At 37.8% G+C, this 115000-nt stretch overlaps 4 protein-coding genes across 6 annotated transcripts in view; 1 reads left to right on the top strand and 3 right to left on the bottom strand.

Annotated features, from left to right (window-relative positions):
* Positions 1 to 3171: 3171 nt before the first annotated feature.
* atox1 (antioxidant 1 copper chaperone) lies at positions 3172 to 12851 on the bottom strand. 2 transcript variants are annotated; one of them, XM_062040028.1, is made up of 4 exons: positions 12699 to 12851; positions 12253 to 12328; positions 7833 to 7968; positions 3172 to 3606 (listed from the first exon to the last, which is right to left on the bottom strand). In XM_062040028.1, exons 1-3 carry the CDS (start codon positions 12702 to 12704, stop codon positions 7844 to 7846), a joined length of 207 nt encoding a protein of 68 aa, XP_061896012.1. In that variant the 5' UTR covers positions 12705 to 12851; the 3' UTR covers positions 3172 to 3606; positions 7833 to 7843. The 2 variants fall into 2 exon arrangements, with proteins under 2 accessions (XP_061896012.1, XP_061896013.1); XM_062040029.1 differs by having other exon boundaries at positions 12253 to 12359; positions 12699 to 12848.
* Positions 12852 to 19958: 7107 nt separating this feature from the next.
* On the top strand, positions 19959 to 95176 carry slc36a1 (solute carrier family 36 member 1). 2 transcript variants are annotated; one of them, XM_062039628.1, is made up of 12 exons: positions 19959 to 20152; positions 27408 to 27491; positions 30307 to 30361; positions 32839 to 32929; positions 36595 to 36683; positions 39977 to 40066; positions 40202 to 40286; positions 40465 to 40692; positions 45704 to 45802; positions 48961 to 49127; positions 49641 to 49810; positions 92641 to 95176. In XM_062039628.1, exons 2-12 carry the CDS (start codon positions 27458 to 27460, stop codon positions 92913 to 92915), a joined length of 1383 nt encoding a protein of 460 aa, XP_061895612.1. In that variant the 5' UTR covers positions 19959 to 20152; positions 27408 to 27457; the 3' UTR covers positions 92916 to 95176. The 2 variants fall into 2 exon arrangements, with proteins under 2 accessions (XP_061895612.1, XP_061895611.1); XM_062039627.1 differs by having other exon boundaries at positions 19960 to 20152; positions 30247 to 30361.
* Positions 84392 to 87537, bottom strand: LOC133645126 (uncharacterized). The gene is made up of 5 exons (XM_062039951.1): positions 87193 to 87537; positions 87007 to 87138; positions 85734 to 85905; positions 85423 to 85575; positions 84392 to 85121 (listed from the first exon to the last, which is right to left on the bottom strand). The coding sequence occupies exons 1-5, from the start codon at positions 87467 to 87469 to the stop codon at positions 84392 to 84394; spliced, it is 1464 nt and encodes a 487-aa protein (XP_061895935.1). The 5' UTR covers positions 87470 to 87537.
* A 16647-nt stretch (positions 95177 to 111823) lies between the features above and the next one.
* The window catches only part of LOC133644887 (melatonin receptor type 1A-like), a 4363-nt gene continuing 1186 nt past the window's right edge, over positions 111824 to 115000 (bottom strand). Inside the window, exon 3 of the mRNA XM_062039639.1 lies at positions 111824 to 112593. Within this exon, the coding sequence (XP_061895623.1) occupies positions 111824 to 112593 (770 nt within the window). The remainder of the gene's footprint in view (positions 112594 to 115000) is intronic.

The raw sequence follows: 115000 nt of genomic DNA, 5'->3' as shown, positions 1-115000 counted from the left end.
TATCTACACAGAGTGTTTATTTACATACCTTCATTGTTTCCAAACGGTGTTTGTAACAGGGCAGTAAAACGGCTGATCATACAAAACAGAAGTCGTCGTCATGGACCCACTCGCTGCGCAAGCTAGCTCTCCAATCAGCTAAACAGACTCGATAACTCCACGCTGACGTTTTGGTGAATTTACTGAGGAATTTGTGAAAGTGAAACAATACAAAAAGACTAAGTTAATAATACTAACAGCCACTTGTAAGCATGTTAGCATATTAGCTTTAAAGCTAACGACGCTAGCTTGATTACATTACAACAGTAATGTAAACAAGCTGCAGCGCTGTTTGTATCGCACATGATATCACACACAAGTAAAAACACTGCAGCACTACCTGTATCGCACATGATATCACACACAAGTAAACACGCTGTGGCACATCTTGTATCGCACATGATATCACACAAGTAAACACACTACATAACTGCCAGTATCGCAAATGATATCACACACAAGTTAAAACTATTTCGGACTGCTTGTATCGCACATGATATCACACAACTTCAAACCCTGCAGAGCTGCTAGTATTGCACATGATATCACACAAGTAAACACGCTGCACGACTGCTTGTATTGCACATGATATCACGCACAAGTAAACACGCTGCAGGTCTGCTTGTATCGCACATGATATCACACACAAGTAAAACCGCAGCAGGACTGCTTGTATCGCACATGATATCACACACACACACAATTAAACACGTTACATGACCGCTTGAATTGCACATGATATCACACACAAGTAAACACGCTGCAGGACTGCCTGTATTGCACATGATATCACACACACACACAATTAAGATATCACACACACACACAATTAAGATATCACACACACAAGTAAACACGCTGCAGGACTGCCTGTATTGCACATGATATCACACACAAGTAAACACGCTGCAGGACTGCCTGTATTGCACATGATATCACACACACACACAAGATATCACACACAAGTAAACACGCTGCAGGACTGCCTGTATTGCACATGATATCACACACAAGTAAACACGCTGCAGGACTGCCTGTATTGCACATGATATCACACACAAGTAAACACGCTGCAGGCCTGCCTGTATTGCACATGATATCACACACAAGTAAACACGCTGCAGGACTGCCTGTATTGCACATGATATAACACACACAAGTAAACACGCTGCAGGACTGCCTGTATTGCACATGATATCACACACAAGTAAACACGCTGCAGGACTGCCTGTATTGCACATGATATCACACACACACAAGTAAACACGCTGCAGGACTGCTTGTATTGCACATGATATCACACAAGTAAACACGCTGCAGGACTGCTTGTATTGCACATGATATCACACAAGTAAACACGCTGCAGGACTGCTTGTATCTCACATGTGGGATCTGAACCGAGGATGTCGCTGTGGCTTGTGCAGCCCTTTGAGACACTTGTGATTTAGGGCTATATAAATAAACATTGATTGATTGACATATCACACACACAAGCAGACACGCTGCAGGACTGCTTGTATCTTACATGATATCACACACACAAGCAAACATGCTGCAGGACTGCTTGTATCGTACGTGATATCACACACACAAGTAAACACGCTGCAGGATTGCTTATATTGCAGATGGTATCACAAACAAGTAAATACGCTGTAGCACATCTTGTATTGCACATGATATCACACACACAAGCAAACACGATGCAGGACTGCTTGTATCGCACATGATATATCACACACACAAGCAAACATGCTGCAAGACTGCTTGTATCGCACATGATATATCACACACACAAGCAAACATGCTGCAGGACTGCTTGTATCGCACATGATATATCACACACACAAGCAAACATGCTGCAGGACTGCTTGTATCGCACATGATATATCACACACACACAAGCAAACATGCTGCAGGACTGCTTGTATCGTACATGATATCACACACACAAGCAAACATGCTGCAGGACTGCTTGTATCGTACGTGATATCACACACACAAGCAAACACGCTGCAGGACTGCTTGTAACGCACACGATATCACACACACAAGCAAACATGCTGCAGGACTGCTTGTATCGTATGTGATATCACACACACACAAGTAAACACGCTGCAGGACTGCTTGAAACGCACATGATATCACACACACAAGCAAACATGCTGCAGGACTGCTTGTATCGCACATGATGTATCACACACACAAGTAAACACGCTGCAGGACTGCTTGTATTGCACATGATATCACACACACTAGTAAACACGCTGCAGGACTGCTTGTGTCGCACATGATATATCACACACACAAGCAAACATGCTGCAGGACTGCTTGTATCGCACATGATGTATCACACACACAAGCAAACATGCTGCAGGACTGCTTGTATTGTATTTGATATCACACACACAAGTAAACACGCTGCAGGACTGCTTGAAACGCACATGATATCACACACACAAGCAAACATGCTGCAGGACTGCTTGTATCGTACGTGATATCACACACACAAGCAAACACGCTGCAGGACTGCTTGAAACGCACATGATATCACACATACAATCAAACATGCTGCAGGACTGCTTGTATCGTACGTGATATCACACACACAAGTAAACACGCTGCAGGACTGCTTGAAACGCACATGATATCACACATACAATCAAACATGCTGCAGGACTGCTTGTATCGTACGTGATATCACACACACAAGCAAACACGCTGCAGGACTGCTTGAAACGCACATGATATCACACATACAATCAAACATGCTGCAGGACTGCTTGTATCGTACGTGATATCACACACACAAGTAAACACGCTGCAGGACTGCTTGTAACGCACATGATATTACACACACAAGTAAAAACGCTGCAGGACTGCTTGTATCGCACATGATGTATCACACACACAAGCAAACATGCTGCAGGACTGCTTGTATCGCACATGATATCACACATGCAAACTGATATAGGCCGATACTTATTGTGGTGGCTGGGCACACTCCTCACATATGTACATGTGACTGCAGGGTAGTAACACTAGTAAGTGTACAGGCAGTTAAGAAGAGAAACCACATCAATGTAGTTTGAAAGTGCACTGCTCACATCAAAGTGAAAGTAAAAGGCAAGATGCTCCAAGTTGAGGCAGACTTTATTTGAGTGCGACTACAAACAGCCTCTAAGAGCAGAGCAGAAGAATGTTAGTGTGAGGAGATTCAAGAGGAGGAATGGCTTCTCCAAGACGTCATTAAACATCACCACTCCTCGCCATGGAGGAGAGGAGGCACCACATAGTGTTTGAGAAGAAAGAGGCACCACATAGTGTTTGAGAAGAAAGAGGGACCACATAGTGTTTAAGAAGAAAGAGGGACCACATAGTGTTTAAGAAGAAAGAGGGACCACATAGTGTTTAAGGAAGGACAAATGCTTCTACAGGTGACGTGAAATGTCTTCCTGGCGTTGCTCTGCAGAAGATGCCATAATCATGAAGGATTGCTAAAGTGCCGCTTCAGCCAACCTCATGACGTCTATGACTTCTTCTTCCTTTTGCACCGCAAGTGTCCGAGTCCTTCGGAGATAAAACACACAAAATGAACCAAACACTCTTTGACGACGTGCTCGCCGCCTTGCACAACTCCTCCGTGCGACACGGCTGCAGACTGTATCGCGATATAACTCTGTGATATTGATAAATATTGATATTTTTAAGACCAATGGAAAATAAAGACCGGGAAAAAAATATATTAAATGTAAAAAATGTTCATCTCAGCTATCAAGGCAGAAAGGAAATGTCAACACAAGCATGGAAAACACTCAAACAATGTCAACAACATAGTCAAATCACATTGAACACTTAACTACAATCTCTGAAAAATAAGGAACATTTGAGAAATGCTTCATAAAGTGTAATAAAATAGTGCAAAGTGCAAAAATGTAAACAGAGAAAACTGAGAAGAAGTATTTTCTGCATGTTTAGTGCTAGGAAATAACGGCTGTGTAACATTATTTTGCCCTGCTATTCCTAATTTAACTATGGAAAGGATTTGTTGTTATGCAGTATTTATTTAAATATCATTATTATAATCGATTGATGTCAATAATTATTGAAATGTTTTGACCTATGGAAAATAAGGAGCAGAAAAAAATATTTGGTTTGAAATGTAACCTTCCTCTGATTGTAATCCCTCAGCTATCAAGGCAGAAAGGAAATGTCAACACAAACATGGAAAACACTCAAACAATGTCCACAAAATAGTCAAATCACATTAAACACTTGACTATAAGCTCTTAAAAATAAGGAATATGTAAGAAAATGGAAAGAAAACTGAGAAGAACCTGAGAAGAACTATTTTCTGCAGGTTTAGTGCTAGGAAATAACGGCTGTGTAACATTAATTTGCCCTGCTATTCTTATTTAACTATGGAAAGGAGTTTTTGTTATGCAGTACTTATTTAAATATTATTATATCATTTTATATCGATAATTATTGATATTTTTAATGACCCATTGCAAATAAGGAGCAATAGAAGAATATATATTTTATTTGAAATGTAACTTCCTCTGATTGTAATCCCTCAGCTATCAAGGCAGGAAGGAAACGTCAACACAAACATGGAAAACACTTAAAAGAATGTCAAAAAAATAGTCAAATCACATTGAACGCTTAACAATAAGCTCTTAAAAATAAGGAATATGTAAGAAATGCTTCATAAAGTGTAAGAAAACAGTGCAAAGAGTGAAAATGTAAACATAGAGAAACTGAGAAGAACTATTTTCTGCAGGTTTAGTGCTAGGAAATAACGGCTGTGTAACATTAATTTGCCCTGCTATTCTTATTTAACTATGGAAAGGATTTTTTTTAATGCAGTAATTGTTTAAATATCATTATTATATCGATAATTATTGAAATGTTTTGACCTGTGGAAAATAAGGAGCAGAAAAATATATATATATTTTATTTGAAATGTAACCTTTATCTGATTGTAATCCCTCAGCTATCAAGGCAGAAAGGAAACGTCAACACAAGCATGGAAAACACTCAAACAAGGTCAACAAAATAGTCAAATCACATTAAAGACTTAACTATAAGCTCTTAAAAATAAGGAATATGTAAGAAAATAGAAATAAAACTGAGAAGAACCTGAGAAGAACTATTTTCTGCAGGTTTAGTGCTAGGAAATAACGGCTGTGTAACATTAATTTGCCCTGCTATTCTTATTTAACTATGGAAAGGAGTTTTTGTTATGCAGTAATTATTTAAATATTATTATATCGTTTGATAGCGATAATTATTGATATTTTTAATGACCCATTGCAAATAAGGAGCAATAGAAGAATATATATTTTATTTGAAATGTAACTTCCTCTGACTGTAATCCCTCAGCTATCAAGGCAGAAAGGAAACGTCAACACAAACATGGAAAACACTTAAAAGAATGTCAAAAAAATAGTCAAATCACATTGAACACTTAACAATAAGCTCTTAAAAATAAGGAATATGTAAGAAATGCTTCATAAAGTGTAAGAAAACAGTGCAAAGAGTGAAAATGTAAACATAGAGAAACTGAGAAGAACTATTTTCTGCAGGTTTAGTGCTAGGAAATAACGGCTGTGTAACATTAATTTGCCCTGCTATTCCTATTTAACTATGGAAAGGAGTTTTTTTTATGCAGTAATTATTTATATATCATTATTATATCGATAATTATTGAAATGTTTTGACCTGTGGAAAATAAGGAGCAGAAATATATATATATATTTTATTTGAAATGTAACCTTTATCTGATTGTAATCCCTCAGCTATCAAGGCAGAAAGGAAACGTCAACACAAACATGGAAAACACTCAAACAAGGTCAACAAAATAGTCAAATCACATTAAAGACTTAACTATAAGCTCTTAAACATAAGGAATATGTAAGAAAAAAGTGCAAAGTGTGAAAATGTAAACATAGAGACACCTGAGAAGAACTATTTTCTGCAGGTTTAGTGCTAGGAAATAACGGCTGTGTAACATTAATTTGCCCTGCTATTCTTATTTAACTATGGAAAGGATTTTTTTTTATGCAGTAATTATTTATATATCATTATTATATCGATAATTATTGAAATGTTTTGACCTGTGGAAAATAAGGAGCAGAAAATATATATATATATTTTATTTGAAATGTAACCTTTATCTGATTGTAATCCCTCAGCTATCAAGGCAGAAAGGAAACGTCAACACAAGCATGGAAAACACTCAAACAAGGTCAACAAAATAGTCAAATCACATTAAAGACTTAACTATAAGCTCTTAAAAATAAGGAATATGTAAGAAAATAGAAAGAAAACTGAGAAGAACCTGAGAAGAACTATTTTCTGCAGGTTTAGTGCTAGGAAATAACGGCTGTGTAACATTAATTTGCCCTGCTATTCTTATTTAACTATGGAAAGGAGTTTTTGTTATGCAGTAATTATTTAAATATTATTATATCGTTTGATATCGATAATTATTGATATTTTTAATGACCCATTGCAAATAAGGAGCAATAGAAGAATATATATTTTATTTGAAATGTAACTTCCTCTGATTGTAATCCCTCAGCTATCAAGGCAGAAAGGAAACGTCAACACAAACATGGAAAACACTTAAAAGAATGTCAAAAAAATAGTCAAATCACATTGAACGCTTAACAATAAGCTCTTAAAAATAAGGAATATGTAAGAAAATAGTGCAAAGTGTGAAAATGTAAACATAGAGAAACCTGAGAAGAACTATTTTCTGCAGGTTTAGTGCTAGGAAATAACGGCTGTGTAACATTAATTTGCCCTGCTATTCTTATTTAACTATGGAAAGGAGTTTTTGTTATGTAGTAATTATTTAAATATCATTATCATATTGGTCGATATCAATAATTATTAATATTTTTAATGACCCGTGAAAAATAAGGAGCAAAAGAAAAATATATTTTATTTGAAATGTAACCTTCCTCTGATTGTAATCCCTCAGCTATCAAGGCAGAAAGGAAATGTATGGAAGTATGGAAAACACTCAATGTAAACAAAATAGTCAAATCACACTGAACACTTAACAATAAGCTCTTAAAAATAAGGAATATGTAAGAAGTGCTTCATGAAGTGTAAGAAAATAGTGCAAAGTGTGAAAATGTAAACTTAGAGAAACCTGAGAAGAACTATTTTCTGCAGGTTTAGTGGCAGGAAGTTACAGCTGCCACGAAACCTGCAGAAAATAGATCTTCTACAGCTGAGCGAGGCTGGTATTAGCACTCTTGCCTCATTTACGGACCACATTGGTCTGACTACGCTCCTTTTGAAAGAAATCAAAACATCCACTTCCTGCGTTACCAGACAGCGAGTGCCTTTGATCATGCAACTTCCGCTTTCTTCCCACAAACAAAAAAAAAAAGTTTTATCTTACTCATTTTTTATTGATATGGATTACATGTCTATTGCGATATATATTGATATCGTTTTATCGCCAAGCCCTAGTTCTATATTTACACCGTGGTGTCATTTTTTAAGCATCCCTTCACATTTTTTGTATTTTAGTTAGCACAGTGGAGGCCCCTAAAGTGGTACAATTTGGAGTGCAACCTACATTTTCCGGTGTTTAAAACAGTTTAATAAAGGAAAAAGTAACACAAGGCTTGGACTTCAAATCAATGCCATCAAACATGGCGTCAGACTCGGCAATAAAGTTACACTTTCATTTGTAAACAATCTCTGGGCTGATTAAAAATGTATGAGGAATGGTGAGTCCTAACTATCTGTGTTGAGTGTGAACATGGCGTCACCTGGGGCCCGATCATTTGGTGCCGTTGTACTTGACCTCCTTGCCGCACTTCTTCAAGGTGTCCATGAGAACGTCCACGTCTTTGTCCGACTCGATCCAAACCAGCTGTTTGGGAAGGTCGATCTCAAACTTCACGTCTGGGATGAGAAAGGGAAGGGAAGAAAATGTCATTCCCAGTTAAAGGGGAACTGCACGTTTTTTGCCTTTCATTCACAATCTCTATGTAAGACAAAAACACACTTTTTTAAATTCTAAATCATAAATAAACGCTATCAAAAGTCAGCTAACAAAGGAGCTAATTGGGTTTTACTGTATTTCGCCTATAAAAAAACACCCATCATTGTTTTATATAAACGCTGTAATGTATGAACATTCATAATAACGTAACATTTACGTATTTTCATCATTTTAAGCGTTAGGCGGCGTATTTACCACGTTCACTTTCCCTTCAACAACACTACTAAACATGGCAGACTTCATGAGAGACAACAAAGACAACCGTATTTTTCGGACTAAAAGGCGCAATTGAAATCTGTTCATTTTCTCAAAAATCCACAGTGCGCTTTACAACCCGGTGTATGTATTAATTCTGGTTGTGCTTACCCACCTCCAAGCAATTGTATTTGGTACAAGGTGTGTACGTGTGTGTTAAATATAGTTAATAGTGTGAGATTCCAGTCCATAGTGGATCTAGTTGATAGTGTGAGATTCCAGTCCATAGTGGATCTAGTTGATAGTGTGAGAGTACAGTCCATAGTGGATCTAGTTGATAGTGTGAGAGTCCAGTCCATAGTGGATCTAGTTAATAGTGTGAGATTCCAGTCCATAGTGGATCTAGTTGATAGTGTGAGAGTCCAGTCCATAGTGGATCTAGTTGATAGTGTGAGAGTCCAGTCCATAGTGGATCTAGTTAATAGTGTGAGTCCAGTCCATAGTGGATCTAGTTAATAGTGTGAGAGTCCAGTCCATAGTGGATCTAGTTGATAGTGTGAGAGTCCATTCCACAGTGGATCTAGTTAATAGTGTGAGAGTCCAGTCCATAGTGGATCTAGTTAATAGTGTGAGAGTCCAGTCCATAGTGGATCTAGTTAATAGTGTGAGTCCAGTCCATAGTGGATCTAGTTAATAGTGTGAGAGTCCAGTTCATAGTGGATCTAGTTGATAGTGTGAGAGTCCAGTCCATAGTGGATCTAGTTAATAGTGTGAGTCCAGTCCATAGTGGATCTAGTTAATAGTGTGAGAGTCCAGTCCATAGTGGATCTAGTTGATAGTGTGAGAGTCCAGTCCACAGTGGATCTAGTTAATAGTGTGAGAGTCCAGTCCATAGTGGATCTAACATAATAGTGCAAGAGTCCAGTCCATAGTGGATCTAGTTAATAGTGTGAGAGTCCAGTCCATAGTGGATCTAACATAATAGTGTGAGAGTCCAGTCCATAGTGGATCTAGTTAATAGTGTGAGAGTCCAGTCCATAGTGGATCTAGTTAATAGTGTGAGAGTCCAGTCCATAGTGGATCTAACATAATAGTGTGAGAGACCAGTCCATAGTGGATCTAGTCAATAGTGTGAGAGTCCAGTCCATAGTGGATCTAACATAATAGTGTGAGAGTCCAGTCCATAGTGGGACCAGGAGTGGATCTAGTTAATAGTGTGAGAGTCCAGTCCATAGTGGATCTAGTTAATAGTGTGAGTCCAGTCCATAGTGGATCTAGTTAATAGTGTGAGAGTCTAGTCCATAGTGGGACCAGCAGGAGTGGATCTAGTTAATAGTGTGAGAGTCCAGTCCATAGTGGATCTAGTTAATAGTGTGAGAGTCCAGTCCTTAAAGGATCTAGTTAATAGTGTGAGAGTCCAGTCCATAGTGGGACCAAAAGGAGTGGATCTAGTTAATAGTGTGAGAGTCCAGTCCATAGTGGATCGAGTTAATAGTGTGAGAGTCTAGTCCATAGTGGGACCAGCAGGAGTGGATCTAGTTAATAGTGTGAGAGTCCAGTCCATAAAGGATCTAGTTAATAGTGTGAGAGTCCAGTCCATAAAGGATCTAGTTAATAGTGTGAGAGTCCAGTCCATAAAGGATCTAGTTAATAGTGTGAGAGTCCAGTCCATAGTGGGACCAAAAGGAGTGGATCTAGTTAATAGTGTGAGAGTCCAGTCCATAGTGGATCTAGTTAATAGTGTGAGAGTCTAGTCCATAGTGGGACCAGCAGGAGTGGATCTAGTTAATAGTGTGAGAGTCCAGTCCATAGTGGATCTAGTTAATAGTGTGAGAGTCCAGTCCATAGTGGATCTAGTTAATAGTGTGAGAGTCCAGTCCATAGTGGATCTAGTTAATAGTGTGAGAGTCTAGTCCATAGTGGGACCAGCAGGAGTGGATCTAGTTAATAGTGTGAGAGTCCAGTCCATAGTGGATCTAGTTAATAGTGTGAGAGTCCAGTCCATAAAGGATCTAGTTAATAGTGTGAGAGTCCAGTCCATAGTGGATCTAGTTAATAGTGTGAGAGTCCAGTCCATAGAGGATCTAGTTAATAGTGTGAGAGTCCAGTCCATAGTGGATCTAACATAATAGTGTGAGAGTCCAGTCCATAGTGGATCTAACATAATAGTGTGAGAGTCCAGTCCATAGTGGATCTAACATAATAGTGTGAGAGTCCAGTCCATAGTGGGACCAGGAGTGGATCTAGTTAATAGTGTGAGAGTCCAGTCCATAGTGGATGTAGTTAATAGTGTGAGAGTCCAGTCCATAGTGGATCTAGTTAATAGTGTGAGAGTCTAGTCCATAGTGGGACCAGCAGGAGTGGATCTAGTTAATAGCATGAGAGTCCAGTCCATAGTGGATCTAGTTAATAGTGTGAGAGTCCAGTCCATAAAGGATCTAGTTAATAGTGTGAGAGTCCAGTCCATAGTGGGACCAAAAGGAGTGGATCTAGTTAATAGTGTGAGAGTCCAGTCCATAGTGGATCTAGTTAATAGTGTGAGAGTCCAGTCCATAGAGGATCTAGTTAATAGTGTGAGAGTCCAGTCCATAGTGGGACCAAAAGGAGTGGATCTAGTTAATAGTGTGAGAGTCCAGTCCATAGTGGATCTAGTTAATAGTGTGAGAGTCTAGTCCATAGTGGGACCAGCAGGAGTGGATGTAGTTAATAGTGTGAGAGTCCAGTCCATAGTGGATCTAACATAATAGTGTGAGAGTCCAGTCCATAGTGGATCTAACATAATAGTGTGAGAGTCCAGTCCATAGTGGGACCAGGAGTGGATCTAGTTAATAGTGTGAGAGTCCAGTCCATAGTGGATGTAGTTAATAGTGTGAGAGTCCAGTCCATAGTGGATCTAGTTAATAGTGTGAGAGTCTAGTCCATAGTGGGACCAGCAGGAGTGGATCTAGTTAATAGTATGAGAGTCCAGTCCATAGTGGATCTAGTTAATAGTGTGAGAGTCCAGTCCATAAAGGATCTAGTTAATAGTGTGAGAGTCCAGTCCATAGTGGGACCAAAAGGAGTGGATCTAGTTAATAGTGTGAGAGTCCAGTCCATAGTGGATCTAGTTAATAGTGTGAGAGTCCAATCCATAGTGGATCTAGTTAATAGTGTGAGAGTCCAGTCCATAGAGGATCTAGTTAATAGTGTGAGAGTCCAGTCCATAGTGGATGTAGTTAATAGTGTGAGAGTCCAGTCCATAGTGGATCTAGTTAATAGTGTGAGAGTCTAGTCCATAGTGGGACCAGCAGGAGTGGATCTAGTTAATAGTATGAGAGTCCAGTCCATAGTGGATCTAGTTAATAGTGTGAGAGTCCAGTCCATAAAGGATCTAGTTAATAGTGTGAGAGTCCAGTCCATAGTGGGACCAAAAGGAGTGGATCTAGTTAATAGTGTGAGAGTCCAGTCCATAGTGGATCTAGTTAATAGTGTGAGAGTCTAGTCCATAGTGGGACCAGCAGGAGTGGATGTAGTTAATAGTGTGAGAGTCCAGTCCATAGTGGATCTAGTTAATAGTGTGAGAGTCCAGTCCATAGAGGATCTAGTTAATAGTGTGAGAGTCCAGTCCATAGTGGGACCAAAAGGAGTGGATCTAGTTAATAGTGTGAGTCCAGTCCATAGTGGATCTAGTTAATAGTGTGAGTCCAGTCCATAGTGGGACCAAAAGGAGTGGATCTAGTTAATAGTGTGAGAGTTGTTGATTGACACCGTCTATGGACCTGTCAATCTCACGATCCACTCTTCCCCCACTTGGGGCAAGATCTCCTCCCCAACCAGGAGATGGCACTCCACCCTTCCCCGGGCGAGAACCATGGACTCTGGACTTATTTGTATCCCAAATAGGCGGAATTACATAATATCTCACGGCACACTAGCGTGCCGCGGCACAGTGGTTGAAAAAAACCACAGCTGACTGTGGCGCAACTCCAGGATGAAGATGATGACGTCACCTGCCAGCTTGCTGAGGACTCTGCTGACAGCTCCCGAGCATCCTTCACACGTCATGGCCACCGCGAACTCGTGCTTCTGGCAACAACACGTCTTCATCGTTAAATCACTGCAGCAAAAACATTCACTTTCACTTCTATTGTCTCCTATTAGTCACATTCTAATAAACCTGTTGGACTGCCGACACTAACAAATACAACTCGGGTGGGGAAATAAGACTTAATGCGTCACTTTAAAAACACGTTCGCTCTCTTCTGTGAGCGAGTAATGTGTGTGCTAACACAAAAAAATGTGTTTAATCAAACAGCTTTAACGCGACCTTTTAAAACAGCAAACAGTGTTTCCGCAGCTAGCATGTAGCATTAGCACGCTATGCTAATGCCACATGCTAGCTGCATGTCATCGTGACACTGACGCAGTTTGTGACCCACAAGAGGCGCTCACTCACGGTCATGTTTTAGATGATGTGGCGTAGTAGCAGACTGGCTCCGGAAAGATGGACTTTTCCCCCACTGACTCACTCGCAAGATAGGCAAACTTAATCATTTACTACCTGTGTCAAGGTACTTTTCTGGTACAAAAACACGAGTACTTCCGGTACACCGTAGTTGCGTTAAATATGATATATTAAATAATAAATGAAAAACACCGATGTACTAATATTAGTATGCATGTATTACAGGCTACGTGTTATAATAAAAAAACTACAAACTACAATTTAGCCTAATGTTTATTTTTGTGGTTTCCTGGTTTCTACTTGATGGCATTTACGCTAACTTGATGCGTTCATTTTCAGTCATTTACTCTCTACAGCAGGCCTGGGCAATTATTTTGACTCGGGGGCCACATTTAGAGAAACAAATTTGTCTGGGGGCCGTTATATATATCTATCTATCCATGTGTATATATATATATATATATATATATATATATATATATATATATATATATATATATATATATATATATATATATATATATATATATATATATATATATATATATATATATATATATAATAATAATGGATTAGATTTATATAGCGCTTTTCTAGACACTCAAAGCGCTTCACAGAGAAGTGAGAACCCATCATTCATTTTTACAACTCATTCATTCATCATTCATTCTCCGGTGTGAGCGGCACCGGGGGCAAGGGTGAAGTGTCCTGCCCAAGGACACAACGGCAGCGATTTTTGGATGGTAAGAGGCGGGGAGCGAACCTGCAACCCTCAGGTTTCTGGCAAGGCCGCTCAACCCACTACGCCATGCCCCCCATATATATATATATATATATATATATATATATATATATATATATATATATATATATATATATATATATATATATATATATATATATATATATATATATATATATATATATATATATATATATATATATATATATATATGTCTTAATTAGATTTTCCAAAAAATAGTGCTCGATACCGTGGTAGAGCGTAATATGTATGTGTGGAAAAAAAATCACAAGACTATTTCATCTCTACAGGCCTGTTTCATGAGGGGTTTTCCCCATCCTCAGGAGGATTGAGGAAAACCCCTCACAGGAGGATTGAGGAAAACCCCTCATGAAACAGGCCTGTAGAGATGAAATAGTCTTGTGATTTTTTTTCCACACATACATATATATATATATATATATATATATATATATATATATATATATATATATATATATATATATATATATATAAATATATGCACACACACACACATATAAGCTGTGAATATCTGCTGTACAATATGTGTGTGTTTAGGTCAGACCTGAGCAAATTAAGGCCCGGGGGCTTTTCAATCTGGCCCGCCTGACATTCCCAAATATTTTTTTTAGATGTTTAAGATGTAAAGTGTAGCTGCCATTATGATGTGCAGTCATGTTTTCTAATGACCGTGAGTCTTCAACTATACAACATATTTCAATGGTTGGAATCTGCGCTTTTGCATGATATTTTAGTGACTAGTGTCCTGACACCAATATTATTTCGATTACTTTTCGGTACTTTTCGATACTTTTCTAAATAAAGGGGACCAGAAAAAATTGCATTATTGGCTTTATTTTAACAAAAAATCTTAGGGTGTGGCGGACCGGTACTTTTCAGAGGCGGTATGGTACCGAATATGATTCATTAGTATCGCGGTACTATACTAATACCCGTATACCGTACAATCCTACTAGTTACTATGGTAATCTACAAACCCCGTTTCCATATGAGTTGGGAAATGGTGTTAGATGTAAATATAAACGGAATACAATGATTTGCAAATCATTTTCAAGCCATATTCAGTTGAATGCACTACAAAGACAACATATTTCATGTTCAGACTGATAAACTTTTTTTTTTTTTGCAAATAATCATTAACTTAGAATTTGATGGCAGCAACACGTGACAAAGAAGTTGGGAAAGGTGGCAATAAATACTGATAAAGTTGAGGAATGCTCATCAAACACTTATTTGGAACATCCCACAGGTGAACAGGCTAATTGGGAACAGGTGGGTGCCATGATTGGGTATAAAAGTAGATTCCATGAAATGCTCAGTCATTCACAAACAAGGATGGGGGAGAGGGTCATCATTTTATGAACAAATGCGTGAGCAAATTGTCAAACAATTTAAGAACAACATTTCTCAAGCAGCTATTGCAAGGAATTTAGGGATTTCACCATCTACACTCCGTAATATCATCAAAAGGTTCAGAGAATCTGGAGAAATCACTGCACGCAAGTGGCAATACCCGTGACCTTCCATCTCTCAGGCTGTACTGCATCAACAAGCGACATCAGTGTGTAAAGGATATCACCACATGGGCTCAGGAACACTTCAGAAACCCACTGTCAGTAACGACAGTTGGTCGCTACATCTGTAAGTGCAAGTTAAAACTCTCCTACGCAAGGCGAAAACCATTTATCAACAACACCCAGAAACGCAGTCGGCTTCGCTGGGCCTGAGCTCATCTAAGATGGACTGATACAAAGTGGAAAAGTGTTCTGTGGTCTGACGAGTCCACATTTCAAATTGTTTTGGGAAACTGTGGACGTCGTGTCCTCCGGACCAAAGAGGAAAAGAACCATCCGGATGGTTCTAGGCGCAAAGTGTAAAAGGCAGCATGTGTGATGGTATGGGGGTGTATTAGTGGCCAAGACATGGGTAACTTACACATCTGTGAAGGCGCCATTAATGCTGAAAGGTACATACAGCTTTTGGAGCAACATATGTTGCCATCCAAGCAACGTTACCATGGACGCCCCTGCTTATTTCAGCAAGACAATGCCAACGTGGCTTCATAGTAAAAGAGTGCGGGTACTAGACTGGCCTGCCTGTAGTCCAGACATTGAAAATGTGTGGCACCTAAAATAGCACAAGGGAGACCCCCGGACTGTTGAACAACTTAAGCTGTACATCAAGCAAGAATGGGAAGGAATTCCACCTGAGAAGCTTCAAAAATGTGTCTCCTCAGTTCCCAAACCTTTACTGAGTGTTGTTAAAAGGAAAGGCCATGTAACACAGGGGTGAACATGCCCTTTCCCAACTACTTTGGCACGTGTTGCAGCCATGAAATTCTAAGTTGATTATTATTTGCAAAAAAAAAACAACATTTATGAGTTTGAACATCAAATATGTTGTCTTTTCAGTGCGATCAATTGAATATGGCTTGAAAAGGATTTGCAAATCATTGTATTCCGTTTATATTTTCATCTAACACAATTTCCCAACTCATATGGAAACGGGGTTTGTACATCGCAGCAGGTCAGATGAGGCACCAAGCAGTGTGGGTGGGGAGCGTTTCCACAGAGTGTTTCCAGAGCCTGAAATGTGGGTGTCAGGGACAGACGCGGAAGGAGATTTTTACACGAAAGTTCTAAAGTTTAGTGATATATCAGATAGTAGATGTTTTTTTACCCTTCACGTGTGATATTTCGCTGTGTTTGTTGCATTTTTGTTGCATTTTGCTTGATTGTAAAATATGTGGATTGAGAGGGGGTGTGACGTTCATACGTTGTCAATATTCAGGGTTTTATTGTTCATAGAAAAAATATACGGTAATATCACTTTTCTTGTAGAACTTTGTTGTAAAAATCTCCTTCCGCGTCTGTCCCTGACACCCGCATTTCAGGCCACTCTAGAAACACTCTGTGGAAACGCTCCCCACCCACACTGCTTGGTGCCTCGTCTGACCTGCTGTGACTTACATTACCATAGTAACTAATTAGATTACCATAGTAACTAATGAGATTACCATAGTAACTAGTATATCATGCAAAAGCGCAGATTCCAACCATTGAAATACTTTGTATAGTTGAAGACTTAGTCATTAGAAAACATGACTGCACATCATAATGGCAGCTACACTTTACATCTTAAACATCTAAAAAAATGATTTGGTAATGTCCGGCGGGCCACATTGAAAAGCTTAACATGTGGCCCCCGGGCCTTAAATTGCCCAGGTCTGATCTACAGTTTGTGTTCAACAATTGAATAATTGGACACGGTCAGCGTATGTTTTGCTCATTTAATTTATTTTTACATGACAAAACGATTGGTTTATTTCAATTTTATTTTTTGAATGCAAAAAAACATAAATAAAATTGTTCTTGTTTTTTGTGCCGTAGTACAATAGTTACAAGTACAAAACGGCATGGATTCGATTTTCAATTGCTTATAATTAAAATTAAAATCCCCAGTAAATAGAAAAAAGAAAAAGAGACCAAAACAGATTTTTTTTTTTTTTTTCAAAGTAAAAGCGGAGATAACTACCTGTGTGCCTGCATGTGTGACTCTGGCTAAAATCTATTTGGAGCCCCATACATAAATACTGACATCTGAAGTATACATAAATATTCACGCACATATCATCAAAAACAGAAAAACTGACCAAAACGGGTGTTTGTCATATTCAAAAGAAGCCAAAACCGGAAGTAGTGATTTCAATACACGGCCTAAATAATTTAAAAACGGGTTGATTTTTGTTTTGAATTTCATATAAAAAACATTTTAATCCACAGTAAACAGCCCCTGCTGCAGAAATGAAAAAAATAACTGACCAAACAGATTTTTTTTTCATTATCTGACACGAAAAGTTTTTATTTTCAAAATAAAAGCGGGGTTACAACGGTACTCACGTGCCAAATGTAATGAGTGAAATTATTTTAAACATGACACAACAAGTAATAACATCTAAAGAAATCTATACACATATCACACGAAAGTGGAGGCAAACATTATTTAATCACGCATAATACAACACAATAGTACAGTATTTTGTTTTACATGCTGTCCTGTCTCTATAATTGCTACTTCCAGCAATATCAAAATCAGAATAATTTTTTTTTTTATTGCCATTGTTTGAGAACGGGTTCACAAACTAGGAATTGTTCTTGGTACAATCGTGCAACATAAAAACACATATAACACAGAATAGGTAATAAAAATGGGCTATTTTTTAAAAATAAACAAACTTTAAGGCTATGTTAAGGGCATGCATTAAAAATTTTTTTTTAAATAAATAGCAATAGCAATATGAAAAAAACATCCGTTTTGGTCTGTTTTTCGGTTTTTGTTTAGATGTTTTTGTCCTCGTTGTGCTAAGTCTAAATCATTCTCTGTATGGCTCCAAATATATTTTAGCCAGCTCAACGTGACAACAGGCACATAGGTAACTTAGTATTTATCCCGGTTTTTACTTTGAAAAGTACAATTTCTGGTGTCTGTTGCCGAAAAAAAAATAAAATATTTTTTTTTGTCTTTTTTTCCAACGTTTCTGTTTACTGGTGATTTTAATTTGTTGTTAAATGAAATATAAAATGAAAATCAACACGTTTTTAGATGTAGTAAAAAAAGAAGGCTTTGTTTTTTGTTTTTTTTTAGTTAAAAAAAGATTACAAATAAACAGGAAAATACGCTTAACATACAAAAACTTTTTTTTTTCGGTTTGTACTTCATGAAGTTTTACACTTGTTGTTTTTTGTGTGGTTTTTTTTGTTTGTTTTCATTATATTTGGATGTATTTGTTTGGTTTGTATGCTTGTGAATCTGGGCTATCCTTGAACTACTTATTATGTTGAAGGGGGCAGGAAATACAAGATTTTCTTCATCCTGTTTCTTCTCGAGCATAGGTGTGTAAATATGTGTTTTGTTGCTAAAGTTTAATTTTCTATTGATCAAAAATGCACATCAATGAAGGAGATAAATAAAAAATGAATGAATTAATGAAAAAATATATATATTTTTTTAAAAACAGACCAAAACGGGTGTTTGTCATAGTCCGAAGGCAAAACCGGAAGTTGTGATTTAAATCATTTAAAAACGGGGTGATTTTCGTTTTAAATTTCATATAACAAACATTTTAATCCACTGTAAAAAAAAAAAAAAAAAAAAAGCCCCTGCTGCAGAAATGAAAAAAAAGACCAAACATATATTTTTTTCATTATCTGACAGGGAAAGTTTTTTTTTTTCAAAATAAAAGCGGGGTTACAACGGTGTGCCAAATGTAAAATTATTATTGTTTTTGGTCTTTTTTCCCACCGTTTCTGTTTATTGGGGATTTTAATTTGTTGTTAAATGAAATATAAAATGGAAATCAACACGTTTTTAGATGTAGTAAAAAAAAAAGAAGGCTTTGTTTTTTTTTGTTAAAAAAAGATTACAAATAAACAGGAAAATACGCTTAACATACAAAAACATTTTTTTTTTCGGTTTGTACTTCATGAAGTTTTACACTTGTTGTTTTTTGTGTGTTTTTTTTGTGTTTGTTTTCATTATATTTGGATGTATTTGTTTGGTTTGTATGCTTGTGAATCTGGGCTATCCATGAACTACTTATTATGTTGAAGGGGGCAGGAAATACAAGATTTTCTTCATCCTGTTTCTTCTCGAGCATAGGTGTGTAAATATGTGTTTTGTTGCTAAAGTTTGATTTTCTATTGATCAAAAATGCACATCAATGAAGGAGATAAATAAAAAATAAATGAATGAATGAAAAAAAAATATATTTTTTAAAAAACAGACCAAAACGGGTGTTTGTCATAGTCCGAAGGCAAAACCGGAAGTTGTCATTTAAATCATTTAAAAACGGGTTGATTTTCGTTTTAAATTTCATATAACAAACATTTTAATCCACTGTATAAAAAAAAGCCCCTGCTGCAGAAATGAAAAAAAAAGACCAAACATATATTTTTTTCATTATCTGACAGGGAAAGGTTTTTATTTTCAAAATAAAAGCGGGGTTACAACGGTGTGCCAAATGTAAAATTATTATTGTTTTTGGTCTTTTTTTCCCACCGTTTCTGTTTATTGGGGATTTTAATTTGTTGTTAAATGAAATATAAAATGGAAATCAACACGTTTTTAGATGTAGTAAAAAAAAAAAAGAAGGCTTTGTTTTTTTTGTTTTTTTGTTAAAAAAAGATTACAAATAAACAGGAAAATACGCTTAGACTGTTTACGTGCAAACAGACCATACAAATAAAAAACGATATGTTGTAACATATTACATATATCTATAAAAAAAAAAAAACTATCTTATCAATGTGCGTTGTAAATGCCACGTGTTTGTTCCGTTGTTTTCCCTTTATGAACAGTGAAAATTGAACATTTTAAAAATGTGAAAAAATAAAAACAAAATTTAAAAACAAAAAAAAAAGCTCAAAGTTGTAATCCGTTTCCCCGGCAACAGCACGGTCCGGGTACTTCCGGGTTCGTCTCACGTGACTTGGTGGCTGGCCCCGCCTCCAATGGAAGCTGATAGCGTCCTCCTCTCCGCTGCTGCGATTTCACCCTCCGGGAAAGACGACAACATGACACTAGCGGACCTTCTTCGACCTTACTCCGCCTAAAAAGAGGAAGCAGCACCGGGCCAAGAGACGAGACAGACGGCTTGTCCGAGGTAAATCCAGCGCTGTTGTAGCTCCGTGTTGACGCACACCAAGATGGCTAATGTCTGCTAGTCTGCTCCTTTTTCCTTATCTTGTCCGCGCTCTGCTCGCCTGTCACAGCAAGCAACATATTATTCATGTGCATGCAAATCTATAAATGACTAATTTTACACCTAAATCCTATTTAGTTCAAACACTATTTGGCATATGGGACTGCAATGTAAACACTGCACAATGTTGATATTTCTTCACAACACACTGGATTATTCTTCTAATTAATGAGCATTCATGGAGTAATCAGGCCTAATAATCATAATAAAGTACATTCTCTACCGTTTATTTGTTTAAATACACTTCAGAAGGCGGAAATAATCCCCAAATCACAAAAAAATATCAATCAAAGTTTACTTATATCACCAGTGTCTCAAAGGGCTGCACAAGCCACAACCACATCCTGGGCTCAGATCCCACATCTGGGCAAGGAAAAACCCAATGGGATGACAATGAGAAACCTTGGAGGGGACCGCACATGTGGATCTAGTTAATAGTGTGAGAGTCCAGTCCGTAGTGGATCTAGTTAATAGTGTGAGAGTCCAGTCCGTAGTGGATCTAACATAATAGTGAGAGTCCAGTCCATAGTGGATCTAACATAATAGTGTGAGAGTCCAGTCCATAGTGGATCTAACATAATAGTGTGAGAGTCCAGTCCATAGTGGATCTAACATAATAGTGTGAGAGTCCAGTCCATAGTGGATCTAACATAATAGTGTGAGAGTCCAGTCCTTAGTGGATCTAACATAATAGTGTGAGAGTCCAGTCCATAGTGGATCTAACATAATAGTGAGAGTCCAGTCCATAGTGGATCTAACATAATAGTGTGAGAGTCCAGTCCATAGTGGATCTAACATAATAGTGTGAGAGTCCAGTCCATAGTGGATATAACATAATATTGTGAGAGTCCAGTCCATAGTGGATCTAACATAATAGTGAGAGTCCAGTCCATAGTGGATCTAGCATGATAGTGTGAGAGTCCAGTCCATAGTGGATCTAGCATGATAGTGTGAGAGTCCAGTCCATAGTGGATCTAACATAATATTGTGAGAGTCCAGTCCATAGTGGATCTAACATAATATTGTGAGAGTCCAGTCCATAGTGGATCTAACATGATAGTGTGAGAGTCCAGTCCATAGTGGATCTAGCATAATAGTGTGAGAGTCCAGTCCATAGTGGATCTAACATAATATTGTGAGAGTCCAGTCCATAGTGGATCTAACATAATAGTGTGAGAGTCCAGTCCATAGTGGATCTAACATAATAGTGCGAGAGTCCAGTCCATAGTGGATCTAGCATGATAGTGTGAGAGTCCAGTCCATAGTGGATCTAACATAATAGTGTGAGAGTCCAGTCCATAGTGGATCTAACATAATATTGTGAGAGTCCAGTCCATAGTGGATCTAACATAATAGTGAGAGAGTTCAGTCCATAGTGGGACCAGCAGGAGTGGATCTAGTTAATAGTGTGAGAGTCCAGTCCATAGATAACAATGTTTTTTTTACACACACACATACGGACACAAATTAAAACACACACATGCAGACCTGACTATACACACACATTTAAATACGGACACACCAATTAGTACACGTGACTCGGATTACAGACGCACAGTTCCATCTGTGTCATAGAAAAGTACACACTATACTGTTTGCTTGTGGAAGTGCCCAAGCGACAGTACAGTGGTTGCCAAAAAGTGGTTGCCGAAAAGTGATTCAAAGTAGGAATCATTTTTTTTGGCACGACACTCGCCCAAGAATGGGTTTAAATGAGAAGATTAGTGGTTTGAGCTGCTCGGTTTGTGTGTGTGTGTGTGTGTGTGTGTGTGTGTGTGTGTGTGTGTGTGTGTGTGTGTGTGTGTGTGTGTGTGTGTGTGTGTGTGTGTGTGTGTGTGTGTGTGTGTGTGTGTGTGTGTGTGTGTGTGTGTGTGTGTGTGTGTGTGTGTGTGTGTGTGTGTGTGTGTGTGTGTGTGTGTGTGTGTGTGTTAGAGGCTCACGTCATGCAATCAGGAAACATTTCCAACAAACAAAATGAAGCAGTGTTTGTCTTCAGCAAACACTGCAGGCTGCACCTGATTACTGTCGTCAAGTTGACATGGTGTATCCGTATTTGCTCTGCCACTACGGATGAGCTTGGTCATGTGTGAACGCGCTCCAGGACCACAAACGGTGGGCCAAGGCCGCCTTAGAGACGGGTCTCAGTCCTCCTGCCATTCAACTCGAGTCCTGAGCGAGTCAACTGCGCCATTCCATTAAAAACACTGGGGAAAAAAATCAGCTTTATTGGCATAACATGTTTAACATACAAATAATTTGACTTGATAGACTGAGCTATCTTTGTTCAATGTAAACAATAAATATTAACAATTAACTATAAATAGGCACATTTAATCTTTTCATTTTCTCAAAAATCGACAGTGCCCCTTATAACCCGGTGCGCCTAATGTACATATTCATGCTGGTTGTGCTTACCGACCTCGAAGCAATTTTATTTGGCACATGGTGTCATGATAAGTGTGACCAGCAGATGGCAGTCACACACAAGAGATGCAAGTGGACTGCAGGTTGACGCCTGTGCAATAAATGGCGGAGCATTGCGGCTACCATAGTCAGACGTACTGTGCTTCAACATGCAGTATTACTATGGAGTGTGTATAAGGACCCCAAAATGGCACCTATTAGGAGACATATTATCTGGCGTTTTGTTCCACCTATTATGCGAACGCAACTTTTCTTACCTATTGGTACCCACTGATGTGTATTTTGGATCTGCATACGTCCCGAAACCGACCTCGAAGCAATTTTATTTGGTACGTGGTGTCATGATAAGTGTGACCAGCAGATGGCAGTCACACATAAGAGATGCATGTGGACTGCAGGTTGACGCCTGTGCAATAAATGACGGAGCATTACGACTACCATAGTCAGACGTACTGTGCTTCAACATGCAGTATTACTATGGAGTGTGTATAAGGACCCCAAAATGGCACCTATTAGGAGACATATTATCTAGCGTTTTGTTTCCACCTATTATGCGAACGCAACTTTTCTTACCTATTGGTACCTGCTGATGTGTATTTGGGATCTGCATACGTCCCGAAACCGACCTCGAAGCAATTTTATTTGGTACATGGTGTCATGATAAGTGTGACCAGCAGATGGCAGTCACACACAAGAGATGCAAGTGGACTGCAGGTTGACGCCTGTGCAATAAATGACGGAGCATTGCGGCTACCATAGTCAGACGTACTGTGCTTCAACATGCAGTATTACTATGGAGTGTATATAAGGACCCCAAAATGGCACCTATTAGGAGACATATTATCTGGCGTTTTGTTTCCACCTATTATGCGAACGCAACTTTTCTTACCTATTGGTACCCGCTGATGTGTATTTGGGATCTGCATACGTCCCGAAACCGACCTCGAAGCAATTTTATTTGGTACATGGTGTCATGATAAGTGTGACCAGCAGATGGCAGTCACACACAAGAGATGCAAGTGGACTGCAGGTTGACGCCTGTGCAATAAATGACGGAGCATTACGACTACCATAGTCAGACGTACTGTGCTTCAACATGCAGTATTACTATGGAGTGTGTATAAGGACCCCAAAATGGCACCTATTAGGAGACATATTATCTAGCGTTTTGTTTCCACCTATTATGCGAACGCAACTTTTCTTACCTATTGGTACCTGCTGATGTGTATTTGGGATCTGCATACGTCCCGAAACCGACCTCGAAGCAATTTTATTTGGTACATGGTGTCATGATAAGTGTGACCAGCAGATGGCAGTCACACACAAGAGATGCAAGTGGACTGCAGGTTGACGCCTGTGCAATAAATGACGGAGCATTGCGGCTACCATAGTCAGACGTACTGTGCTTCAACATGCAGTATTACTATGGAGTGTGTATAAGGACCCCAAAATGGCACCTATTAGGAGACATATTACCTGGCGTTTTGTTTCCACCCATTATGCGAACGCAACTTTTCTTACCTATTGGTACCTGCTGATGTGTATTTGGGATCTGCATACGTCCCGAAACCGACCTCGAAGCAATTTTATTTGGTACGTGGTGTCATGATAAGTGTGACCAGCAGATGGCAGTCACACATAAGAGATGCATGTGGACTGCAGGTTGACGCCTGTGCAATAAATGACGGAGCATTACGACTGCGATAGTCAGACGAAAATAACAAGTAACTTTTGGACTGTTGGTAAGCATATTCTTGTCACATTAGAACAACATGCAATAATCTACTTTCCATATTATTTATCTTTACTCAGAGCTTTTGTGTACATCACGCTCATAAGCTGAAGAAGTAACCGATAAAAACTATATAGTGTTTAAAATGTAATCGTACTATATAATAATAGTAAACATTTAAACTTTTACTTCTCATTACTGTAGGCTTGTGTACCATTGTACTGTCATTGGAAGGTGAATAACCATCTCGTTCATCCGTGTTGATAGAATAGAATAGAAAGTACTTTATTGATCCCTAGGGTAAATTCAGCACCACATTTCGCTCACAATAGACAATAAACACTTAGGTATTTTTTGACATTATTATACAGCATTATTCACATGTGAATAACATAAATACAGTTTATTATACAGCATTATTCACATGTGAATAACATAAATACAGTCTATTATACAGCATTATTCACACGTGAACAATACAAATACAGTCTATTGTACAGCATTATTCACATGTCAATGACATAAATACAGTCTATTATACAGCATTATTCACATGTGAATAATATAAATACAGTCAATTATACAGCATTATTCACATGTGAATAGTATAAATACAGTCTATTATACAGCATTATTCACATGTGAATAACATAAATACAGTCTATTATACAGCATTATTCACATGTGAATATCATAAATACAGTCTATTATACGGAATTATTCACATGTGAATAACATAAATACAGTCTATTATACGGAATTATTCACATGTGAATAACATAAATACAGTCTATTATACAGCATTATTCACATGTGAACAATACAAATACAGTCTATTGTACAGCATTATTCACATGTGAATGACATAAATACAGTCTATTATACAGAATTGTTCACATGTGAATAATATAAATACAGTCTATTATACAGAATTATTCACATATGAATAACATAAATACAGTCTATTATACAGCATTGTTCACATGTGAATAACAAAAATACAGTCTATTATACAGCATTATTCACATGTGAATAACATAAATACAGTCTATTATACAGCATTATTCACATGTGAATAATATAAATACAGTCTATTATACAGCATTGTTCACATGTGAATAACAAAAATACAGTCTATTATACAGCATTATTCACATGTGAATATCATAAATACAGTCTATTATACGGAATTATTCACATGTGAATAACATAAATACAGTCTATTGTACAGCATTATTCACATGTGAATAATATAAATACAGTCTATTATACAGCATTATTCACATGTGAATAACATAAATACAGTCTATTATACAGCATTATTCACATGTGAATAACATAAATACAGTCTATTGTACAGCATTATTCACATGTGAATAACATAAATACAGTCTATTGTACAGCATTATTCACATGTGAATAACATAAATACAGTCTATTGTACAGCATTATTCACATGTGAATAATTTAAATACATTATACTGTACATTTAAGTCCAGTCAAAAAGGAACATATGCATTATACAGTCTGATGGCTGTCGGTATGAAGGACAAATATTCATATTGCCCATCTTTTTTACATTACTGGTGCAGAGCATAAGTGTAACAGGTGCACGGGTTCAAACGTCAGTGTCGGTGTCTTGTCACTGCGACAAGTTGCCGAGTTGCACAACACAATGACACTTTGCCCTGTTGACGCTGCCAGTAAGTAGTCACTTTAGAAAGTAGCGTTTTCAAGTACTACAGTACCGAGCTCTCGTCGGCGACTTTGTAAATAAACACGACTGTTCTTCGTTCATCGGCGACTTTGTAAATAAACACGACTGTTCTTCGTTAGACACGCTTTGTTTACATGTCGGATCCTCCCTATTAAGGGCAAGGTCCTCTCAGATTATTTCATTTTAAAGGCTGTCTAAAGTCCAAAGCGTCTTCTGAAAATGGTTGATCTCGACATAGCCTTTGTCCATCTTGCTAGAGATCGAAACCGAAAGTTAACTTGGTTTGTGTGTGTTAGGCACACACACATTCTTGTCCACTCTCACTCTCCGCACCTGGCACACCCTAAGACCATTGCAACTAGAGAGAGTAATATGTATGTAATATGTGTGCAGTAATATATCTGTCCAAACACATGTAAACAGTATCACTTCTGGATGCTGATTGGCCAAACTGTGCATGATAGTTTGGTAACACTTTAGTGCGGGGAACATATTATGTTAATAAACAACTAATTAATGGTGAATATGTTCCCCATACTAAAGTGTTACCGATTTATTTTAGAGTTATTTGGACACTAGGGGAACATATCAGGGTTAGGGTTAGGGTTAGTAATAAGCAATAATTCTGAGGTTATTGAGAGAAGACTCTTAGTTAATGGCTTACTGGCCATGCAGAATAAGGCATGAGTAAGTACTTAATAATGTCTAATTAAGAGCCAATATGTTACTAATTTGCATGTTAGAAAGCAACTCATGAATGGTGAATATGTGTTACTGATAGTTTTTACCTGGGCATACCGTAAACTCCAAACTATAAGCTGATACTTTTTTCCTTCGCTTTGAGCCTGCCGCTCATTAAATGGATTTTTCTTGGCTGACGGCCATTATGCAAATAGTTAAAAAAACAAAACAAAAAAAACAAGCAGAGACACTGAAAAGGTGTGTAATTTACCCCAGAAGGAGTACCATATATCTCCCTTGCCCTATATTCACAATGACCACTATCAAATACCTCAAACAGTTGGATTTTGGTCATTTTGCTCAAGGGCACCATGTCACAACCGGTTCCAATTGCAACAACTTCTGTTTGTTTTGTTGGGGAGGGCGACACGGGTCTTTTTAAACAGCCACCATATATCCCCAAGCCAAGTTGTTGGCTGTGACAAATGTTTATAGAGGCACTTTTTAAGGTGAGTATTGACCAAGCTGAGAAAAGAGATGGCTGACCGTTGTGTCTTCTTGACAACAAAATGTCTTCATCCTCCAAGTCTTGTCTGTTACAGCCCGCCACCTGGACGCTGTCACACCTGTGACTTTGGGACACAACACAGACATGATGTCCTCCAGTGATGACGTTCGAGGGGAAGGTATGGAAACTTCTATGTCGAATAAGTCGGGGTGTGAATCTTTGGCCACCTCCTGATTCGATCCTACTCCGACTCCGGGGTTGACCATTCAATGTAGAAACGATTCTTCATTCAACACGATTCTCGCAATGTATTATCAGGTCTTGTAATTACAATGACACTTTTTCAAAATAGATTAGAAAAAAATCCTTCTTAAAAACGACAACCATGACCCTGATTGCATTCATTCAGTGGTGTCCAATCTCCAGTGTATATATATTTTTAATTTTAGTAAAGCAAATGCCAAAAACAGACCTATTACTTAAAGATATGTTACAAAAGTAAAAATGTAAGAAAAAAGAGCGCAAAGACATATTGCAATGAGAAAAAGCTCATATTTTGGTACTAATACCATCATTTCCGGGCTATATCATCATTCCCCCCCCCCACACCCACCCCACCCTCTAGGGGAGACCAGATGCAATGGACATCGAGTGGGTCTAGTATAATATTGTGAAAGTCCAGTCCATAGTGGATCCAACAAAATAGTGTGAGAGTCCAGTCTATAGTGGATCTAACATAATAGTGTGAGAGTCCAGTCCATAGTGGATCTAACATAATATTGTGAAAGTCCAGTCCATAGTGGATCCAACAAAATAGTGTGAGAGTCCAGTCAATAGTGGATCTAACATAATAGTGTGAGAGTCCAGTCCATAGTGGATCTAACATAATATTGTGAAAGTCCAGTCCATAGTGGATCCAACATAATAGTGTGAGAGTCCAGTCTATAGTGGATCTAACATAATAGTGTGAGAGTCCAGTCCATAGTGGATCTAACATAATAGTGTGAGAGTCCAGTCCATAGTGGATCTAACATAATAGTGTGAGAGTCCAGTCCATAGTGGATCTAACATAATAGTGAGAGTCCAGTCCATAGTGGATCTAACATAATAGTGAGAGTCCAGTCCATAGTGGATCTAACATAATAGTGTGAGAGTCCAGTCCATAGTGGATCTAACATAATAGTGTGAGAGTCCAGTCCGTAGTGGATCTAACATAATAGTGTGAGAGTCCAGTCCATAGTGGATCTAACATAATAGTGTGAGAGTCCAGTCCATAGTGGATCTAACATAATAGTGTGAGAGTCCAGTCCATAGTGGATCTAACATAATAGTGTGAGAGTCCAGTCCATAGTGGATCTAACATAATAGTGTGAGAGTCCAGTCCATAGTGGATCTAACATAATAGTGAGAGTCCAGTCCATAGTGGATCTAACATAATAGTGTGAGAGTCCAGTCCATAGTGGATCTAACATAATAGTGTGAGAGTCCAGTCCATAGTGGATCTAACATAATAGTGTGAGAGTCCAGTCCATAGTGGATCTAACATAATAGTGAGAGTCCAGTCCATAGTGGATCTAACATAATAGTGTGAGAGTCCAGTCCATAGTGGATCTAACATAATAGTGTGAGAGTCCAGTCCATAGTGGATCTAACATAATAGTGAGAGTCCAGTCCATAGTGGATCTAACATAATAGTGAGAGTCCAGTCCATAGTGGATCTAACATAATAGTGAGAGTCCAGTCCATAGTGGATCTAACATAATAGTGAGAGTCCAGTCCATAGTGGATCTAACATAATAGTGAGAGTCCAGTCCATAGTGGATCTAACATAATAGTGTGAGAGTCCAGTCCATAGTGGATCTAACATAATAGTGAGAGTCCAGTCCATAGTGGATCTAACATAATAGTATGAGAGTCCAGTCCATAGTGGATCTAACATAATAGTGAGAGTCCAGTCCATAGTGGATCTAACATAATAGTGAGAGTCCAGTCCATAGTGGATCTAACATAATAGTATGAGAGTCCAGTCCATAGTGGATCTAACATAACAGTGAGAGTCCAGTCCATAGTGGATCTAACATAATAGTGAGAGTCCAGTCCATAGTGGATCTAACATAATAGTGAGAGTCCAGTCCATAGTGGATCTAACATAATAGTGAGAGTCCAGTCCATAGTGGATCTAACATAATAGTGTGAGAGTCCAGTCCATAGTGGATCTAACATAATAGTGAGAGTCCAGTCCATAGTGGATCTAACATAATAGTGAGAGTCCAGTCCATAGTGGATCTAACATAATAGTGTGAGAGTCCAGTCCATAGTGGATCTAACATAATAGTGAGAGTCCAGTCCATAGTGGATCTAACATAATAGTGAGAGTCCAGTCCATAGTGGATCTAACATAATAGTGTGAGAGTCCAGTCCATAGCGGGGCCAGCCGGAGACCAAAAGAGTCAAAATAACTGTGTGTCAAGCAAGTCGTCAGCAGTCAAATAGTTCATGCTGGTTTAGTTTCCTTGCTCCAAGTCGCTAGTGTCAGTGTCTTGCTAGGTCCAAGAGTAAGAGGAACACTGGTCATGCTTCTGTCAGGACCTGGCTGGGCCACAGTTTCACTTCAGCTGTTACGTCTTCACACCACGAGCGCACATTTCAACCGCCGGTGTCCAAAAAAAATGTGCAGTCAACTCATCTCATTCTCACCACTTCCTGTGACGCCTGCAGTCACGTCTTTGTGGTCAGGCGGTGACTGGTCCAGAAACACATCCATCAGCAAAACAGTTTTTCATTTGTGCTACCATGATCGAAGCTTTTGATTGTAGTAACTTGAGCAGGAGATGTTTTGAACCAATCCAAGTCAATCGAACTAAAACAAGGAAGTCGTTCTTTAGTGGAGGCAGCATGTCCTGATGAGGTTTGTCCTCTCACCTCCTCCGCAGGATCTTTGTTTTCTGATCAGAACCCGTCCGAACTGGATGCTCTGTGTCCCTCCCCTCCAGGACCATCCAGACCACAGCGAGACTACGAGAGGATTGGAACACGGACCGGAACCTCGTACGTATCGGAACATAAAGTCATGTGTTGAAAGAAGGACTCGGCGATATGGCCGACACAAGTGTTTGATATCGGTCGAGAGCGATAAGTATTCATATTTTTATGACTTATAGAAAATTAAGAAGCAGGAGAAAACTATATATATATATATATATAAACATTTTTATTTCAAATACTGTTTATAATCCCTCAGCTATCAAGGCAGAAAGGAAACGTCAACACAAACATGGAAAACACGCAAACAATGTCAACAAATGTGGAAAATCACAATTAGCTCTTAAAAACTAGGGATATGTAACAAAATGCTTCATAAAGTGTAAGAAAATAGTGCAAAGTGTGAGAATGTAAACATAGAGAAACTGAGAAGAACTATTTTCTGCAGGTTTAGTGCTAGGAAATAACGGCTGTGTAACATTAATTTGCCCTGCTATTCCTATTTAACTATGGAAATGATTTTTTGTTATGCAGTAATTATTTAAATATTATTATATCGGTTGATATCGATAATTATTTAAATGTTTTGACCTACGGAAAATGAGGATCAGGAAAAAAATATTTGATTTAAAATGTAACTTCCTCTGATTGTAATCCCTAACGTCAACACAAGCATGGAAAGCACACAATAATAATAATCCGAATAAGCTCTTAAAAACTAGGGATATGTAATAAAATGCTTCATAAAGTGTAAATAAATAGTGCAAAGTGTGAGAATGTAAACATAGAGAAACTTGAGAAGAGTGGAAGCAATGTCAACAAGAGTGGAAAATCACAATAAGCTCTTAAAAACTAGGGATATGTAATAAAATGCTTCATAAAGTGTAAGAAAACAGTGCAAAGTATGAAAATGTAAACATAGAGAAATTTGAGAAGAACTATTTTCTGCATGTTTAGTGCTAGGAAATAACAGCTGAGTAACATTAATTTGCCCTGATATTCTTATTTAACTATGGAAAGGAATGTTTTTTATGCAGTATTTATTTAAATCTTATGATTATATCGGTCAATATCGATAATTATTGAAATGTTTTGACCCATGGAAAATAAGGAGCAGGAATTTTTTTATTTTTTTTTCAAATGTAACCTTCCTCTGATTGTAATCCCTCAGCTATCAAAGCAGAAAGGAAACGTCAACACAAACATGGAAAACACTCAAACAATGTCAACAAGAGTGGAAAATCACAATAAGCTCTTAAAAACAAGAGATATGTAATAAAATGCTTCATAAAGTGTAATACATAGTGCAAAGTGTGAGAATGTAAACATAGAGAAACTTGAGAAGATTATTTGAGAAGATTATTTATTTATTTATTATTTATAAGAACTATTTTCTGCAGGTTTAGTGCTAGGAAATAACGGCTGTGTAACATTAATTTGCCCTGATATTCTTATTTAACTATGGAAAGGAGTTTTTGTTATGCAGTGGTTATTTAAATATTATTATATCGGTTGATATCGATACTTATTGAAATGTTTTGACCTATGGAAAATAAATAGCAGGGAAAAAAATATATTTTATTTGAAATGTAACTTCCTCTGATTGTAATCCCTCAACTATCAAGGCAGAATGGAAATGTCTACAAAATAGTTGAATAGTTAAAAATAAGACCTTAAAAATAAGGAACATGTAAGAAATGCTTCATAAAGTGTAAGAAAATAGTGCAAAGTGTGAAAATGTAAGCAAAGAAAAACCTGAGAAGAACTATTTTCTGCAGGTTTAGTGCTAGGAAATAATGGCTGTGTAACATTAATTTGCCCTGCTATTCTTATTTAACTATGGAAAGGAATTTTTGCAATGCAGTATTTATTTTATTGTTATAATTACATTGGTCGATATCTATAATTATTGAAATGTTTTGACCAATGGAAAATAAGGAGCAGGAAAAAAAGGTTTTATTTGAAATGTAACTTCCTCTGATTGTAATCCCTTAGCTATCAAGGCAGAAAGGAAATATCAACACAAGCATGGAAAACACTTAAACAATGTCCAAAAAATTGGAAATATGTAAGAAATGCTTCATAAAGTGTAAGAAAATAGTGCAAAGTGTGAGAATGTAAACAGAGAAAACTGAGAAGAACTATTTTCTGCAGGTTTAGTGCTAGGAAATAACGGCTGTGTAACATTAATTTGCCCTGTTACTCCTATTTAACTATGGAAAGGATTTTTTGTTATGCAGTAATTATTTAAATATTATTATATCGGTTGATATCGATAATTATTGAAATGTTTTGACCTATGGAAAATAAGCAGCAGGAAAAAAGATTTTATTTGAAATGTAACTTCCTCTGATTGTAATCCCTCAGCAATCAATGCAGAATGGAAATGTCAACAAAATAGTCAAATCACAATCACATTGAACACTTAAAAATAAGCCCTTAAAAATAAGGAACATGTAAGAAATGCTCCATAAAGTGTAAGAAAATAGTGCAAAGTGTGAAAATGTAAACTTAGAGAAATCTAAGACTGACTTTGTCCGCAGTTTTGGCCAGACTCTGATCCACCTGCTGAAGGGGAACATCGGCACAGGCCTGCTGGGGCTGCCCTTGGCTGTCAAGAATGCAGGACTTGTGGTGAGCATGCAGACTTCATCCTTTCATTGGCTCACATGAACACATGAACTCACCAGGTGAAGGGCAGACAAAGCAGGAATTAGCGTGTCACCTCATTTGTGATCTACGGATGGCATACATCTACATCTACATCTGCATCTACATCTGCATCTACATCTACATCTACATCTACATCTGCATCTACATCTACATCTACATTAACATTAACATCTACATTTACATCTACATTTACATCTACATCAACATCTACATCTGCATCTACATTAACATCTACATTTACATCTACATTTACATCTACATTTACATCTACATCAACATCTACATCTGCATCTACATTAACATCTACATTTACATCTACATTTACATCTACATTTACATCTACATCAACATCTACATCTGCATCTACATTTACATCTACATCAACATCTACATCTACTGTACATCTACATTAACATCTACATTTACATATACAGTACATCTACATCTACATCTGCATCTACATTAACACCTACATCTACATCTACATTTGCATCTATATCTACATTAACATCTACATATACATATACATCTGCATCTACATCTATATCTACATCCACATCCAATATCACTACTACTACAATACTTGTACAACATCACTACTACTATATTATTTACAATACTTCTACACCATCACTACTACTACATTACTTACAATACTTGTACAACATCACTACTACTACATTACTTACAATACTTGTACAACATCACTACTACTACATTACTTACAATACTTCTACACCATCACTACTACTACATTACTTACAATACTTGTACAACATCACTACTACTACATTACTTACAATACTTGTACAACATCACTACTACTACATTACTTACAATACTTGTACAACATCACTACTACTACATTACTTACAATACTTGTACAACATCACTACTACTACATTACTTACAATACTTGTACAACATCACTATTATATTACTTACAATACGTGTACAACATTACTACTACTACATTACTTGCAATACTTGTACAACATCACTACTACTACATTACTTACAATACTTGTACAACATCACTATTATATTACTTACAATATGTGTACAACATTACTACTACTACATTACTTACAATACTTGTACAACATCACTACTACTACATTACTTGCAATACTTGTACAACATCACTACTACTACATTACTTACAATACTTGTACAACATCACTACTACTACATTACTTACAATACTTGTACAACATCACTATTATATTACTTACAATACGTGTACAACATTACTACTACTACATTACTTGCAATACTTGTACAACATCACTACTACTACATTACTTACAATATGTGTACAATATCACTACTACTACATTACTTGCAATACTTGTACAACATCACTACTATTATATTACTTACAATACTTGTACAACATCACTACTACTACATTACTTACAATATGTGTACAATATCACTACTACTACATTACTTGCAATACTTGTACAACATCACTACTACTACATTACTTACAATACTTGTACAACATCACTACTACTACATTACTTACAATACTTGTACAACATCACTATTATATTACTTACAATACGTGTACAACATTACTACTACTACATTACTTGCAATACTTGTACAACATCACTACTACTACATTACTTACAATACTTGTACAACATCACTATTATATTACTTACAATATGTGTACAACATTACTACTACTACATTACTTACAATACTTGTACAACATCACTACTACTACATTACTTGCAATACTTGTACAACATCACTACTACTACATTACTTACAATACTTGTACAACATCACTACTACTACATTACTTACAATACTTGTACAACATCACTATTATATTACTTACAATACGTGTACAACATTACTACTACTACATTACTTGCAATACTTGTACAACATCACTACTACTACATTACTTACAATATGTGTACAATATCACTACTACTACATTACTTGCAATACTTGTACAACATCACTACTATTATATTACTTACAATACTTGTACAACATCACTACTACTACATTACTTACAATATGTGTACAATATCACTACTACTACATTACTTGCAATACTTGTACAACATCACTACTACTACATTACTTACAATACTTGTACAACATCACTACTACTACATTACTTACAATACTTGTACAACATCACTATTATATTACTTACAATACGTGTACAACATTACTACTACTACATTACTTGCAATACTTGTACAACATCACTACTACTACATTACTTACAATACTTGTACAACATCACTATTATATTACTTACAATATGTGTACAACATTACTACTACTACATTACTTACAATACTTGTACAACATCACTACTACTACATTACTTGCAATACTTGTACAACATCACTACTACTACATTACTTACAATACTTGTACAACATCACTACTACTACATTACTTACAATACTTGTACAACATCACTATTATATTACTTACAATACGTGTACAACATTACTACTACTACATTACTTGCAATACTTGTACAACATCACTACTACTACATTACTTACAATATGTGTACAATATCACTACTACTACATTACTTGCAATACTTGTACAACATCACTACTATTATATTACTTACAATACTTGTACAACATCACTACTACTACATTACTTACAATATGTGTACAATATCACTACTACTACATTACTTGCAATACTTGTACAACATCACTACTACTACATTACTTACAATACTTGTACAACATCACTACTACTACATTACTTACAATACTTGTACAACATCACTATTATATTACTTAAAATATGTGTACAACATCACTACTACTACATTACTTACAATACTTGTACAACATCACTACTATTATATTACTTACAATACTTGTACAACATCACTATTATATTACTTAAAATATGTGTACAACATCACTACTACTACATTACTTACAATACTTGTACAACATCACTATTATATTACTTAAAATATGTGTACAACATCACTACTACTACATTACTTACAATACTTGTACAACATCACTACTACTACATTACTTACAATACTTGTACAACATCACTATTATATTACTTAAAATATGTGTACAACATCACTACTACTACATTACTTACAATACTTGTACAACATCACTACTATTATATTACTTACAATACTTGTACAACATCACTACTATTATATTACTTACAATACTTGTACAATATCACTACTATTATATTACTTACAATACTTGTGCAACCTCACTACTATTATATTACTTACAATACGTGTACAATACCACTAGTACTACATTATTGACAATACTTGTACTGGTGGTACTTACAGAATTTGGTTAGTAAATTTTGTTGTGGTGGGCCGCCACAAATAAATGAATGTATAGGAAATAATAAGTGTTATATAAGAAATTAAATTGAAAAAATACATTAAATTTACAGCCTTTAAAAAAAAAAAAAAAAAAAAAAAATTAAAAATATATTTAAAAAAAAATATATTTATATTTTTTTACGGTCTTCAGCAGAAAAGTGTAATGGTATGTGAATGATCTGTGATGACATGATTATAACATGGTAATAAAGCGTGAGAGTGTGTGTGTGTGTGTGTGTGTGTGCAGCTGGGACCTGTCAGCCTGCTGTGCATGGGTGTCATCGCCGTGCACTGCATGAGGGTGCTGGTAGACTGCTCACACCATCTCAGTGCCAAGTAAGACCTCACACTAATTTGCTTCTTATCTTGTCTTCCTGTCAGCTGACCGACTCTTCTCACCTCTTTTTTTTTTTTTTTTTTGCACACTGAAATTATGTCGGTGAATTCTTTCGGTTTTAATTTTGTGAACTGAATTTTCATGGGAAAAAAATGTTGGGAGCAAAATGCTTGTGTTGAAAAAGGCAGTTTGTTAAAATGCAATGTTTGAAAATTCAGAGCGTAAAAATTCAGTGTAAAAAAAAAAGTGTATAAACATTCAGTGTAGAAAAATTCAGGGTAAAAACAATCAGAGTAGAAAAATTCAGTGTACAAAAATTTCAGTGCAATAAGATTTAGTGTAAAAATGTTTTACAGAAAAATGCAGTGTAAAAAAAATCAGTGTATAAAAAATTAAGTGTAAAAAAAATCAGTGTAAAGATTGAGTGTAAAAAATCACAGTATAAAAAATTTGTGTACAAAAATTCAGTGCAGAAAAATTCAGTAAAACAATTCTGTGTATAAAATTCAGTGTAAAACAATTTCATTGGAGAAACATTTTGTTTAAGAATAATTCGGTGTCAGACATCAGTATAAAAACTGAGTCTATAAAAATTCAGTGTAAAGAAAGAGTGTATAAAAATTCAGCGCTTATGAAATAAGTGTAAAAAAACCCAGCATAAATTCAGTGTAAAAAAAAAAGGATATAAACATTCAGTGTAGAAAAAATCAGGGTAAAAACAATATGTGTATACAAATTCAGTGTTCAAAAATTTCAGTGCAGAAAGATTTAGTGTAAAAAATGTTTTACTGAAAAATTCAGTGTAATAAAAAAATCAGTGTATAAAAATCAAGTGTAAAAAAAATCAGTGGAAAGATTGAGTGTAAAAAAATCAGTGTATAAAGAATTTGTGTACAAAAATTCAGTGCAGAAAAATTCAGTGTAAAACAATTTCATTGGAGAAACATTTTGTGTAAGAATAATTTGGTGTAAGACATCACGGGGACGGTTGGGAGAGTGGCCGTGCCAGCAATCTGAGGGTTACTGGTTCAATCCCCACCTTCTACCATCCTAGTCACGTCCGTTGTGTCCTTGAGCAAGACACTTCACCCTTGCTCCTGATGGGTCGTGGTTAGCGCCGTGCATGGCAGCTCCCGCCATCAGTGTGTGAATGGGTGAATGTGGAAATAGCGTCAAAGCGCTTTGAGTTCCTTAAAAAAAAAAAGGTGGAAATAAGGATGGCTATACAAGTACAACCCATTTACCATCAGTATAAAAACTGCGTAAAAAATCAGTATATAAAAATACAGTGTATAAACAAATCGGTGTAAAACAATTTCATTGGAGAAAAATTTAGTGTAAGAATAATTAAGTGTAAAAACATCAGTATATAAAAAATCAGTGTAGAAAAATTCAGTTTAAAAACATTTCATTGGAGAAAATTTTTGTGTAAGAATAAGTGTAAAAAAAAATCAGTGTAGAAAAAATTAGTCTATAAAAATTCAGTGTAAAAAAACAGTGTATACAAATGTATTGTACAAAAGTTCAGTGCAGAAAAAATCAGTGTAAAAAAATCAGTGTAAAACAATTTCAGTGCTAAAGTAAAAAAAAGTTTATTTAAATTCAGTGTAAAAAAGTCAGTGTAAAAAAAAATGAGTCTAAGAAAGTTCAGTGCAGAAATATTTGTTGCTTCAAGACTAATTTCCAGTAAATCAAGACTGAATTTTTATACACGGAATATTTATATATTAGAGTTTTTTCCACTGAATTGTTCCACTCTAAATTTCAACAAACATCATTTTTAAACACACACAATCTGTTCACACATTTTTTTTATGCAATTCAATTGTCTGCATAATTTGACGTAAAGAAAAACTCAGTTCACAAACACAAAAAATGTAGTTCCATAAATTCAGTGTAAAAAAAAAAGATATAAACATTCAGTGTAGAAAAATTCAGGGTAAAAGCAATTTGTGTATAAAAATTCAGTGTACAAAAATTTCAGTGCAGAAAGATTTAATGTAAAAAATGTTTTACAGAAAAATTCAGTATAAAAAAAATCAGTGTATAAAAATTAAGTGTAAAAAAAAAAATTAGGGAATAAAAAATTTGTGTAAAACAATTCAGTGTATAAAAATTCAGTGAAGCAATTTACTTGGAGAAACATTTTGTGTAAGAATAATTCGGTGTAAGACATCAGTATAAAAACTGAGACTATAAAAATTCAGTCTAAAAAAAGAGTGTATAAAAATTCAGCGTGTAAAAAGTAAGTGTAAAAAAAATCAGTATATAAAAATACAGTGTATAAACAAATCAGTGTAAAATAATTTCATTGGAGAAAAATTTAGTGTAAGAATAATTAAGGATAAAAACATCAGTATGTAAAAATTCAGTGTAAAACAATTTCATTAGAGGAAAAATTAGTGTAAGAATAAGTTAAAAAAAATCAGTGTATAAAAAATGAGTCTATACAAATTCAGTGTAAAAAAAAACAGTGTATAAAAATGTATTGGACAAAAATTCAGTGTGTTAAAAAAAATTCAGTGTAAAACAATTTCAGTGCTAAAGTAAAAACAAGTTTCTTGAAATTCGGTGTAAAAAAAAATCAGTGCAGAAAGATTTAGTGTAAAAAATGTTTTACAGAAAAATTCAGTGTAAAAAAATCAGTATACAAAAATGAAGTGTAAAAAAATCAGTGTAAAGATTGAGTGTAAAAAAATCAGTGTATAAAAAATGTGTACAAAAATTCAGTGTATAAAAATTCAGTGTAAAACAATTTCATTGGAGAAACATTCAGTGTAAGAATAAGTGTAAAAAAAATCAGTGTATAAAAACACAGGGTAAAAAACTGTGTATAAAAATGTATTGTACAAAAATTGAGCACAGAAAAAAATCAAGTGTATAAAAAATCAATGTAAAACAATTCAGTGTAAAATAACAAAGTTTATTGAAATTCAGTGTAAAAATTTTAGTGTAAAAAAACAAAGTTTATTGAAATTCAGTGTAAAAAAAATTAGTCTAAGAAAGTTCAGTGCAGAAATATTTGTTGCTTCAAAACTCAATTCCAGTAAATCAAGACTGAATTTTTATACACTGAACTTTTACACATTGACTTTTTTCCACTGAATATCATTTTTAAACACACACCTTCTGTTCACACATTTTTTTATTCAATTCAATTTTCTGCATAATTTGACGTAAAGAAAAACTCAGTTCACATACTCAAAACATTTAGTTCAATAAATTCAGTGTCAAAAAAAAAAAAAGAAGCTTTTAGTCACAAATGAACCCCCGACTAAATGACCTGTTGCAGGATGAACAGACAATCTCTGAGCTACGGGGAGGCGGTCCAGTACGGCATGGAGAATGTGTCCTGGCTCAGGAGGCACTCGCACTGGGGAAAGTAGGAGCCCAGTCTTTCATGCACCTTCTTTGGTTTGCAGCAGCTAAGTGTTAAATGTGTGTGTGTGTGTGTGTGTGTGTGTGTGTGCGTGTGTGTGTGTGTGTGTGTGTGCGTGTGCGCCTCTCTCGCTCTTAGACGGACCGTCAACTTGTTCCTCATCATCACCCAGCTGGGCTTCTGCTGCGTCTACTTTGTCTTCCTTAGTGACAACGTCAAGCAGGTGAGGATGGTTTATAAATAAAATAGTAGCAAACATTGCAGTACACAATATGACCACTAGAGGGAGACGTCTCTCTACTTTCCAGCTGAGTTGCAACCTTCATCTCCTCACATTGTGCATGTTTGTTTGGTACTGAGAAGAAAAGTCGTAAATCATCACAATAACATTCTGTGGCCAGGTGGTGGAAGCAGCCAACGCCACCACCTTCAGCTGCCAGATCAACAACACCAACCAGACCCAGGTGCTGGTCCCCAGCTTCGACTCCCGCCTCTACATGCTGTGTTTCCTGCCCGCCTTCATCCTGCTGGTCTTCACCCCCAACCTGAAGTACCTGGCGCCCCTCTCTCTCATCGCCAACCTGGTCATGGCGGCCAGTCTGGTCCTCATCTACTTCTACTCCATCATGGTAAGTACCTCCTGTATGCTTCTTGTCTTCTACGCCCTCACACCATCATGGTAAGTACCTCCTGCATGCTTCTTGTCTTCTACGCCCTCACACCATCATGGGCCCTTTGAGACACTTGTGATTTAGGGCTATATAAATAAACATTGATTGATGGTAAGTACCTCCTGCATGCTTCTTGTCTTCTACGCCCTCACACCGGGGACAGGTTGCAGGTCACAGATCATACTTTGAATGCCGGGGTGTCCAAAGCTGAATTGTTTTACAATTAATTATTTAACACTGAATTGCTTTACACAGATTTTCTTTTTACACTGAATTTTTATACACTGAATTGCTGTACACATAATTTTTTTTATATATATTTTTTTTTACACTGAATATTTTTGCACTGATTTTTTTTTTAACTGCATTTTTTACACTGATTCTCTTTTTATACTGATTTTCTTTTTATACTGATTTAATTTTTACATTTAATTTTTTTACACTGAATTGTTTTACACTTAATTTTTTTTAAACAAATTTTTTTTACACTGATTTTTATACACTGAATTTATTTACACTGATTTTCTTTTTACACTGAATTTTTATACACTGAATTGCTGTACACATACATTTTTTTACACATCATTTTTTTTACAGATTTTTTTTACACTCAATTTTTATACACTGATATATACTACACTGATTTTTTTTTTACACTTAATTTTTATGCACTGATTTTCTTTTGCACTGCATTTTTTACACTGATTTTCTTTTTATACTGATTTGTTTTTTACACAGATTTTATTTTATTTTTTACATTTAATTTTTTTTACGCTGATTTTGTTTTTACACTGAATTTTTTTTACACTAAATCTTTGTACATTGAATATTTGTACACTAATTTTTTTTTTACACTTAATTTTTATACACTGATTTTCTTTTGCACTGCATTTTTTACACTGATTTTCTTTTTATACTGATTTGTTTTTTACACAGATTTTATTTAATTTTTTACATTTGATTTTTTTACGCTGATTTTGTTTTTACACTGAATTTTTTTTACACTAAATCTTTGTACATTGAATATTTGTACACTAATTTTTTTTTTACACTTAATTTTTATACACTGATTTTCTTTTGCACTGCATTTTTTACACTGATTTTCTTTTTACACTGATTTATTTTTTAAACTGTTTTTTTTACACTGAATTGTTTTACACTGGTTATTATTTTTTATTTTTTTTACATAGAATTTTTTTTACATAGAATTTTTTTTACGCTGATTTTGTTTTTACACAACAATTTTTTATATTTGTACACTGATATTTTTTATACACTGATTTTCTTTTGCACTGCATTTTTTACACTGGTTTTCTTTTTATACTGATTTATTTTTTAAACTGAATTTTTTTACACCGATTTTTTTACACTGAATTGTTTTACACTTATTTATTTATTTTTTTACATTGAATTTTTTTACGCTGATTTTGTTTTTACACTGAATATTTTTACACTAAATATTTGTTGACAGAATATTTGTACACTGATTTTTTGTTTTTTTTACACAACTCCTGATATATCTACCGATATGAAGTTTTTTTTTTTTTTTTTTTTTTAATGTTTTATCTTCTTTTTGTCAAAGAAAACCCTGTTATTTTATTGTAAAAGCACAAAATATGCAACACTTTCCCCAAAAAAATACGTCAAAGTGCAATATTGGATGTGATGTAATTGTAGTCTTAAATATGTCAATAATTCATAACATTTATTTTGCTTCATTATTATTTTTTCATCAATGAAAGTTTTAAAGAAAAAACATCTGACTAAAATGATCAGGGATCTAAAAGAGCTCCACTTATAAAAGTGTTTATTTTTACTTTTCACGCTTAAATATCTACATCAACTTCTGATATATCTATCGATATGAAGTTGTTTTGTTTTTTTAAATGTTTATGTTTTATCTTCTTTTTGTCAAAGAAAACCCTGTTATTTTATATATGTATGTATGTATATAAGTATACATACAGCAATGTTAATATTTGCTTACATGTCCCTTGGCAAGTTGACCTGCAATAAGGCGCTTTTGGTAGCCATCCACAACATACCAATACTAATACGTGTTTTGATTCGCTCTAATAAAATATTATGGAAAGCAGCGCTAAGATCAAGAAGCAGCAACATGGATGACGCATCAGAATCCATCGTTAGCAATAGATCATTAGTCATTTTTGCGAGGGCTGTCTCCGTAGAGCAGAGGTGTCAAAGTCGTTTTCACTGAGGGCCACATCACAGTCATGTTTGGCCCCAGAGGGCCGCTTCTAACACTGAATACTAATTTTTGTATGCATTTTTAGTAGATTTTAAAAAATAACTAAAATGTAAAAAAAATATGGTAAGTTGCAATAATTTCACCTAAAAATGTAGTGTATATTACTGTAAATGTAGTGTATATTACTATAAATGTAGTGTATATTACTGTAATTGTAGTGTATATTACTGTAAATGTAGTGTATATTACTGTAAATGTAGTGGTTTTTACTGTAATTGTAGTGTATATTACTGTAAATGTAGTGTATGTTACTGTAAATGTAGTGTATATTACTGTAAATGTAGTGTATATTACTGTAAATGTTGTGTATATTACTGTAATTGTAGTGTATATTACTGTAATTGTAGTGTATATTACTGTAAATGTAGTGTATATTACTGTAATTGTAGTGTATATTACTGTAAATGTAGTGTATATTACTGTAAATGTTGTGTATATGACTGTAAATGTTGTGTATATTACTGTAAATGTAGTGTATATTACTGTAAATGGAGAAACAGTACTGCTGTTTTTATGGTAAAAAAAAAAAAAAAGGCAGCTCAGTTGCCAGAATTTTACTGCAAAATTGACATTACTTTTTTTATTTCTAATAAAAAAAACTGCAATTTTACAGTAAAATTTTGGCAACTGAGCTGCCAGTTTTTTTTTTTAGTTTTTTTCTTACCACAATTAAACTGTAGATTTTTCGGTGTATTACTGTAAATGCCAAAACGGCACCACAGTTTGTTACAGTAAAGAAAGTACTGTTTTTTTCATTTCGAGAAAAATGCTGTAAAAACTACAGTAAATTTCAAATTTTTACCATGAAATCTATTGCTACTTTTACATTGCACACTTTGATGGATAACTTGCTTTGAAATCATTATTATTAGTATTTATTTCTATTTAAAAGTGATTTTTGATCATATATTTTTGCACAATTAAACAATATTTAAGTTAACATCATTTGCGATTACATGGAGTACTTTTTTTTTTTTTTCTCCCAATATAGAAAGAAAGAATACATTTAGAGAAAAGCGCTATATAAATATAATTCACTTCACTTCAATTATCACATACGCACGCACAAATACACGTCACAAACACAAACACACACAACATACACACATGTAAAGCGACTTTGGGTACTTAGAAAAGCGCTATATAAATCCCAGGTATTATTATTATTATTATTATATGCAACTATATGGACCAATGATTGCATGGCTGAGTACAGAGGAGCTAGGTGACTAAACACTATCACATCTGCACCAGGATCAGGATTTTTGATCATATAATTTTGCACAATTAAACAATATTTAAGTTAACATAATTTGTGATTACATGGAGTACATATATTTTTTTTCTCCCAATATAGAAAGAAAGAATACATTTAGTAAGAAAAGTTAGAGTACTTTATTGAAACATATTATTTCCAGGCATTCCAGGGCCAAATAAAATGAAGTGGCGGGCCGAATCTGGCCCCCCCCCGGGCCTTGAGTTTGACACCTGTGCCGTGGAGTGATTTGCCCTGAAACCGGATTGAAAGGGTTCACAGAGATTGTTAGACGCTAAGTGTCCATTTAGCTGCTGTGCAACAATCTTTTCGAGGATTTTCGAAATAAAGGGAAGGTGTTTACCATTAAGTCAGGATGGAGGGTAGGTCATTTGAGCAGAGGATGAATACCCGCTTTTTTGAATGCTAGGGGAACAGTGCCAGAGGAAAGTGATAAGTTTATAATATTTAACACTGATGGTCCTAATAATACAAACAGTTCCTTGATAAGTTTCCCAGGAAGTGGGTCAAGTAAACATGTTGTTTGTTTTGTCCCATTTACACATTTTAACAATTCCTCTAATGGTATTTCATCAAAAAGAGAGAGACTATTTTGGAGGGCAATATCCGTCGTATATACAGTCGTATCTGTCTTAATACAACCCAGTTGTAGCTTTGATCTCCTTTCTAATGACTTCAATTTTCTCATTAAAGAAATTCATAAAGTCATCTGCCGAGTGGGCGGAGCTACTGGGAGGAGTCCCTTGTTGGGTTAGCGATGCTACTGAACTGAACAAATATTTAGGAGCGTTTTTGTTGAGGCGGATGAGATTTGAGTAGTATTTAGCTTTTTAGCTAAGGTAATCATGCGTTTAGATCTTTTAAATCCATTCTTTAAATTCAAGTTGTATTTTGCCTCATTCCTGTGAGAATCCTGCGTGTGACCAAAGCATTAAGGAGTGGGACAATGCAGGACCAGCTGCATGTGTGCTCCAACAACCACCAGGTAGCATCTGTTAGGGGATAATGCCGTATAATCTCTTTCTCTTCTGGACTTGACAGGGTGGTGGTGCGTTCTATACCCATACTGTAAGTGGGGGGGTCGTCTCAGGGGGCCGCTAAAAAACATCTGTTTCTCAGCAACCGTATTACACTTTCCCACCACTTGTGGCAGTAGTGAAAATATAATATGCTTGTTGACCTTTGTGTTAGTTGCATTTGTATTTTTGCACCATGACTAGGGAAGGTTGTTTGGATGGTGGCAGCTCTTTGATCGGATTTACTCACATTGTCCAATAGATGTCAGAACATTTGTAGCATTTAAGATTAGTTTGACTGTTCAAGCTTTGGGGGAAAAAAAACGCCCTGACTTTGTCACGTATGCTAACAACGGTTTTTTGGGTTGCACAGGTTCAAGTTTTTGATGGTGTTTTCTCCTTCTCCAGCACATCAAAGACCCCATCAACCTGCCAAGTGTGGGCCGGGCCAAAGACTACCCGCTCTTCTTCGGGACGGCCATCTTCGCCTTTGAAGGGATTGGAGTGGTAAGTCCAGAAGGCGCATGTGAAATTAATGTTTCATATAAGTGGGTAACATGCTTTAAAGCAGGGGTCCAAACTGTTCCCACTGAGGGCCGCTCTATGATCAATTATAGCATGCGGGGGGCCGTTTTCATATTTTTCATTTGCAAAACCAATACAAGATTTCTTGGAAGCATTGGGGCTCCCCTCAATTTGAATCAGTGTTTAAGGTCCCCAGGGACCCAAAAGGGTCTTAGCCATCAAAGTGTTAAAATAAGTTCTATGTTAATGTATTTCTTTCAATGCTTAAATATCTACGCTCCCAGTCTGTGGAACGCTCTCCCTGACCACCTGAGGGCACCACAGACTGTGGATGCGTTTAAAAAGGCTTAAAAACCCTTCTTTTTAAAAAAGACACGCCTCACTCTTTTGTCTTCACCTTCATTGTCCATTCCTTTTTGGTGACTTTATATACTCTGGACCTAGACGTTGAGTCCGCGACATACATGGCGAACAATAACTGATAGTCTGCTTTGCCAGTCCGAAAGCATTCAATGTTTTCCGTAGTCTTCCCTCGACGGCCAGGTAATACAAAGCACACCCTGCCTTTTTTATCACATCCACGGGGGCCCGCATTCTCGTTGTCTCTCCTTCGACAAATGGCCAAAGTTTTTCGCTAAGTGGAATCACAGCTGACCAGGACATTGGAAAGTTCTCTTGCCGTCTGAGAAGTGTTGTATCCCAAATAGCTGCAATTAGGGTTGCAAAGGGGTGGAGATTTACCACGGGAAGTTAAGCTCGGGAAGTTTGGAAATTATGAAAATGTTTTGATCATTCAAAGTTGGTCACCGTCCATCTTATTGTGTAGAATAAGATGAGAAGCTTGTAAAAGACTAATGCAATGCCACACACAGATAGAAATAGTCAGCTAAACAATTGGAGTAGTCTTTAAAAATATTTTACTGATGAACAAATTAATAGAAATAGGCTAGGTGAATAAAATGAACACTCAATCAGCATGCTAAATCAAACTATAAGCTACATTCTTGTATGACAACAGAATGCACTGCACATGTGATGGAGGAATGCACAGTGCAGGGTTGAAATTCTACTGAATTTGCATTAAATCAGGTTGTTTCAGCTAATAATCATGCTGCAAGATCTAGCATGTTGCATTCAATGTTTATTCCCATTCATTTCCCATTCATTCCCATATATTCCCATTAATTCCCATGGAAAGTTTCCACCTTTGAATATTCCCGAAATTTTGCAACCCTAGCTGCAAAGGCTTTCTCTTAAGGTATTCATGTGTGATTTCCACAAGCGTCTGTACATGTAGAAGGAGGAGATGTACATGTAGAAGGAGGAGATGTACATGTAGAAGGAGGAGATGTACATGTAGAAGGAGGAGATGTACATGTAGAAGAAGGAAAAACACGGTAACTCGCCTCCATATTTCCAGTGGTTAGCGTCCAGTTATGAAACCGCTTTGTTATGAAGCACCGCAGTTCGCTCACAATAGACAATAAACACTTCGGTATTTTTTACATGTGAATAATATAAATACAGTCTATTATAGACCATTATTCACATGTGAATAATATAATTACAGTCTATTATACAGCATTATTCACATGTGAATAACATAAATACAGTCTATTATAGAGCATTATTCACATGTGAATAATATAAATACAGTCTATTATACAGCATTATTCACATGTGAATAACATAAATACAGTCTTATTGTACAGCATTATTCACATGTGAATAATATAAATACAGTCTATTATACAGCATTATTCACATGTGAATAATATAAATACAGTCTATTATACAGCATTATTCACATGTGAATAATATAAATACAGTATTATACAGCATTATTCACATGTGAATAACATAAATACAGTCTATTATACAGCATTATTCACATGTGAATAACATAAATACAGTCTTATTGTACAGCATTATTCACATGTGAATAATATAAATACAGTCTATTATACAGCATTATTCACATGTGAATAATATAAATACAGTCTATTATACAGCATTATTCACATGTGAATAATATAAATACAGTCTATTATACAGCATTATTCACATGTGAATAACATAAATACAGTCTATTATACAGCATTATTCACATGTGAATAATATAAATACAGTCTATTATACAGCATTATTCACATGTGAATAACATAAATACAGTCTATTATACAGCATTATTCACATGTGAATAATATAAATACAGTCTATTATACAGCATTATTCACATGTGAATAATATAAATACAGGCTATTATACAACATTATTCACATGTGAATAATATAAATACAGTCTATTATACAGCATTATTCACATGTGAATAATATAAATACAGTCTATTATACAGCATTATTCACATGTGAATAACATAATTACAGTCTATTATACAGCATTATTCACATGTGAATAATATAAATACAGGCTATTATACATCATTATTCACATGTGAATAACATAAATACAGTCTATTATACAGCATTATTCACATGTGAATAATATAAATACAGTATATTATACAGCATTATTCACATGTGAATAATATAAATACAGTCTTATTGTACAGCATTATTCACATGTGAATAATATAAATACAGTATATTATACAGCATTATTCACATGTGAATAATATAAATACAGGCTATTGTACAACATTATTCACATGTGAATAATATAAATACAGTCTATTATACAGCATTATTCACATGTGAATAATATAAATACAGTCTATTATACAGCATTATTCACATGTGAATAATATAAATACAGTCTATTATACAGCATTATTCACATGTGAATAATATAAATACAGTCTATTATACAGCATTATTCACATGTGAATAACATAAATACAGTCTATTATACAGCATTATTCACATGTGAATAACATAAATACAGTCTATAATAATATAACTACAGTCTATAATAATATAAATACAGTCTATGCTATATTGCAACATTACATTACACCTGTTTGCGCTTTTATTCCACTTCCTATGTTTTTTTTGTAACCGTATCTTTAAAATGTGCACACCTCTGGTTCAAAGCCATTCTAGCGTGCTTGGCATGCGTACTGAGGACTCAAACTGGTGAGGTGGTGGCTGCACTCTCATCCTGCTCATGTGCTTTCCCAGGTTCTTCCCTTGGAGAACAACATGCACAAGCCCCAGAGTTTCCCCCTGGTTCTTTACCTGGGAATGGGTATCGTCACCTTCCTCTACATCAGCCTGGGCACCGTCGGGTATTTGTGCTTTGGCGCGGACATCGGCGGCAGTATCACCCTCAACCTGCCCAACTGCTGGTAAGACAATAATAAGTGTCTATATTAGCCTACTATCAAAATGACTTTAAAAGTCTTATATAAGTGTTATAATGAAGACAACCCATTATGTAAGTGTCTATATTAGCCTACTATCAAAATGACTTTAAAATTTAGGGTTAGGGTTAGGGTTGGATCAAACTATAAATTGGTAGTATCAGTATAGGATGAGAACTCGAGTGATTAATTAGATTTTTTTATTTTCTCAGTCTTTTTATTTGTGTTGATGTTCACAAACGCAGGGAATTGGAAACTTTAAAAATGTTTTGCTTTTGTTTAGGTATTGTGTACTATTTGTTTTGATCAAACAATTGAATGTAATAAAAGAGAATCAGGAAGTAGTTTTAATAATGTAAAATGTAGTGTAAATACGTGTGATCAGTATTGGTATCAGTCTCACTCCCGGATGGTCACACATCAAAAGTATCAAGTGGACCATGTTCTTCTGAAGCCTGCTCACCTTCTGCGCCTCGGTCTTTGTCTCGCTTCATTCAGGACCTACCAGGGCGTCAAGCTTCTCTACTGCTTTGGCATCTTCATCACCTTCGCCCTGCAGTTCTACGTTCCTGCGGAGATCCTCATCCCGCCGCTCGTGGCTCGGGTGTCCGAGAGGTGGGGGACGGCCGTGGACCTGCTGCTCCGCACAGTCCTGGTCCTCTTCACATGTAAGTCCTGGTCCTGTTCACATGTGAGTCTTGGTCCTGTTCACATGTGAGTCTAATGCACCTTTTGGCCCATAGCGGTTTCCACACATTGGCACCAGACACTTACACTATTACCTGCTCAATGCATTCAGTTGTACTTTGTTACAATATGTAATATGTACAATATACACACTGCAAGTATATATATCATGTAGTAACAGACACCTTCATAACAATATGTAATATGTACAATGTACACACTGCAAGTATATATATCATGTAGTAACAGACACCTTCATAACAATATGTAATATGTACAATATACACACTGCAAGTATATATATCATGTAGTAACAGACACCTTCATAACAATATGTAATATGTACAATATACACACTGCAAGTATATATATCATGTAGTAACAGACACCTTCATAACAATATGTAATATGTACAATATACACACTGCAAGTATATATATCATGTAGTAACAGACACCTTCATAACAATATGTAATATGTACAATATACACACTGCAAGTATATATATCATGTAGTAACAGACACCTTCATAACAATATGTAATATGTACAATATACACACTGCAAGTATATATATCATGTAGTAACAGACACCTTCATAACAATATGTAATATGTACAATATACACACTGCAAGTATATATATCATGTAGTAACAGACACCTTCATAACAATATGTAATATGTACAATATACACACTGCAAGTATATATATCATGTAGTAACAGACACCTTCATAACAATATGTAATATGTACAATATACACACTGCAAGTATATATATCATGTAGTAACAGACACCTTCATAACAATATGTAATATGTACAATATACACACTGCAAGTATATATATCATGTAGTAACAGACACCTTCATAACAATATGTAATATGTACAATATACACACTGCAAGTATATATATCATGTAGTAACAGACACCTTCATAACAATATGTAATATGTACAATATACACACTGCAAGTATATATATCATGTAGTAACAGACACCTTCATAACAATATGTAATATGTACAATATACACACTGCAAGTATATATATCATGTAGTAACAGACACCTTCATAACAATATATAATATGTACAATATACACACTGCAAGTATATATATCATGTAGTAACAGACACCTTCATTACAATATGTAATATGTACAATATACACACTGCAAGTATATATATCATGTAGTAACAGACACCTTCATAACAATATGTAATATGTACAATATACACACTGCAAGTATATATATCATGTAGTAACAGACACCTTCATAACAATATGTAATATGTACAATATACACACTGCAAGTATATATATCATGTAGTAACAGACACCTTCATAACAATATGTAATATGTACAATATACACACTGCAAGTATATATATCATGTAGTAACAGACACCTTCATAACAATATGTAATATGTATATTACATATGCATTTTGTACATATTAAATATTATTATGAATGGGTCTGTTACTACATTATATATATAATTGCAGTGTGTTTACAAAACGTTGATGGAGGGTTTTGAAGTTGTTTTAGAGACTTTGAAGGCTACAATGGTGACTGCCATGAACCACATCTTTGAAGCGTTTTTTTGTAATCTTTAGGCGAACTCGTCCAAAAGATGGCGTGATAGCACAAACTAAAACGCACCTTTTTAATGTTTGCTTTTTTTTATTTTATTTTTTTATTTGCATTATGGCTTTCAGTGAAGAAAAAATGCATAAATTAGTCGCACCGCAGAGTACGAAGCGTAGTAAAAAAAAAAAGAGCAACTTTTTTACATTGTCATAATGTGTTATTGTGTGTAGAATTTTGAGGACATAAATGAATATATTTCATTTTAAAAAACGACTCTCACATGGAAAATGTGGAAAGAGTGAAGCGCTGTGTATCGCAAAATAGCTTTTAGTCTGCATCGCCCATTTTTACTTAGAACCTGTGAATATATTTGTTCCTTCTGGTGAGCCGACGCTCTGAGGAGACGCAATCACCGCCTGCCTTGATCCAGCAAACATTTTGCAGCATTATTCCGTCCGACGCCATTAGAGGAGGACGGATGAGACATTTGTGGAAGGATTGGAATGTTCCGGCATGTACGGCTGGCCCTTATAACGACCCGGCATAACCACCTAAGAGTGAGGGCCGTGAAATGACTTTGGAAATAGCTGAGAGCTCGCTCGCTGGCGTGGTGCTGCACGCCTCAGACTACACACACACACACACTCACACACACACACACACACAACTATATATAATGAGCTGGAGCAGGGGTGTCCAAACTTTTTCCACTGAAATGAACGTCAAAAGTGTACATACACGTGTAAAGAACATCATGTCATGGCTGTCTTGACTTTACAGTCATTTCTTATTTTGTTGTGATGTAGTGATTGGAGCACATACTTGTTGCTCACAAAAAACATTCATGAAGTTTGCTTCTTTTATGAATTTATTATGGGTCTACTGAAAATGTGAGGGTCAAAAGTATACATACAGCAATGTTAATATTCGAGATGTCCGATAATATCGGCCTGCCGATATTATCAGCCGATAAATGCTTTAAAATTTCATATCGGAAATTATCGGTATCGTTTTTTTAATTATCGGTATTGTTTTATTTATTTAAAAAAAACATTTTTTTTATTAAATCAACATAAAAAACACAAGATACACTTACAATTAGTGCACCCACCCAAAAAACCTCCCTCCCCCCATTTACACTCATTCACACAAAAGGGTTGTTTCTTTCTGTTATTAATATTCTGCTTCCTACATTATATATCAATATATATCATTTAGAGCTGCAACAACTAATCGATTAAATCGATTAAAATCGATTATTAAAATAGTTGCCGATTAATTTAGTCATCGATTCGTTGGATTTTTTTTTTTTTTTTTTTTTTAATTATTTTTTATTTTTATTTTATTTTTTAATAAACCTTTATTTATAAACTGCAACATTTACAAACAGCTGAGAAACAATAATCAAAATAAGTATGGTGCCACTATGCTGGTTTTTTTTTTCAATAAAATACTGGATAGGATAGAAATGTAGTTTGTCTCTTTTATCCAATTATTAATCGATTAATCGAAGTAATAATCGACAGATTAATCGATGATCAAATGAATCGTTAGTTGCAGCCCTAATATCAATACAGTCTGCAAGGGATACAGTCCGTAAGCACACATGATTGTGCGTGCTGCTGCTCCACTAATAGTACTAACCTTTAACACTTCATTTTACTCATTTTCATTCATTACTAGTTTCTATGTAACTGTTTTTATATTGTTTTACTTTCTTTTTTATTCAAGAAAATGTTTTTAATTTATTTATCTTATTTTTTTATTTTTTTTTAAAAGGACTTTATCTTCACCATACCTGGTTGTCCAAATTAGGCATAATAATGTGTTAATTCCACCACTGTATATATCGGTATCGGTAATTACGAGTTGGACAATATCGGATATCGGCAAAAAAGCCATTATCGGACATCCCTAGTTAATATTATTTACATGTCCCTTGGCAAGTTTCACTGCAATAAGGTGCAAAAAATGTTACCACAAAATTGCTGCAGTTCAGTTAAATGTGTTGCTTTTCTGACATGGACTTGTTTCTTCAGCATTGTCCACACCTTTAAGTCAGGGCTTTGGGAAGGCCATTCTAAAACCTTCATTCTAGCCTGATTTAGCCATTCCTTTACCACTTTTGGGGTCATTGTCCTGTTGGAACACCCAACTGCACCTAAGACCCAACCTCCGGCCTGATGATTTTAGCTTGTCCTGAAGAATTTGGAGCTAATCCTCCTTTTTCATTGTCCCATTTAAAGCAGCAGTTCCATTGTGGGAATTTTTTCCAGTTTAACAAACAACTTGTTTTTTTAGTCCTGATTAAGAGGAATTATTTGAGGGTTGAAGTGGGTTAAAAAGTAGTCGCCAGAAAAAAAGGGTGGAAATAGGGCTTTGCAAAACCTGGAATTCTGGAAAATCCTAAGATTTTTTTGAACTTGTAAAAATGATAGTTTGAATGTCCAGGATGGTGGAATGGTTGGAATGGGTTGAAAAATGTGGAAATTGTGCAACTTGGAAAAATGTCCCATTCATTCTGAATGGGGAAAAATGTGCCTGAAAACTGGGAATTCTTGGAAATCCGGGAATTTTTTTTAAATTGTCGAAGGAGAGCACACAATTTTGAAAATGTTGAATATTTTGGAGTTGCAACGGTTTGAATCGGATGAAAAATTGTGGAACTTTGAAAAATGTCTCATTGATTTCATTGGGAATATCATGAAAATGTGGGAATTTTGGGAAAAGCGGGAATTTTTTTTTTTAGAAAAGGTTAAGACTTGAATTTGGAGGTGATCTTCCTTTTTCATTGTCCCATTTAAAGCAGCAGTTCCATTGACAGCAAAACAGGCCCAGAGCATAATACTACCACCACCATGCTTGACGGTAGAAATGGTGTTCCCGGGATTAAAGGCCTCACCTTTTCTCCTCCAAACGTATTGCTGGGTATTGTGGCCAAACAGCTCACTTTTTGTTTCATCTGACATCACATGGACAAAGATAAGACCTTCTGGAGGAAAGTTCTGTGGTCTTAATAAAGTCAGATTAATCCCACTTTTCAACTTGGATTAATCATGATTATTCACAAAGTATTAACTTGCCTGCGTGATTTCAATGAGCGTAAAAATGTCAAGTCAATGAAAAAGGAACAAACGCAATCTTATTGTCAGGACAGCTCAGACGGTAAACTAGCAAAATAAATGTTTATATCTGATTATTGCAATGTTTTTGAGATTAATCGCATGAGTTAACTCCTCCCTTCTGACAGCCCTGCTTATTAGCTCACAATGTTCCGCCTAACAAATGTTCCACCTAACAAATGTTCCACCTAACAAATGTTCCACCTAACAAATGTTACACCAAACAAATGTTCCACCTAACAAATGTTCCACCTAACAAATGTTCCACCTAACAAATGTTTCACCTAACAAATGTTACACCAAACAAATGTTCCACCTAACAAATGTTCCACCTAACAAATGTTCCACCTAACAAATGTTCCACCTAACAAATGTTCCACCTAACAAATGTTCCACCTAACAAATGTTCCACCTAACAAATGTTTCACCTAACAAATGTTACACCAAACAAATGTTCCACCTAACAAATGTTCCACCTAACAAATGTTCCACCTAACAAATGTTCCACCTAACAAATGTTACACCAAACAAATATTCCACCTAACAAATGTTAAATGTTCCACCTAACAAATGTTACACCAAACAAAAGTTCCACTAAACAAATGTTCCACCAAACAAAAGTTCCACCAAACAAATGTTCTACCTAACAAATGTTCCACCTAACAAATGTTCCACCAAACAAATGTACTACCTAACAAATGTTCTACCTAACAAATGTTCTACCTAACAAATGTTCACCAAACAAAAGTTCCACCTAACAAATGTTCCACCAAACAAATGTTCCACCTAACAAATGTTCCACCTAACATTCCACCAAACAGACGTTCCACCAAACAGATGTTCCACCTAACAAATGTTCCACCTAACAAATGTTCCACCAAACAAATGGTCCACCTAGCAAATGTTCCATCTAACAAATGTTAAATGTTCCACCTAACAAATGTTCCACCAAACAAATGGTCCACCTAGCAAATGTTCCATCTAACAAACATTCCACTGAACAGATGTTTCACCTAACAAATGTTCCACCTAACAAATGTTCTACCTAACAAATGTTCCACCTAACAAATGTTCCACCAAACAAATGTACTACCTAACAAATGTTCTACCTAACAAATGTTCTACCTAACAAATGTTCCACCAAACAAAAGTTCCACCTAACAAATGTTCCACCAAACAAAAGTTCCACCAAACAAAAGTTCCACCTAACAAATGTTCCACCTAACAAATGTTCCACCTAACAAATGTTCCACCTAACATTCCACCAAACAGATGTTCCACCAAACAGATGTTCCACCTAACAAATGTTCCACCTAACAAATGTTCCACCTAACAAATGGTCCACCTAGCAAATGTTCCATCTAACAAACATTCCACTGAACAGATGTTTCACCTAACAAATGTTCCACCTAACAAATGTTCCACCAAACAAATGTACTACCTAACAAATGTTCTACCTAACAAATGTTCCACCTAACAAAAGTTCCACCTAACAAAAGTTCCACCTAACAAAAGGTCCACCAAACAAATGTACTACCTAACAAATGTTCTACCTAACAAACGTTCCACCAAACAAAAGTTCCACCTAACAAAAGTTCCACCTAACAAAAGTTCCACCTAACAAATGTTCCACCAAACAAATGTTGTCCTGAAGAATTTGGAGGTAATCCCCCTTTTTCATTGTCCCATTTAAAGCAGCAGTTCCAGGCCCAGAGCATAATACTACCACCACCATGCTTGATGGTAGGAATGGTGTTCCTGGGATTAAAGGCCTCACCTTTTCTCCTCCAAACATATTGCTGGGTATTGTGGCCAAACAGCTCCATTTTTGCACAAATCACATTTTTAAAAAAAAAAAATGTTTCCATATATTAGCAACACTGGACTACAAGACTGTTTTTTTGTGTGTGAAAACAATTTGCTTGCAGCGAAGTAAAATCCATAAATTAGCCTTACCGTTTTATAAGTCGCAGGGTTTAAAGCGTAGGTAAAAAGTCCAGAATAGTGTCAATATTGCTACATTGTCTGGTTAAATGGCACCTGTTTGCTCTTTTATTCCTTTTTTTATGTTGTTTTTGTTTTCGTGGTATAGTTTGGCCACAGGTCCTGGTAAGATTAGCTGCAGATTATTAAAGGCCTACTGAAATGAATTTTTTAAATTTAAACGGGGATAGCAGATCTATTCTATGTGTCATACTTGATCATTTCGCGATATTGCCATATTTTTGCTGAAAGGATTTAGTATAGAACAACGACGATAAAGATTGCAACTTTTGGTATCTGATAAAAAAAAGGCTTGCCCCTACCGGAAGTAGCGTGACGTAGTCAGTTGAACATATACGCAAAGTTCCCTATTGTTTACAATGATGGCCGCATGAAGTGAGAGAGATTCGGACCGAGAAAGCGACAATTACCCCATTAATTTGAGCGAGGATGAAAGATTTGTGGATGAGTAAAGTGCAAGTGAAGGACTAGTGGGGAGTTGAAGCTATTCAGATAGGGAAGATGCTGTGAGAGGCGGGGGTGACCTGATATTCAGCTGGGAATGACTACAACAGTAAATAAACACAAGACATATATATACTCTATTAGCCACAACACAACCAGGCTTATATTTAATATGCCACAAATTAATCCTGCATAAAAACACCTACGTGTTTGTTATGCTAGCTCCTAGCTCCTCTGCTAGCTCCTAGCTCCATAGAACACGCCAATACAATTCAAACACCTGATCAACACACACAATCACTCAGCCCAAAAGACCGTTCACCTAACCCAAGGTTCATAAAGCTTATATATTTTTAAAAAGTTACGTACATACGCAAAAAAAAGTTGCGCACATACGGTCAAGCGATCAAATGTTTAGAAGCCAAAGCTGCATACTCACAGTAGCACGTCTGCGTCTTTGTCATCCAAATCAAAGTAATCCTGGTAAGAGTCTGTGTTGTCCCAGTTCTCTACAGGCGTCTGTGTATCCAAGTCAAAAGTCCTCCTGGTTAGAGTCTCTGTTATCCGAGTTCTTCCATCTTGACTGCATCTTTCGGGAATGTAAACAAAGAAGCGCCGGCTGTGTACTGTTGTTGCTGACTACGTTCGAAAAATACGTCCATTTCGCACCGACTCCTTTCTTCTTTGTTTGCTCAGCTTCCTTCTCCATAATGCAATGAACATGATTGCAACAGATTCACAAACACAGATGTCCAGAATACTGTGGAATTATGAAATGAAAACAGAGCTTTTTCGTATTGGCTTCAATGTGGAAGGCATACCCGTGTTCGCCGGTCTACGTCACGCGCATACGTCATCCTCAGAGGCGTTTCGAACCGGAAGTTTAGCGGCAAATTTAAAATGTCACTTTATAAGTTAACCCGGCCGTATTGGCATGTGTTATAATGTTAAGATTTCATCATTGATATATAAACTATCAGACTGCGTGGTCGCTAGTAGTGGCTTTCAGTAGGCCTTTAAAATGTGAATACGCGTTAATTAAATGCACTGCGTTAAATACACCCCTGCACCCAGTCCTGGTATTTGATTACTAAGTGTAACCGAGAGTATTGTTGCAGGCGAGTCAAGGGCAGCCCGCCGCTTTGAACGCAAGTCCCAGCAGAGATCCCGAGCCGCGGTGCTGCTCGCCTCAGGATTTTCCATTTCCTTCATTAGCCCTGATTGGAGCCCACGGAGAATCGCCGCGGATGATATTTTGCGGCGCGCACGTGTTGATAAGCCAATGAAAGGGAATACATTCACGCGTGCGGCGCTTCATGTCGGCGGGTCATTCCGCATTCACGACCGCCATTTGATTAGCGAGCGTTGGAAGCGGCGAGAAGAAAGGGCCTCGGCTTCCTACTGGGGATCCTGGCTCGGGATGAAGGCAGCCGGGGACGGCCAGAGGAGGAGCACGGAGACTGTAGAACACGCTGAGATGGATCGTCTTGCATTCTTTGAGGGCGCCAGGTAGCGCTTCTTGGGAGAAGCTTTTGTCTTCGCTCGGCTGTTTCTTCTCGCAACTCCACCGACGTGCGCGGAACCATTGTGCTTTGCTCCTCGCCAGCACCAAGGGACAAAGCAGCCATTAATCCAAAACCAATTCCCAGTTGTCTTTCCGCCAGGAGTTAGTGTTAGTGTGGATGTGTGTAGTCTGACCGCAGAGACCTAGCATTGCAGTCATCAATCTCCAAACCTGCTCTTTTACCTCAACTACAACCTTTAAAGGAGCGGAACCATTAAAAAAAACAACCTTGCAAAGTTTCTTCGTAGCATGCATTAAATAATGCACTCAGACTTAAACGGCCACGTTAAATCACTAAGCTAAAACCACTGCCAAAGGAATTGATTGATTGATTGATTGAGACTTTTATTAGTAGGTTGCACAGTGAAGTACATATTCCGTACAATTGACCACTAAATGGTAACACCCGAATAAGTTTTTCAACTTGTTTAAGTTGGGGTCCACTTAAATTGATTCATGATACAGATATATACTATCATATATACTATCATCATAATACAGTCATCACACAAGATAATCACATTGAATTATTTACATTATTTACAATCAGGGGTGTGGAGGGGGGGGGGATGGGGGGGGTATGGACATCAAGTAGTGGACATAGAGAGAGAGAGAGAGAGAGAGAGAGAGAGAGATCAGAAGGCATAAGAAAAAGAAAAAGTATCTGCATTTGATTGTTTACATTTGATTATTAGATTATTAGCAATCCGGGGAGGGTGTTAGTTTAGGGTTGTAGCTGCCTGGAGGTGTTCTTTTAGTGCGGTTTTGAAGGAGGATATAGATGCCCTTTCTTTTATACCTGTTGGGAGCGCATTCCACATTGATGTGGCATAGAAAGAGAATGAGTTAAGACCTTTGTTAGATCGGAATCTGGGTTTAACGTGGTTAGTGGAGCTCCCCCTGGTGTTGTGGTTATGGCGGTCATTTACGTTATGGAAGTAGTTTGACATGTACTTCGGTTTCAGGGAGGTGTTGCGGATTTTATAGACTAGGCTCAGTGCAAGTTGTTTAACTCTGTCCTCCACCTTGAGCCAGCCCACTTTGGAGAAGTGGGTAGGAGTGAGGTGGGATCTGGGGTGGAGGTCTAGAAGTAATCTGACTAGCTTGTTCTGAGATGTTTGGAGTTTAGATTTGAGGGTTTTAGAGGTGCTAGGGTACCAGGAGGTGCATGCATAATCAAAAAAGGGTTGAATGAGAGTTCCCGCCAGAATCCTTAAGGTGCTTTTGTTGACCAGAGAGGAGATTCTGTAGAGAAATCTCGTTCGTTGGTTAACCTTTTTGATTACCTTGGTTGCCATTTTATCACAGGAAAGATTAGCCTCTAGAATGGAACCTAGGTAGGTGACCTCATCTTTCCTGGTGAGAACAACGTCACCCACTTTTATAGTGAAGTCATTGACTTTCTTAAGTTTGATGTGGGACCCAAACAGGATGGATTCCGTTTTACCCAAGTGTATGGATAGCTTGTTGTCAGCGAGCCAGGTGCAAGTTCTACAGAGTTCAGCACTGAGGATTTTCTCCACCTGTGACTTGTCCTTGCCGGATACCAGCAAGGCCGAGTCATCCGCAAACAAAAACAATTCACAGTCGCATGCCGATGACATGTCGTTTATGTATATTAGGAACAGTAAAGGCCCTAATATACTGCCTTGGGGGACTACACAGCTCACCGAGAGAGGGGGGGGGGACACGGTGCCGTTCACCTCTACCACCTGTTTCCTCCCCTCCAAGTAAGACTGCATCCAGCTCCATGAGGTTTTGTTAAATCCGATTGCTCTGAGCTTATCCAACAGTTTAGCGTGGTTAACGGTGTCAAAGGCCTTCTGAAGGTCCAGCATGACCATGCCGCAGTATTTGCCCGCGTCCACCTCATGTTTGATGTGGTCGGTCAGATAGAGAAGGCATGTGTCAGTGGAGTGGTTAGTTCTGAAGCCGGATTGGAATTTGTACATGAGTTTTAGTGGCAAGGTAACTATCGACCTGTTCATAAACTATTTTCTCCTTTACTTTCGAAATGGAACTGAGAATAGAAACAGGTCGGTAGTTGCCAGGTTCCAATTTGCTTCCTTTTTTAAAGAGGGGAGTTACTCTTGCTATCTTAAAATCTTTTGGTACTTGGCCTTGTGTAATTGATAGGTTTATTATGTGCGTGATGATCGGGGCAATGATGGAGGCAGAGTCCCTGAGGAATCTGGAGGGAATATTATCAAGGCCGGTGGCCTTGTTAGGGTGGAGCGCGCTCAATTTTTTAAACACCTCATCAGCTGTGACCATTTCTAATTTTAAATCATCGTTGGATACTCCTAGCTTTCTGTAGAAGGCTTTAATGTGTTCTACACCAAAGCAACCAGAGTGGTGGGACAGCTTGTTGACAAGAGTTGCGGCTATGCTGGTGAAAAAGATGTTAAGTCTGCTAGCTACCTCCATGAAAAAGACGGCGCTTAGATGGCAGCATATGTTGTTCCAAAAGCTGTATGTACCTTTCAGCATTAATGGCGCCTTCACAGATGTGTAAGTTACCCATGCCTTGGGCACTAATGCACCCCCATACCATCACACATGCTGGCTTTTACACTTTGCGTCAATAACAGTCTGGATGGTTCTTTTCCTCTTTGGTCCGGATGACACGATGTCGAATATTTCCAAAAACAATTTGAAATGTGGACTCGTCAGACCACAGAACACTTTTCCACTTTTGTATCAGTCCATCTTAGATGATCTCGGGCCCAGAGAAGCTAGCAGCGTTTCTGGGTGTTGTTGATAAATGGCTTTCGCTTTGCATAGTAGAGCTTTAACTTGCACTTACAGATGTAGCGACGAGCTGTATTTAGTGACAGTGGTTTTCTGAAGTGTTCCTGAGCCCATGTGGTGATATCCTTTAGAGATTGATGTCGGTTTTTGATACAGTGCCGTCTGAGGGATGGAAGGTCACGCTCATTCCATGTTGGTTTCCGGCCATGCCGCTTACGTGGAGTGATTACTCCAGATTCTCTGAACCTTTTGATGATATTACGGACCGTAGATGGTGAAATCCCTAAATTTCTTGCCATTGCACTTTGAGAAACGTTCTTAAACTGTTCAACAACTTTGTCACGCAGTTGTGGACAAAGTGGTGTACCTCGCCCCATCCTTTCTTGTGAAAGACTGAGCATTTTTGGGGAAGCTGTTTTTATACCCAATCATGGCACCCACCTGTTCCCAATTAGCCTGCACACCCGTGGGATGCTCCAAATAAGTGTTTGCCTCAACTTTATCAGTATTTATTGCCACCTTTCCCAACTTCTTTGTCACGTGTTGCTGCCATCAAATTCCAAAGTTAATGATTATTTGCAACAACAAAAAAATGTTTATCAGTTTGAACACCAAATATGTTGTCTTTGTAGCATATTCAACTGAATATGGCTTGGAAATGATTTGCAAATCATTGTATTCCGTTTATATTTACATCTAACACCATTTCCCAACTCATATGGAAACGGGGTTTGTACAATGTTTTTGTTTTTAGGCCAGCAGGGTGCAAAGCGTGGGGGGAAGTGCGTGGCTTAGAGCTGGGAATATGTAAGCAAAGTGTAAGAAAATAGTGAAGTATGAAAATGTGAACCTGAGAAGAACTATGTTCTGCAGCTGTGCTCTAAAGGGTGAGCTAAGGTGGTGTGGTGTTAGCGCTCTTGCCTTGCATCATGTACAGACCACATTGGTCTGACTAGGGTCCCTTTGGGAAAACGTTTTAAAAAACTGTCCATGTGACTTTTCCTCTTTCCCTTCTCACTCTATGCAAAGAATCAACCAAACTTGATAGTTGACACTGTCACCTGATTGGCTGTGTCACGTGATCACTTCCTGCGTTGCTAGGTTACCAGAGAGCCAGGGCCTTTTGTTCATGCAAACGACCTTCCTTATACTTCCTCTTTCCTCCCACAAAGGAGAAAACAATATTATAGAACGTTGAATTGAACATGTTGACCTCATTTGAATATGTACTCAGCGGCTGGATCAATGGATTGTTGATGAATGGCGTCTGGAGCGAGGGAGGGAACGTTGAGATGTTGACGAGAACAAGAGTTGACGTGAGGACGTCGCGTGAGTCCTCTACTCCCCTTCCTGTTTCCAAAGCGTCACCCGGCAGGTTCTAAGGCCGCGGCGTTCTCTGCCCTTCACTTCCCAACGTACGCACATGTTGACCTCAAGCCAGGCTCTCGCACGAGACGGTTCTTCACAATCCCGAGTAGTAAACGTGTCACAACCAAAACTCTTCCAGCCTGATCTACTGAGATCCAAATACCAGATGCAAAAGACTAAAACTATACAGTTGCATGTATTAAATGAGGATTTTTCTGTGCCCATGGAAACACTCATTTCCCTCCACATTCATGTAGTGCTACAACCAAAACTCTTCCAGCATTATCTACTAAGAACCAAATACCAGGCGCTAAAAAAGCTAAAACTATACAGTTGCATGTATTAAATGAGGATTTTTGTGTGCCCTTGGAAACACTCATTTCCCTCCACATTCATGTAATCGTGCTACAACCAAAACTCTTCCAGCCTGATCTACTAAGAACCAAATACCAGGCGCTAAAAAAGCTCAAACTATACAGTTGCATGTATTAAATGAGGATTTTTGTGTGCCCATGGAAACACTCATTTCCCTCCACATTCATGTAGTCATGCTACAACCAAAACTAGGGATAATGTTCGAAATCGGTTCTCCCGGTTGTTCGATAAGAAAAGAACCGATTCCATGGACTCGAATCCCTTTTTGACAAACGGTTCCCGTTATCGAGGCCACTATAGTAAAGAAAAAGAACGTATCCCTTCCCACATACAGGAAATGCCCTGTGGGACCTGCAATGTTATGCCCATTTGATTGTAGACTCTTACTGACACCTTGTGGCGATATGAAAATACTACGCGTCATTAGTTCGGGCTCTTCCGGGTTGAGACAATTGAGAAGTAGACAAGTTGTGTTAGCTCTTACAAGCCTTGGAAAAGATAAGTCTGTAAGTAAACTGTTTAACTTGTTTATGTAACTCAATATTAAGGTGGAAAGTGGTTAAGTTTGATTATTGAAAAACAATGTTTGTGCACTGTTTCAATGGATGTTTTGAGGACTTAAAATTTCTGAAAAATCCCACTTAATATACTTTGGGTAACAACCGTCAATAATTTTTAATTTTATTTTTTAGGGGGTAACAGTCAATATTTATTTATTTACTTTATTTTATTTTTTCTTATAAAATAAAAGTGAGCTTTTGTTAAACCAAATATAGTGTTTTTTTCCATAAACAACAACCTATCTGGATTCCATAAGAGAATCGATACGGAATCTGTTCGATAAGAGGATTCGATAATGGGCTCGAACTCGATAATTTCTTATCAAACATCATCCCTAACCAAAACTCTTCCAGCATTATCTACTAAGATCTAAATACCAGGCGCTAAAAAAGCTAAAACTATACAGTTGCATGTATTAAATGAGGATTTTTCTGTGCCCATGGAAACACTCATTTCCCTCCACATTCATGTAGTCGTGCTACAACCAAAACTAGGGATAATGTTCGAAATCGGTTCTCCCGGTTGTTCGATAAGAAAAGAACCGATTCCATGGACTCGAATCCCTTTTTGACAAACGGTTCCTGTTATCGAGGCCACAATAGTAAAGAAAAAGAACGAATCCCTTCCCACATACAGGAAATGCCCTGTGGGACCTGCAATGTTATGCCCATTTGATTGTAGACTCTTACTGACACCTTGTGGCGATATGAAAATACTACGCGTCATTAGTTCGGGCTCTTCCGGGTTGAGACAATTGAGAAGTAGACAAGTTGTGTTAGCTCTTACAAGCCTTGGAAAAGATAAGTCTGTAAGTAAACTGTTTAACTTGTTTATGTAACTCAATATTAAGGTGGAAAGTGGTTAAGTTTGATTATTGAAAAACAATGTTTGTGCACTGTTTCAGTGGATGTTTTGAGGACTTAAAATTTCTGAAAAATCCCACTTAATATACTTTGGGTAACAACCGTCAATATTTTTTTATTTTATTTTTTAGGGGGTAACAGTCAATACTTATTTATTTATTTTATTTTATTTTTTCTTATAAAATAAAAGTGAGCTTTTGTTAAACCAAATACAGTTTTTTTTTCCATATACAACAACCTATCTGGATTCCATAAGAGAATCGATAAGGAATCTGTTCGATAAGAGGATTCGATAATGGGCTGGAACTCGATAATTTCTTATCAAACATCATCCCTAACCAAAACTCTTCCAGCATTATCTACTAAGATCTAAATACCAGGCGCTAAAAAAGCTAAAACTATACAGTTGCATGTATTAAATGAGGATTTTTCTGTGCCCATGGAAACACTCATTTCCCTCCACATTCATGTAATCGTGCTACAACCAAAACTCTTCCAGCCTGATCTACTAAGAACCAAATACCAGGCGCTAAAAAAGCTAAAACTATAAAGTTGCATGTATTAAATGAGGATTTTTGTGTGCCCATGGAAACACTCATTTCCCTCCACATTTATGTAATCGTGCTACAACCAAAACTCTGCAATGATCCAAATGCAACAAAATGCATATAGCAAGACGCTTCTTCAGACAGGAGGTATATTGTAATAACATATTTCCTAAATGCTATTAGAGGGAAAAAAATACCAACATACACCAAAACACATATTTAGAGTTTATAAGCCGCACCCACGAAAAAATATGTGTCCGTATATTAGCTGCGCTGGAGTATAAGTCGCACATATAAACATCTTGTGAAATGAGTTATTTACGCAGAAATATTCTGTAAATCTTTATTTACGTACCTTCGTTGTTTCCAAACAGTGTCTGTAAGAGGGCAGTAAAACGGCGGATCAAACAAAACAGAAGTCGTGACGTTTTGGTGAATTTACTGAGGAATTTGTGAAAGTGAAACGATACAAAAAGAACGCCGTTGTGAGTAAGAGTTGTTTTAGTTGTATTGTAAAACTTACAAACCTCGCGCGGAGTGACGAATGAAGAATCCATACGAGTAGCAACGCTATGGACAGCTCGAAGACGGAACGGCACGTCTACTTCCGGTTGAAAGCTCAGTCTAAACAAAAAGGGAACTGCAGCACCTGCAGTGAGCGCACTCTCCCAAAAGATGGCGCCGTAGCACAAACAACCACTCTTTGCGTTGTGGCCGTCAGCGCAGAAAAGTCCAAGAGCCACATAGTTCAAAGCGTGGGAAAAAAAGCAGCGGCTTATAGTCCGCAATTTCAAGTAGTATTGTTGATCAAATGAAAGCTAAATGTTGTAAATGTAAATTGGTTTCTTTAAACAAGTAGGGGGAAAACAATTGGAGAATATCCTAAATCAAGAAGGTCACGTCTGTGGAATAAAAGTGAGTTGTCAGGGCACGCTATGATCACTAAGCATCCTCTGGCCCCAAAGATCCAGGTCACTATTGGTGTGACCTGGGTAGCTGCAGTCACCAGGTGCTTCTTGCAGACATCTTGCAGGCTGAGAAGGTCAACTTCCATCTCCTGTGTCCTAGTTGACCCCCCACTGTGCCGCACTAAACCCTTCCTTCAGCTACAACTCTAATCTGCAGTCCCACTTTTCTATTGTTTTTGTGCACAAATCATAATAATAATAATAGTTTTCACAGACTAAAAAAAAATGTTTCACAAATTTAAAAAAAAACGTTTCACAAAATCAAAAATAAATATTTCACAAACTGAAAAATGTTTCACAAACTCAAAAATGTTTCACAAAATCAAAAATGTTTCACAAACTTAAACATTTCCACAAACTTCAAAATGTTTTACAAAATCAAAAATAAATGTTTCACAAAAATGAAAATAAAATGTTTCACAAACTTAAAAAGGTTTCACAAAATCAAAAATAAATGTTTCACAAACTCAAAAATGTTTCACAAACTCAAAAGGTTTCACAAACTCAAAAATGTTTCACAAACTCAAAAATAAATGTTTGACAAACTCAAAGTAAATGTTTCACAAACTCAAAAATGTTTCACAAACTCAAAAATGTTTCACAAACTCAAAAAAAAAGTTTCACAAAATCAAGAATATTTCACAGACTTAAACAAAATTTCCACAAACTTCAAAATGTTTCACAAAATCAAAAAGTAATGTTTTACAAACTTAAAAAATAATGTTTCACAAACTCAAAAATGTTTCACAAAATCAAAAATACATTTTTCACAAACTCAAAAAAATGTTTCACAAAATCAAAAATAAATGTTTCACAAACTCAAGAATGTTTCACAAACTTAAACCACATTTCCACAAACTTGAAAATGTTTCACAAAATCCAAAAAAAAAAGTTTCACAAACTCAAGAATGTTTCACAAACTTAAACTGAATTTCCACAAACTTGAAAATGTTTCACAAAATCAAAAAGAAATGTTTCACACACTCAAAAATGTTTCACAAAATAAATAAAAAATGTTTCACAAACTTAACAAAATTTCCACAAACTTCAAAATGTTTCACAAACTCAAAAAGGTTTCACAAAATTAATAAGAAATGTTTCACAAAATCAAGAATGTTTCACAGACTTAAACATTTCCACAAACTTCAAAATGTTTCACAAAATCAAAAAGAAATGTTTCACAAACTTAAAAAAAAATGTTTCACAAAATCAAAAAAAATGTTTCACAAACTCAAAAATGTTTCACAAACTTCAAAATGTTTCACAAACTCAAAAAGGTTTCACAAAATTAATAAGAAATGTTTTACAAAATCAAATAAGAAATGTTTCACAAACTCAAGAATGTTTCACAAACTTAAACCAAATTTCCACAAACTTGAAAATGTTTCACAAAATCAAAAAGAAATGTTTCACACACTCAAAAATGTTTCACAAAATAAATAAAAAATGTTTCACAAACTTAACAAAATTTCCACAAACTTCAAAATGTTTCACAAACTCAAAAAGGTTTCACAAAATTAATAAGAAATGTTTCACAAAATCAAGAATGTTTCACAGACTTAAACATTTCCACAAACTTCAAAATGTTTCACAAAATCAAAAAGAAATGTTTCACAAACTTAAAAAAAAATGTTTCACAAACTCAAAAAAGATGTTTCACAAACTCAAAAATGTTTCACAAACTTCAAAATGTTTCACAAACTCAAAAAGGTTTCACAAAATTAATAAGAAATGTTTTACAAAATCAAGAATGTTTCACAGACTTAAACATTTCCACAAACTTCAAAATGTTTTACAAAATCAAAAAGAAATGTTTCACAAACTTAAAAAAAAATGTTTCACTAACTCAAAAATGTTTCACAAAATCAAAAAAAATGTTTCACAAACTCAAAAAAGATGTTTCACAAACTCAAAAAAAATGTTTCACAAACTCAAAAATGTTTCACAATCTTAAACTAAATGTCCACAAACTTCAAAATGTTTTACAAAATCAAAATTATATGTTTCACAAACTCAAAAAAAATGTTTCACACACTCAACAAAAATGTTTCACAAACTCAAAGATGTTTCACAAAATCAAAAATGTTTCACAAACTAAAGAATGTTTCACAAACTTAAACAAAATTTGCTGTTTGACACCCGCTATCATGCTAATTAGCTGCCTGAAAGTAGGTGACTCCACTGTAGAAATGGCCTGCATGTCTTGTAGCACATACGCTGCAATGTCTCTATCAATGTTGTCCTGGCTAGCAGTCCCTCCCTTAAAATCCAGCCACTGTTGCTTAGGTGGAGGTGAAGTGGCATCGGAGTCTGTCTCTGTCTTTACGAGCTTCGTCGAAGCATGTTGCTTTTGTAGCTGTTTCAGCAGATTTGTATTGCTGTTTTGGCCAGTAGATGGGATCTTTGATCCAAGACACAACTTACATTTAACTAAAATGTTCTTTTGTTTGTGCTCGACAAAAGAAAAGTAGTGAGAATATCTCCATGTTAAGAAACTCGACTGCGGCTCCACCATGATGTCTTGTTAGTAAACACAGACACAACAGGTTTAATTCCGACACATATTCTCTCTCGTGCGAGCAAACACTTGTCATTCTCCGTCAATACTCTTTCAGGCATGGTATACAGTCCTGGTCAAAAGTGTACATACACTTGTAAAGAACATCATGTCATGCTGTCTTGAGTTTCCAATCATTTCTACAACTCTTATTTTTTTGTGATAGAGTGATTGGAGCACATAGTTGTTGGTCACAAAAAACATTCATGAGGTAGAGGGGGGCATTTCCATGGAGGCACTGGTGGGTTAGTAGGGAGACTTTGTATTCAATCCTGAGTGGAACAGAAGGGATTTGAGAAGTGGTGTAATGTGGTGGTATTCCCGCACTCTCATCAGGATCCTAGCAGCACTATTCTGTAAGTACTGCAGCTTCTGGATGTTCTGGCTGGAGATCCCGACAAGAAGTGCGTTGCAGTAGTCTAGCCTGGAGGAGACAAAGGACTACACACAGGAAAACAGCAAAAAAAAGTCCAAATAAGTCAGGGGGTGATGTGACAGGTGGTGACAGTACACCTGCTTTGAGACAAGAGCTATAGTCACGCATGCTTGGTTATGCTTTGAATTCGGCTGCATTTCTTCAATGCGGATTTTTTCAATGAAAAAATGTGTGCCTTGGCTCAAAAAAGGTTGAAAACCACTGCCCCTACACATGTATACATATACACATAATGGGTGGCTTTTGAAATTTTACTCCCCGTTTCAGATCGAAAGAAATTTCCTCGCGCTGGATTGCGTGTACGGATCTTTCGTCCTTTCAAGGAATTTTGATTACTCGCTCCGTCGACCGCGCCGCATTTCTCCCCAGGCGGGATATCGGTTATTTCAATAATCACGGTTTCCCGCGAGATTGATATGGATTTATTCATGAAAGCAGACTTAACAAGTTGCAAACATATTTTGTTTATCATCCCTGCGCTCGCAGCCATATAATTTGGAGCAATCATGAAGCACAATTGTGGCGTTTGCGCGGCGAGGTAAAGCGGGTCACCGGCGCGTATGTGGAGTGAATATTGTCTGCCACCATCAATTCTTGCAAGCTGCCCTTGCCCTGATCTTCGCTTCTATATTCCAATTTAGTGCATTTGTAGTGTACTAATGCGTGTACATATCCACTCAGCTAGTCATTAGTATTAAAGGCCATCATTTCTGCTTTGTATGTTATGGTTGGAGAGGGAGTTGACGGCACAGACACAAGGGGGCGGTATAGCTCTATGATGTAGTATATCTGCATCTGCAAACATCTGACAACATCTTCAATGTTCAATCAATCAATCAATCAATCAATGTTTATTTATATAGCCCTAAATCACAAGTGTCTCAAAGGGCTGTACAAGCCACAACGACGTCGGTGAATGACTATGAGAAACCTTGGAGAGGACCGCATATGTGGGTAACCCCCCCCCCCCCCCTCTAGGGGAGACCGAAAGCAACGGATGTCGAGTGGGTCTGACAAAACATTGTGAAAGTCCAGTCCACAGTGGATCCAACACATCAGCGGGAGTCCAGTCCACAGCGGGGCCAACAGGAAACCATCCCGAGCGGAGACGGGTCAGCAGCGCAGAGATGTCCCCAACCGATGCACAGGCTAGTGGTCCACCCGGGGTCCCGACTCTGGACAGCCAGCACTTCATCCATGGCCACCGGACCTATGCAACTCCCCCTCGCAAGGGAAAGGGGAGAAGAGGAGAGAAGAAAAGAAACGGCAGATCAACTGGTCTAAAAAAGGGGGGTCTATTTAAAGGCTAGATTATACAAATGAGTTTTAAGATGGGACTTAAATGCTTCTATGCATGTTCCACCTCAACAACATGGAAGCAGCCCGTGAGATGAACATCATGGTGGATAATGGCCGGTTACAGCCCAGCCCGTTCCCACGTACCTCGGTGTGAAGCTTGACAGAACACTGACATTCAAACAACACCTGGACAGTGCCAAGGCAAGGACAAGTGCCCGTGCCGCCCTAATACGCCGCCTAGCCGGCACCACATGGGGAGCCATGACGAAGACACTGCACATGTCCACGCTGGCCCTTGTGTTCTCAGCCTTGTGCCGTAGCCCCCATATAAAGAAGTTGGATGTCGCCCTCTACAGCGCCCTGCGGACCGTCTCCAGGTGCCTGCGATGGACCCCAGTAAACCAACTGCCCGTCCTCGCTGGCATCGCCCTGGCAAACGTCAGACGAGAAGCAGCCACACTGGCCTTCTCCCGAAAGGCACAGACCGGCGAATCCCACCTCTTCCATAAGATCGTCACAGAAACACCACGACGCGTGTGCCTTAAGTCAAGGCGCCCCTTTGCCACGCAAGCCTACGAGCTGCTCAGCACAACATCAGCTGATACTTCCAAGGCCACCTGGGTCAAGACGACATGGAGAGAACAGTGGAAGTTAGCAGAACCATCTAGGCTGATGACCCCACAGACGTCTCCAGCCGGGAACTTCCCCGGAAGCAGTGGACAACCCTCAACCGCTTGAGGACCGGCGTCGGACGCTACGGAGCAGGGATGAAGAGGTGGGGACTTGCGGATAGTGCCTCCTGCGAGTGTGGGGACCCAGTCCAGACAGTAGAGCACATAGTCACTAGTTGCCCCAAACACCGGCCACCGAATGGCGAACAAGGTCTGATTGACCTGGACGATGACACGTTGACCTGGCTCGCCTCAACAGAGCTGCAAGTCTAAAGACACACTGATCCAGGGGCAAGAGAGAGAGGCGTCAGAGTCCGTGTCCATGCGAGGGGTCGAGGATCGAGGGTGGCAGTCCAAAGTCCAAAAGGGAAGTCGAGGCGCACAGCTCGATCACGCGGGGACGAAGGCAGATTGCTGGGGAGGACGACAAGGAAGAACAATGAAACACGGAGGGGAAAACGCAGAGAGAGAAGAGAGAGAGCATAAAGCTGGGTTATCGGTTTACGGTACAAAAGACTAAGTTCCGGCAAGGATCCTTGGGTCCACTGGTCTAAATACTGCTGGCCCTCATCAGTTCCAAGTGTGTTGATTGTGGTCAGCGCGAGCTGGGTCTGCCAGCACCTCTGCTGGCAGACCCACCTTTCTTAACCGAGTAATTCAAACCAGAATGTTTCCTGGTTTTGAAAATGACATGATTACTCTGAATTACCAGGAATTTCCCCCCAATGAAAATGAATGGGCAATAAACAAAAGTCTCCATATCGCACATTTATCAACCGATTCGAACCGTTCCATCATCCACACAATCACCCTCGACATTCAAGCCTGGTTTTGGAAATTCCCTGATTACCTGTAATTACCAGGAATTTCCCCCCAATGAAAAGGTATGGGCAATAAACAAAACTCTCCACATCCCACCTTTCTCAACCGATTCTCAACCGAGTAATTCAAGCCAGAATGATGCCTGGTTTTGAAAATTCCCTCATTACCCGGAATTACCAGGAATTTTCCCCCAATGAAAATGAATGGGCAATAAACAAAACTCTCCATATCCCACATTTCTCAACCGATTCGAACCGTTCCGACGTCCAAATACACCCCATGGACATTCAAGCCAGCATGTGTCCGGGTTTTGAAAATTCCTTGATTACCCGGAATTACCAGGAAGTTCCCCCCAATGAAAAGGAATGGGCAATAAACAAAACTCTCCATATCCCACCTTTCTCAACCGATTCTCAACCGAGTAATTCAAGCCAGAATGATGCCTGGTTTTGAAAATTCCCTCATTACCCGGAATTACCAGGAATTTTCCCCCAATGAAAATGAATGGGCAATAAACAAAACTCTCCACATCCCGCATTTCTCAACCGATTCGAACCGTTCCGACGTCCAAATACACCCCATGGACAATCAAGCCAGCATGTGTCCGGGTTTTGGAAATTCCTTGATTACCCGGAATTACCAGGAAGTTCCCCCCAATAAAAAGGAATGGGCAATAAACAAAACTCTCCATATTCCACATTTCTCAACGGATTGGAACCGTTCAACATCCACACACTCCACTCACCCTGGACATTGAAGTATTGCAGTTCCGCTCAGTGGATCAGTTCAGCGCCTTGTGCACATAGGCCATTCAAACGCACGTCCTACCAAAATTGCAAATTCCATTTCTTTTTCTGATTTCCTACTTATATTAATATGACAAAGGACAAAAAATGGGTTTCCCCTCACAATAGAATCCAGGCGGAGATTATAGTCTACGTGCCCTTGTTTGATTATTGTTCTCTCCTACTGAGACCTGGTTTGTGGAACAAGTCACAGTCCAATAAAACCAGTGAAATTAAACTCCAAACTCCAGGGATTTACCGCTACTGTAAGCCTCACAAGTACTCGTGTCGAGCCAATCATTTTGGGACAAAACTTCCCTCAAACAAGCCGAGCGTATGTTGCCCGAAAGAAATGAAATCAGCAGACATCTCTGCAAATTGACAAACTGGTTGAATGAATCCTCGCATCACACCCACATAGAAAGTTCTAATGACTTCCGCTGTTATCTTACAGTTTTGTCATTTCAACAACAATTAAACATAATGACTTGGGCAGCAGCGTATCTTTTGCTGGAACTCGCTGAGTCCTTCCTGATTGCATTTAGAATGCATCCGTGGGTCTGGAATAAACATGAATTGTTAAAAGTCAAGCATTTGTGTGCCAATGTTTTGCTTGTCGGGCTGCACTCGTCTGCAAAATACAACTCACAATCTTGTTTAGAACTGAGGTTGGGGTTGCGCAATGTAGCAAACATGCTAGGCTATAGGCAACAAGCAGCTACACAACAGCTAAGCACACAAACTAGACATAGGTAAAAAAATGATTGAACAATGTAAAACAGCACATTTGTCAATATAAACAAGTATCGAATAAATATAGTTGGATATTACTTACACATATAAGGTATCCAAAGAAGTATTAGAGAGTATCCAGTAACAAAAGTGTCCACATTTTCAACTTATTACGTCATGAACTTACCGTGACCACTGGGTGTCGCCAAAAAAAACTGCTATACTTCAGTTAAAAGACCGCCTAAGTCCACTCATACCGACCATTGTTTCTGTTTGAGTCGTTTCACTTGGTCAAGCCTTTTCTGACCTCGCAAACTACCAAATAATAAATCTATATATGAACCGTGCTGGTATCGTATCATGTCGATATCGGTATCAGCCGAAACTCAAGGCTCCGTGTTAGTATTGTATCGAAAGTTGAAAAGGACACCCGAGTTACCGTATTTTCCTTGCTATGTAGCAAATCGGTATATAAGCCGCACCCACCATATTTTAAAATAAAAAATATATTGTCCACCGGACTATAAGTCGCAGATATATATGTTGTGAAATGAGTTATTTACACAGAAATATTCTGTAAATGTTTAGTTACATATCCTAATTGTTTCCAGAAGGAGCCTGTAACACGGCAGTAAAATGGCTGATTAAACAAAACAGAAGTCATAGTCATGGACCCACGAGCTGTGCAAGCTAGCTCTCCAAACAGACTCAATAACTCCACGGTGACGTTTTGGTGAATTTATGGAGGAATTTGTGAATTTTAACCGAAAAAAATAAATAATGCCATTGTAAGTTAATAATACTAACACAGACACTGGTACGCGAGCTTCATTACATCACGATAGCGCGTACAAATATGGATGGAAACATCACACATCAGGCGGTTTAGTAAGTATAAACCGTTTTAGTTATATTGTAAATGTTGCTTGGAGGAATCCATAGGAGTCAAAACGTTACGGACGGCACCTATACTTCCTTTTGAAAGCACCAGTTGGAAGGACACTGTAGTAAAATAAAATAAATAAATACAAAATAAATAAAACATCAAGTCCGAGTCCATGGTTCTCGCCCGGAAAAGGGTGGAGTGCCATCTCCGGGTTGGGGAGGAGACCCTGCCCCAAGTGGAGGAGTTCAAGTACCTCGGAGTCTTGTTCACGAGTGAGGGAAGAGTGGATGGTGAGATCGGTGCGGCGTCTTCAGTAATGCGGACGCTGTATCGATCCGTTGTGGTGAAGAAGGAGCTGAGCCGGAAAGCAAAGCTCTCAATTTACCGGTCGATCTACGTTCCCATCCTCACCTATGGTCATGAGCTTTGGGTTATGACCGAAAGGACAAGATCTCGGGTACAAGCGGCCCAAATGAGTTTCCTCCGCCGGGTGGCGGGTCTCTCCCTTAGAGATAGGGTGAGAAGCTCTGTCATCCGGGAGGAGCTCAAAGTAAAGCCGCTGCTCCTCCACATGGAGAGGAGCCAGATGAGGTGGTTCGGGCATCTGCTCAGGATGCCACCCAAGGGAGGTGTTTGGGGCACGTCCGACCGGTAGGAGGCCACGGGGAAGACCCAGGACACGTTGGGAAGACTATGTCTCCCGGCTGGCCTGGGAACTCCTCGGGATTTACAGTACTGTCTTTATTCTTAAAGGCCTACTGAAAGCCACTACTACCGACCACGCAGTCTGATAGTTTATACATCAATGATGAAATCTTAACATTATAACACATGCCAATACGGCCGGGTTAACTTATAAAGTGACATTTTAAATTTGCCGCTAAACTTCCGGTTCGAAACGCCTCTGAGGATGACGTATGCGCGTGACGTAGACCGGCGAACACGGGTATGCCTTCCACATTGAAGCCAATACGAAAAAGCTCTGTTTTCATTTCATAATTCCACAGTATTCTGGACATCTGTGTTCGTGAATCTGTTGCAATCATGTTCATTGCATTATGGAGAAGGAAGCTGAGCAAGCAAAGAAGAAAGTTGTCGGTGCGAAATGGACGTATTTTTCGAACGTAGTCAGCCACAACAGTACACAGCCGGCGCTTCTTTGTTTACATTCCCGAAAGATGCAGTCAAGATGGAAGAACTCGGATAACAGAGACTCTAACCAGGAGGACTTTTGACTTCGATACACAGACGCCTGTAGAGAACTGGGACAACACAGACTCTTACCAGGATTACTTTGATTTGGATGACAAAGACGCAGACGTGCTACTGTGAGTATGCAGCTTTGGTTTCTAAACATTTGATCGCTTGACCGTATGTGCGCAACTTTTTTTTGCGTATGTACGTAACTTTTTAAAAATATATAAGCTTTATGAACCTTGGGTTAGGTGAACGGTCTTTTGGGCTGAGTGATTGTGTGTGTTGATCAGGTGTTTGAATTGTATTGGCGTGTTCTATGGAGCTAGGAGCTAGCATAGGAGCTAGGAGCTAGCATAACAAACACGCAGGTGTTTTTATGCAGGATTAATTTGTGGCATATTAAATATAAGCCTGGTTGTGTTGTGGCTAATAGAGTATATATATGTCTTGTGTTTATTTACTGTTGTAGTCATTCCCAGCTGAATATCAGGTCACCCCCGGCTCTCACAGCATCTTCCCTATCTGAATAGCTTCAACTCCCCACTAGTCCTTCACTTGCACTTTACTCATCCACAAATCGTTCATCCTCGCTCAAATTAATGGGGAAATTGTCGCTTTCTCGGTCCGAATCTCTCTCACTTCATGCGGCCATCATTGTAAACAATAGGGAACTTTGCGTATATGTTCAACTGACTACGTCACGCTACTTCCGGTAGGTGCAAGCCTTTTTTTTATCAGATACCAAAAGTTGCAATCTTTATCGTCGTTGTTCTATACTAAATCCTTTCAGCAAAAATATGGCAATATCGCGAAATGATCAAGTATGACACATAGAATAGATCTGCTATCCCCGTTTAAATAAAAAAATTCATTTCAGTAGGCCTTTAAACTCCTTATTATCTTGTTCTGTCGTAATTGTGTTCTTCATGGGAGGTCACAGAAGGAGAGTTGGAGGACTTTCTTAAGAATAATCCATCGAGTCAGAACCCTGGCACGCTCACGCACTCGACAATACATCGCGCCAGTAATGAAGACGAGTTAAAGGACGAGTTAGTGAATTCATGTTTGCTTGAATCCGCCGGCGCGGCTCGCTAACAGGAAGTACCAAGGCAGCGAAGAGAAAGTGTTGGCCGCCATGCTAACGACAAGATAACACTTTGCCGAGTTGGGTCTGTCAATGTTTATACGAAGAACACCTCCCTGACTTGTCTTAAACGCCTTTGTTGAATATGAACGATTGTCTTTTGGCTTCCACGCGAGACCAGTTGAAAGAATGTAACATTCCTCTCCACAAAGCACTTTCCTCCACCCCAGGCTAGCTGGCATTAGCATAATTAGACATTGAGCGGGCATCCGTAGGGGAAGGAGGAGTTCCGCTCCTTCCTTAACGAGCTGGCGTCCGCTGTGAGGCCGGTCAGCTGGCCGCCGGGTGTGTCCGATGAAAGCCCACTCCTGAGTGACGAAGCCACCTGGGCGGTGAAGAAGAAGAAGAGAGGCCGACTTTGAGGGGACCGCGCTTGACTTAGAAACTCCCCAACAGTCTTTAATCACACTTTTTAGAAGACCCCCTGCTGATTGCTGCAGCTTTTTGTCCAAGGAGGAAATTGACTCCAGTTGGCAGACTTTCCTCAGTCTTAGGTCTCAGTGACTAGGTTTCCATGCACCCTATTAGGCCCCTTCTACACTAATCAAATCTTTAATGGACACGTGAAATATAAAGAACATTTGACAACAATCAATCTAGGGATGTAGATATCTGGTCAGGACACTCCTCACTCTTCATTGTCCATTCCTTTTTGGTGACTTTATAAACTCTGGACCTAGACGTAGAGTCCGCGACATACACGGCGGACAATAACTGATCCAGTCTGCTTTGCCGGTCCAAAAGCATTCGCCGTTTTCCGTAGTCTTCCCTCGACGGCCAGGTAATACAAAGCACACGCTACCTTTTTTATCACATCCACGGGAGCCCGCGTTCTCATTGACTCTCCTTCGACAAATGGACTAAGTTTTTCCGGAAGTAGAATCACAGCTGACCTGGACGTTGGAAAGTTCTCTTGCCGTCTGAGAAGTGTTGTATCCCAAATAGCTGCAATGGCTTTCTCTTAAGGTATTCATGTGTGATTTCCACAAGCGTCTGTACAGACGGAAGGAGAAACACGGCCATGACTGGATGACTCGCCTCCATATTTCTAGTGTTTACCTCCGAGTTATGAAGCTGGCTGTGGCGCGTTCTTTCTGACGTCACTTACTGTGTGAGGCGCGGTCTTTCTGGCCTCACTTCCTCTCCGAACTCAGTTTGTAAACGATCAATGAGTCCATACAAAGCTAAGAGCCGGAGATTCAAGAAATACACGGCGCACATACTTGTGTAAAAAATTATCCAAGGAGGGGGACCTTAAACGCTGGTTTAGTGTGGCTGAAACGATGCTTAGGCTGAATAATGATTCCTTTAAGGGGTTATCCGGCTTAGTGTAGACATAGCCTGAGAGGAGAAGTATTGCGGAAATAGATTATTCTAGATTGTACCTAATTTCACGACTGGTTCATTTATCCTCTCTTGATTTATTTTTTGCTTAAATTCATTCTTGTTTCTGGTTATCGTTTTTATATTGATATTATTTTGATTTTGGATGTACTTTGTCATATTTTTTGTCACTTAGAATATAGTTTGTATTTGGTAGACTAATGAGTATAATGTAGGCCATTGGTTCTTTGTTTTATTTTTGCAAAAATATATATTTTTATATTGCTCTTTTTTATTTTTGGTATGAACCATTTATGTAAACTCCAAGTTATAGTTTTTTGTTGTTGCTATTTTTGTATTACAAAATGTTATTATTGATCATTGGGGGACGGCGTGGCGCAGTTGGGAGAGTGGCCGAGCCAGCAACCTGAGGGTTCCTGGTTCAATCCCCACCTTCTACCAACCTTGTCACGTCTGTTGTGTCCTTGAGCAAGACACTTCACCCTTGCTCCTGATGGGTGGTGGTTAGGGCCTTGCATGGCAGCTCCCGCCATCAGTGTGTGAATGTGTGTGTGAATGTGGAAATAGTGTCAAAGCGCTTTGAGTACTGTTGCGTTGGACCAGTTCTTCCTCCAAGGGAATCTAAATTACTGGTCAATCCCAAGTTCTTTCGATGACATATATGCTGAGTAAGAAGGACCATCAAGACAGAATTGGAATATTTTCAAGTTTATACCAAAGCTTTAGGAGATCACTTCATCAATACATTCATATCGGCTGCTCTAGTTGATCTGGCATTCCGAGGGAAAAACACACTCTTTTCACACACAGAAACCCCCATTTCCCCCCCCCCCCTCTCAACACTGATAAGAAACCAAAGGGGGAGGTTTTCACATTCCAAGGTTGAGACATAAAACAGACAATCTGAAGACAAAGAGAGACTGGTAGAATACACAAAGAAAAAGTACTAGATACTCTAAACATGGCTATGTAAAAAGAAAGAACTCTTAAACACATATGCCTCCTCCACAGTACCTTGAAGGTAGAAAAGCGCTATACAAGTATAACCCATTTACCATTTTATATTGTATCATGTTGTACTGCATTGTAATCTTTTGTTGTGTGATCATGTGATGTCTGGAGCCCAGGAAGATTAGTCTCCACTGCGGTGTAGACTCATGGGGATCCTTAATAAACTAAACTAAACTACTTCCAACTATGGACTGTTAAGCCACTTAATGATTGCCTGGTCGGCAGGTTGTTCAAATCAATCAATGTTTATTTATATAGCCCTAAATCACAAGTGTCTCAAAGGGCTGTACAAGCCACAACGACATCCTCGGTACAGAGCCCACATACGGGCAAGGAAAAAGTCACCCCAGTGGGACGTCGGTGAATGACTATGAGAAACCTTGGAGAGGACCGCATATGTGGGTAACCCCCCTCCCCTCTAGGGGAGACCGAAAGCAATGGATGTCGAGTGGGTCTGACATAACATTGTGAAAGTCCAGTCCACAGTGGATCCAACACATCAGCGGGAGTCCAGTCCACAGCGGGGCCAACAGGAAACCATCCCGAGCGGAGACGGGTCAGCAGCGCAGAGATGTCCCCAACCGATGCACAGGCTAGTGGTCCACCCGGGGTCCCGACTCTGGACAGCCAGCACTTCATCCATGACCACCGGACCTATGCAACTCCCCCTCGCAAGGGACAGGGGAGAAGAGGAGAGAAGAAAAGAAACGGCAGATCAACTGGTCTAAAAAAGGGGGGGTCTATTTAAAGGCTAGATTATACAAATGAGTTTTAAGATGGGATTTAAATGCTTCTACTGAGGTAGCATCTCTAACTGTTACCGGGAGGGCATTCCAGAGTACTGGAGCCCCAATAGAAAACGCCCTATAGCCCGCAGACTTTTTTTTGGCTCTGGGAATCACTAATAAGCCGGAGTTCTTTGAACGCAGATTTCTTGCCGGGACATATGGTACAATACAATCAGCAAGATAGGCTGGAGCTAAACCGTGTAGTATTTTATACGTAAGTAGTAAAACCTTAAAGTCGCATCTTAAGTGCACAGGAAGCCAGTGCAGGTGAGCCAGTATAGGTATGTATATATAGGTATATATGTATATATAGGTATATACAGTATAGGCGTAATATGATCAAACTTTCTTGTTTTTGTCAAAAGTCTAGCAGCCGCATTTTGTACCAACTGTAATCTTTTAATGTTAGACATATTGAGACCTGAAAATAAAACGTTCCAGTAATCGAGACGAGACGTAACGAACGCATGAATAATGATCTCAGCGTCGCTAGTGGACAAGATGGAACGAATTTTAGCGATATTACGGAGATGAAAGAAGGCCGTTTTAGTAACACTCTTAATGTGTGACTCAAACGAGAGAGTTGGGTGGAAGATAATACCCAGATTCTTTACCGAGTCTCCTTGTTTAATTGTTTGGTTGTCAAATGTTAAGGTGGTATTATTAAATAGATGTCGGTGTCTAGCAGGACCGATAATCAGCATTTCCGTTTTCTTAGCGTTGAGTTGCAAAAAGTTAGCGGACATCCATTGTTTAATTTCATTAAGACACGCCTCCAGCTGACTACAGTCCAATCATGTGAAACAGGAACGGTGGTGATGTAGACTCGATCCCTTCCCAAAGGTCTGAAGAGATCCAGTTGCTTGTCATTGTTCGAGGCTTCTTGCATGTCAGTCGTTTATCAGCTGGCTGATATATTTTGAGGAAAGAACATTATATCTGTTGACACTTTTTTTTTTATCCCGTCCAGTAATCTTTGGTTCAGTCTGGATCATCCATCTGGTTTTTAGCCAAGAACACGATTGACTGATATTGATTTGTTCCCCCTACACGTCCATCATTGTGTAAGCTCGTTGCTTCGAGAAGAACAAGCCGGTGCTTACTGGTCCGTAGGTCGCCTTTTTGTCACGGTCCTACATGGTTGCCTGTGAATGAAAGCCGCACCTTGTGTACCAGCTGCATGAGTTCAGGTGCGCGGATGTTTTTTGTCAGTGAATTAGTTGTCTTTTGTCGCGACGCCCGAGTGAGTCACCCTGAATGCTGAGATCACTGTCCTCAATTGGAGAGGTTTTACAACAGCAGATCGAGTGTTTTGACAAATCTTTGACAAGACCTTTAATTAAGGCCGCCGTGAAGAAATGCTGCTGTTTCGACACTTGACACTTTGAACCTCAGAATAGTCTAAAGAGTTTTACTCGGACATGACTCATCTTCATTTGCATAAGTCTCCGTACGTGCGTGCGACCAACAAAACAACTGAACACATTAGCATGTCTTCTCTTTGTTCCGTTCCCTTGACGTCTTTATCTCACTCTAAGTTATTCATGAGTTACTGTGTCAATTGTCCATCCATCCATTTTCTACCGCTTGTCCCTTTCGGGGTGGCGCTGTAGCCTATCTCAGGCTACAATCGGGCGGAAGGCGGGGTACACCCTGGACAAGTCGCCACCTCATCACAGGGCCAACACAGATAGACAACATTATCACACACTAGGGACCATTTAGTGTTGCCAATCAATCTATCCCCAGGTGCATGTTTTTGGAGGTGGGAGGGGCCTATCCCCAGGTGCATGTCTTTGGAGGTGGGAGGGGCCTATCCCCAGGTGCATGTCTTTGGAGGGGTGAGGGGCCTATCCCCAGGTGCATGTCTTTGGAGGTGGGAGGAAGCCGTAGTACCCCGAGGGAACCCACGCAGTCACGGGGAGAACAAACGGGGCAAACTCCACACAGAAAGATCCCGAGCGCAGGATCGAACCCAGGACCTTTGTATTGTGAGGCGGACGCACTAACCCCTCCTCCACCGCGCTGACCCTTGTGTCAATTGTATTTTTTGTTAAGTTATTTGTGTTATTTCAGTACGCAAACCATCCGAATACGAACAAATATGGCTGCTGGGCTCGGCTCTTTCTTCACCACAACGGATCGATACAGCGTCCGCATTACTGAGGACGCCGCACCGATCTCACCATCCACTCTTCCCTCAGTCGTGAACAAGACTCCCAGGTATTTGAACTCCTCCATTGGGGGAAGATCTCCTCCCCAACCCGGAAATGGCACTCCACCCTTTTCCGGGCGAGAACCATGGACTCGGACTTGGAGGTGCTGATTCCTTTCCCACAATAAAGAACTACGTACCTAAATCTAAAGCTTGAATACGGACGGCGTGGCGAAGTTGGTAGAGTGGCCGTGCCAGCAATCGGAGGGTTGCCGGTTACTGGGGTTCAATCCCCAACTTCTACCATCCTAGTCACGTCCGTTGTGTCTTTGGGCGAGACACTTCACCCTTGCTCCTGATGGGTGCTGGTTAGCGCCTTGCATGGCAGCTCCCTCCATCAGTGTGTGAATGTGTGTGTGAATGGGTGAATGTGGAAATAGTGTCGAAGCGCTTTGAGTACCTTGAAGGTAGAAAAGCGCTATACAAGTATAACCCATTTATTTATTTATTTATAAATAGATTGTAGAAATGCACCCAATTTTCTAAATATTCTCTCGGGTTGGCTTGGCAGCACTTCATGCTGATATCATTTTTTTTTCTCAAAGGGTGCTGGCGTCCCTACTTCAATAGAACAGTTTATTTCAGTCTTTCTTAACCGTTGTTGGGCCGCAAGCGCCCCCTAGAGGGCCTCTAAAACAAATCCGTTTCCCAGCTGTGGTCCGTATGGGTCGTAGTGATAATCAGTTGTAATACACTTTCCCACCACTTGTGGCAGTAATGACAACGACAAACGGAAGAAGTCTGGAGCTAAACTCATAGAGAAGTTTCTTAAAGGCCTACTGAAAGCCACTACTACCGACCACGCAGTCTGATAGTTTATATATCAATGATGAAATCTTAACATTATAACACATGCCAATACGGCCGGGTTAACTTATAAAGTGACATTTTAAATTTGCCGCTAAACTTCCAGTTCGAAACGCCTCTGAGGATGACGTATGCGCGTGACGTAGCCCGGCGAACACGGGTATGCCTTCCACATTGAAGCCAATATGAAAAAGCTCTGTTTTCATTTCATAATTCCACAGTATTTAGACGGTGAGCTGACATGAGAAAAAGTGCCTAGAAAATGAATTTCGCTCCCACGTCTAAGCACAACTTGTTCAATGCATTTTTGCATAGATAATACCCTTCTGGACTTTGGGTTAAAAGTTCAGAACATGATACCTAGCCAAATTTTGTCACAAGCCAGAAATGTATATAGAGGTAAATCACAAAAAACGAAAATCTTGTGCTGCAGTTTTGGCTTGTAAAATATGTCTTATTCATTTTGGCAACACAAAATATTTCTCAAATATCATAAATACATATACCTAACATCTGAAACAAATATTGGTGCCTTAGTATACTCATATGTGAATTTAGATCATGAAATGTAGCAAATTTCTTAAAAAACGATTCAACTGAAGTGATTTGCCCCAGCACAATGAAGCACACACTTATTAAATTTAGCTAAAAGCTTATGTATCATACATTAAAAAAATGTCACAACCTTCTATGTAATCAAAGGTACAAAAGAAGTAACACACCGTGGCCAAAAGTGGCTTAAAATCTAGCAAAATATTACCATGCACCCCAAAACTGGAATAAGGCAAAAATGGACAAGATTAAAATAGATGCAGTAAAGGCCCAAATTGGTATAAAATATGATAAATATTTATTAAAGAAGCAAATTGTTTCACAGCATGTGTCATTTATACCCCCCCCCCCCCCACACACACACACACACACACACAAACACACACAAAAGACCAAAACATACATAAGTTTCTGTGCCCTCATGCTGCGGTTGTAATGATGACCACTGATCACACCATTGATGGAACCTGGGGCAACAACTTCAGACTCAATGAGTATGTCTTGCAGTCCTGCATCACCAAACCTTTTTCCTATAATCCCTAGGAAAGACATGCAAGTATGAAACTCACCAAGTCTAATCACAAGGCGTTTTGTCAATTCCTGGTCCTTCCAGCGGATTTGCTGAGCTTTGGCATATATAGCCTGGTCAAAAACTACCACTACATGGTCCAGTGCTAGCTGATCAGCAATTTCAACACTTCGCTTCAAAATCGTGTTAACTGTTGACATCTCCGTCGGTGAAGCCTCAATGACTGGAAGATAATACAGTGCTGACTTTGGCAGAGTGGCCCCACTTTGGAGCAGTGTATGGAAACCTGTCCAGCTTGGCACTGTGCATGCTTCAGCATCTGTGTACTTTACTGAAACATATGCCAGTTCAGTTTTGGCAGCAGATACAGTGTTCAACCTGTATGTTTCTGCATCCAATGGAACACTTCCATGGTGACTCAAGTTCTGTGGCCCGTGTCTTTTAGACTGTTGGTAGTGTTCTACGGGGTAGCTAGGAGGTGGTTTGAATGATTTAACTGCCTTCTGTAGTGGCTGTCTCTCTGTTCTCGACACAGTTTCAGTGACAGAACTTTGGAGCATAATGCCATTTGTGTGGTGAGTAGTTCCATGACCTGACAGTGTCTCCTCCCCAAAATCAATGTTGTCCTACACCAGTATTGTGTGTGCCTTCTGTGCGAATCCCTTGGGTATTTTCTTTCTACCCTCTAAAAGTTGTAGCTGAGCAAGGCTAGTGTCAAGACTGACAACTGTGTCCCGTGAAGCACAATGTCCTAACCTATTCAGCAGTGACAGAACATTTGATGAACCTGTTAAATGGCGAACAGTTAGACCAAGACACAATGACTTGGGTGTCTGCTTTCGACCTTTAGATGCCAGATACACAATGTCTTGACAAAGAGAGATAACCTTTAGATTCACATCATCAGGAACATCAACATAACAGGCTAGTGTTGGCTCTTCTGTTGCACCTATAATCCAGGCAATGAAGTTGTACAGTTCAACAGGCACAACAGATTTAGCTTCAGATACATTTAAATCCTCTGCTGTGGGAGGCCACGGGCATTTCATACCGGGAGAGTCACTTAGAAGGCGCTTCAATATCAGCCCTGCACTGTAAAGTGTCCTTGTGTTCTCCGTGGTATTCTGACCAGCTGTTGTACTAGCCGTGTGTTCACTGTCACTTTCAGCTTGGCTTTCAGCTTGGCTCACCTCAGTTGACTCGGTAGATGATGGTGATGTGCCTGATGGCAGAGGTACCCTGTCTGCTAACGATAATGTCTCAACAAAAACCATTTCAGAGACGTTGCGCTGGGGAGGGCAGTGGAAAACCAGCTGGGGGAAATCACGGACCAACCTTCTTTTCAGTTTATCCCTCCTGAAACATAAAGTTAAAGGGAAATATGAGCACATTACACACAGACACACAGACACAGACACAGACACAGACACACACACACACACACACACACACACACACACACACACACACACACACACACACACACACACACACACACACACACACACACACACACACACACACACACACACACACACACACATCAATGATAATCAAATTACTTTAAACATACTCTCATAGCCTTTATGGGGAGAGACTAAATCTATAAATAATAAACTTTTCAGTATGAATATTTTATTATTTTTGTTTCAGTTACCTGTAGCCTGAAGCATCAAGATCTTCGTGCTTCTTAACGGTGTCCACGAACAACTTCCTTAGCTTGTCCATTCTCAGCACCTCTTTGTCAATTATAATCCTTTGACGGATCACTTGGTCACAGAAGAGGTTGTAGCTGTCAGCAAAGGGTTGTCTGAAAACACACACACACACACACACACACTTAACATGTGCAAAGAGTCATGCTTTCAAAGCTGTATCTTAAGCAAAACTAAATATAAGCTGCATGTTGTTGAAATTTTTTTTACTTTTTAAATGTGAGCAAAATGACAGTACAGTGTAATTACTCACATTTCTTCATCTCTGGTTGCAGTGTGCGTTGCTGTAGACAGTGACAAGAACCTGGTGTACTGTCTGTAACAGGTCCTATGGTACCGGACCTCTATAGCAACACAGTCTTTGTCGTTGATGTGCAGAAGAATGGCAGCATCTTTCTTAATCTCAGCTGCCTTCAGCAACTGGCCTTTAAAAGAAAAATAATTAGAATAAGCTTTATTGGCAAAATCAGAGATTTACAAGTAAAAAAGTGTGTGTGTGTGTGTGTGTCTTGAGTGGGGGGTTGGAGAGGTATTTATGACCCTGTGATTTACGACTCTGTGATGTGAGCTGCTGAACTCCCAGCTAAACATTCCAAGATTCAAGATATCTATTGTCATATGCACAGATAAACAGACAGTCACACTGCACAATGAAAAGCTTATTTTGCTGGTCCCCCTTGCAAATTCACAAAATATAAATATAAATATAAACTTAAGCTAAATAAAGAATCACAGAATATAAAAATTAAACAAGAATAAACTTAAACTATATTGCACACTTACAATAAACTTACTAAAAATGTAAATGCTAAGGATGTTTAATACTAATAAATATAATAAAATAAAATAAGAAACAAAAATAAAGAAATAAGATAAAGTAAATTAAAGTGTGGATCTTACAACAGATCTATAGTGGGCATGAGTAGACAGAAGCAGTATTGCACATTCAGTTCACAGTGAAGATGATAATGGATGATATGACAATGATGATGTATAAAGTGCACTATGCATTCTTCAATTATTGTAGCAGCAGTGGAGGTGACATGAAGTCACAGCAGGGATGTGGGTAGTGGTCACAGTTCAGTCAGTTCAGGGATGAGGGGTGAGGTGTGAAGGTGTGCGGGGGGAGGGGTGGGGGTTGTGATGTGTAAATCAGTCCAGGGGTGTGTGTGTGTGTGTGTGTGTGTGGGGGGGGGAGAGAGAGATTGGGGCTGTGGTGTGAAGGTATATGGGGGGATGGGTGGGGCTTCCTTTTCTAGGCCAGTGGTTCTCAAACTTTTAAATTCCAAGGTCTCCCCTTAACTCTGACAGTGTATAAATGGTCCATGTGGTTATTACAAAGTAACAACACATTCTTTCAATCCTACGCTATGTACTGTAACATTATTACTATAGATTCACACACGTGTGTGTGTGTGTGTGTGTGTGTGTGTGTGTGTGTGTGTGTGTGTGTGTGTGTGTGTGTGTGTGTGTGTGTGTGTGTGTGTGTGTGTGTGTGTGTGTGTGTGTGTGTGTGTGTCACATACCTGCCGACACGGTTTCTGCTTGTGTGAGTTGATCCCTCTGGCGTTTTCCTCCCACACGAGTGTACTTTTCCACTTTTTGACAAATTATACAGATGGCTGGCAGGACGGGGCCGGCAGAAGCAACGGGCAAACCTGAACGAGATCGAAGTTTCTTTCGGGGAGTTTCAGACGTGCCTGCTGACTGACCTGCGGCTGCAGATGGTTCTCCCACCGCCCGTGCGGTCCTTTTCTCGGCATAAAACAATGCAGATTTATCTGTAAAACGTCGGTAGCATGTTGCGTGAAACCCAGCGTCGTCAGGAATAGCGTCAAAATCTACATCCGAGCAATGTTTATAGATTTCTGCCAGATGCTTGTTCTGGTCTTGCAGACAAAGCCACTGTTTTAAATAGTTTCTGTATGTGTCCCACCGTGTCCGAGTGAAGTGCTGGACGTCCTCATTGTTCACAGATGAAAGATGCATATAGCATCTTTTATTTTCCTCTTTACGCACTTTTTTTCTAACTTTTGAGGTCTTTCGTTCCTCTTCACTCTCGGATGTTGTTGTCGCCATAGCAGGTATGTTGTTAGAATAAAGCTGCTACCTGATTGGTCCATGTGACCAAAACCGCGCCACTCCCCACTAGATATCACTGCGCCTCACTGAAAAATAGTACCGGCTTTCAACACCGATTACACAAAATGGGCTAGGTGTCAATTTCCGAACTTTTGGTATCTTACTTACTACCAGTAAATCTATTTTATGAAGTAAAAATGATGTTGTGCCGTTGGTGTGGGAGCGAAACTGAACGATATGAGCCTTGACCACAGGCACTAATTCTGGACATCTGTGTTCGTGAATCTGTTGCAATCATGCTCATTGCATTATGGAGAAGGAAGCTGAGCAAGCAAAGAAGAAAGTTGTCGGTGCGAAATGGACGTATTTTTCGAACGTAGTCAGCCACAACAGTACACAGCCGGCGCTTCTTTGTTTACATTCCCGAAAGATGCAGTCAAGATGGAAGAACTCGGATAACAGAGACTCTAACCAGGAGGACTTTTGACTTGGATACACAGACGCCTGTAGAGAACTGGGACAACATAGACTCTTACCAGGATTACTTTGATTTGGATGACAAAGACGCAGACGTGCTACTGTGAGTATGCAGCTTTGGCTTCTAAACATTTGATCGCTTGACCGTATGTGCGCAACTTTTTTTTGCGTATGTACGTAACTTTTTTAAAATATATAAGCTTTATGAACCTTGGGTTAGGTGAACGGTCTTTTGGGCTGAGTGATTGTGTGTGTTGATCAGGTGTTTGAATTGTATTGGCGTGTTCTATGGAGCTAGGAGCTAGCATAGGAGCTAGCATAACAAACACGCAGGTGTTTTTATGCAGGATTAATTTGTGGCATATTAAATATAAGCCTGGTTGTGTTGTGGCTAATAGAGTATATATATGTCTTGTGTTTATTTACTGTTGTAGTCATTATTTATTATACATTTAGTTAGAATGTATGTATTTTAGCACTCTGTTATTGCATGTATTTCATTTATTTTTCATCAGTTTTGCAGTAAATTCGAGTTTTTCGTAATCAGCCTGACCGAAGCCTCGATAACTATCTTTGTGATTAACACATGCTTGCAAATCATTGTTGAAACTGTGATTAGGTTAGATGTCATTATTGAACACTTTTATAATCAAGAGTAGGTGTTGATATTTGATTGATTGATTGAAACTTTTATTAGTAGATTGCACAGTGAAGTACATATTCCGTACAATTGACCACTAAATGGTAACACCCGAATACGTTTTTCAACTTGTTTAAGTCGGGGTCCACGTCCATTGGGCCCTGGCCCCCTCTGTAATGAAAAAGTTGGGCCCCAAGGTCAAAAAGGGTGAGAGCCCCAGTTAAGTTTCATTCTTGTACTTTCTGTTTAGCCTGGAATGAACTGAGCAGCATACTAAGAGCTGTTTGACCGTGTTCACCCTGTCATACAGCTCAAAAAAAGTTCATGTTTTGACAGTTAAATTGATTTAAAGTGCTCGTTTAAATTCCCTGCTTCCCTGTTACGTGATTGGACCATGATTGGCACGTTTGGGCTAATAAAGGAGCCACTTGTTTGAAATTGGCTGAAATGGGAAATGTGGTTTAACAAAGAAAAGACTGCTTTTGATGCAGGCATTTGTGTGGTTTCTCTCTGCAACACAGCATCTGTAGTGCCTTTATGTTGGACCGACATCATTTATACTTTCGTGGCTCGTTTAGAAGGGTGTAACATTTGGGCTGAAAGGATTAATCAGTGAAAATCTTTCATTTCGTTAGAAAAAAGCTTTGATTTATTTTGTGTTGCTTTGATTAATCGTTCAATGAGTGTAACAATTACAAAATTAGAACATCCAGACCTCATGGAGTGGCCTGAACTTAAACTACTAAGAGTGGTGGTTGTGTGTGTGTGTGTGTGTGTGTGTGTGTGTGTGTGTGTGTGTGTGTGTGTGTGTGTGTGTGTGTGTGTGTGTGTGTGTGTGTGTGTGTGTGTGTGTGTGTGTGTGTGTGTGTGTGTGTGTGTGTGTGTGTGTGTGCGTGTGTGTGTGCACTTGTCTCACCGTCCTTGTGTGGACATACACTTGATAAACCACCTTTCTGTGAGGATCTTTTGACTTGTGAGGACATTTGCCTGCTCCTCACAACTACAGAAGTCAAATATTTTTTTTACTTTGTGTGTTTTGCATTCTGAAGTGAGGTTGCAACTAGGGATGTCCGATAAATGTTTTAAAATGTAATATCGGAAATTATTAGTATCGTTTTTTTTATTATCGGTATCGTTGTTTTTTTTGGTTTTTTTTGTTTTTTGGTTTTTTTTGGTTTTTTTTATTAAATCAACATAAGAAAACACAAGATACACTTACTCGTGCACCAACCCAAAAAAAACTCCTTCCCCCATTTACACTCATTCACACAAAAGAGTTGTTTCTTTCTGTTATTAATATTCTGCTTCCTACATTATATATCAATATATATCAATACAGTCTGCAAGGGATACAGTCCATAAGCACACATGATTGTGCGTGCTGCTGCTCCACTAATAGTACTAACCTTTAACAGTTAATTTTACTCATTTTCATTCATTACTAGTTTCTATGTAACTGTTTTTATATTGTTTTACTTTCTTTATTATTCAAGAAAATGTTTATAATTTATTTATCTTATTTTATTAATTTTTTTTAAAAAGTACCTTATCTTCACCATACCTGGTTGTCCAAATTAGGCATAATAATGTGTTAATTCCACGACTGTATATATCGGTTGATATCGGTATCGGTAATTAAAGAGTTGGACAATATCGGAATATCGGATATGGGCAAAAAGCCATTATCGGACATCCCTAGTTGCAACTCTTTACTCCCATCTAGGGCTAGATATATATTTTTTCATCATTCTAGCTATAGTGGAAAGGGGGGCCCTCACAACCTACTAACCAAACGTGGGTCCACAGAAAGTAGGCAAGACATGTATGTGTGTGTGTGTGTGTGTGTGTGTGTGTGTGTGTGTGTGCACTTGTCTCACCGTCCTTGTGTGGACATACACTTGATAAACCACCTTTCTGTGAGGATCTTTTGACTTGTGAGGACATTTGCCTGCTCCTCACAACTACAGAAGTCAAATATTTTTTTTACTTTGTGTGTTTTGCATTCTGAAGTGAGGTTGCAACTAGGGATGTCCGATAAATGTTTTAAAATGTAATATCGGAAATTATTAGTATCGTTTTTTTTATTATCGGTATCGTTGTTTTTTTTGGTTTTTTTTGTTTTTTGGTTTTTTTTGGTTTTTTTTATTAAATCAACATAAGAAAACACAAGATACACTTACTCGTGCACCAACCCAAAAAAAACTCCTTCCCCCATTTACACTCATTCACACAAAAGAGTTGTTTCTTTCTGTTATTAATATTCTGCTTCCTACATTATATATCAATATATATCAATACAGTCTGCAAGGGATACAGTCCATAAGCACACATGATTGTGCGTGCTGCTGCTCCACTAATAGTACTAACCTTTAACAGTTAATTTTACTCATTTTCATTCATTACTAGTTTCTATGTAACTGTTTTTATATTGTTTTACTTTCTTTATTATTCAAGAAAATGTTTATAATTTATTTATCTTATTTTATTAATTTTTTTTAAAAAGTACCTTATCTTCACCATACCTGGTTGTCCAAATTAGGCATAATAATGTGTTAATTCCACGACTGTATATATCGGTTGATATCGGTATCGGTAATTAAAGAGTTGGACAATATCGGAATATCGGATATGGGCAAAAAGCCATTATCGGACATCCCTAGTTGCAACTCTTTACTCCCATCTAGGGCTAGATATATATTTTTTCATCATTCTAGCTATAGTGGAAAGGGGGGCCCTCACAACCTACTAACCAAACGTGGGTCCACAGAAAGTAGGCAAGACATGTATGTGTGTGTGTGTGTGTGTGTGTGTGTGTGTGTGTGTGTGTGTGTGTGTGTGTGTGTGTGTGTGTGTGTGTGTGTGTGTGTGTGTGTGTGTGTGTGTGTGTGTGTGTGTGTGTGTGTGTGTGTGTGCACTTGTCTCACCGTCCTTGTGTGGACATACACTTGATAAACCACCTTTCTGTGAGGATCTTTTGACTTGTGAGGACATTTGCCTGCTCCTCACAACTACAGAAGTCAAATATTTTTTTTACTTTGTGTGTTTTGCATTCTGAAGTGAGGTTGCAACTAGGGATGTCCGATAAATGTTTTAAAATGTAATATCGGAAATTATTGGTATCGTTTTTTTTATTATCGGTATCGTTTTTTTTATTTTTTATTAAATCAACATAAAAAAACACAAGATACACTTACTCGTGCACCAACCCAAAAAAAACTCCTTCCCCCATTTACACTCATTCACACAAAAGAGTTGTTTCTTTCTGTTATTAATATTCTGGTTCCTACATTATATATCAATATATATCAATACAGTCTGCAAGGGATACAGTCCGTAAGCACACATGATTGTGCGTGCTGCTGCTCCACTAATAGTACTAACCTTTAACACTTCATTTTACTCATTTTCATTCATTACTAGTTTCTATGTAACTGTTTTTATATTGTTTTACTTTCTTTATTATTCAAGAAAATGTTTTTAATTTATTTATCTTATTTTATTAATTTTAAAAAAAAAGTACCTTATCTTCACCATACCTGGTTGTCCAAATTAGGCATAATAATGTGTTAATTCCACGACTGCATATATCGGTTGATATCGGTATCGGTAATTAAAGAGTTGGACAATATCGGAATATCGGATATGGGCAAAAAGCCATTATCGGACATCCCTAGTTGCAACTCTTTACTCCCATCTAGGGCTAGATATATATTTTTTCATCATTCTAGCTATAGTGGAAAGGGGGGCCCTCACAACCTACTAACCAAACGTGGGTCCACACAAAGTAGGCAAGACGTGTGTGTGTGTGTGTGTGTGTGTGTGTGTGTGTGTGTGTGTGTGTGCGTGTGTGTGTGCGTGTGTGTGTGTGTGTGTGTGTGTTCTGGCGCCCACATTATAAGCTTGAGTCCCGTAGTCGGTCCCCACTTTGACTGTTGGAATGTGTCCGTGTGTCCTCGGACAGGCGCTCTGGCCATCCTGGTCCCGGAGCTGGACCTGGTGATCTCGCTGGTGGGCTCGGTCAGCAGCAGCTTCCTGGCGCTCATCTTCCCGCCCATCCTGCAGATCCTGACCCTGCACGGCGAGGGCCTGTCGCCGCCCTCCATCGCCAAGAACCTGTTCATCAGCCTGCTGGGCCTGGTGGGCTTCCTGGCGGGGACCTACGTGGCCGTGGAGCAGATCGTCGCCCGCAACGCCCTCAAGCGGGAGGAGACGCTGGCCGCCTTCGCGCTCCAATGATGGCGCGTCGTGCCCGGCAGGACCGATTACCTTTTTCCGGACCCGTGTTTTTAGTCATGGGCGTGGCCGTCGTGTCTGTTGTCCTTCAGGTAGGTGCTCGCTCCCCTTTGACTGCGGAGTCAAACTACCTCAACGGTCTTACTGACGACACGTTAACCTACCGCCCTAACTTCTCCTACCAGTTCCCCCCCGCCCCCGATGGACGTTTCAGTTGCACTTTGATGGAATGCCTTACGAAAACCTTCTTTCTCGCCAGCTCTGTAGAAGTCGACCAGAAAAGTCTTTGGCTGTGTCTCATTTGGCACGCTTGCACACTTCCACTTAGTCCCACCAGGGCTTTCGTGTGTTCACACATCTTGGCTACGTAGCGACAGAGCTAACTAGACTGGTTAGCAGTGAAATATTGCCATCGTCATTCCCAGTACCAACTATAAGCCGCTACTTTTCTCCTACACTTTGAACCCTGCGGCTTATAAAACGGTTCGGCTAAGTTATGGATTTTCCTTTACTGACCGTTTGAAAAAGACGAGCCAACACTTAAAAGGTGCTGCACCGCTCTTCTGTCCAGACGGAGCTTCGAACCGGAAGTGCAAGTGCCATTCCCTTCGTCTAGCCGTCCGTAGCGAATCTACTCGGAGGGATTCTGCATTCATCACTGACGAGGCTAATTGATAGCGGCCTGTGAAGTTCCTAAAAGTCCACAAATTAGGCGCAGCATTGTATGAAGCCCAGACCCGGAATTGCGGTCGATACGTTTGTACAAAATAAAAACGGTTAGCATTTTCGATTGCATCGTCGACAAACGAGATTCAAGATACCGTAAATTCCAAGCTATAAGCCTCCACTTTTTTCCTACGCTTTGAACCCTGCGGCTTATAAAACAAATACACTGAAGAGGTGTGTCATTGTTTGTGGTGTGGCGCCACCTTTTGGATGGGTTTGCTCACTGCGGGTGCTGCAGAACCCTTCTTTTTTCGAGGCTCGAAATGGAAAGTAGAAGTGGCGTTCCGTCTTCCGGCCGTCCATCGCGTTACTACACATATGGATTCTTCAGTCATCGCCCCAAGCAACAATTGTACGTTTTACAATATAACTAAAACAATTATTACTTACTAAAGCGTCCCGTGTTTGATGTCTGTAGGAGTGTTTTCACGCTTATTTCTACGTGCTATTACAATGTGATCAAGCTAGCGTCATTCGCATTAGCTAACATGCTCATGCGTGTCCGTGTTAGTGTTATTAGCTTACAACGGCATTCTTTTTGTATTGATTCACTTTCACAAATTCCTCAGTAAACTCACCAAAACGTCACCGTGGAGTTATTGAGTCTGTTTAGCTGATTGGAGAGCTAGCTTGCGCAGCTAGTGGGTCCATGACCACGACTTCTGTTTTGTATGATCAGCCGTTTTACTGCCGTGTTGCGTACACAATGAAGGTATGTAAATAAACATTTCCATGTAAATATCTCATTTCACAACGTATATATCTGCGACTTATATATGGAATACATGTTTTTCCGACAGTGAATAATCAGGGGCGGCACGACCCGGGCCTTCAGGAACTAAGTAGACGGTGTCTTTGTTTAAGTGTACTACTTGCGACACAGCCCCCAGCGTCTTGTTACATGGCCTTTTCACCACAGACATAAGGAAAATAAACGGAATTTGTCACGAGCAGTTCAAGTTTTGAAGGTTTTGTCACAATTAAAGGGGAATTTTGCCTATCACTCACAATCCTTATGTAAGACAAGAACACATGTTTTAGTTTTTTTATGCATTCTAAATTGTAAATAAATGTGCGCAAAAGTCAGCTAGCAATGGAGCTAATGCGCCTATAAAAGGCTCTAAAAATATCCACCAAGGTTTTATATACACGCTGTAAGTATATATATATAATGCAGTAAAATTCATAATAACATGTAATATATACATGATGTAAGTATATATGTAGTATCTAGTAACATTCATAATAACATGTAATATATACATGATGTAAGTATATATGTAGTATCTAGTAACATTCATAATAACATGTAATATATACATGATGTAAGTATATATGTAGTATCTAGTAACATTCATAATAACATGTAATATATACATGATGTAAGTATATATGTCATGTAGTAACATTCATAATAACATGTAATATATACATGATGTAAGTATATATGTAGTATCTAGTAACATTCATAATAACATGTAATATATACATGATGTAAGTATATATGTCCTGTAGTAACATTCATAATAACATGTAATATATACATGATGTAAGTATATATGTCATGTAGTAACATTCATAATAACATGTAATATATACATGATGTAAGTATATATGTCATGTAGTAACATTCATAATAACATGTAATATATACATGATGTAAGTATATATGTCCTGTAGTAACATTCATAATAACATGTAATATATACATGATGTAAGTATATATGTCATGTAGTAACATTCATAATAACATGTAATATATACATGATGTAAGTATATATGTCATGTAGTAACATTCATAATAACATGTAATATAAACATGATGTAAGTATATATGTCATGTAGTAACATTCATAATAACATGTAATATATACATGATGTAAGTATATATGTAGTATCTAGTAACATTCATAATAACATGTCATATATACATGATGTAAGTATATATGTCATGTAGTAACATTCATAATAACATGTAATATATACATGATGTAAGTATATATGTCATGTAGTAACATTCATAATAACATGTAATATATACATGATGTAAGTATATATGTCATGTAGTAACATTCATTATAACATGTAATATATACATGATGTAAGTATATATGTCATGTAGTAACATTCATAATAACATGTAATATATACATGATGTAAGTATATATGTAGTATCTAGTAACATTCATAATAACATGTAATATATACATGATGTAAGTATATATGTCATGTAGTAACATTCATAATAACATGTAATATTTACTTATTTTGATCATTTTAAGCATACGGCGGTGTATTATTTTCACAAACCCATCACAGCCTTCACTTTCCCTTCAACAACATCAAGACTACCAATCAGGGCAGACTTGATGAGAGACAACAAAGACTAGTTTGGGACAAACGATGATCCAGGATCTTTTATTTTTGAACCTGAATATAAGGAGGACGTGAAACACTAACCATCATGTAGCAGTATTGCTAAGTGCTAAACAAGGTATACAAACGTAATAAAACAATATCTTACTGTACAATGTCTGCTCTCACTGGGATGTTTATATCTTCTGGTTTACATGACGAAGTAATCATAATCCTTACACAGTTAAAAAAATAGATTAAATAAAAAATGCTGCAAACGAGCAACTTTTCGTTTATTTTTCGTAGTAGACCAACTTGTGGGTGTACGTCCACAATGTTGTACTATCCAGGTGAGAGACATGATTTATCATCTAGGATTAACTTTCACCAACTCCGATGCAACGCAGCAGCTCAATACTTCAATATAGCAACATAAGCTAGTTAGCTTCAACTGCGTTAGCGCTGATAATAACAATATTGCTAATACTTGGTTAATATTCAGGACACGAGATGTTTTTTTAGAGGGCTTTAGAAAACTACCATTAGCTGCATTGTTAGCCACCTCCTACTTGCTGTATTTTACGACTTAGAATGCATTAAAAAAAAAAGAAAAACATATTGATTGTGGATGATTGACAAAATAAAAAGTGCAATTCCCATTCAAAAATAAAAAAAATAAAAAAAGGCTAAATATTTTTTTGGTGGGTTTTTATTACAAGGTGAAGTGAGCATCTTGTAGGAAGCTGCCAATCACGTTTGATGATCCATGTTTGACACGTTGAAACGTCAGTGGGAACAGTTCACATTAAAACTGCAATTTGAAAAGGCCTAAAAAGCACTTTAGCCAACAGTCACGTCTTCCAGATGTTTGCACAAGATTAAGTCAACAACACCCGCCAATTTTTATTATTATTTTCAGGTGCATTTTTATGACCGAAAAGGTGTTTAAACGCGCTTTAAAGATTATTCAAGCAGCACAGATGTTCAAAGAGCATCTTTTAGCATTCACGTGGTGTAATATATGTCATCTAGCAATTCTAGAAGGACTTAAGTCGTCCGGCGGAAGAAGAAATACCAACGTGTCGTCGCTCCTCCGTGAATCTACCGAAGCATTTATTGAAGCTACAATCATGGCGTGCAAATGTCCACATCGTACGTCACCTGTGCAAAATAGTGTCCGACATTAAGTGTGAAGTACAAACATCTCTCGTTCTAAGAATAAAAACATGAAGAAAAAAACTACAAGTCATTTTTCTGTAGGAACAAACTATTGTTGCACATCTTTGTGGATCCATAGTCGGGACTTGAGCAGATCCAACATCACCGACCAAAAATATGTTAAAAAAAAATAAAAAAGTGGAATAAAAGAGGTGAAAAAAAATAACCATATTGATAATGTATGAATAAAAAGTTGTAATGTTGACTCTGAAAACACAAAGCTGCCATGTTTGTTTCTTGAAAGCTGCCATTGCTCAAAAAATAGTAATGAATCAAAAGGAATGTTGTTGTGAATTATTGACTTATTTAAGGCTCCAACTATTTAAAACACATTTTTAAATCACTTTGCAGGAAAATATTGCATATTTTGTGTTTTCCATATTGTATATAATTGTATTGAATTGTGGACCCCAGGAAGACTAGTGGGTTGTTGAGGCAAGCAGCTGACGGGGATCCTTAATACAAATCTAATCAAATCATATAAAAAACACATTTTCTTTGACAAAAAGAGCAAAAATCATGAAATAAATAAATGCAGACGTATAATCAATTGATAGATCTGAAGTTGATCTACAGATTTCAGCAATAAAAGTATTTTTTAAAAATTTAGTTTTAACACTTTTATGAGTGGGACTCTTTTGGATCCCCATGAAATTATTCATTCATATTGTTTTTATTAATTCACAGTTTTTATTTAAACTGTCAATGTTAGGAATTATTGACCTATTTAAGGCTCCAATTACTTTTTGAGGGGATAATATTGCATATTTTGTGTTTTCTTTACCACAAAAAACAGGGTTTTGACAAAAAGGGCGTAAAAAAAACAAACCCTGTGGATCAAAATCAATGTTAGGAATTATTGACTTATTTAAGGCTCCAATTATTTAAAACAACATTTTAAATAACTTTGCGGGAAAATATTGTATATTTTGTGTGTTTTCCATATAAAAAAACACATTTTCTTTGACAAAAAGTGCAAAAATCATGAAATAAATAAATGCAGACGTATAATCAATTGATAGATCTGAAGTTGATCTAGAGATTTCAGCAATAAAAGTATTATAAAAAATGTAGATTTAACACTTTTATGAGTGGGACTCTTTTGGATCCCCATGAATTTTATGCATTCATAATTTTTTTTATTAATTTACAGTTTTTATTTGAATTATTGACCTATTTAAGGCTCCAATGACTTTTTGGGGGGATAATATTGCATATTTTGTGTTTTCTTTACCACAAAAAACAGGGTTTTGACAAAAAGGGCGTAAAAAAAAAAAAACCCTCAGTGGATCAAAATCAATGTTAGGAATTATTGACTTATTTAAGGCTCCAAATATTTAAAAAAACATTTTTTTAATCACTTTGCGGGAAAATATTGCATATTTTGTGTTTTCTTTACCACAAAAAACAGGGTTTTGACAAAAAGGGCGTAAAAAAAAAACAACCCTCTGGATCAAAATCAATGTTGTTAGGAATTATTGACTTATTTAAGGCTCCAATTATTTAAAACAACATTTTAAATAACTTTGCGGGAAAATATTGCATATTTTGTGTGTTTTCCATGTAAAAAAACACATTTTCTTTGACAAAAAGTGCAAAAATCATGAAATAAATGCAGACGTATAATCAATTGATAGATCTGAAGTTGATCTAGAGATTTCAGCAATAAAAGTATTTTAAAAAAATTAGTTTTAACACTTTTATGAGTGGGACTCTTTTGGATCCCCATGAATTTTATTACTTCATAATTTTTTATTAATTTACAGTTTTTATTTAAACTGTCAATGTTATGAATTATTGACCTATTTAAGGCTCCAATGACTTTTTGGGGGGATAATATTGCATATTTTGTGTGTTTTCCATGTAAAAAAACACATTTTCTTTGACAAAAAGTGCAAAAATCATGAAATAAATAAATGCAGACGTATAATCAATTGATAGATCTGAAGTTGATCTAGAGATTTCAGCAATAAAAGTATTTTAAAAAATGTAGTTTTAACACTTTTATGAGTGGGACTCTTTTGGATCTCCATGAATTTTATTCATTCATAAATGTTTATTAATTTACAGTTTTTATTTAAACTGTCAATGTTATGAATTATTGACCTATTTAAGGCTCCAATGACTTTTTTTGGGGGATAATATTGCATATTTTGTGTTTTCTTTACCACAAAAAACAGGGTTTTGACAAAAAGGCCGTAAAAAAAACACCCTCAGTGGATCAAAATCAATGTTAGGAATTATTGACTTATTTAAGGCTCCAATTATTTAAAAAAAAAAAATTTTAATCACTTTGCGGGAAAATATTGCATATTTTGTGTGTTTTCCATGTAAAAAACACATTTTCTTTGACAAAAAGTGCAAAAATCATGAAATAAATAAATGCAGACGTATAATCAATTGATAGATCTGAAGTTGATCTACAGATTTCAGCAATAAAAGTATTATAAAAAAATTTAGTTTTAACACTTTTATGAGTGGGACTCTTTTGGATCCCCATGAATTTTATTCATTCATAATTTTTTTTATTAATTTACAGTTTTTATTTAAACTGTCAATGTTATGAATTATTGACCTATTTAAGGCTCCAATGACTTTTTGAGGGTATAATATTGCATATTTTGTTTTCTTTACCACAAAAAACAGGGTTTTGACAAAAAGGGCGTAAAAAAAAAACCCTCAGTGGATCAAAATCAATGTTAGGAATTATTGACTTATTTAAGGCTCCAATTATTTAAAAAAACATTTTTTTAATCACTTTGCGGGAAAATATTGCATATTTTGTGTTTTCTTTACCACAAAAAACAGGGTTTTGACAAAAAGGGCGTAAAAAAAACAAACCCTCCGGATCAAAATCAATGTTGTTAGGAATTATTGACTTATTTAAGGCTCCAATTATTTAAAACAACATTTTAAATAACTTTGCGGGAAAATATTGTATATTTTGTGTGTTTTCCATATAAAAAAACACATTTTCTTTGACAAAAAGTGCAAAAATCATGAAATAAATAAATGCAGACGTATAATCAATTGATAGATCTGAAGTTGATCTACAGATTTCAGCAATAAAAGTATTATAAAAAATGTAGTTTTAACACTTTTATGAGTGGGACTCTTTTGGATCCCCATGAATTTTATTACTTCATATTTTTTTTATTAATTTACAGTTTTTATTTAAACTGTCAATGTTAGGAATTATTGACCTATTTAAGGCTCCAATGACTTTTTGGGGGGATAATATTGCATATTTTGTGTTTTCTTTACCACAAAAAACAGGGTTTTGACAAAAAGGGCGTAAAAAAAAAAAAACCCTCAGTGGATCAAAATCAATGTTAGGAATTATTGACTTTTTTAAGGCTCCAATTATTTAAAAAAAAAAATTGTAATCACTTTGCGGGAAAATATTGCATATTTTGTGTGTTTTCCATATAAAAAACACATTTTCTTTGACAAAAAGTGCAAAAATCATGAAATAAATAAATGCAGACGTATAATCAATTGATAGATCTGAAGTTGATCTACAGATTTCAGCAATAAAAGTATTATAAAAAATGTAGTTTTAACACTTTTATGAGTGGGACTCTTTTGGATCCCCATGAAATTATTCATTCATATTTTTTTTATTAATTCACAGTTTTTATTTAAACTGTCAATGTTATGAATTATTGACCTATTTAAGGCTCCAATGACTTTTTGGGGGGAAAATATTGCATATTTTTTGTGTTTTCCATATAAAAAAACACATTTTCTTTGACAAAAAGTGCAAAAATCATGAAATAAATAAATGCAGATGTATAATCAATTGATAGATCTGAAGTTGATCTAGAGATTTCAGCAATAAAAGTATTTTTTAAAATGTAGTTTTAACACTTTTATGAGTGGGACTCTTTTGGATCCCCATGAAATTATTCATTCATATTTTTTTTATTAATTCACAGTTTTTATTTAAACTGTCAATGTTATGAATTATTGACCTATTTAAGGCTCCAATTACTTTTTGGGGGGATAATATTGCATATTTTGTGTTTTCTTTACCACAAAAAAAGGGTTTTGACAAAAAGTACGTAAAAAAAAAAACCCTCAGTGGATCAAAATCAATGTTAGGAATTGTTGCCCTTTTCAAGTCTCCATTTATTTCACATCAAATATTTCACTATAGGTTTTTTTTTAGTTTTTTTTTTGGTAATATTGCACATTGTTTTTTTAGTATAACAAATGTTTTTTTGTTTTGTTTTTTAAAATATTGCACATTTTGTGTGTTTGCCATACAAAAAGACATTTTCTTTGACAAAAAAGAGCATAAAACAAACAAAGAAAAACATGAAAAATAATAAAAATGTATAATCTACAGATCTAAAGTAGATCTTGAGATTTAAGCATTAAAAATATATATTATGTTGAAGAGGTTCATTTAGCCTACTAATGTGTATTTATAAGTGGTTGATTTCTATAGGCTAGTAAGGTGAAGTTGTCAGGTACAAAACTTTACCTTACTATATAAATCAACCACTTGTAAATTAAAATGATCTATTTTAAGACTTTTATGAGTGGGACTTTTTTGGATTTTTTTTTTAATGTCATTGCGGAAAAAAAAATTATTAATTAAAATCAATATTGTGAATTATTGATGGGGGGAGTGTGGTTTATCAGGGAAGCCAAGAGCAGGTCATAGAGGGGTTTTCTTCCGGGCTCAGCCAGGTCTATCACGGACTAGATCACGGACTACTACTATTACAATAATCATTATTATTATTAGATCAAATGTATTGAAAAACGGTCCATATAGTAATGTTTCATATCATTGCGTTTATATGTTTTTTTGACTTCTGATACGATACCGATATCGTAGTCTTGAGTATCATTATCATATCGGAAGTCGAAGAGTTGTATCGTGACACCCCTATAAAGTAATAATTGTAAAAATAGCAACGATAGTCATGACTATAAAACAGTAATGTGATTCAAAATATGTAGAAAATTAACTGTCTATTTTTTTACATCTATTTTTAAGTACATAACAATTTTTGTTATGTATTTATTTTTATAATTTTACAAGCAGATAACTGTGGAATAAATATAATTTATGAATAAAATGTATACATGACAAGATAGGGAGGGTTCTATTTTGAATTCAAGAGTGGTTTCCTCACTTTCTGCTGCCACTCGCAATTTTATTTGGCCCCCATGGTTGATTATTTACATTAAAAATATATATATTTTTCCTAAATATATATAATTTAATATATAATATAATATAATGATGGTATTATGTGGCTGAGCTGCACACTTTTACAACTGTGATGATTGCACACCGCTTGTGGAGGTGTCCTGCATGATGTCTGCTCATGTGGCAAAATACTTTTCAACGTATCGTGTGACGGGCTGTCAATCAAAAGTGTTGTTTTGGTAGGTGATAATAAATAATAATCTGTGAAGCAGCGTGTCCCTAATGAAGTGTCCCGTGTGCCGTGAAGAAAAGAAGAAATATTCCAAGTCACAGTGAAACTCTCTTTTATTGTTTGGCCTCCATGAGCTCTTTTTGTGGCCACATGACAAAACATTCATGAGGAACATTCTCATGGTGAGTGCATGAAGGTCATGTGACCGCCCACATTCAGCTCCTGGTCACTAACACATCAAATATAATATATATCATTGTCAGTTAAATGAAATATACATCATAACCAATTAAATAAAATATATATCATTGTCAGTTAAATAAAATATATATCATTGTCAGTTAAATAAAATATATATAATTGCCAATTAAATAAAATATATATCATTGTCAGTTAAATAAAATATATATCATTGCCAATTAAATAAAATATATATCATTGTCAGTTAAATAAAATATATATCATTGCCAATGGAATAAGATGAGGTCATTGCTTTGCTGCTGTAATGAGGCCACACCTCCAGAAAGCCACGCCCACCACCCTCATTCTCTCATTGTGAGGCTGTTCAAGAACATGAGATCTTTTCAAGATGAGAAGACAAAACCTCTGCCAAGTTTAACATTAGAACATGTTCTCGTTAACATTCTCATCATGTTCTCATTCTTTTCTCAACGTTATCAACATCATGTTCTCATTCTTTTCTCAACGTTATCATCATGTTCACATTCTTTTCTCATTAACATTCTCATCATGTTCTCATTCTTTTCTCAACGTTATCAACATCATGTTCTCATCATCATGTTCTCATTCTTTTCTCAACGTTATCAACATCATGTTCTCATCATCATGTTCTCATTCTTTTCTCAACGTTATCAACATCATGTTTCATCATCATGTTCTCATTCTTTTCTCAACGTTATCAACATCATGTTCTCATCATCATGTTCTCATTCTTTTCTCAACGTTATCATCATGTTCACATTCTTTTCTCATTAACATTCTCATCATGTTCTCATTCTTTTCTCAACGTTATCATCATGTTCACATTCTTTTCTCATTAACATTCTCATCTTGTTCTCATTCTTTTCTCAACGTTATCAACATCATGTTCTCATCATCATGTTCTCATTCTTTTCTCAACGTTATCAACATCATGTTCTCATCATCATGTTCTCATTCTTTTCTCAACGTTATCATCATGTTCACATTCTTTTCTCATTAACATTCTCATCATGTTCTCATTCTTTTCTCAACGTTATCAACATCATGTTCTCATCATCATGTTGTCATTCTTTTCTCAACGTTATCAACATCATGTTCTCCTCATGTTCTCATTCTTTTCTCAACGTTATCATCATGTTCACATTCTTTTCTCATTAACATTCTCATCTTGTTCTCATTCTTTTCTCAACGTTATCAACATCATGTTCTCATCATCATGTTCTCATTCTTTTCTCAACGTTATCAACATCATGTTCTCATCATCATGTTCTCATTCTTTTCTCAACGTTATCATCATGTTCACATTCTTTTCTCATTAACATTCTCATCATGTTCTCATTCTTTTCTCAACGTTATCAACATCATGTTCTCATCATCATGTTCTCATTCTTTTCTCAACGTTATCATCATGTTCACATTCTTTTCTCATTAACATTCTCATCTTGTTCTCATTCTTTTCTCAACGTTATCAACACCTTATCATCATGTTCACATTCTTTTCTCATTAACATTCTCATTAGGTTCTCATAATCATGTTATCATCATCTTATCATGTTCACATTCTTTTCTCATCAACGTTCTCATCATCATGTTCTTATCAACAGTCTCATGTTTTCATTCTTTTCTCATCAACGCTCTCATCACGGTCTCACATCATGTTCTCATCAACGTTATCAACACTATGTTATCATTGTCATTTCCTCATGAACATGCTCTCATCGTCATGTTCTCATTGAACATTCTCATTACCATTTTCTCGTCATGGTCTCAACATGTTATCGTCATAATATTATCATGTTCTCATAATTATTGTCATTAGGTTCTCAACATGTTCTCACCTTGTTCTCAACTTTGAGTTATGTTAACTTCCTCAACATCATGTTCTCATTGTCACGTTGTCCTCATTAAACATTATCATTCGTCTCAACATGTTATTATCATAATATTATCATGTTCTAGTAACGTCCGCATCCACATGTCATCATCTATACATTCTCATCATCATGTCCTTATCATGTTTTCATCATAATGTTCTCATTATCATGTTATCATTAACATGCTCTCATCATCATGTTCTTATAACGTTTTCATCATAATGTTCTCATCATCATGTTCTCATCACCAGGGTCTGACTAAACGTTCACATTATCAGTTTCTCATCTTGTTCTCAACATTCTGTTTATTACATTTTCACATCATGTTCTCATGATCATGTTCTCATGAACATGCTCTCATCATGTTCTCATTATCATGTTCTCATCATCAGGTTCTCATGAACACGTTCATGTTCTCATCATCATGTTCTTATAACGTTTTTATCATCATGTTCTCATCACCAGGGTCTGACTAAACGTTCACATTATCAGTTTCTCATCTTGTTCTCAACATTCTGTTTATTAAATGTTCTCATCATGTTCTCACCATCATGTTCTCATTATCATGTTCTCATCATCATGTTCTTATAACGTTTTCATCATAATGTTCTCATTATGTTTTCATCACCATAGTCTGACTAAACGTTCACATTATCAGTTTCTCATCTTGTTCTCAACATTCTGTTGATTACATTTTCTCATGTTCTGATGAACATGCTCTCATCATGTTCTCACCATCATGTTCTCATTATCATGTTCTCATCATCAGGTTCTCATGAAAACGTCCATGTTCTCATCATCATGTTCTCATTAACCTGCTCTCATCATCACGTTCTTATAACGTTTTCATCATAATGTTCTCATCATCATGTTTTCATCACCATAGTCTGACTAAACGTTCACATTATCAGTTTCTCATCTTGTTCTCAACATTCTGTTGATTACATTTTCTCATGTTCTCATGAACATGCTCTCATGATCATGTTCTCACCATCATGTTCTCATTATCATGTTCCCATCATCAGGTTCTCATGAAAACGTTCATGTTCTCATCATCATGTTCTCATTAACCTGCTCTCATCATCACGTTCTTGTAACGTTTTCATCATAATGTTTTCATCATCATGTTCTCATCACCGGGGTCTGACTAAACGTTCACATTATCAGTTTCTCATCCTGTTCTCAACATTTTGTTGATTACATTTACTCATCATGTTCTCATTATCATGTTCTCATCATCACGTTCTTATACCGTTTTCATCATAATGTTCTCATCATCATGTTCTCATCACCAGGGTCTGACTAAACGTTCACATGATCAGTTTCTCATGTTTTTCTCAACATTTTGTTGATTACATTTCCTCATCATGGTCTCATTATCATGTTCTCATCATCACGTTCTTATAACGTTTTCATCATAATGTTCTCATCATCATGTTCTCATCACCGGGGTCTGACTAAACGTTCACATTATCAGTTTCTCATCTTTTTCTCAACATTTTGTTGATTACATTTCCTCATCATGGTCTCATTATCATGTTCTCATCATCACGTTCTTATAACGTTTTCATCATAATGTTCTCATCATCATGTTCTCATCACCGGGGTCTGACTAAACGTTCACATTATCAGTTTCTCATCTTTTTCTCAACATTTTGTTGATTACATTTCCTCATCATGTTCTCATTATCATGTTCTCATCATCACGTTCTTATAACGTTTTCATCATAATGTTCTCATCATCATGTTCTCATCACCAGGGTCTGACTAAACGTTCACATTATCAGTTTCTCATCTTTTTCTCAACATTTTGTTGATTACATTTCCTCATCATGGTCTCATTATCATGTTCTCATCATCACGTTCTTATAACGTTTTCATCATAATGTTCTCATCATCATGTTCTCATCACCGGGGTCTGACTAAACGTTCACATTATCAGTTTCTCATCTTTTTCTCAACATTTTGTTGATTACATTTCCTCATCATGTTCTCATTATCATGTTCTCATCATCACGTTCTTATAACGTTTTCATCATAATGTTCTCATCATCATGTTCTCATCACCAGGGTCTGACTAAACGTTCACATTATCAGTTTCTCATCTTTTTCTCAACATTTTGTTGATTACATTTCCTCATCATGGTCTCATTATCATGTTCTCATCATCACGTTCTTATAACGTTTTCATCATAATGTTCTCATCATCATGTTCTCATCACCGGGGTCTGACTAAACGTTCACATTATCAGTTTCTCATCTTTTTCTCAACATTTTGTTGATTACATTTCCTCATCATGGTCTCATTATCATGTTCTCATCATCACGTTCTTATAACGTTTTCATCATAATGTTCTCATCATCATGTTCTCATCACCAGGGTCTGACTAAACGTTCACATGATCAGTTTCTCATCTTTTTCTCAACATTTTGTTGATTACATTTCCTCATCCTGTTCTCATGAACACGCTCTCATCATGTTCTCACTATCATGTTCTCATCGTCAGGTTCTCATGAACACGTTCGTGTTCTCATCCTCTCCACTTCCATGTTGTACATGCAGCTGGCTGACAAAGTGCAGAAGTTGTTGATTATTCAAAGAGTTAGAAGAAAAGAAAGAAATGAGACATAGTTTGAGATGAGAAATGAGGTTTATGACTCCTATTATCTCCAGTAGAGTGAGGGCATGAGACATGACACTTCCTGGTTGCCATTAGAAGAATGAGTTCCGTGTCAGAGAATGGCTGCAATGTGATCGCTCCTCACAGGTTCTTCATGATAACCACCGCCATAATTCACAATAAATGTTGAAAATAAGACTCCAAATAATCCAAAAATCAAAGCCACAGTCGTCTCTAGGTGAGTAGTAATAATCCTGATAAAAACATTCCATTCATGCGATCGCTCCTCTCGCACGCCATTAATGACAGTTGCCACCTTTCACAACAGTGAAAGAAGGCTGGAGATGATCCCTACAGTGTGGGAGTGGGAGTGGGAGCAGGAAAGTGAAAATGTTGGCCCTTAAAGAAAGAACCAAATAGAGATCATAATAATAATAAATAAAAAACATTCATACTTTAGCTCAGTTTGAAAAAGTTTGCATTCACATTCTTATTTACAGACAACTTCCTGTTTGAGAGGCCACGCCCACTTTCTTTTTTATGTCCTGCAAGTTGAGGCTTTTATTTTCCTGACGTGACCTTGGACTTTTATTTGGCTTCCTTCTTGACCTCACATGCAAATATCACTGTGGAAACTCTTTAAGTCCACGCACCTCAAAGTCCACGCCCCTCGAAGTCCACGCCCCTCGAAGTCCACGCCCCTCGAAGTCCACGCCCCTCGAAGTCCACGCCCCTCGAAGTCCACGCCCCTCTAAGTCCACGCCCCTCTAAGTCCACGCCCCTCTAAGTCCACGCCCCTCAAAGTCCACGCCCCTCAAAGTCCACGCACCTCGAAGTCCACACACCTCGAAGTCCACGCCCCTCAAAGTCCACGCCCCGCTAAGTCCACGTCCCTCTAAGGCCACGCCCCTCTAAGGCCACGCCCCTCAAAGTCTACGCCCCTCTAAGTCCATGCCCCTCAAAGTCCACGCCCGTCTAAGTCCACGCCCCTCTAAGTCCATGCCCCTCAAAAACCACGCCCCTCAAAGTCCACACCCCTCAAGTCCACGCCCCTCTAAGTCCAAGCCCCTCAAGTCCACACCCGTCTAAGTCCACGCCACTCTAAGTCCACGCCCCTCAAAGTCCACACGCCTCAAAGTCCACGCCCCTCAAAGTCCACACCCCTCAAGTCCACGCCCCTCTAAGTCCACGCCCCTCAATTCCACGCCCCTCTAAGTCCACGCCCCTCTAAGTCCACGCCCCTCAAAGTCCACGCCCCTCTAAGTCCACGCCCCTCAAAGTCCACACCCCTCAAGTCCACGCCTCTCTAAGTCCATGCCACTCAAGTCCACGCCCCTCTAAGTCCACGCCCCTCAAGTCCATGCACCTCAAGTCCACACCCCTCTAAGTCCACGCCCCTCAAGTCCACACCCCTCTAAGTCCATGCCAATCAAGTCCACACCCCTCTAAGTCCACGCCCCTCAAGTCCACACCCCTCAAGTCCACACCCCTCTAAGTCCATGCCAATCAAGTCCACGCCCCTCTAAGTCCACGCCCCTCTAAGTCCTGTCCCTTAGGGGGGGGGGTGAAAAAAAATGATGTCCCCTAGAGGAGGTGAAAAAAATGAAGTCCATTAGGGGGTGTGGAAAAAAATGTTGTCCTTTAAGGGGGTGGTGAAAAAAGATGTCCCTTACGGGTGTGTGAAAACAAAGATGTCCTTTAAGGGGTGTGTGAAAAAAATATGTCCCTTAGGGGGGTGTGGAAAAAAGATGGGCCTTAGGGGGTGTGTGAAAAAAATTATGTCCTTTAAGGGGGTTCGAAGAGAAAAATGATGTCCCTTTGGTGGTGTGTGCAAATAAATATTAAAATGACAAAATGATGACCCCTACGGGGGTGTGGAAACAATGATGTCCCTTAGGGGGTGTGTGAAAAAAAATGATGTCTTTTAAGGGGCTTTGAAAAAATGATGTCCCTTAGGGTGTGTGGAAACAATTATGTCTTTTAAGAGGGTGTGGAAAAATGATGTCCCTTAGGGGGTGTGGAAACAATTATGTCTTTTAAGAGGGTGTGGAAAAATGATGTCCCTTAGGGTGTGTGGAAACAATTATGTCTTTTAAGAGGGTGTGAAAAAATGATGTCCCTTAGGGGGTGTGGAAACAATTATGTCTTTTAAGAGGGTGTGAAAAAATGATGTCCCTTAGGGGGTGTGGAAACAATTATGTCCCTTAGGGGGTGTGGAAACAATTATGTCCCTTACGGGGGGGTGAAAAAAACTATGTCCCTTAGGGGGTGTGGGAAAAATGTTGTCCTTTAAGGGGGTGGTGAAAAAAGATGTCACTTACGGGTGTGTGAAAAAAAAATATGTCCCTTAGAGGGGTGTTAAAAAAATTATCTCCCTTGGGGGCTTGTGAAAAGAAAGATGTCCCTTAGGGGGGTGTGGAAATAAAAATTATGTCCTTTAAGGGGGTGTGAAAAAATTATGTCCCTTAGGGTGTGTGTGAATAAAATGATGTCCTTTAAGGGGGTGTGAAAAGAAAAATGATGTCCCTTAGGGGGTGTGTGGGAAAAAAATATTAAAATGACAAAATCATGTGGAAACAATGATGTCCCTTAGGGGGGGTGTGGAAAAATGTTGTCCTTTGAGGGGGTGGTGAAAAAAGATGTCACCTATGGGTGTGTGAAAAAAATATGTCCCTTAGATGGGTGTTAAAAAATGATGTCCCTTGGGGGGTTGTGAAAACAAAGATGTCCCTTAAGGGTTGTGTGGAAAAAATGATGTCCCGTAGGGGGTGTGTGGAAAAAATTATGTCCCTTAGGGGGTGTGTGAAAAAAATGATGTCCTTTAAGGGGGTGTAAAAAAAGGATGTCCCTTAGGGGTGTGTGGAAACAATGATGTCCCTTAGGGGGTGTGTGAAAAAAATTATGTCCTTTAAGGGGGTGTAAAAAAAGGATGTCCCTTAGGGGTGTGTGGAAACAATGATGTCCCTTAGGGGGGGTGTGAAAAAAATTATGTCCTTTAAGGGGGTGTAAAAAAATTATGTCCCTTAGGCCAGGGGGTGTGTGGAAAAAATGATGTCCCTTAGGGGGTGTGTGAAAAAAATTATGTCCTTTAACGGGGTGTAAAAAAAAGGATGTCCCTTAGGGGGTGTGAAAAGCAAAGAAGATGTCCCTGAGGGGGTTGTGAAAAACTGATGTCCCTTAGGGGTGTGTGAATAAATTATGTCTCTTATGGAAGGGGGGGAGGGGGGGGGGGGGCAGGAAATAATTAAAGGGTTCCACAGTTATGATGAAACAAAAGAGTAAAACAACCAAACTTCTTCTTAGTGGACGTGTTCTCCAGTGGACGTGGACCACGCACACACACACACACACACACACACACACACACACACACCAGGTGGAAATAACACCACATCTCCCCTGTCCTGGTCTTATGTAACACAGTGCTGTGGCCTCTCATGTCAAGTGTGTGTGTGTGTGTGTGTGTGTGTGTGTGTGTGTGTGTGTGTGTGTGTGTGTGTGTGTGTGTGTGTGTGTGTGTGTGTGTGTGTGTGTGTGTGTGTGTGCGTGCGCGTGAGAGAGAGATGACTCACTCTGTGGTTGTTTGGGACCAATCGTTCATTAACGGCCCGCAAGTAGGAGGAGGCGCGGTCCCCTGGGGTCCCACCTGTTGCGGTTGAGGGGGCACTAGTGAGGGGCGTGTCCCTGAAGGGGGATGATTGACAGCTCGAGTGGGGAAGAGCCCTCTGACACTTTTCGATCGGACTCGAGTGGACCGGGCTAACGAGACCTCGGCGAGGACAATGGAGGCTTCACATGTTGGAAACCAATGAAGGTCCAGGATGCTAACGATGCTAACGCAGACCTGGTGAACGATTTTCCTGGAGGAAAAACAGTCGCGTGAAGGAAAAACTGTACGGACTTTAAAGATGTTTCAAGAGTCATGTTCACCCTGACGGCTTGAAGAGATTAGTGATCAAAGTCCTCCAACCAATCAGGAAGCAGAATGAGCAGGACCCGCTCCAAGTCCAAGGACTCTTGGATGGTGGTCTTCATGTTCTACATGAGTTCTCAATTTTGTTTTTAATGCTAAAGAAAAAATGTGTGGGTCGATCTCACGTTGAATATGGTGGAGTCGATTGGGTAATGTCGTCTTTTATTAAGGAAAGACATTAATGTCTCTTGTTTTCGCGTTAGGGTTTAAGCTAGCTGGTGCTAGCTTGCTTGCAGAGTTTATCAAAGTGTTACCAATCGCAATTTGACCATAGTTTTAATGTAAATGGGAAAGTTTATCACCGTTGAACATCTCTGGGAGTTGTGGTCGCCAACGCTGCCTCTGGTGTTCAGAAAGAGAATTGCAAGCTAGCATAATCCGGGCTTTCGCCGTGTTTGTTCTCGACCTCAGTGAAATTCCTGGACTCTCCCAGTGTCCCCGAATGCAGCACGATAGAGCCGAAAGTGGCGCCGATGACCCTGGTATCCCATACGCGTCCTTCCTCGGGCGCTAGCCCCGCCCCTCAGCAGTGGAACCTGAAGATGATGAGGACGATGCGCTTGTACTCCTTCCTGAAGTTGTGGTTCAGGGCGCCGTAGACGACGGCGTTGAGGCAGCTGTTGAAGTAGGCCATGAAGTAGCTGGCGGTGAAGAGCCACTCCGGGATGGCGCGGCCCAGCCCGGGGTCCAGCGCCACCGCCAGGCCGATGAGGTTGAGCGGCGCCCAGCACACGGCGAAGAGCACGAAGACCACGAACATGGTGAGGAAGTTGCGCAGGTCGTGCGGCTTGATCTTGGGCCGCGAGTCGGGCTTGACGCGGCGCCGCACCCGGATGACCAGGATCCAGATGCGCAGGTAGCAGTAGGTGACCACGGCGATGGGCAGGACGAAGTGCACCACCACCACGGCGATGGTGTACAGCGAGCTGACGGACTGGGCGAAGGTGCAGGAGTAGACGCGCGGGTCGTACTGCAGCGACTCCACGAACCAGTTGGGCACGATGGCCAGGACGGTGAGCGCCCACACCAGCGCCACGTAGCCCACGGTGTTGGCGCCCGAGAAGAGCCGGTCGTACTTCAGGCTGTGGCAGATGAAGCAGTAGCGGTTGACGGCGATGCCCGTGATGTTGAAGATGGAGCCGATGACGCTCAGGCCCATCAGGAAGCCGCTGATCTGGCAGTGGATGTAGCCGGCGATCCAGCCGTCGTGGAAGATGGCCGACAGCACCAGCGGGTACGGGTAGATGGCCACCAGCAGGTCGGCCAGCGCCAGGCTCACCACGAAGGCGTTTCCTGCGGGGGTCGGAGAGAAAAAACTCAACCACACAAAAACCACGACTTGTGACTGGGGGACCGACCGGGAAGCAAATTGTGGAAAAGACAAAAAAAGTATTTGGAAACTACAAAAAAAGATTTTTTAAACCAAAAAAAACATTCGTAACCAAAAACACGATTTTTAACTGAAAAGAAAAATGTTGCCAAAAAGAAATGTTTTAAAAAATAACATTTTAAAATAAAAAACGATTTGTAACTAAAACCACCATTTTTAACCCCCCACCCCCCCCCCAAAAAAAATTAAGATTCGAAACCAAAAATAAATATTTGTCAACTACTAATTGTACCATGAAAAAAGATCTGTATTTTTTTTTTATGTTGTCACCGCAAAAAAAGTATTTGTAAACTACAAAAAACAATCTTAACCAAAAATAAAATGTTGAAAATAAAAACGATTTGTAACTGAATCCACAATTTTTAACCCCACCCCCCCAAAAAAAATTAAGATTTCAAACCAAAAAGAAATATTTGTCAACCACGCCCCCTCACGCTGACTCAGCAAAAAAAATCATCCTTTAATTGACAGTGGAGATATTGTCTTACTTTAGAAGGCTAAGCTGGCTACACAACAACTCAAGCTAACATTGTTGACGTATTATTCAAACATGGCTTTTTTAAATCATTTGTTGATTGGATTTTTGACGAACACAATCTAGAAACACAATTAAGCACGTCTCAATACCATGAAAAAAGATCTGTAAAAAAAGATACATTTTAAAGTTGTCACCGCAAAAAAAATATTTGTAAACTACAAAAAATAATAATTTAAAAAAAACATTCGTAACCAAAAACAAGATTTTTAACTGAAAAGAAAAATTTGACCAAAAAGAAAATTTGTAACAAAAAAAACATTCGTAACCAAAAAAAATTTTTCTAAATAAAACCAGTTTGTAACTAAAACCACAATTTTTAACCCCCAAAAAGGTGTCACCAAAAAAATAACACAATAAAGATTTGAAACCAAAAATAAAGAAAATAAATATTTGCAAACTACTAATTGTACCACAAAAAAAGATCTGCCAAAAAATATTTGTAAACTACAAACAATAATTTACACCAAAAAAAACATTTGTAAACACAAACATTTTTTTTTAAATAAAAACGATTTGTAACTAAAACCACCATTTTTAACCCCCCGACCCCCCCCCCCCCAAAAAAAAATTAAGATTTGAAACCAAAAATAAATATTTGTCAACTACTAATTGTACCATGAAAAAAGATCTGTATTTTTTTTTATGTTGTCACCGCAAAAAAAGTATTTGTAAACTTCAAAAAACAATATTAACCAAAAATAAAATGTTGAAAATAAAAACGATTTGTAACTAAATCCACAATTTTTAACCCCACCCCCCAAAAAAAATTAAGATTTGAAACCAAAAAGAAATATTAGTCAGCCAGTAATTATACCATGAAAAAAGATCTGTAAAAAAAGATACATTTTAAAGTTGTCACCGCAAAAAAAATATTTGTAAACTACAAAAAATAATAATTTAAAAAAACATTCGTAACCAAAAACAAGATTTTTAACTGAAAAGAAAAATTTGACCAAAAAGAAAATTTGTAGCAAAAAAAAAACATTCGTAACCAAAAAAAAAACATTAGTAACCAAAAAAAAATTTTGAAAATAAAAACAGTTTGTAACTAAAACCACAATTTTTAACCCCCAAAAAGGTGTCACCAAAAAAATAACAATAAAGATTTGAAACCAAAAATAAAGAAAATAAATATTTGCAAACTACTAATTGTACCACAAAAAAAGATCTGCCAAAAAATATTTGTAAACTACAAACAATAATTTACACCAAAAAAAACATTTGTAACCACAAACATTTTTTAAAAAAATAAAAACGATTTGTAACTAAAACCACATTTTTAACCCCCACAAAAATGTATCACCAAAAAATAAATAAATAAATAAGATTTGTAACCAAATAATTTGCAAAAATATTATTCCCGTAAAAAAATGACTGTAAGCTGCCTCTTCTTTCATACGCTTTGAACCCTGCGGCTTTTAAACGGTGCGACTAATTTATGGACTTTTCTTCACTTATGGTTGCAATGTTTTGTGTTGAACAGTTTTTATGAAAAAGCTCATATTGTGATTTTTTTCCAACATTTAAAACCCTTTATTATGTTTTACAGAACACTTGTTTGCTAAAACTTGTGAATATATGGAGCTCTGCAGACCTATTTGCAAGTCATTGTTTTGCTCCCTTTTAAGACGGTTCATTTTGAGAGGCGGAGTTGTTAGATGCAAATGAACCCCTCCTCACCACGCCCCCTCACGCTGACTCAGCAAACAAAAATCATCCTTTAATTGACAGTGGAGATATTGTCTTACTTTAGAAGGCTAAGATGGCTACAC

Source organism: Entelurus aequoreus, linkage group LG28, assembly GCF_033978785.1.
Source record: "Entelurus aequoreus isolate RoL-2023_Sb linkage group LG28, RoL_Eaeq_v1.1, whole genome shotgun sequence".
Classification (NCBI taxonomy): domain Eukaryota; kingdom Metazoa; phylum Chordata; class Actinopteri; order Syngnathiformes; family Syngnathidae; genus Entelurus; species Entelurus aequoreus.
This window is presented reverse-complemented; position numbering and strand designations above follow the sequence as displayed.

What these genes read in the sequence shown, in the direction of transcription:
- slc36a1 (XM_062039627.1), top strand. Translation starts at nt 27,458, where the DNA reads ATGATGTCCTCCAGTGATGACGTTCGAGGGGAAG. An exon ending in TCACACCATCTCAGTGCCAA is followed by an intron (nt 36,684 to 39,976) that starts GTAAGACCTCAC and finishes GACCTGTTGCAG; the next exon opens with GATGAACAGACAATCTCTGA. An exon ending in AGGCACTCGCACTGGGGAAA is followed by an intron (nt 40,067 to 40,201) that starts GTAGGAGCCCAG and finishes TCTCGCTCTTAG; the next exon opens with ACGGACCGTCAACTTGTTCC.
- atox1 (XM_062040029.1), bottom strand. Translation starts at nt 12,349, where the DNA reads ATGAAGACGTGTTGTTGCCAGAAGCACGAGTTCGCGGTGGCCATGACG. An exon ending in AGTCCTCAGCAAGCTGGCAG is followed by an intron (nt 7,969 to 12,252) that starts GTGACGTCATCA and finishes TTCTCATCCCAG; the next exon opens with ACGTGAAGTTTGAGATCGAC.
- LOC133645126 (XM_062039951.1), bottom strand. Translation starts at nt 87,469, where the DNA reads ATGCATCTTTCATCTGTGAACAATGAGGACGTCCAGCACTTCACTCGG. An exon ending in AGAACCATCTGCAGCCGCAG is followed by an intron (nt 87,139 to 87,192) that starts GTCAGTCAGCAG and finishes GATCTCGTTCAG; the next exon opens with GTTTGCCCGTTGCTTCTGCC. An exon ending in GCAACCAGAGATGAAGAAAT is followed by an intron (nt 85,576 to 85,733) that starts GTGAGTAATTAC and finishes GTGTGTTTTCAG; the next exon opens with ACAACCCTTTGCTGACAGCT.